Below are 144,179 nucleotides of genomic sequence, written 5' to 3' on the forward strand. Positions count from 1 at the left end.
CTGACTTATCATTTCCCCCCATGCAGAAAAGGCAAGAGGAGGTTTATTGTGCTGCAGCTGAAAGCAAAAGCAGAAAATAGTGCTTCTCAAGGCAGCCAGCAAAAGCCCAGTGCTCTGAGATCTCTGACATCTCCTAGAGCATCACTTCCCAGAAATCCATGCCTTGTCTGATCTTACACTAAGAGCTATTTCTAATACCTGCCCTGTAACAGGGTGATAGGTACACAGATTTAGGGACCTGACTTGTGGCTTTAGGCTGCTGTGTCAGCAAGAGAGGGCAAAGGTAGAAACACAAATGCAGATGCACAAACCTACTGCTCAGAGCAGAATTGGGCAGCAGAGAAGGAAGCTTTGGGGAAGAATTTTAGGGTTTAAAACACCCGACTACTTGAGGGTAAGAGTTAAGGAGAAGTGATTTGCTGACTGGATTACCAAGAGCTGAGCTGACACTTGTAGGGGCAATGTAAGGGCTTTGTTTTCAGAGAGACCTGGGGCCTGAAAGGTCGGCTGACCCACAGCCATTTGCCTTGCAGGGTGGTTAATTCATAAATCCTACTGTCTTGAGGTTTTTAATTCCCAGGGTTAATTCATTTCTGTTCTTAAACAGACAATGACCTGAGACACCAATATGAGTTATTTTAGGGCAGCGAAAAAATATGAGGACATGACAGCTCTTTAATGTAGCATTTGTCATTTTTTTTCACCATGATACTCTCATTATGAAGACTGAAACTGTAGAAGGAGCCTCCTCAGCCCAATAATCACCATGGAATGGCCTGTGGAAGTACATGGTGGGATTGTCCAAAGCTCTTTGCTAGCAGCAACCCAAATGAACCAATGATGCATCATATGATACTTCTTCCCGTGAAATATTCTGTCTCACTGAAACTCAGGTTAATTGTGATTGGTGTCTAATGGAAACGTGGGACAGTCTTAGCAAGCAGCTCTTTTTCTTACACTTCTTCCCTCGTTGTTCAAGATCTACTTAGATTTTGTGACTTAATCTGATTCTCACCATGTACATGTCTGAAGCTTGAGGTGAGGAGTGACTGAAAAATGGAGCTACTTTTCCTGTGGAAGTCATGATGAAACTCATACCATTGGTGTAGTGAACAACAACTGAAAAGGAGTGTAATACTGGTGAAAAATATGGCTTGGCTTCCATGCAAGAATAAGTCATAGACTAGGAATTGGAAAGTCTTGGAAAAAAGACAGAAGAGTAGTATGTTACAGCAATAAAATCACAGTTTGTGTGGAGATTAACTGAGACAGCAAACGAGCATTCCCAGAACGTGAGCAAGGGGCAACCAAGGAAAACAGCAGAAAGCAGATTTAGAAGCTGACAAAAAGAAAACATTTTTTTGTCACAGTCCATAATTAGACTTTGAAAATATTTGCTTTAAAAACAGGAGAGCACCTGCTTCCTTCTCTGTTCCTGGAGACTTCTTACAGCTGGGGTTGGAGAGCAAGGTTGGGATGGTCCTGCAGGAAGCACCACTGCCCTTGCCTGGCTGGGCACCTCGAGGTAGTAGCACCTTGGTCCTTTTAATATGTGTCCTCTTCCCTGTGTCCCACATCCCACTGCAGGCAGAGCAGCTCAGGGATAGAAAACCCACTGTACCCCGTCGAGAAGGAATGGATGGAAACTACTATTTCTGTGAAAGTTTCCCTTCCCTATTTTGGAGGTCACACTGCTTTGCAGTCTTAGCACTTAGTAAATGAAGCTTCAGTGGCATCTACAAGGAAACCAACCATCAAGCTCTGATTTTAAATTCACAGAAGCTTTATTCCTATGGAGAACTTGGATAAATTTGCGATTTAAATGAAAATATGTCTTATTTAACTTTTAGGTCCTTCTGAAACCCACTGAAAGAGCTGAACGTGGCCTTATGTAGGCAGCTGGCATTACATCTGCTCTTCACAGTGCAACAACAGTGACCATTATTTAGATTTAAGGAAACAATATGTTTTAAGTAGCTGTTTGTGAGGTTCTTCCACACCTTTAGACAGTCTCTGTGGATTAACTAAAAGAATTTCTCAGGGTCTCGTTTTGTAATAACAGTGGAAAGGAAACAAAGCAGGTAGATGAGAGGGCTGAACACCCCAGTGACAAGTCAATGGTAGTGCCCTGCTTGCACCATTTAGTTCATTTTTAGGAGGAAAAGTCTTCTCCTTCAAACAAGGAGAGAGAGCTGGACTACAAATGCAGGTTCTATGTACAGGAGAAGAATTCAAGACCTGGACATAAGTAAAGTTGTGAATAGGTTTTTTACTGTCTCTCTGCATGCAGAGAGACATGTTCACCTTTAAGTAATAATTTCTCAGAAAATTTCTTTTGAAACAGCAGAGAGCTCATCTGTTGTAACTTGACACATTTTCCTTGAAGTCAGTGAATTTAACTAGGGGAGAATCTAAATCACAGTAGTTAGCACTGCTTTGATATTCGCAAATTATGCTCTTGAAATGGATATAAAAATCACAGTTATCCCTCATGAGAATAAACAAGGGCTCTCAAAGCTCAGCAGGCATTCTGCAGCATGTGAGAGCATTTCAGCACACTGTGGAACCCAGCAGTGAACTGACTGGGCAGGAGCCCCACAAAAAAATGGCACAGAGGTTCTTCTCAGAGGTAACTGGGCCAGGATGTTTAGCAGGTTGTTTTGCACCAGCGCAGTAAGCTGAGAGTGGAGCTGGCTCCAGAAAGTGGTTGCTGGATGTCGTATATCCTGTTGATTTATTCATCTACAAATTAGACATATTAATGGAAGCTTAAAGATAAGGCTTCCTTAATAATCAACGTGGGAAAGATTTGGCCCTGGGGAGTTGTGTCCTCATAAAGACAATACAGCTGTGTCCTCCACCAGCTGCTGTGTGGGAAACAGCATCTGAGGGGTGGGGAGGTAAAACAAGAACAGAATAACAGGATAACTTGAAACAGCCTTGCAGTGAAAAACAGACACCAGAACCAGGAGCTGGAATTCCGACACTCTTCACTAGTTGTGGAATTAAGCAAGAGATGCTTGTAAATTTTCTCTTTTTAGGGCTAATCGTGTGAGAGAGATCTCAGGCTCTCGGGTGTGCCCTCCTGTCTTTCCTTGGCAATTCACTGACCCAAGTGAAAATGGCCTCATGGGTTGCAGGAACACTAAGGAGAGCCTGGCAGGCACAAAAACCCTCCTAAATTTCTAAATATGAGGAAAACGTGTGTGTAAAACACCTAAATAAAGGTACAGCTATGCCAAAAATATGCATTAAGAGTGTAAGTTTTATATCTGTAGTTATAATGCTGACTGATCATGTGATACTGATAGTAAAATCTTAGATACTAAGCCACTTACTAAATTCCATTTCAAAAGCTAAGAGAATTGTCCTTGAAGAACTTTGTGGATTTATAATTTAACGTAGATACAATGTTCCTAACAGACATGTTTGAGCTGATATTTGGGGTTTTTTTCTATTCTGTACAACATATGAAAATATAAAAAGCGACCCCTTGGTTGTGTGTAAATTGCCCCCACAGTAAATCCCAAATGCAAACACAAGTCCAACCTGATTAAAGCAAGGCAGGTATTAAAATGCTTTTTTCGAGCGAGGTGCTGGTGGATTTGGGAGTCTTGCTTGTGGGTAATGCTAAATGGATTTTAGTCTGCTATGTTTACTGCTTTTTTTTATTTCAATATAGCAACATCTGGTTAAGTCAAGCATGTGTCCCTGCCACATGCCTGCATGATAAATACAGTGTGTTGGGATTTTTTACTGAAATAGTCAGTCCTGGTACCAGCAAATAGCTTAGGGAATGCTAACAGTGTAATGGAAAAATGGGAGGAAGAAGCCTGAACGTACTGCATTCCCAAAAGTGATGTGCTGCATAAAAGACATATCATTTTGATGTATATACAATAGTATTTTAAAGTTTGAAATCTACAGAAACAAAGCCCCAAATATTAGTAGTGATAATGAGAGGTTGTCAGATGATAATACTTTGAAATGCTGTATCTATAAATACTTTGCATTTCCTTTAAAAAGGGGGGGGGGGAGGTATTTAATTATTTTTTTGTATATGTTGCCATTGGCATGTTCCAGAATCACTCAGCAGCTGATGTGTTGGCTATTTACCCATGATTTCCATGAAGCCATTTGGAGCAAAGTGCACATGTCAATATAGATAATTATTGGATTAGCAGAGAGGATAATGGATTTATGCGAAAAGTCACCAGGATTTGTGTTATTTTGATGTGCATCTCAATTGCTCACAGCAAAGGAAAAGGGAATATTAAGTCATGAAACCTCAGGGAGTGCCAAAATCCAAATATGATAACAACATCAGGGCTGCTTTCAGGAGAAACCTGGATGTGATAATAATATCAGGGCTGCTTTCAGGAAAGGGCTCTTTTGCAGCTTCCTGCAGTAATAATAAAGTCTCAAAGCCCCAAGCAATGAGCACCCTGTGAGGGGCTGTAATTGCTGCCTTCTGTGGTCCCTGAGGTTCGTGGATCACTTGAGCAGCCATGTGCACACCCCAGCCTATTGCCAGGGACCCAAAATTACACTGCGGGCTCACAAATGTGCAGTGCTTGGAGTAAATCCACACCCAAACCCCGGAAGACTATTTGAGTGCAAAGGCATTCCAGATGGGAATTTAAATGCTAAATTTCATGTCATGTTATTTAGCAGGTTAGTTTATCCCTCATTTGTTTACCATCTGTCTTTATTTCAGAAAAAATGTGTGTAACTCATCATCCTACGAACCCAGAAAATATTGCTGACTCGAACCAAAGATGATCACTAGAAGGTGCAATTTCAGAATAATGACAAATTATAATGACACAATTAGAGGAAAAATTTGGTTTGCAGTTGTTGTTTTAGTTAGTAAAACCAGGATTAGAACTCCAGCTCTGACTTTTTTGTTATGTTTAGGTTTTTCTCTTTGTTTCTTCACACTCAACTGATTGGATGTCAGAGCATCTGTCTGGTAAATCTGTGATATGAACAGATCATAACCAATAGGCACAAAAATGGACTGAGAAGACAATATATTCACTTTGTTGGCAAAGAGTGTTTTCAACTGCATTTATGGTTTAATTTCTGTCACTGCCAATATGAGAGTGAAATTCTGTACATAAAACTTTAGCATCTAGGGGGAAAGGGCAGCTATTTATCTGCCAACAAATAATGAACTGCTCTTTGCTCACCTGAATTTCATTAGGGAGGGAAAATATGGTGACTTTTCCAAACAGGAAAAGAATGGCAAAAGCCTAAAAAACAATATAAAAGAAATGCAATGAAACATAATTTTGTTTTTAGCTATTCCCCTACTAACAAAAATGAAATATGGCACACTCAAACTCATTACCTATTTTGAAAATTTAGTTAAATAACATAGGTATTTTTTTTATCTCCCTGTTTTCCTATGGAATAGACATAGTATAGTTTTTAAGACATTGAGGTCAGTACATTTTTTTACATCTTTCATTCTACCACTGAAATGTGAGAATCCTGCTGTACTGAATTATGCTCTTGTCACTGGTCAGAAAACTCTATTAAATTCATAGGACCAGAGGGACTATTATGATAACCTCCTAGGGAGTTTTAGATTTCATGAGTTGATTCTTACTGTTTCCTGGTCTGCTAGATTGAAAAAAAAAATACTTTCTTCTCAAATAGCCCATGGTCGAAGTGGCAGCATCACTGTTCAGGTCACAAGGGAACATTTGTGCTTCCTGACACACATGGAAATGTTTGGGGGCTTTGGGGGGTTTTGGGTATTGTGTCTTTGGCAGCATTTTCACAACATTTTCCTGGAGAAACTGGCTGCTCATGGCTTGGATGGGTGTACTGTTCCCTGGGCAAAACACTGGCTGAATGGCCAGGCCCAAGGAGTGCTGGTGAATGGTGCTGGATCCAGCTGGTGGCTGGTTCCCCACGTTCTGGGGCCAGTCCTGTTTAATATCTGTATCAATGACCTGGACAAGGGGACTGAGTGCTCCCTTAGTGAATTTGATCTGCTGGAGGGCAGGAAGGCTCCTCAGAGGGATCTGGAGAGGCTGGATCCATGGGCTGAGGCCAGTTGTATGAAGGTCAACAGGGCCAAGTACCGCGTCCTGCACTTGGGTCCCAACATCCCCCTGCAGCTCCAGGCTGGTGGATGAGCAGCTGGAAAGCTGGGAAAGGACCTGGGGGTGCTGGTTGACAAAGGCTGAACATGAGCCAAGGTGGGCTCCAGGCCAAGGGCACCTGTCTTGGATTAGCAATAATGTGGCCACAGGACCAGGGCAGAGACTGTCCCCCTGTGCTGGGCACTGGTGGGGTCACACCTCAAATCCTGGGGGCAGTTTTGGACCCTTCATGGCAATAAAGACCTTGAGGACCTGGAGCGTGTCCAGAGAAGGGAATGGAGCTGGGGAAGGGTCTGGAGCACAGGTCTGATCAGGAGCAGCTGAGGGAGCTGGGGGGGCTCACCCTGGAGAAAAGGAGGCTCAGGAGGGACCTTCTCACTCTCTGCAACTCCCTGACAGGAGAGGGGAAGCTGGGGGAATTCAGACTCTTCTCCCAGGTAATAAGTGATAGGGTGAGAGGAAATGGCCTCAAGTTGCACTAGGGGAGGTTTAGATTGGATATTAGGGAAAATTTCTAAACTGCAAGGGTTGTCCAGCCCTGGCACGGCTGCCCAGGGCAGTGGTTGAGTCAACACCCCTGGAGGTATGTAAAAGATGTGTAGATGTGGCACTTGGAGACATGGCTTAGTGGGCTTGGCAATGCAGGGTTAGCAGCTGGACTTGATGGTCATAAGTCTTTTCCAACCTAAGTGATTCCATGATTCTAATTGGGAGAACACGGTGCAAGCAACAAAAATGAATTCAGAACTATTCAGAACAAGATGCAGCTGTAGAGAGAAAAAAAAAGGGGGAGAAAAAGGAAGAAAGAGCAACATTTCATCAGTTGTGTTTGGGGGGGCTCATAAGTAGTGGTTTATCCTGTGAAGAGATCTATATCTTCAGTGCTACTAGCTGAACACAGGAGCTTCCTGCTGAGTGAGATTTGCTCTTTGCTCTCATCTGCTCTACCTTACTCTGGCTGACTCTGTCTCCACCTGGAAGAACTATATTGACTAATCTCTGAATTTAGAGGTTAGAATAATTAAAATAGATATCATTTACCTTGGGTTGTAAAGCCTGTGTGTATTCCTCAGTCCCAAAATCAACAGTTCCTGCTGTTGAAATTCAGGGCAGTCAAAATGCTGGATTTATCATTAAAATCTGACTCTAACATAATCTGCAAGTGATGTTGTGCATGAGTCTATGCCAGTGTCAAGGGAAGAGAGACTTATTGCTTTCAGAGGAATTAATAGGTAGAAGTAATTAATTCCCTTCATACTAATGGCCAAAACTTTCTCTGTAATACACCATTTCAACATAATCCCAAGAACCAGAAATTCACATCTTCTCATTTAACAAAGCTGCTTTACTCACTTCCCTTGTCTTTGAATAATCTATTTTAACACCCTATGTAGAATATAGAACACCTCTGTAGAATAATCTATTTGAACAGGGTTCAAAAGGAAAGGAAGGAGGACTTCTGTTTCAAGCATGAAAAGCAGTCTTTCCCTGGAACTTTGGATCTCAAGCTACATGTACATCCAGGGGATCTGGCCTTTCTGGGTAAGGAATTCCCTGGTGTACACACACAGAAATCCCTGCACTGCACTGATAGCCTGGCAGCCCCTGGCTACTGTCATTCCCTTCATGTTTTGGCAGCTGGAGCAGGTTAATGCAGAGCTGACCCTGTACAGAATATGCTGCAGCACGGCCTTATGCTTGGTGACACTTTCTTTTCCTGCCTTGCCAGCTGGGCCCAGAACTTTTCCCCCCATGAAAGCGCTTGAACTTCTACAAGTCCAACTCCTCCTCAGCAAATCTCTTTCCAGGATCCTGCTCTTTAGGCTTGCAGTGTCTTAATTAGTTTAACCTGTGCAAATGCATAGGTTGCTGACTCCTTAAGCCTAATTTTCTGTGCTTAAAAATCCTAAGACATATATCTAAAATGAAGAAGCTATTTTAAAAGAGTAGTAAAGGTTCTTTACGTTTTATAATATTCGAAGATAATGAAAAACTTAAGAAACAGCTGATATTACACTTGCTGTAGAACTCTTTTAAGGAATTTGCTGATTCTGCCATTCCTGTCAAAGTAGAACCCTAATGTGACCTGATGTCCCTAGGAAAGGAGAAATGGCTGCAGGAATGTCAAAAAGAACTAAGAGACAGGGACTCTGGTATAGACTTTGCCTTGCCTGTGCCTCAGTTTCCCAATCTGTGCAACACAGGTTTACAAAATGTAGCTGGGTCAAGCCTAAGGAGTGGGATGCAGTCATATCAAAGGAGGTAAAATAGAAATTGAGGCTTTCTGTCCAGTCATATACATTAAAGTAATTTCTAGGTTCTTGAAAAGTCAGAAACTAGTTGATAACATTAAGGCATTGTCAACCCATTCTGCAAATGGCAGAATAAATGAAAGGATCAGAGAAGCAAGTAGAACATAAAGTGATGTGGCTCCATGAGGCTAAGCTATTGCACAGAGGGATGCAGAACTAGGGTGTTGTATTATTGTGCAAATAAAAAGGCAAAGAGGGGAGTCTAGGTTGTAATGGAAACTGTGCTTCAGGGCCAAGGACTGCTGTGACTCCAGATGTCAGGAGTTTGTTAAACATAACACAAAACAACACAAAATGTAAAAAATGCAACTGGAACAAAAGGTTAGGCTGTCTCTCTCCATGCCTCAGTGAGGAGAATGGGAAGAACAACAAAAACTTGGCAGCTGGGCCTTCTCAATCTTGCTGGCTCTCTGTGAGCTCCCCCATCGCCGAGGCAGTTGTGTCACTACACAAGCAGCACCCTACTATTAAGCAAATAGGGTCTCTCTCATCCCACCACTACATAAACAGTCCCCTACCATGGCAAAAGCATCCTTTCAGTGCTGTGCAGCAGCTCTCCATTTCCAGCACAGCACCCCACTCCTGGGTTACAGCTCCATTACACAACACAGCACACTCTCTCATTAAGTGGAAAGTTTAAGAAAGCATTACAGAACTAAACAAACAGGCCTGATGGCTCTGCTGTTTTTTTCAAAGCTTCTCCAACTTTCTTCCATGTTCCTGTTCTCCATCAATGGGCCAGACTCACTTTTTCTGGGGAACAACGTTGCGGATGAACTTGCATGGCTTTGGACAAAGGTCTGACTTGAAGCCCTGGGAGAAAAACACCCTGCATGGCCCAGCTGCCTGCTCTACTCTCCTAGTGCTCATCTGGGGCTGCTCTGATCCCCCTGAGGAAGAACATTCCTTCCAGAAGAATAGCCTGGACCATTAATGTGGCCCTAATTCCCACTAAAGATACATCAAAGACAGTCTTAGAGAAATCAGGTAATGAGGTAAAAGGGGTAGGATTTACATTCTAGCTCAGAAGGATAATGAGATTTCAAAGCTTCAGCTATGTTTCTAGATGGAAAAAATAAAATCCTCAGGTTTGGAAAATCATATTCTGAATTTGCCTTTTTTTAAAATGCCTGTTCTTTTCTAATTCAACTTAAAGTCAGTAAAAATTCAAAGTAGCCAGTTGCATACCATGAAATAAAAATCAAGGCAGGTAAGAAAGGGGGAAATGGCAACAAATTTTATTATACCAGCTGGTAAATAAGTCAGGTTTTGGGGCATGAGTATTCCTGCTTCAGGTCTGAAACGAAAACAGACCTCTTTCCATCTGACCTAACAAAAGATATTAAGTCTCTCATCCTTGCCTTATTCATATGTTTAGGCCTCTTCTGCTACAATAAATTTTAAGAATAGAATATTTCTGTAAGCAAACGACATTTCAATAGTGTTAGTACTTCTTTCATTTAAAGATACTCCAGAAGAGTGCTGGTTTTGTCAAACTTTTTTGGTAGGCACAGACTTTCAGGTTCTGAATAACAGTTGAATTTAGCAAAAATTACCAGTGTTTGAAAATAATACACAGACATTGGAAAAATGTGCTGATAATTTTCATTTGGGAAAAAAAAAGGCTGCAAAAGGATTAGAAAATAATTTAAAAAAAAAAAAACAACAACAGATACAGCAGAGGCATTGCATAGAGCCCAAGATCCTATGGCAGTCTGACAGAGGACAGGGCTGAGACAAGTGATATTATAAAAGTCATTTTTTGGCAATTTTTGCCAAGAGTAGAACCACCTGTACCTAAATTTGGAGTCACATGACTTTGAGCACAATTGAGCCTCCAGCTGTGATCAGAAAATTTGTGACTAAACAGTAAAAAAACCCCCAAACATAGGCCCTCCCCAGTTTCTGTTGGGGCTCTCCATACTTTAAAAAAAATGCACATTTATTTTTCCTGGGCTTCTACACAGACACAGCAGGGGATCTCTGTCAAGATCTGTTTGTTCTTCCTGACTGTTTTTGCTCATACCCAGACATCAAACCCTTCCACTCTGCTGCTCTCCACCTGTACCAGAGACAAGCCTCTGGGGAACCAGAGGTTTCCTACATGGAAACGTTGCAGGACTGGATGAAAGGTAAGTGTTCTGTTCAATTTTAACACCGCCCATAACCAAATTCCAAGAAGCTGCAGGTAGATGGAACCTGCTCTGAGGGGCAGAGCTGCCCTGAAACAGCCAAAGAGACCCCCAGCTAAGAGCAGATACCTGTTGAACAGAATAAATCATCATATCCTTTCCTATATTATCCTCTTCTCTCCAAACTAAGTGGTCTGGAGGAGCAGGCAGAGCTACAATCAAATGCCTTCTTGTTATTACCTCACTCCACTCCCTGTAAGAACCTGAGGTGGAAGGAGAGCCAGAGGTGATAACAGCCCTGTAACTCACCCAAACAGACAGCCAGAGACTGTGTGAAAATTGTAAATGCAAAGCAGCCTTGACTGCAGAAGGAAGGGACCTCCCAGCCAAGCCTGTGCTCTCACTGAAGCTTTTGGTCAGAAGTTTTGGTCCAGTTCCCTCTATGGACCCAGGTGTTCCAAAGTAGTCATCAGAGACAAAATCAACACATCAGTAACTGTAGTTCTGTCACCTCCTCCTGCTCATTCCATACAGCATCAAATAATTTTAATATTAACCTTAGGTAGGCAGCAAGTTATTCATTATCTGTGAGCACTGACAGTCTAAGGAAATTGAGGATAATTAGGTTTATTCCTATAGTAATATGGATGTACATTTTCCTGAAGAACCACAGGACAATACTGACAGCAAGAGGTTAGATTTGGAAAAGAAAATGAGCTCTGGACTTGTTGGTTTTGTTTCAAAAGCTTTACCAATCTACCACTTAAAAACAGAATTTTCTGTCATAAAAAGGCCAGCAGGAAATTAAGACTACATATTTATCACCTGATAGAAGATATTAAAACCATGTCTATGTTTCAAAACTTTTCATAGTAAAACTGTATTTTCTGTGACTCCTGTAACTGGAGGGTTGGAATGGAAGGATAGAGGCTTTTGAGGAAGGACAGGCAGGGGAGATAAGGAAGGGATGTCACCCCCTAAGTCAGGGACTGGCTGGAGCTCACCTGGGGGTGGTTGAAGAGCCCACCAAGAGTTTATGGGCCAGGATGAAAGGTGATGTCATGGTGGGGGGCTGCTCCAGGCCATTGGAGCAGGAAGACCGAGTGAGTGAGGCTCTCTATAGGAGCAGCCTCACCTTCACAAGCCCTGGTCCTTATGGGAGGCTTCAACCACCCCAGGATCTCATGGAGGGACAGACAGCAGGGTATGAACAATCCAAGGTGTTCCTGGAATGCACTGATGATAACCATCCAAGGGATAGAGGAGCCAACAAGGAGAGGGGCTCTGCTGGACCTTGTTCTCATCAACAAGGAGGGGCTGATGGGGAATGTGCAGCTCAGGGACAGCCCTGGCTGCCATAAAAAGTCATTCCCAAGAATAACATTAAAGTAGCATTCTTTTCCCCCTCTCTGGTGAACATCCATCACCTTGTGTCTGATACTCCACCTGCTTTTCCTTTCAGGGTTAAATTGTTTGAGCTCCACATTTGTTCTTGATTGTTTCAAGCCTGGAGATGGGTCTACCACTGAAGTTTTCGTGGTGACTTTGTATCAGCTGTCTGTTTAACAGCACCAGGGTTCTATTTAATGTTTAACCATAAGATCTCTAATAGGATTTCTAATATCTCATTTCTTAGAGCTTAGAACTGCATTTCCAGTCCCAGTAATGTATAGACAACCAATCCTCTTATCTTAAGTCTTATATTAAAGGACTCCAGACAGTGTTACCTCCAGAACGACACTGAGAGAAATTATTCACTAAACTTTTCTGTATTTTAAATGTCAGAACACCCCATTGGAACCAGTGGGATTTTGACTAGTTCTGTGTTATACCACCTGCAGTTCTTCATTCTCTATCTCACAATTGGCCCAAGTCCAATATAGATTCACCCTCAGAACCCTCAATGCCCATGAGGAGCCCTGAGGCCTTGCTGTATATACAGCATTCCCATTTTGCTCTCATGGATTTCTTGAGACTGCAGAGAGACAAAGTCACTTAGACTGGCAGGTCAAAAGCAGTGTACTTGGGGAATGTGTCCCTTTGAATGGATAACATTCCCAAACTTGCCTCGCTTGAACTAAAGTAGATATTCCCCTTTTACAGTGGGATTCAACTCACATTGTTGAGGAGTAGCTTACTAGTTAGCTTAAAAATTGTATTTTGTAATGAATTTGAAATGACAATTAGACACTTGATTGCACATTCAAAGAGAGGGGTGGAAGCACTGCTAATGTTCATATCTGTGTGATGTCCTCTAGTGAAATCTTCCAAGACAGAAAGCTACATAATCTGCTTTAAGTAATTCCATTAATTTGAATAGTAGATGCCTATCTGGCCTTTTAAGATAGCTTTGAAAAATTCCAATTTTAATTTCAGCACATTGAATTTATTTTAGTATAAAATAATTTCATATATCTCCCCAAACCTAAAAACAAGTCCTGCAAGAAGATACCCTCAAAAATTGCCTGTTTGTGTTATCAAGTTGCACTGCTCTACATTTTCCCAGGAGATGCTAAATGGGGAATGGTCTCTCCAGGGAAGCCACGTGGTGCTGAAGCATCTGAACAAGAAGCATCATTCCAACACTCGGGGTAATCAGGGTCCTCCTGAACAGCTCAGTGCTTGCAGGCTCTTGGGCACCCCTCCTTTGCTTCAGGAATACTATCCAAGTGCCACAGCCAGGACAGCTTCCAAGGCATCTGTGCAGATATGACACACAAAGTACAACAAACACTGACACGACCTTTACTGTTGAGAGATTGAAAATCATGAATTCTGTATTTGGTTTATTGTCATTGTGTGGTTTTGTACATGTTATACCTTTTTCCCTGCGTGATTCTTGTGTTCTGATTGGTTGAATTTTGCTGCAGTATTATGCATATTTATGTTTTTCCCTTATATGGTCACGTATATGGTTATGTTCTGCCCCTATTTCCTAGGATTGGTCATAATTTGGATGCTCCACTTTAACTCCTCCCCTTGTTCTAGCACCTTCCCTGTCTTGAGGATATAAGGCTGGAGCCATTCTGTGTTTGAGGCTTTTCTGTTCTTCCTCCTGACCTGTTCAGTTGTGCCCTGTCTGGGGCAAACCCTACAATAAAATGGCCTTACCAATTCCATCTGAGGAGTTGTGGGAGTGTTCATTCAGGCACACTCACTTTACATTATTAGAACATCTTCTGTTGTAAAGCTTGTGATTGCTATTGTCTCAAATGGCAGTGCCTGGCAGGGCCACATAATTGCTCTTTATTATTGTGTCTTGTGATTTTTTGTCTCCTCCTCCACATGTATTTTCTTAATACAGTGATGATAAGGATTTAAATATTCTTGTGCTTTTGCTTCCAGCCCTCAGATTAGCATTTCTTACTTGTTTTTTTTTTCACTTGCAGTCTGCTGTTTAAGCCATTTATTTGGTTTAAAACATTTCCTACCTTGCCAGCTTATTTATATCATGCCTCCAAGTGCCCAGGGCACCTGGAGAGCAGTTCACAAACTTCTGACATCCAGTAAAAAAAAAAAAAAAAACAACCAAACAACCTTGACAACATTTTTATTTTTGAACTACCACGTTCTCACATTTGTTTTTCCATCACACATGCACGTATGAGTGCATTTGTGTGTGCAGCTGCTGAGGTCAGGAAAAGGGAAACAGAAATATTTTTAACAACCAAATATCTCCAGTTCCACATTCCTTAGCTGAAGACAACCAATCCATGGGTCAGCAACATAAAGGGAGATGAAGCAGAGGATCAACATTACAGCTGCACTGCTTGGTGGTAGTGGAAGCAGCAGGACAATGTCAGTTCACCCACTGGTTTAGTGGGGACCATCCCTGCTTTTCACAGAGCTTTTGGATGAACCCACCCTCAGGACAGTTTTCCCTAAGGAGGGGCATTCAACAGCCTTAACTAAAAGTGGGTGATTTCATTCATCAAATATTTTCCCTAATGAAACTTAGAGTTTCAGTCATCCCAAATGACTCCTTAATCAGGGGTGAACTTGGGATATTTACTACAAAATAATTATACGTGAAAATAAATTAAAGTAGTACTTTCATTCTCCTGTCATGAAAACTATTTAATGCTTGAAATAGTCTAGTACAAAAACAAAAGTCTGAAACACGAGCAGAAACATTAACTGCTTAGCAGGAACTGTTGATATTTGCAAAGGTTTCCAGCCCACCTACATCTCTCCCCTTCCTCACCTTCAGGAGAGCTCACAGTCAGTAAAATAAAACACACTAAGAATTGAAGAGCTGCCTCACTGACACCTCTTACAAATGAGATGAAGACCTGCTACTACATCACTTTAAGAGACTTTCATCACCTATATCTTAACAGACATTTTCCACAGCAAAATGCTGGCAGGTAGGAAAGCGTGCCCTTCCGTACAAAAGCTGGTGTGTCATCCTAAATGACATCTTTGCAAGTCTAAGTCTAGAAGTAAAATTAAGAAAGCTGTTGGCTACCATTCTAAGAAGGGCAAACTTACCCCAGGACTGGGAATTGTGTCTCTGAGCAGAACATTCTTTACCAAGAGTCCCCCAGGACAGGGTTATTGCAGTCACTAATGCTCTAGAATGGCATTCTTTGTCTAATGCTGCCACCTCTGAAGTCAACAGACACTAAAGAGGAGATTTAGTTAGCACTTGTGCTCTGGGAAAAATCCTTTTCCAAAGAAGTACTTCTGTAGTGTCTTTCTGATCCTACTTCCTATGCAAAGTAAAGTTCAGTTCCCAGGTTAGGGAACTCAGGAAAAGGGGAAGCTGGTTAATTTATTTAATTTTAGAGCAGGGTGAATAATATTTGTCATTGTTATCTTGTGGTACAAGACTTCTTGACAGCTGGCATTAGATATCATCCAACAGAAACACACTGAACAGTCATTTTAGAAAGTGGAAATGAACTCCTGCAGACAGTAACCAAGGGGAACAGGTGGTTAGCAATATTTAACCTTGTCAGAAAGCACATGCATTTGCCAAACCATACTTGTATGACTGATGAAGACAGAAACAAGCAGAGGAACGGAGGGAAGTCACCAGAGAATTAAGATACCGTCAAAACAAGAAAGTTTAAAAAGAGCTAAAATTATTCTGAGCTCCAAACATCACGAGCTATCCACTGTCATATAATTTATGTTCACTTTGAATCTTTTCTGTGCTTCCAAATGAAGCAAGAAACAGCTGTGCTGCCTCCATTCCCTTTGCTCCTCCTCCCAAGGAAATTATTGATCTTTTGAAGTTACAGATTTGGGTTTACAAGACTTTTGTGTATTCCTGTCTACTAGTAAGGGTACAAACAATTATAGTACAAGAGATACCCCGTTTTCTATCTGAGGAATAGGATCAATCCCAACTATTTGGCTTTCAAAAGCTGAACTATATTGTTCATTTTTATCTTAGTTATCAGTTTTCAAACAAACTGGTCTCCTGAGAATTTTAAGCCAGTTCCTCAAAACTTGAGAACAGTTTGGAATTTCAAACATATTTTTTCTTCAATTTATGTGTCCTTTTTCTTTACATGAATAGCTAATTAATGGTGTCACCTCAGGTTTCAACTTACCTCTTACCTACAGGACATTTGGTTTAAATATTCTTATCAGAACAAGCCAGAAATAACCTTTACATTGCTTATTTCTTTAGTGTGGTGAAAACATTTCTCTTTTCCTACCATAAATAATTTTGAATAAGGTGTACTCTGACTTCCTTAATAATTCCTAATAACTAGCTTGAATCTGAACTTTTTGGAAGACATCAAACAGAAGTCCTTCTTCAACAAATACATAAATGGATACTCTGCAGCCGTGTGTCACACAGAAAAATTCCTTTTTTTGCTCTTTCTAAAACAACATGGGAAACCTTCAAAGGAACATAGTATTTTGGGTGCTCAATTTGAGAGACTAAATAGGTTTTCAGTGCTCTTCCTTCATCATTTCCTAGAAAGCAATCCTTTTCCCATTTGTTGAGGATAGACACTTGAAATCACAAATCCCTTTTAACAACCTCAGCTCGTTCTCCACCTCACTAATAAAACCAATTTGTACTGCAGCCAGTGCTCCACCACTGCTTCTCTGGCAAGATTTAGAATAAATGCCCATCACTGTTTGAAATTGGTTAGTGGTTTATGAAGAAGAGTAAGTAGAGAGTTTTGAGGGGAAATTACATTTAAGTGCAGTGTAGGCAAGAGGAGAAGCTGCCAAGGAAGATGGAGCAGTCCCAGTGTGTCCCATGGCACAGGGACCTCCAGGGACCAGCAGCAGTGTTGTTGTTGAAGTCAGCTAACGAGGTATTGACTGGATTGCTTGAGGCTCAGTCAGAGTAGCTGAGACTGCTGGAAAGCAATGCCACCCCTCACCTTTAAAAACCTCCTGGAGCCTCTTTCCACGTGGATCTCACGTGTAACCCATGGCTGCTGCCCAGGTATAACCTGTGCTGGATAATCCACAGGGCCAGAGAAGCTGCCCAACGTGCAGCGTGGCCATTAATAAAAGTCCAGGAGTTTTCATTGGTTTTGCAGGAAGGTGGTTGGGTGATTATCAAATGATTGTAAATAACAACAGAGGGAAATGTCACCCAGTGCTGCCTCAGCGAAAAATCACACCAGTGCTACCTGATGTGTGGGTGAAGAGAGAAAGATGAAAAAGATCTGGGAAGAGCTGACTGCTTTTACTTGTTTATGGTGATAGTTCTGTCAGTGTTTCGTGGCTTTTTTCATTCCTTAAGGCAATTGTTTCCCCACACACTCACCTGCTGTGATACCACCCAAAATCTGTAGTATTGGTAGTGTTTGAACTCTAGCACAGATGGCTTGGCTATTGTGGGTGAGGCTGATGTATCTGCACAGTGGGCACATAATGAAGGTCAGAGGACATACTCAGAAAGCTTATCTATGGATGAGTTTAGAAGGATTTTCAGACTGCTTAAACAAGGTGGGGTTTACACCATTATTTCCTCCCAGAAGCCTACTGGATTAAGAGAATGAGGCTTCTCTGTGGCTGCTGAGTGGCACTGGCAAGGGCAGGAAAGCTAAAGACTTGGTATATCCACCTCCCTGGAGGAGGGACTGGGAGAAGCCACTGTCTGGTTGTGAGGCAGCAGGACAGAGGCCCTTCCCCAGATCATGAGGCTGTGCCTCTGCCCTGGGCAGTCTCACAAGAAACACTTGCTGGTGAGCACTGAAGAGACACTTTCCCTCGCTGAAGGAAGGGCAGGAGGAAACACATAAAGCTCTACTGCATCATTTTCCTCCTAGACTGGCAAAGCCTACCCAGTTCAGCAACGAGCACAGGTCCAGAACGGACTGACAAATACTGACAAATCCTGCAGCCCCCGAGTGTGTTTGTTGGTTCTGCACAAACAAGCTGCCCTGGCTGGGATTTGAGAACTCCCCCTTTTTGAACGAGATCTCTGAGTTCTTGGAGAAAGTTGACAGAGCTGCCTTTTCCCCTGAGCTCCTCACACATCTGGAGGGTGCCCAGCAATCCATGAGAGCCCAGCCTGTTTCCTGGCACGAGCTCTGTGTGTCAGGATTGCTGCGTGCCCAGGCAAAACAACCGGGCATTTCCAGAAGCACTGGACAGAATTCTGTGTAAGCCAGTGGTGTAGCTGTCAGACAGACAGACAGTTCATGTGCCACAAAGTCTGCACAGGCCCAGACACACACATTTCTGCCTGCAGATTTAATACAAAAGTACTCTTGCCCTAGAATAAGGTAACAGTGCTACTTTGGACGAACAGCTCACAGATCTTGCTTGCTTGTTCTTTTTGTACCTCTGTCTTTCTGAGTTAGGATGATGGAGTGATGAGATGGCATGGGGAACAGAGACTCCCTTTTCCAAACTGCTGCTGTTGTTTTTCCAGCCTCTGCTACAGGACTGGAGTGTGTGGTGACCAGGAAATTATAGGGTAAGAATTGTAGGGACTTTTTAAAATTGATTTTCTTACCATACTAGAAAAAGAGTGCTGGCTTCCAATGTGTTTTTAACATTAACTCCTGCTGGGATATGTGTGTCTGAGTGTGTGCACATATGATGTGTTTGGGGTTTTTTTTCAACATATAAAACTATTTCTTAATAAATTCATACAGATATTAATAAAATATGAGACTCTGTGCTAACAGAACCATACAATCACCATCATCAGTAGAATCCAAATCAACACAGGAATACTAATACCTGCTAATTTTCCCAATGAAAATCAATTCTCTTTTAGCTACTTAATTGCTTTTCACCTCTCCCTCCTATTCTACCTGCTAAAATCGATTTTAGGGCTGCTTTTGCAAAGGGCCTCCCATTTATCAGGCACCCATGGCCTCCTCAAAAGAACATCAGCAGAATGGTCAGGCTGTTTGTAAAATGCTTTGTTGGTGGGCTACCAATCTCACAGTCAGGGCTAGAGATAGGTCCCAAAATAAACAGAAAATTCATTGTGGAGGCCTTCAATGTCTTTGCAAGGATACAGCTTTGAAAACTTCAGAAGAACACAAGAAATACTGTAGCCCGTTTTTGCAAAATGAAAGTGTCTTACCCTCTCCCCAGGAAATTATTCAGAGTGTAATCAAAATATATTTCCAGCTGCTACTGTTCACTTCCTCCCTTGTAGATTTTTCTCACATAAATGGAGCCTCAAATTTAGTCACATTCGCTGAACAGCCCTTCTCAAAAGCTGCATAAGTGGCAGTATCTGCTCTTGTGCCTGTTGTGCTTCCTGTAGTCCTGCTGGATGGGACTTCCTTGCACAGAGATCACACCCATGGGAGAGGAAAAAAGCCACGACACAAACTTCCCTGTAGCTAATATTTACTACAAATCAAGCAACAGCTTCATAAGTGACAGTGGAATACGTACAGTCCTCCCTCATTTAGAACTCTGGCTTTACTGTGGTATTCCTACCCTGCAAACTGGGATCAATGCAGCCTATCAGTCTGGAGGGAGAAAATTCATGGGTTGACATAAACAGAGTTTCACAGGCAAAGCAACAGCTGCGTGCACAACTAAAGCAAGAGAAGGAATTAATTCCCTGTATCCCATTGGGAGGCAGATGTGCAGCCATCCAGGAAAGCAGGGCTTCATGTTGAGCAGTTGTTACTTGGGAAGACAAATGCCATAATTCTGAATGTCCTCCACCCCATCTCCTCCTTTTCTCCACTTTTTATTCCTGAGCATGGGATCATCTGGAATGGAATATCCCTCTGGTCAGCTGGGCTCAGCTCTCCGGGCTGTGTACACTCCCAATTTATTGTGCACCCTCAGTCTCCTTGCTAGGGGGGTAAGAAAGAGAGAAGGCCTTGGTGTAAGTACTGTTCACCAGGGGCTAAAACATCCTGATGTTCTCAAAACTCTTTTGGTCACAAATCCAAAAGGAAAGAGCACCACACCAGGTACTGTGAAGAAAACTAACTCTATCTCAGCCCAAACCATTCCAGTAGGACACGAGGAACAATCACAGCTGCAAGGAAAATACGGGGCAGGCAGAATGTAGTGAGACACAGCCAGAACACTGGGGCTTAATGTTCTTCCTCTGCTGAGAGGAAGAACAAAAAAATACTTGCTCCAGAACAGCCAGGCTCCAGTTTTGTTTTATCTGAACCTTCCATGGCACTGTTCCCAGCACTGGAGTAGCCACAGGCTGGTATTGCTCCCAGGGAACTGGGCAATGGCTCCCCATTGCCTTCTGATGTTTATTGCCTTGGGTTTGAAGACTGAAGGAAAGAGCCAAATCAATTCAGAGACAATCCCCAAGCCAATTTAAAGAGATAAACTGCAAAGCCACAGCACCACTGAAACAGGGGGCTGATGGGAATCCAGAGTCTTCAGGTGACTTTAAAAGTTATGTGAACAGTCTACTGGAGGAAATAGCATACTAGAGAAAGATTAATAAAAAGAAACATCAAAATATTGAAAATACTGTGCTACTGAGCTAGAACTAATTAATTTGCATAACTATCCCGAACAGACATTGCAAACACACCACTGAATATAGTCACAGTGCCAGAAGAAAATACAATATGCTGGCAGGCTCCTAGAATGTCACTAAATCCATTAAATGACTCTACATACAAAATCAGTGTTAAGATTTTAATATTTGTATTTGTGAACCAATGTCAATGCCTGGCACACGGATGAGAGTATCCCAACTCCAGAAACAGTATGTCCAATTACCAAAAGAAGATGGTAGAACTTCCACTGGGGAAGATTGTGTCCTGATAATTCCAGTGTAAATCCCAAATTAAATCTTTGATCATTTTTAATATCTTTCAAAGTATATCTATTTCTACATTTGTTTTATAACTGTGAACGTTTTTAGCATTCATATGAATGTCTAGTATTGCTTTGAATGTTGCTCAGTTCTTCACCTCAACAGGTTCACACAACACAGCATATGTGGCTCCTGGTGAAAAAGAAATTATCCTGTCACAGATTAGAGGGCTCTCTTTTCGAAGTTCCTTTTACAAGTTTTTTGTATGATTGATTATGTTAAGTTTGTTGCTTGTTAGGAGGTAAGTAAGGGATGATATTACCTCAAAGTAGTCTTTCTTTGTAGAGAAAGATCAAAGTTTTGTTTGGCTGAATAACACAGAATTCAACTGAGACTCCATTTCTTGTTCTGTTTTCAGTCATCTTGCATTTTCTAGGATATCTCCTCTGAGTTGGTAACAGAAATGTTCCTTCTCACTACTCTTATTCCCACAGCTCCACCAAATAGTCCCTTGAATTTAGAGCCTAGAAAATTCCCTTGTCTCAGAAAATCAGGTCCTATGCATAGGTATGTACTTAGGGATACTCTCCTTCTTTTGGCAAACTAGTTTGAAACAGAAATTCTTATATTTAACCTTAAAGTGTGTAAGCTTTTGCATAGCCTCCCTTACTGTAGCTTAAAAAGAACAATAACAAAAAAAGGCTATGCATTTGATGCTTTGAGAGAAGAACTTGGTTTCTCTTTTTTGTAATGGTATCTTCTTGAGGTGTGAAATCTGGAGGCAGGTTTGCCAATCATGCATTGAACAACTATCACCTTCATCTTCAAGGAACACTATAAACTGAGGGCTTTGATATATAGAAGTGTTACAGGGATGAGATTTGCCTCCATCTCATGGGGAAGAGCGTGCTTCTTGAGACAGGAAAGTATAATGTTGCTTTTTGCATCCTTTAAAGTTGTCCAAGAGCATGTGAAGGATGGACCTTTTGCTTATCCAGGGCTTTATTTCCCCTCTGTGTGAGCAAGAAGGCAAACTTCATTCACACCAACCAATATATATGTATATATTTGTATATACACATATATATATTCAAAGCTTATGATTCTGCTCAGCAAACCACACTGCCTCAACACAGCATGATATCAGCTGCACAAACAGGAGAAACATGCTGATGAGACTCAATTAAGTGGTATAAAAGAATTCACTCCATTGACTTAGTGCATTCCTGAGCATATTTCCCACAGACGAGATCCAGGAACGCTCAAGAGGGCAATGATCAGTGACCTGAGTACAAAGGCCTTTGGATTTCTCAAGTTTTCAATATCTGAAAAAGTCAATTTGAAAAGCTTTCAGAAAAAAAATAAAAATAAAAATGGTTTGCTATAGACTAGAAGGGTGTGCACAGGTCCAAATCCTGACACTACTGCCCTGCAGTCAGAAAACTATATTTCAAAAAATGTGTTTTGTGTGGAGAAGAAAGGTCTAAGGTCTCACTGATTCCTTTGTGCTGGTCACCCATAACTTTAGTTTAAAACTAAAAAAAAAAAAAAAAAAAAGAAAAGAAAAAGTATGTGGAACTGCTCTTTTCTTCTTTTCTTCTTGTGATCTAGAGGAGTGAGTTCCCCCCATGCTCCACCCATACAGTCTGGGAAGCAGCTTCTCTCCCCAGGATTTGTGAGGTCCTGTGGCCAGCCATATGATACCTATTTTTGTGTGAGAAGATGCCTTCCTAGGCAGCAAGGTCCTCTTGTTTCCAGAGAGCACCCAACAGACTTCTGGTTGGAAAGAAAAAAAAATCATGGCTTGTCCCGGATTAATTTGGCATGGCTTGCAGTAGGAAAAGGATATTAATTGCATTTTAAAAATAATCTCTTCAGCTAACATCAATAAACTGTAAAATCAGCCTTAATTCTAGGAGCTAGGATCCCTGCTGGTTTGAAGCAGAGTGTGTTGAAGGAGGAAATTTTGAAAACTTTTTTGGATGACAGGAAACATTGGCACTGCCACCACCTTCACAACTATTGTCCCTGATGAAACTGGCTTTTGCTACTTCCTCAGCCATACAGGGCCTCTATAGTCTCTTTTCACCCTTTGTTGAATGCTTTGATGAGAGGTTCAAATCTTTTGTCCCTGCTATACTTAGCATCTCTCCTTGTATGCAATAGTTTTCTTTCCCTTCCAGATGTTATTGAGGCCCAATAACCACTCTTGAGAGCCAAGACAGATGTAAGCTATTTTTTAAAACACAACTCCAGCCAACTTTATTTCTTTGAGATGTAAAAATATAATGAAGTGTTATGAATGCCTTTTAATGCCATAGAAATGCAAAAATAAGTGCTACAATAATCATTAGATTATTTATCTTCATCTTTCAAGGCCAAATCATAGCTCTAATAGCAATCACTGTGGCTGAGCTCCAAGGCAATTATTATCAGGGACCTGCTCCAAAGTCCAAAGTCAACAAGAAACTTTTTCCCCACTGAGTTCAGGGTGCTTTGGATCAGGTTCCAAACTTCCTGAGCTTGCAGAAGCTGCCTTTGGTCCTCCCAAAGCCAACACTCACAACAGAGAGGTTGCTGATGGTGGAGATACTTCAGGAAAGCAACGTCCACAGCACTGCCTGGGGGAGTCTGGGCAACCAGCTCTAAAAACGAGTTCAGTCCTTTCCTTGTTAACTCCTTTTGCTGTACCCCTTCCTGTCACCTGAACAGCTGAGGTGATGCTGATCAGGCTCAGGGTTCTTGTTCATGCCCAAGGATCCTGCAAAAAGACAGTGACTCCTTATTGCCCTGTGCTGACCTGGCGTGTCAGAAGTGCTTCTGCAACTTACTCAAAAATGGCAACAAGACCTTTTCTTTTCCCAGCTTCTCCACTTCATGCTTGAAGATCACGCCTAAGGAGCACAAATTAGGTTGAGATCTGGGGTCTTACAACCAGTAATGACCACGAACCTTGACAGCTTATTAACTATTAGCAGCAAAGGCTAATTGCTACTGCAGGACACGGTGCTTGAATAGGGTGTGTTACTGAGCACATGATTTTTATCTGCTCTGAGTAAATTCCTATCTGATATCCAACCATCAAAAGTGGCAATATTGAAAAATAAGAAGCAAAACCCCAAAACCAACCAACAGTGACCATGGGGACGTGTTTTCCTCTTGGCAGAAAAACCAGCTACCTTTTGGAAATCACAGAATTACAGAATCTCAGAATATGCTGTGTTGGAAGGGACCCAAAAGTATCATCTCTTAGCCCTGCTCAGGACCATCCCCAAGAGGCACACCATGCACCTGAGAGTATAATCCAAACACTCCTTGGACTCTGGGAGGCTTGGTGCCATGACCACGTCCCTGGTGCACTCTGGAATTGTTTAAGCACTTGACAAATAGAATGATCAGAGCAACAGTCTGTTTATCATGTCATCTAGAGCAGCATTACAAATGCAGCACTGTAGCTTGCAAGATTTAGCAGTATTACAACTGGTGCAAACACAGAGACAGCAATAGGTCTTAAACCTGCCAAAGCAAGTGCTGAGTTGCTTTGTACGTATCAGTGCCACTGTCATCTCCCTTCAGGCCTGCAGATAACAGCTTCCAGCTTACACCCACGTTTCAGTTGCCTCAAGTGGGCTATTATGTTTAGGGTTTCAGCCCTCCAACCCCTAATATTGCCCTTAGATTGCCAAGACAAAGCCTCAGTGACGTTTCTTGCCAAGTGTACCCTGTCTTCAGGTAGTCCAGGTTACACTGAATTCCTGCAGCAGACAGTTCAGTCCCATTAGCAACCTTGTGCCACTTGAGATCTTAGGTCTCTTCACAGAACTGACTCGACAGTGGGGTGCTCCAGACTCAGACCCTTCTTACTGGGCACATGCAGCCAAGCCCATGCCCACCTAATAATGTCCTCGAGGGGAGCCAGCACACAGTTACACCCCGGGGAGCCAGGCCTGTGCATCCAGGCACCACACACCCAACAGATTCCCCGAGATATGTGCTTCTGACTCACCAGCTTGCCAACACAGCAGGCAAAGCCTAGCACATTTATAAATAATCTGTGGGAAACTCAGGGGAAACCATAGTTTTCCTCCCCCACAAGAGCTGCTTTTAGCAGGAGCTCCTTTTTCTTAGATGATTTTTGAGTAACTCTGCAGCACAGAAGAGCTGATTACAACTCAGATACTCGAGGTGTTCAGTGGACAGACAGAAGTCTCTACCTGTAGGTACCAAGAGCAGAGTAAGTGTCAAGACCATCACAAGCCTGTGCAGCCTGTGCTGAAATCTATGCTTTAATCTCATGGTTTTTAGTTTAAAGTTAATCTGGACATGTCTCCATGCCTTCTTCTAAGTTGGTATAACTGCTGCACCTCAAAGCTCTGAGCTTTGGTGGAGCAGCAGCAGAACTTTTTCAAGTCAATGAACTGAAGCATGCCATCCAGTTTTGAACAAATCTTTCCACTGGACCATGTCACAGCTCTCCTAGCAGTTAAAGCTTAAATATTTAGAGATTATGACATTGCCTCCAAAACACATAATTCCTTTCTAAACATCCCCTGGCACAACTTGAGGCTGTTTCCTCTTGTTCTATCTCTTGTCACTTGGGAAAAGAGACTCGTACCCACCTCACTACATTTAGTTGTGGAGAGTGAAAGTCTCCTCTGAGCCTCCTTTTCTCCAAGCTAAACAACCCCAGCTCCCTCAGCTGCTTCTCACAGGACTTGTTCTCTAATATCAGAACAGCAGGGTAATTTTAACTTTCCATATCTCTCATGGACCATAATCAGAGCAAACAGAATTCAGGTGATTTTGAAACCTACTGTCTTAATATAGGTGCACTGCTGGAATGCAGATCACACACACTGCTCATGAGCAACAATTTGGGAATAACTGTGCTAGCATTTTACCCTGTCCACCATTGGCTATTTATGTAATTTCCCTTAATTCCCTCACAGAATGTCAACTTATTCTGCAAAATCAGAGCTTTCCAGTATAAAGAAACACATCTAGGCTAAAGTACTGCATCAAAAGTGAGAAGTGGCACAAAATCTTCTCCCTGTGGCTGTCCATGCTCAGTTCATGTAGTGACTTTTCAGGTGGTAGTTTTGACATTTCTGCAGCAAATTATCACTGAGGTAAAAGATATCCAACCCCACTGCATTGTCACCAGTGCTCATGGCAAGCCCAAGCCCACAGAAAGGTGACTCTCCTATTTAACATCCAGCTGCAAGTGAACCAAATAATCAATTAGTGCTACTCTGAGAGCAGGTCTAAACAACTGAATATATCCTATATTTTAAAAATGCCAAGTCAATCGGAACCAATACTTAGCCAAAACACAAGGGCAATAGGATTGTGATGAGTACAAGGGATAACCAAGTGCTAATCAGTAGCAAAATCTGTAACCCTGAAGTAATGATAGAGATGCCAGGGCAGTAGTTATTCATTGCCCATTTATAAATCAGCTAGAATATCGTTACCCATTACCTTTTCAAGCCACATGGCCAAAGAAAATTCCTGATTATTATGGTAGATTACAGGACAATCCAATTATTACTCTCAGCATAAATACTCCTTGTAATTAATGGGCAGCAGTGCTAAACTCTGCTAACATATTTTCTCCGTTAAAATTTAAAATCAAGTCGTGGAAGATTTCGAGCAATCTGGCAACCTCTGCACAATTAGCTGTGCTTCAAAATGGGCTAATGGGTAATTAGCCCATTTTAGATGTGTCCTCTCGATCCGTATGTCCCAGTAATAAATGTAAGTGTTCATGTTTCTTTTGTTGTGTGATTATCAAGTATTAAACATTAGTTCACACATCATCCTTAAATTCACACTGAGCAATGTAGACATAACTAAAATAGACAAATATTTGGCATGGGTTTGTAATCCATTGGTGGAGTAAGTGATAATGAAAAACCTCCTCCAGGAAGGAAAAGAAGGAAGGCAGGTCTTCCTGACTAAACGAGAGGATGAGAGTGCAATGCATGTTGCTGGTTTTGTTACTGATTTGGTGTGTCCTGAGACAAAGATCTTAGTAGAGATTGTGAATGGTTTGAATGCAGTGAGCCATACAGGACAGGACAGGGGGTTGATTGTTGATGCAACTGCATTGATGGTCACTTTATTCCTCCTGCAAAAGAAGTCAGCTCACCCTGAGACTTTCTCTAGAAGGTGTTCTCTGGGTTCAATACTCTGGCCACTGTCACCCACTTCAGGGAGTCACCTGGGAAGTCAAAGGAGCCACAGTTTCTTCTTCCAGCTGTTGACTTTCACTGAGCTGTGGCTGTCCTGGCGAGCAGGGAGTGACACCGGAGAGCACTTGCTCTGCCTCCCCTGGGACATGGCAGTGCTTCTCTGGCACGTCCCACTGCCGTGAACCCACCTGCTCTTGGCCCAGCCTGGAGCAAACTGTCAGGAGAGGGGTGCCCAGGGATGCAGATCTCACACTGAGGGGACACCAAACTGAGCAGGATCCCAGCAACAGGGAGGTTCTGACCACTTCTTTCCCTACACTTCAGGAATTTTGGGGGGAGCTTGGGAACGCTTTGGCACTTTCAAAGCACAGTTCTAAGCACCCCTGTTTGAAACAACTTTCCACTTGGTAATACACATGACCCAGACTCGCTCAGAGGGCTGTCAGGCTCCACTGGCTCACCAGACTTGCTGCTCTCCATTACTTCGTTCAACTTTGGTTCAGTCGGGCTGATGTGGAACCAGCTGAGGGGAACCAACCCCCGGATGGGATCTGCCCGGCACGACCCTCGAGTCTCCGCGGGTGGAAAGGAGTGAATTGGGTCAGGAGGCGTCGTTTCACACTGAGATGAGGGGTCTCAGCCTGCTCCGGCCCCGAGGGGGCTCAGGCGGCCCCCGGGGGCTCAGCCGTGCCCGGGGGGACCCGCGGCTCCCGAGGGCGGCAGGAGGGCGGCAGGGGCGGTGCGGGCCCGGCCCCCCAGCCCGCTCGGGCGCTGCCGTGCGGGGAGGGCGCGGCGGAGCGGCGGGCGCCGAGCTTTAAATGAACATTAATATCGCTCGGGGAGGGCAGCACCGGCGGCTCGGGACGGGCGGCGGCGACAGCGGCACCTCCAGCTCCTCTTCCTTCTCCTTTTCTCCGCCGCGGCGGGCAGGTAGGTTGTGCGCCTTCGAACGCGAACTTCAGCCCTTCCCCGCGGCCCCGAGAGGGGCGGCGGCGCTCCCCTGCCCCGCGGGGGGACATCGCGGTGCCCCGCGCCCTTCCCGCCGGGATGCCGGGATGCTGAGGTGCTGCCGGGATGCTGAGGTGCTGCCGGGATGCTGGTGCTGCCGGGATGCTGGCGGGGGGCCGCAGCCGCCCCGGGCGATGGAGGCTGAGGCGGCATCCTCTCGGAGGGCGGCGGGAGCCCTGCGGGGAGCCGAGCGGGGCGCGGAGGGGCCGGGGCGGCGGGGGTGAATCCCCCGGGAATGGCCCGGGAAGCGGCCGCCTGTTGCCGCCGCGCTGGCGGCGGTGCGGGAAGCGCCGGGGCTGGGCGGTGACACGGCGGCCACGGGCACGGGCAGCTCTGTTTGGGGTCTGCGGAGCCTTCCCCGGTCCCGTGTGCGCCTTCCCACAGCGCTGTCGGTCGGCGGGAGCGGGACCCGGCGGGGGTCGGCGGGGTCTGCGGGCGCTCCCGGGAGCGCGGGGCCCCCGCCCCATTCCAACCTGGAACGGCCTCGCCTTATTAATAAAAGTTATTTCCAGAAGGTGGAGTGTTTTATTTTCTTTCGTTTGATATTAAATGCGTCCCCGCGCTCTCGGTTTGTCCCCAGCAGGGCGCGGATGTGGAAACACGAAGTGTCAGCCCAATGCTCTGTTTCTGGCTTGTTGGGAATGGATTTAAAGGTTTAGTTATAATTTCAGTTCGTCTGCGGGCTGTGCTCGGTTGCTTTAGGACTCGTTTAAACTGTATTTTCAACAGAGACGAGTGAACTTTAAAGAAAATCAGGTCAGGCATAGATTCCGGGCATCAAACCCTTTCAGGTCCCAGAAATAGCCACAGAAGTAGCGTGACCAATTCTTTTTTCATGCACAAAGCTCTTTCTTTTTTGTTTTGGCTGGAATTTCTGACAGATACCGGAGCTCATCAACTGGATATTTCCAGCTTACTTTAATGAAATAAGCATGCTTTCTAAGCTTGCATTTTTATGCCAATTATGTTAGTCTCCCTTGACTATACGAGGTTTGAGTTTCTGATTGAGCTTTTAGTTCTTAAAATAATAAAGTCTGTTTAGCACAAGGTTTTTCTTTATGCATTTTTAGGGCTTAGATCTGTGGGAAAGTGAGAAAGAAGACGACTGTGATGAAATCTACATTAGCTGTTATGAGGTAAAAAAAATGGATATTAATAGAAAAGGTTCAGAGAGGTTTTATTTCTAATATTCTGCTCTTGAAACATAGATGTCCTTAAGTTATTGTATCTCTTATAAAGTCTTGAGCAAGAACTGACAAATATTTATTTTGCAGTAAGTGGGTCAGATGATAACATCTTCCACTGAATCTCTTACTTCTGTATTGGGCAGCTTTGGTTGCTAAGTAGCTATGAATTTCTAATCCCAAAGTCAATGATGTCATAATGACATCATCACATCCTTTCACTTGATTGATTCTCATAAGAGAACAGTAATAAGATTTGATATACATGTCCCATCTCTTTAATATTCTTTCTCTGCTTCAGGGGATTTCCTGACCTGCCTGGCAAATTCCAGTGAATCACACTGAGCTCTAGTAAAAAGACATTCCTTTTGGAGACGAGGTGGAACATTAAAGGGACAGTGGCTGCTCCTGGTCTTTTCAAAACCTGAGGAACTTGGCAGTTTATGTTTTAAATGTGGAGTTCCGGATATGGAGAGCAGTGATTTAAAGCTTGGAGTTATTAAATTCCTGTGCAGGTGCGAAAGGGACTTGAATTTCAAAGACACTTCAACACCGTTGAGAATCAACTCACTTAATGTGTCGTATATCTGCTTCAGGCAGGGCAGGGGGCACAGAGAAAACATAGGCTGTTTCAGTTGCCAAAATAAATTTCGTCTCTAATGGTAAATGGATGAAATCCGTCAGAAATTGCCACGTTGATGCCATGTTAAGAGTGGTATTGAATGGTACTGAAGACAGCTCAGAATTATTTTTCTAATTAGGTAACATAATTTAACAATTGATAAACTTGAAGTATTTTAATAGCAGCACTGCCATCGTAGGGAAGTTCATGTAAGAGAGTTTTAAATATTTAGAGTTTATAGAATTGATGGCTTTGGTTTCTTCTGAGGTTAAAGGTACAAATGTTGTCATTTGATGATGATCAGCATGGACTGCTAGTTTTTACAGTTTACTTTTATTGTGTGTGTCAGTATGAGCATGAGTCTGCTTGAATTCTAGGTTGTTGTTTCCCTGATAAATAGTTTTGCTGTTGGGAATTTCTTCATACCCAATGAGTTTGAAATATTCCAGACAGGGCTGTGTGTATTTTAGGTGTGTAAATCTTGCTGTTCCATATGCCTGTGGAAAAGGGAGAAATGAAGCAATTTTAACATGGGCTTTGTTGAACATGTAGTTTTGTTTGGTAAAGTTAAAAGCTGAGTCTGTCTCACAACATTCAGAGGCTGCATAAACCGATCTCACTCGATTCACGAGTACTGTAGGTTGCTAAAACGTATTTCAAAAGTAAACAATGATTTGTTAGCATGGACGAGTGGTTAATGTGTTTACTGAAGAAACTGATTGCCGAGGTGGTGCTTCTATTATTGCTGAAGCACTGCAGCGTTGATGGCACTATTAAGTATAACACAGTAGTCATTGAACACGAGGAGTGGGAACAAGTAGGGAGGTGGTGGGAGAAGATGTTTTTGTGTATTCGAATCTATTCACCGCTTAAGTGCAAACCAAGCTCCAGCTGCAAAAAGGAAATTTCTAGATAATCCGTAAGAATTCTGCACTCATCGTCCTATATGCAGTGACAAATTTCCACAAGCTTTAGGTTCTTTCTGGGATGACTCAACTACGGAACAAGTGATTTGGAAAAAAAATATTATCTCTGAAGAGAATCCTTGGTGACAATTTCTTTTCAAGTTATCTTAGGATTTTTCTACTTGCCGTGATTTCTTCTAACTCATGATTGCCTTGAACACTGGAGATGAGAAATGAATTTGGACTTGAGGATATATCTGTGCCTTTCCACTGCGTGTTAGATGGTCATCTGTGACATTTGCATGGTTGTGCTCTAAATGCGGTGACACATTTGGTTACATAAAGTGCAGAAAGCAGAGCACCTCAGAGCCTTCCCGAATGCCTGTAGAGGAAGGTTGATGCTGCAGTTCTGACCTTTGAACGGGCGACGACAGCGGAGACGTGGCCAAATAGAGAAAGAAAAGACGGTGAACGTTCCAAGTCGTGACAGAGCTCACTTAACACCCAAGGTCTGTCGTTGCAGAGGCTCAGTAAAACAATGGACGAGGCAAGGACAGCAATAGCAGGTGCAATCGTTAGATTTTTGTTGTCTACCGCAAGACTAAACTGTGCTCAGATCACGGGTGAATTAATCTGGTATCTGGCTTAAATAAACCACAGTCGAAATGCTTCAGAACTTCCAGCAACCGAGACATTTTGTTCCCCTGCTTCCAGAAGCATGTCCTGTGACTGGCAGTGTGAGGACAGCCAGCGTTTCAGCCCCAACTTCTGCTTCTGTCCTAAGCTCTGTGAGAGAATAGAACGAACTACCAAGTGGATTATTGGATTTTTTTTTTTTTTAACGTAGATTTTTAAGGGGAAAATAATACCCATAAAATCTGAAACTTTTGCAGGCCACTTTTGTGAGCCTTTTGTAGGGGCAAGACTGGCAGCTGGATGTTCGAAATGTGCTTTGTTCCGTCAGATTGAAAGGTAGTGTGATAAGTAAATGCATCTACATCTGGATCTTCTTTACTGATGGAAAAAAAACTGAACACAGAACACAGACAGGATTTGTCCCTTATACACTAGGAAGGAAAATAACAAAAGTGTGTTTTTGTATGAATATTCTGCCCTCCTTTCTCTGACGAAGGCACTCGAAGAAGGAAAGTCTCACGGCGTGCTATGAACAACAAAATGTTCCTCTACAAGAAACCCTCCGGGTTTGTTTAATTGTTTGGTTTGGTGGTTTGCTTGTTTGTTTGTTTTTAAATTTTTTGCACAAACGCATTTTAATTGTTCAAGATGTGGCCAACGTGCAGCTCGTGAGCCCAGAAGAAGCTGCCCACGTCCTCAGCAGGGCTGATGTAATCTGCAAAGCCCGGACTAAAGGCTGCCTCAGTCAGCTGGAACAACATCAGCCTGGGAGGTCATGCTTTGGCTTTTCCCCAAGGAAAAGGACCCAAACCGTGTCATTAACATTCCGATAGCTCGGTGTCGCTCCTCTGATGCGCAGGAAAATGCCACTGTTTCAACAGCAGTTCTGCTTTGTTCGGTTAATGACAGCTCTGGTACAAAAGGGCCCTGTGGGTGCAGGGAACCCAGGAGGTGTAACAGGTACAAATCCTCTGCCTTCAGCTGTGATTGATGCAGTGCTTTGAGTAATCGCTTTGGTGCCTCACAAGTCCCGTGCTTGACTTATCTGTAGCAATTCCGATGTACCACTGTTGTCTGCTTAGGGGAAAAACCCAAAACACTAACACAGAAATAAAACAAGCTGCGAAAAAACCCCTCCAAAAACCCAGCAACAAAACCCCTAAAAGGAATAAAGTCAATCCAGATGTGGTAGCTAACATTATCTATTAGATATGATAAGGCTTCTATTTAAACATATTTGCGGTCACAGAGTCACAGAATATATCGATTATTCCAAAATCACAATAATTTCTGAGAGAGTTCATTGTTCAAGAATAGAAGTTATTTTAAAACCATGAATACATTGATTTACTGAGCTGGAAAACTTTGATTTTATTCCAGTTTTGATCTTCATATTTTTAAAAATGTGATATGTTGAGAGCAAACTTAGTGGTGATTTTAGTCTGAAGCTCTGTCTTAGAGTAATCTTTATTGAAAAATTGAATCTTTTCTGTGTAAAATAACAATTATTTTAATGTGTAATGGAAAACATACAGTGAAAAGTCAGTGCTCTTTCTACCAGTTGTAAAATTGTGTAACAAGAGTAAAATCTAATATAGAACAAAGGAAGAAAAAGTCATGTCAGTGGGGAATAAACACATCACAAAATTTTCTTTTGAAAAACAGATGCTTTCAGTTACCAGTCAATGTATTCCTTTCAACACAAACTAGGAATTTGTAAGGAAATTCTCCCAGTCTGATGTTGAACTCCCCTTGTGCAAGGAATTATGATTTCCCACCTCCCCCTCTTTCTGAAGTAAAATAGATTAAACCGAGCTCCAGATGCAAAGTCTCTCCCCGGAGAAGCTTGTTCAGTGTTTTCACCCCTTCACAGGGGTGGGTGTTGGAGGGGAGAAGTTTGCAGAGTTCGTGCAAACAGTTTTCTTCTGGAACGTGACTTATAATTCGCATTTGAAGGTGGAGGGAGCAAACCATCACCAATCCCCTCTGAACCCCGAGATTAGTTCCTTTGGGGGTTCTGTGGCACAGCTCAGGGAATCAGTTTGACTGGGGGTTGCTTTTGTTTGGGATCTTTTTTCCTGGCTGAAATGGGGACTTGGTCTGACAACCCACACAGTGCTCAGAGAGAAAATACTCTCCTCTCTCAAGGTGATGTTGCAATTTAACAACTCCCTTAATTTCAGGCTACAAGTGTTTCCCCACATGACTGTTTTCTCAGAGAAGCCGAGATGAAAGAGGCAGCTGTTTTAAAAACAAGTATCACAGGAATAAAACATGGCCTCCAGTTGTGGCCATAACAAGGGGGGCACTGTTTAGTATTCTTCTCTTCCTCAATTGTTTTTGAAGGCTAATGAAAGCCTAAGGAGACACTCAGACAGTCACACTAGCACAAATCCCTATTATTGCCCTGATTATGAGCCTTGGTGCTGAAATTTTTGCATGCTGCATCTTTGTTGCCTTCTGTAAATGCTACAAATAGCAGGAAGAGATAGATAAAATGACACAGATGCTTTAATTATGATTTGATTACAGAGCAACCAGAGGAGTCTATTCTGAGGAATGTGCAATTAGAGAAAATTCTGAGGACTATCTAACCTTCCGAAATTAAAATTAACTGGGATTATTTGAACAGGGCTTTAACATTTCTGAAAAAAAAAAAAAATAAAATCATTCCTCAAGGATCTTACTGCTCATGTGTGATAGATCCTCTCTAGCTTAGCAGATGGGCTTCAGGGTAACACAATGTCATCTTCCTCAGCTGTGTGTGCTGCTTTGCTTCACCTCACAGTCCCATTTTAGCGTCCCTTGCTGGTCACGTACAGGAGGATGACGCAGAAGCTGCACTTGAGCTGGAAGGAAACAGCCATCCCTGAGTTGAAGCACACGAAAAGGAAGAGCAGTTTAAGCACTCCTGGGTCATCTCTCCATTTCCTCTCTGTGAAAACAGAGTTTTCCCATCTCAACGAGCAGGAAAAGTAGAGTTGTGTGTGGTTGTTGGGCAGGTTCCAAAGGGAAGGCGCAGATGGAAAATTCCATGCCTTTTCCTCTTGCAAACTATTTAATAGCAGGAACCTATATATGATTAAATATGTTAATCTTCTTTGTGGGCTTAAGTGGTACAAATGACTTGAACTTAATTCCATTGATTTCACTGGCTGTCAAACACGAGCAGAATTCAAAATCTGTCCCAGAGCTGAGTAGCAGCCTCCAATGGGAAGACACTGAAATGTTGTGGAAGTTGCATTCTGGGGTAGTAATCGTGGCTTTCTTCCCTGTTTTGGACAGGCAGGATCAGCCTGGTGGGGGTGATGTTGGGCCTGCAGTGGGTAGAGCAGAGGGTCACCTGCTGGGCACAGGAACAGTGGGGTGAGGACACGAGCAGGTCGGGAGGCTCTCAGGTTGGGAACTGCACCACATAGCAGCAGCTGCAAACAAGTCATCTCTCACTTGCTTCTCCTCAATGCTCAACACGTTCCTGTACCAACAGTAGAAGGTTTGGGGTTTTTTAATCCGATTTTCTGCAGAGCCTAATATTAAAATATTTACGCCTTGTGCTTGAAAAATCGTACTTCAAGTGTAATGTCAGCTCTCCAGCCCGAAAGAGCAGGGTCTGCCAGGAGCCCTCCTGGGCTCCAGTTTGGGATGCAGGGCTTGCTTTGGGGCTGGAGTGTGGCAGCAGTGGAAGGGAGAAGGGAGAAGGGAGAAGGGAGAAGGGCTCCTGCTCCAGGGTGCTTTGTGAGACCTGCTATTGCACCGCTCGGGAAACTGGGCTTTGCTGCTGCCTGGCAGCTCTGACCATGGCTGGGGGGTTGTGAGAGGGGCCCAGCTGCTTCCATTCATCTCCCTGGTGGGTCTCTACTAATCACTGACCTTGCTTTTGACCTTGCTTACCTTCAACAGCAAGGAATCCAGCTGACCCGACACTGGATGTGGCCAACACAGCTGGTAGATGGGGTCCAAGACACTTAAAGAATTCCTGTTCTTTCCCAACAGGTGCTGAGCACAATTAAAGAACTGAAACAAAGATCAGCTGGATTCAGCAGCCTCTCAGTCTCCTTTGTCAATTGTAAGGACATTTTCTAGTGCAGTGCCTTCTTTGTTTATTTTAACATTTCTTTTTAAGAGCATTCAAACCCTCCAACTTCAAAGTATTTCTGTTCCTACTGACCCACGTGTATTTCCCAGGGGTAAAACCCCTAACCAGCAACTTAGGGATGATTTGTCAAGGGTCACTTTAATAAATCAGGTTATTTATTTTCTGCCTGAAATTCCCTCGTTGGTGACTGAGAGAAACTTTGTATTAAGCTGTGCAAAGCTTAATGAGGTTGCTATAATGCTTTGATGTGGAAATGCTTAAATGCCAGGAAAAAAAAAAAAAAAAAAAAGAAAAAACGAAAAAGTGGTATTATTGATAGAGACAGCTTGTTTAAGGTATCTAGGGACAATTTATATAAACCAAACATAGATTATACTGTAAAGATTATAGATTTTGATAATAGCCCCTTAAAACTTCAATATCAGACTTCATAAAAGGGTCAAAATGAAATTATTTTCTTGAACTCTGCTGCTGATATTTACAAACTCAGTCCTTTATGAAAACAAAGATCTCTGTGGTATCAATTGTAGAGATATTAATATTACAGTAGATGTATGGTAAGATTTTGTTTCCTCATCCCTATTGCAAAGCTGTTCTTCATCAACAAACTTACTAAGCAGACTGCTAATTTTTCTGGAATTAAGAGACTGGAGAGAATTTGCACTATGTTTGTCTCACTTAATGAAGGTGGTTATATAAGAGTTTCTTCCCCTCAGCTGATTGAATTGTATTTCCCCTGCCACTTCTTGCTTTCCATGTTGCTTATAGATTATCAAAACAGAGTTTGCTGCATTTTCTTCTTTTCTTCTTGTATCTTTTCTCAAGGCTTATTAGCACAAAGTAGCTCTGAGCAATGGCTTGGACACCAGAGATTCTGAAAGCCTCAAACAGCCATAATAATGGAGTTGGATGAAGGATGCTGGTTGCCATGGGAACAGTGCATGTGCCACACAAGATAATGTAACTGCTGTAGTGCAGAGATCTGTGCTGCATATTGATTGCAAGATTGCTTGAATTCCTTGGAAATCCTGTGCTTTGTGCTGTGTGTTCCATCCACCCTAGCAAGTGAGAGGAGGTTATCAGCTGGACCTAATCCAGAGAGATTTTGGCAATTTGAAAAAAGTTGGCCTTTGTGTGTGAGGGGGAGAAGGTTCAGAGCTCCTTGAGAGTATTGTCAGGTTCAGAGCCTTTCCCTGTTGAGCTGACAGTGTCCTTCCTCACTGCTGTGTTAAATCAGAGTTAATGAGGTGTTGGAACCAAGGCACAAGGGGTGCCTGCCCTGAGTTAGAAGTGGCAACAGAAGGCCTTAGGAAGCTGAACTCCCACCTGTATAATGTTTCTTATGGTGGCCTGTAACCTGGACACTTGCACAGTGTCACAGTGCCCCACTGCTCTTTTTGGTGTGCTGCTGGAAAGTTCCTTTTTGTTCCAGCTTGTCAAGGACGGATCTAATTAGTGGCATAGCTGTGCAAAATAAGTGTGTGATTAAGAAATATCACACTCACTGACAGCCAGGAGGATGAGGGCAGTGTTGGCCATTTCACCAAGCTGGAGGAAGGTACAATATGCACTTTTTAATTTGGAGGAATTCTGTGTGAGCACGACCACACTTGCTTCTGTTTGTTGGGGGTTTTTTTTTGCCAGATTGAGATTCTTTCATAAAAATGAATGAAGCAGGATGGTTTTGCTATAATTCTACAGTCTAAGTTTCTGGGTCTTAGAATGACAAAGATACTCTAGTTGTTGCACCTATATCCCAGATCCTCACCAGCATAAACCAGAAAAGCTCCGTGTGGTGGAAGGCAGTTGGGTCCACTGTTGCTCAGGATGATTGTGCAGATGAGGTAATGCAAATTAAAACTGTCCTTGTAATGTTATCCCCCTGGGAAAGGTGATGCCAGAAACTCTCACTTGCTTTCAGCAGGATTTCTGGCAATTGGCCACTTGTTAGAGGATGACTGTGTAATTATTGACCTTACCAGGCTTTTGGAAATTATGTATATTTTTTCACACCTATCTCACACCGTTTGAATCTCTGGCTGTTTTCTGAATCTGCCTTAAAAGCATCGAAACTTTGAGTTAGTCAGGTTTTCTGTGTCAGCTCTCATAAGATCCTTATCTTGAGGGAGAGATTGGTAACTCAAAATGTATCTAAGGTATTATTTGTCAGAAATGTGTCTGAGAGGACATATTTAGAAATGCTGGGCTACTGTGCCCTCTGGGCATTATTCACAGGTTTTTGTGACTTTGTTCATCAGTATGGGTCATCTCAAATATGGTGCTCAGAGAGTCATTGAATTTATTCCTCACTGCTATTTTTGGGTTTAGATCCAACCATGTCCCAGCAGAGTACCTGGTTTTGTTGCCAATTCAAAACACTTGATTGTATAGGATCAGCTTCTCTGGAGTTCTTCTGGGCTTTTTTTTGTATTGAGATATCTTGGTTTATAACCAAGACATCTGCTTTGTAATGTACAGACAGCTACATTTTAGAGCACTTAAAAATAGTAAGGGACTAGTGGCACTGCACTTTGATATGTTTCATTAAAACCATTACTTTTTCATTTTTTTGGTAACACTTTAATGTTTTCTTGGTTTCTGTAACAATTCATGGGTGAAATCCTTACTCTTGGTAGAAACAAAATATATGTTGAATTTAGTGAGTGAACTAATTAGTGAACTTGGACATCAGACGTTGCTTTGGTGTTAGGAAGAGTCCTTCTTCAGTGGAACCTGACTCTATTGATGTCCATCATCCTCCAGTTTGGCCAAGCCTTGTGGCTGCACTGTTTGGAGCAGTGCCTCACATGCCCTGTGGTCCTTTTCTTGTGCCCAGGAAGACCAGGGACTTCTTCCAGGTGTCCAGGGATCAGCCTGTCAGCTTTGCAAGTGCGTGTATGTGCATAAACACACACACACCACACAGGGTATTTGTGTTTGTACACACACAGATACAGACACATACTCTACAGTTCTCATCTTTTCCTACTGTCAGTCATGTTCCTGCTGTCACTTGACAATGTTTAAGATGATTGCTTGGATTAGGAAGTGCTGCAGTTGGGAGAAAAGAGACCAGACTGGAATGGAGTGTCAGCTGTAGCCTTTTTTGTTTGGCCTGTGCTGTGCACCCAGCTGGAAATGGTTTGTCACCTTGACAAGGTGGTAACATCTTTCTGAATGAACATGTAGCGCTGGCACAGTCACAGATTGTCACTTGTTTGTCCTTGGACTATCTGGTGCTGTCCTGGTATATCACCATTTTAAAGAATACTCAGCTTTTAAGTACAGGCACAAATAGAAATGTCTATAACTACACACAGCAGCCCGTGGTGTTTTACGGTGTTGATGTCTGTGAGCAGATTGCATTGCACCAGGGAATTTTCGATATCAAAAAGGTGCTAACTTTGGTAAAGGCAGGGACTCTGTTTATAGTATGATATCTTTTTCTGAAAAAAAGTAAAGTTTGAGGGGCTAGAAAACTAAGACATGTGAAAGACAGGGAATGTGGTGCTGCCATTCTATGGAAAACCATCTCGGTTACCAAACATATCACCTTTCATGTCACCTCTGAGGTGACTTCTCTTGGTTGAACTCCACTGGACCTGAAAACTGCTGCTGATTGCTGAGGTCTAGTGTGCCACATTCTGTAAATCTACCTTGCTCACTGCACTGAAAGCTGTAGGAATGGAGTGATTATAAAGTAACAACTAACACCCTGCAGCTGACCAAATTTTGGGAGTGCAGGGGTGAGAAGAAATGCAGCTGCTGCCCCCTCCCCAAACCCACAAGAACTCTGGCGTATGAGATGGTTGCTGGATTGAATACAATAACGTTCCAATAAGCAGCAGGATAAGAATAAATATTTCTGAAGAAAACAGCAGGAAAGTGAGACAAGTGTGTACCTGGGAAAGGTCAGTGACTTGGACAGATCAGCAGTAGTTTTTCCACGTTGTGAATTTGGCCCTGGCATCTTGGTCCCTCAAGGAGCAGAGGAAGGATTTTGCTGGATTTCAAATACAAGCAAATGGGGGTCTTTGTGGTTTATCATTCAGAACTCCCTTTTCAAGCTGCCTTCAAGAGGAGACAGCTCTGCCTGACAGTGCATGGGGACACACGTGGCAGGAGGTAGAATTTCACCTTCATGGGTGTCTGGAGAAGGAGATTGATGGTTTTGCTTCACAGCAACACTGGGAGGACTGGGAAGATGTTTTCCCACATTGGCATTCAGCCACTCCAAGTGTATCAATCGCCACTGAGCATAAAGGTGATTTTGATTTTACACAACAAGAGTTTCCAAGGAGGGGTTGGATTGACAAAAGCAGTTGCCAAGGGGCTCCAAGGGACTTGACAGGTTTACTGACTGATGATATACTACTGGGATAGTCTCAATGGAAATTGGGCTTGATATCAATAAAGGACAAGGACATTGTTCAAAAGCAATTTAGAGAGGCCATGGAACATTTTGATTTGTCTCAGTGTGATTCCTCCCACAAAAGGGAGTTGAACTGTGACTGGTGGAATTTATTACAGCTTTATACCTTTCTGTATTGAAAATTGAGCTTCAGCATGATATCCTACTGCTGTCTTCATGCAGATTGCTTAAAAATAAATGGGTAGTTTATGAGGGTAGTATCTTGGAGGTGAGGAAGTTTTAAATGAAAATTATCAAAGAATGTCTTTATTGTAAAGGAGTGTGTATATCTTAGCCAAAGTGGTTCACTGATGGACAAATATGCATTTGGGAAATACTTATATGGACCTTTAAATATGTTCACAAATATCCAAGATAATTTTTTTAAAAAAAAAAACCAACAAAAACTATTATTTGCAGATCATGTCTGTGCCAGCACTGACATTATTAGAAAGGCAATCCTATTTAGTTCATGTAAGAACTTGCTGCCTTGTTTTCTGAGTAACACAAAAGCTGTTTTATTTCTGAGGAACACATGCTTTCAGAGTGAACCTTGTAAGAGATTGTTTTTCTTTCATGAGGCCTGTATATTTTCCTTTTGCCACTATTTTTGAAGCTGTAGAAAATCTCAACAGAATTGCATTGCAAGGGCAATGCAATTTACTTCATGTTATTTATTTCCAGTGGTTAAAAAGAGAATTGCTGAGAGGTGCCTCAGGTAGGGCAGGTAAACATGTGAATGTCTCTGTACCTGGTAGTTAAAAGCCATGTGCATTGTGGCTAGGGATGAATTATTTTCATTTACTGGTGTGCTGATGTTAGAGGGGAGATGGAGGGGCAGGGAAATAATCTGCCTTCTTTAAAGGTGACATAGATGTTGCCTTGAAATGCACTGTATTCAGGCTCCCTCCAAAGCTACTGCAGTTCACTTTTGGCCACAAAATATGAGGATTAATGACATTCATGTGTTTACAGTCAAGATTGTCTGCCTGGAGTGCGGAAGCAGCGAATCCAAAAACCACATGAATGACAGATAACACTGATAAACACATAGTAAAGCAAGGAAAATAAAAGTGAGCAGATTTATGGGCATTTTTTTTCTTCCAGGGAGTGATAAAGACGTGCAGATTGAGGTCAACGAAGCTGTTAGCAAATGCTCCTGTTGTAGAAGCACAGAAAGAGGGGAAATAACTGCAACTGCACAAAGATATGTCAGTTGTACTTCCCCTGTGGATAGAAAGAGGTGGAAATAATTAACACTACAAAGGGATGAGCACAATGAAGAGACTCTAGCACCATCCTCTGGTGTCCTCCTTGGAAAGCAGATGGAAACTATCAACTCCACACTCCCTGCCTGCCTTTGCTGCACACAGGAGGCTTTTGGCAACAGTGGCAGCAGCAGTGCTGAAATGGTTGCAGCTTGGTGCTGCAGCAGCAGACCCTACCTGGATCCTTTGGAATTAAAGAATGGCCAAGGAACATATAGGGGTGGGCATTTTTTTTTTGTCCTTCCTGTGCCATTTTATTCCACTTGGTCTACTGCTTTTTGGCTGGGTGGTAACAAGCAGGTCTGCTCTAAGTAATCCAGCTTTCCCCAGGGTTTGGCCCCGGGCCCTTGGAGGAGTTAGGTCAGAGAGAAGAAAGAGTTTGCAGCTAAAGAGCTTTGAACAGCAGCAGGTAACGACCTCAACTTGCAGTACCTCATTCTGGCCGCTGTTGTTTGCTTGCTTCTGGATTAGGGGTATAAGTCAGAAAAAAAACCCCACCAAAAATTCTGCAGAATGCTGCAACCATTAAAAAAACCAACCAAACAAAAAAAACAAAACCCAACCAAAACAAAACAAAAAACCAACCAAACACCAAAAACCAGGCAAACAACAAACCCCCTTAGAATTGTTGCTTAAGAATCAACATGGGGTCACAAGAGATTATTATGCTGAGCATCTGGCATGTGTGCCAGCCTGTCTCGTGTCTGAAAGCAAAATACATGTCTGTTTTCAGATAGTTTTGTTCTCCAGCACTGTATTCATGCACTTCAACAGAGAATGCCTGGTGTAAGAAGATTTCCATGGCTGACATACATTATGCTGTGCTTATATTATCAATGATTATGCTGAGATGGTTTCTGTGTGAAGAACGTTGGGAGCCTGCCTGTAGGTTTGCCACTGTAACTTGTCTTTTCTACTGGGCTGGGCTAGTTAAGATCACACTGCTTTGCTTATTATTTTTTTAAAGGCATTTGCTGTGTTTGTTTATGAAGTAATTGTATAGTTCTGTGTTTGTAACAAGATTTATTCTGTATCCCCCTCTAGACTGTTTGAGGTACAGCAGTTTTTCTCCATGATGTTCCTGCCTTCAGATAGAAGGTTTGCACACAGCCACTAGAAAAGAGTGTTGCTTTTCCAGCAGGAAGCTCTCATGGTGGAAACTGCAGAGCTGGAAGAGAGAGAGATGAGAAAGGGCAGGGATCTTTGCAGAAAACCAGAGCCCCACTGGCCTTAATACAGTTACAGTGGTGGACAATGCAGTTCTGTGCATTTAGAAATGCTTATGGGGAGCATAAAATATTGACTGGGTGACAGCTGGGCTGCTGTGACTTTTTGTGTGGGAGGGTCCTTATTTTCACCAGGAAAGCTGAATGGATTATTGTTCTCTCTGGGATGTGTATCACAAAAGAATGCTACTTCCATTCATTTTTCTTATAATATTAATTCGGTCCCAGCTACTTATTGTCACTGTTGCTTCCACAAAATATTTCCAGTTCTAGAACCAAAATAATCTCCATTCGCTTTAAAGCAAGGCTCTATATTTTGTTTGTGTAATGATGACAGATGCCTTAAAATCAGAGATGAAATTCCATTGCTGGCTAGATGGGCAGAGGACTCTGAAATGCAGAATACACTGAATGAGTTGTGTTTGAGGATGTCCAAACTGTCTTGTAAATAAATGTCTCCAACTTCATGGTTTATTTCTAGGGAGCTCTGCTTAGCAGGAGCAGGAGTTATCTCTGCCACGTAGCAGTCAAGATTCACAGTTTTCCTGTGAGATCTGCTACTACAGGAATAAAGACTTCCTTTGTTTACAGGAGTGGGGGTAAAGCTCCCTTCAGGCTGTTGTTTATAGCTGCTGACATGTGATAGAACACAAACATGCCCTCGCTTGTGGAATCTCAGATTGGCATCTTTACAGGGAGGGGGAATCTTCAGGGGTAGCTCAAAGCTGACACCTTGTCATCTGGCTGTGATAAGCCCTAAAAAAAGAGCTGTTGTGTGCACTGGAGTATGTTGTGCATAATAAAAATCGAATTCTGGAAGAGTTCAAGAGTTAGAAAGAGTAGTTTTTTGTATTCAGTAGTTGAATTATGCAAGGTATGGAGTGCTGTCTTGTGTGGAACAAGGTAATGGGAATTTCTTTGCTAATAAAAGGCTTCAGGATTTGGTCCAATGGATCTTAAAAATGGTAGTGCTATTTGTGGATGTGATTGGCAGATTTAATCCCTTTCCTGCTCCCATCTACATCTTTCCTTTTCTAGTCTGCACCAGCCATTAGACAAAAACATAATTAAATCTAGTATTTCAGAACCAAAGTAGGCATTCATCATTCAGCATATGTTTTTTCTTTTATCTTAGGAGTCTAAGGAAGGCAGACACCTCAATGCCACTGAAAAGCACACATATGTATTTTTGTCTCCTTTGAAAAATTCAGCCATGCTATTTAATATAATCCAGTGGTGATTTTATCAACATTTTCTTAATGAAACGTAAATATTTGACATTCCCACATAGTGTGAATGAATTGGAATTTTAAAAATATAATGCTCCCATAGTTGTTGGGTTTTTTTCTGGCTATTTAATTTCCCACTTGATACCCACAAATGCTTCCACAGCCTCAAAGAAACCAACTTTCCTCAGTTTCATCCTTGTCTTTCATTGAGGTAGATGATAATTTGCTGATAACCATTGCACAAGGTTGTTTGTTTGTTTGTTTGTTTTAATAAACAAACCTGAAAAACACAAAAAAGACTACAAAAATGTCCACTGCAGCATTGGCCTTTCTGAAGGGTGACAAGCAAGTCAAAATTTTGCCTTCTATGACAGTGTACCAGCCTTGCCCTGAGTGTAGTTACCCATAAGGTTTTTGTGAGAGTTTGGTACCTGTGCTGGCGTGTCCCTTTAATACCAAGTAGCCATGGGAAAGGTCTTGGGGCTTGAAGATGGGAATGATGGAAGTCTAAAACTGGGGATAGCTGAATGTAGCCTCTGCTGCTGGGAGGCACTTCTGGGAACATTCACACAAGAAGGAGACAGTATTTGGAAACTATTTAAAAATTTTAAACAAGCACACAGACAAAAACCAGCAACGAAACCAAACAAATAGAAACACACCCAAAAAATTTAGAAAAGGCAGGAGCATTTATTCTACCTTCCCTGATGGAAAGCTTTATCCACAGCTGCTGCCTTAATATGAGCAATTAAGCAAGAAGGGCTGCAGTCCATGGGTCTGACACTTCTTCCCCACCATCTCCAAGCAATGTGCCACCTTCAGGGGTGTGATGGACATCATCCAGATGCAGGGTGCACAATCATGGAATATTTAGATTGGGGAGAAGCTCTGGAGGTCACCAGGCCCACACAGGTGTGAGCTGATTTTTGCTATTTGTCTACATTTTGCTGACTTACAGGAAAACGTTAAGAAATCAGGTTGCTCCCTTTCTCTGCTTCTTCCAAGTTGTTCATTGAATGCAACTTTTTACAGCTACAGGGAGATGAAGATTTCTCTCCTTAGTGCAATAACTTTGTAACATGGTGTGCTGTTTGTTTGTTAAAATTCTCTCCATTTAGCAAAATACCCTTTTCCTTCAAAGTAACATGAGCTCCCAGTGGAAAATGAGGATATTTACTGCTTAGCAGAGCCAAGGCCTCCGTTTGCACAATCCCTGCAGTCTGGCAGTATATTTGGAGTAAGTCCATTATGACTGTTTTAGATTGGCTTAGAGCTACATCACAGGGGAGAACTCTTTGCTCAATCTGTGCTAGGCAGATAAGAACTGATATTTTTCTGTGGAAAAAAATCTGACTTACTTTCCCACTTGTTATTTTATTGTACTCTGAGGGACATAGAATTAACTCTGTTAATTGTTCTTTAAAAGTCCCTATGTCCTGGTTAATCCTTGGAAGATAGGGTTCCAGGGGAGCTGTGTTGCTCATATTCAGTATTGTGCAAACCAGAAAAATTTCTGTTCTTGTGGAGAGCAGATGCAAGGAATTGCTCATTGTCTTATAGGCAGAAACAGATTTTTATTTTTCTTCCTTTAGGAAAATGAATGCATTTTAGAAAGGAGGTGATCACTAAAGAATAAAGAAATGTGTGGTAATACAAAACATGGCTTTGTTATTTCAATCCAGGTTTTGTGCTGTTGAATTCTGGTAAAAATAAAAGAACTTACTGTGTGCCTTGGTATGAACAGGTGCAGCAATTGCTTTTGAAATGAGTCCAAGCAAGTAACATTAAGTCCTCATTTTACACCTCACTGAATGCTGTGCAAAGAGCAGAACTTCCCAGCAGCATAAGCAGATATAATTCCATTGATAGCTTTGGCACTGAGCCTATTCACTTAAATCAGTGAAGTAGTATCTGCTCATGCCTCAGTAAACAAACCCTATTATATTATACAGGTCAGTATTTGTTTTGGGACAGTCTTTTGAATGCTTCCCTTCCAAAGGCTAATTCTGTTTCCCCCCCCCCCCCCAAAAAAAAAAAGAGCTTCTGTTTCTTCAGCCTCCTGTTTCTGAGCCTGGAAGATTTATGGGACTGATACTGCCTTCCTTCAGTTGGGACTTTTGAGGCCTTGTATTATGGGAACAGAATTTTGCTTCCAATCTTTTGGAATTTTACTCAAGCTCTTGGTGTGAGGGGAAGGGCTCACAGGATGGATGGATGGATGGATGAATACACTTGTGGGAGTGAAACTCCTTTAAAAGTACTGCAGCTCCTTGGGACCACAGTGTTCCCATTTTGAAATCTAGAAACAAAAGGCTTAGGAAACCTTCCCAAAGCCAAATGCTGCCGTGGGGAAATGTGGACAGCTTTGTTTCTGCTTCGGGAGGTGAACGAGCCACTGGAAAATGGTCTGGGTAGTTGCCTTTAATTGGCAAATAGAAAAGTAATTTAAAAAAAGCATCAATGCTGAATTCCTGCAGACCCACTGCTCACGAGTGGTGGTTTGGTCAGAAAGTTTTATAACAGCCTCTTGTGAACGAAGAGCTGCCTTGGGATTGGATTCTCTGGGCAGGTAAGGAGATATTCTGCCTGCTCGACTTCTCCCCTCCCTTCTCCTGCCATCCACGTGCCAGGGACAAGAAGGAGGGAGAGGAAGGGATTTTTTTTTTACTGTATTCCCTAGTTCTGTAGCTGTTGTCTGGGAGCTCTGCAGGGAGGGTGTGCTGCTGGGCAGTGGTCTTGCATTAGGCTCAGCATTTTTTCCAGAAATGTTGGTCCCGAATATAATCTCTTGTTTTGTATGACTTTAAAAATCACTGAGGTAAGATCATCTTTTGAATATTTCTGTCAATGTCCTTAGTTACAGGAAACAGAAAAGTTCGGTGCTTGCTTGGGTTCTCTCAATTTCTGTGAAGCCTTGAACAAGTCAGTAATTAATATCTCAGCCTTTTTTTATTTTGTTTTGTTTTTTAATTGTGGTATTTGTAGTGAGGGGAAAAAAAAGGATATTCAGCCCTCCCAAATAAATGGAAGCATTTCCTAACCCTTGCAGGTCTCTCTTGGAACCCTACCTCTTTGCTTTCATGAGTACTTTCCTCCTGCTATTGAGCTTTGTTAAAGCTCCTGGGTGTCACCTTAATTTCAAGCTTGTGTTTAAATCTCACCAGTTTAAAGTCTTATGCATTTTACTGTAGATGGGAAAAAAAGCACAGAGCTACATTCAAAGGGGGAAAATATATAGTTCTCATCAAGTGTTAAGTTCTGAAAAAATAGACTTTGCCTGTGCCATCACTGTTGTCCATAGTTATTAAGAGTAATTCTCAACTATAGAGCTTGAGAATGCAGCAGTTATTTGCTTCCCACTTGGAAGGTGACATTCCCAGCTAGATGGCCTAGAAAATTGTTTTCAAAAAGTAAGAAAAATTAGTTCAGGAGGGCTATTGAGCATCCAGCACTCTCCTCAAGAGATTGCTGAGTACCTGTCAGTCCGTGGCACCGTGACAAGTGTTCAGCCCGGGGGTGGTGACAAGTGATGAGCTGTTCAGAGCACAGAACACCTCTTCCCTTTCACATCCTGGGGGAGCTTGCAGAGCTGGGCTGCAAAATTCACGTGCTTGGGGCTTTTTGATGGGAACTGAGAAGCTGAGCAAGGGTATTCCATTAACATGCAATAAACATGGCACCTCGTGGTAGTGCTGGGTTTGGTTTTTAATGCACTTTTCACAGTGTGTTGAGCTGACTTGCAAATTATTTGAAGTAAATTGACCCTACGGCATAACCAAAGGATAAAAAGATGTTGGTCATTTGTGAGGCTTTCTGTAGCAGTTTTCATGTGTGGGGGGGTTTTTTTTCCTTCCTAGAAGAAGCTGTTTAGCTATTGGATTTTGCAAATCAACTCTTTTTGGTTTTACTTTTGCTCCTAAATATGAAAATGCACTTTATAAAAACAGTGGAAAGGGAAATTAGTCCAAATTCATTATTCCAAATACACAGGACTTTTGCTTTCCTCCCTTTAGATTTGTTTGTCAGAAGCCAGCATTTGGCACTGTTACCCATGTGCCTGTGGGACTCTCTTTTCAGCTAAGGATTGGAAACTTAAATGGGAAGTAACTAAACACTACCAGGTTGCTGCTGTAGGCTGAGGAAAATGAGGTTTAAGTGCCATTTGTATTCTCCCTGGGTTTCTGACCAGCATTTCAAAGAGAAATTCTCCTCAGAGATTTAATCCTGTGGTTTCTATTGAGTCCAACTATTGTGATGGGATTCTGGGAGCTGGGAAAAAGAGCATAAAAATACCTGTAGAGCAGATCCATGAGAAATAAGGCTTATTTGCTCGTTATTAAGTTTGTTCTTTGATTTAACAGCTTCCTGGAATCTGGGATATGCTACTAGTCACATCTGGGCTAGAATTCATCAGCTGTTTGTTAGAAAAAAGGTACTATAGGTAGACTGAATGCAATCACTAAAGCTGAAATTCTGCCAAGACTCTGGATTTACTTTTCAGAAAGTGCCAAGGCATCTTTCACAGTCACAAATCATGACACTTACCTTTTGGATGGGACACAAGGCTGGGCTTATTGTGAAAATAGGGTTGCAGAGATAATTTGCCTGGCGTGTAAATAGTGTCTGCATGTGGTAGTATTCCTCAAGAGAAGAGAGGGAGCCAGTGGAGCTGCCAAGGAGTACAGATAAATTGTATCTGAAAAGGAAAAGTGTTGGTTACAGGAGGGCTTAAGTAATTGGTGCCATATGGTTTTCCAGTCTCCTTTCTTCAACTGAGCAGTCATGTATTACAGTGCAAATAGCTGAAACTGCTGCAGACTCATCTGTAAGTTGTTTTGGATGCTCAGTGATAGCCTTGAGACCTTTGGGACTGTGAAGGCCTTCTTCCCAAAATCGTTTTTGTTTGCTTTCTCACCTGGAACCAGCAGCATTGACTGAGCTGGAGAAATGGCAGCCAAAGATGAGCTTATGTTGAGCATCAGGAAACAAGCAATGCTGTAGATATTGATGTCAGAAGCCTGTGTGATATTTAGTAGGGGATAACTGTAAGAGATGAATGATGAAAAAACCAGTTCCCTTCAGTTCTATAAGAATGGGTGCTGCTCTCTAAAGAAAGGTGTGTGAAATGGGGTTAAGAGGCAGAGACGAGGAATGCTGGAAACAGCACAGGAGTGTGTAGTGCATGTGATGGGCTGCTGAACTGTGCTGCAAAGAACAGATATTTTCCAGAAAGTTTAGTCAAGAATAATGTTCTTTTTCCCAGTAAGCAGGGAATGTTCAAATATGAGGGAGTATTTGGATTTTTATACGTAAATTTGACCTCTGGCTTTCTGAAGGCCAATGGAGCAGGACTTTGCAAACCCCAGAAGGCACATTAGCAGTGAACACTATCCAAATGACATTTCAAGCACTAAATACAGTAACTCCCTCTTCTCTTATATCCCATTTATCATTGTTCTGTCTGTCTAGCTAATTTACTGAGCCTTGTCATAGGACAGATTATTTATCCTCATTTCAGACTTATTTCATTTGTCTAAGATTTCCCATTTGGGTGAGTGAAGGAATATTGCTGGAGTACAATTCTCTACTATCTAAGAGATAAGCTTCCAAAATCTCAGTGTGGGTAGCATCCTGAACTTCACTTACAAATCAGTTCTTGACCCTGTGCCTTCTCATTAGAAGCCAAATATCATCTGTCTTTATTATTTCAAAACTGACAGTCTGTGCTATAGTAGAGGGCCTGTATTTGCTAATTCTGCACCTGTATATCTCTAGTCCTGATAAAATGTCGTCTTTGGATGGTCATTGCACATGAACTTGTAATTTACTTTTGTTCCCTTTCAATAATTCTTTGTTGTTGTTGTTGTCTCATCGGTGCTGCTTGTAGATTTTTCCTGCTTGGTATGGCCTCACAAAACAAGCATGTTCTCAGGCTTCTCAGGGGACTGGCATGATCCTTCCAGCCTGGGAGAGCTTGGCCAGTCTGAGATGTCTGGACAGCAGTAGTTGTTTCTGTTGCATTATTGTAATGGAGAGAGAGATCCAGCTACAACTCCAGCTACGACTGCTGCATTGAAGAAGAGAGACACTGCTGCCCTGAACGTGGGGAGGATCTTTCCTTCTTCCCTTCTGGACTTTTATTGGAGGGAAAAGAGATTTGATCCAATGTAAATATTGCTTTACCATAGGAGAGATAGTTAGGATTATGTATATAATGTAGTATAATATTTATTCGTGTAATAATTGTAATATAATTCCCTTCCCCCCATATTGAGTCTTGTATTGGGTCTGGAAAACCCCTCTCACACTGGGGTGAGTTGTGGGATGGGGGCTTGGACTTGGAAATTGGATTTTTGGGGATCTCAAACCACAACAATTATCTGCTACCACGCTCGGATGCTGCTCCTCTTTGTCTGGAGATCTTCCCAATTCCAGCAAGAAACAGGGACAAGGTGGCACCTTCTGAGCAGAACCAGTAGGTAAATAACCATATGCAGGCATTGGAAATTTGGAAATGAAGGGATTTCCTACAGCACAAAACACAAGCTCTCAGTACAGCATATAGTCACCTCTGGCAGCTCCTGTCCTGTCCAAACACAGAGAGAATGTCTCCATGGATCTGTGCTCTGCCCCTCAGGATTGCTCTTGCTCACTTTTTTCCATCACTTCAGGATGCCCAAACAGCAAGGGGGGGGTGAAGAATTGCAGTCCCAGCTGTCCCAAGAAGGAGTTAATCTTCTCCTGCTGTGGAGTGTTTCAGAAGTGTGAAGTGGAAGCAGGGAAGACTAAGAACTGAGCTGAGCTTCAGAAAGGCTTGTTCTTGGGACTTTTATCAGCAATGTAGGGTTTCTCTGTTGTGAGAAAGCCCCGTGTCTCTCCCCCAGTGCTGCAGGCTGTTGAAATGTGACTGCCTGTGGCAGTCTGTTCATGCTCTGTGTTGGTCTTGCTCTCTCTGAGCTGCTTTATGTTTTTGCCCTTGCCATGATTTCTGCCGAGGTCTGTGATCTCTCAGATGGGTCAAGTTTGCCTAAGAGTGTTCAAAGTGTGTCTGGCAGCAGCCTTTGCATCATAAATAATGAACATTTCCCATGAGAAAGCTTGAAGAAAGTGGGTGGTGGTGAATTTTTTGACTGGGAGAAGGAGGCATATGTGTGTTTTTCCCTTGCTGCTGCTCCAGAGAACTGTGCTCCCTGGCTGGAAAATATAATGGCTGTATGAATTGCTATTTAATCAGGGATGCTAATTAAGTCTTAGCTCTTTAATGCTTTCATGGGAGATCTGTGTATGATTTTCAGTGGCTAGAATTGCAATTGCAGGCAATTAAGCTGTTCTTGTCTTTGTAGGACCCAAAAGTGCAATTTTATGAGAGATATTCAGGAAATGGAGAGATCCTGTCACCTTTAAAATTTTCCTTGATCTGAAGATAGGAGTTGTTTTTAAAAGGAAATATTCTAAAGCAGTGAGGCAATGAAACAATACATTTATTTCAGATTCTAAGTAGCCTTTTTTGTATGTATAATTACAGCAGTACATTCACTTTTATGGCACACTTAATCTAATTGTAGGATAAATATGAAGCCCATTCTGAGCAGAAATTTTACTTGTTTTTTTTTTAGCATTGCCAGTTTAGTTTTATAATGCAATGAGAAAGCAAGGTCTTACCTGGGGCTATCTGCTGTCTTGTCAGGTCACAACAAAGGGTTCCTACTTATGGGTCAGAGCAATATTTTTGGAACAAGGGGGTCCCACCATGATGGTGTTAAATGAGAAATTTAAGAAGTGGGACAAAATGTGTGGAATACTTGTCCAGCTTATGTAGTACAGTCAAAACTAACCCACATTCAACAGAAAGCAGGCAATCTGCTTAGTGATTAAGAATAGGCTGGGATTTTTAGGTTTTGAAGGGTTTAATTGCTCAAATATTATATCATGGTAGTTGCTATCAGTGATACACTGTGGGGGTGGTCACTGTAATCTCTGGTCCTGCAGGAGCTGGTTCAGTAGTCACCCAATAATATGCTGTTTCTACGTGGTGTAAGGGACAGAAAGGAGAAGAAAAATATTCATATATCTTTCTTTATCTGAATACTGCTTGGAAGGGCAGCCTGCTCTCAGGAGAAGAGCACTCAGAGAAATTTCAGATACTTGAAGCAGGAGAAAGCACAAGATGGACTTGAGAGATTTAGATAAAAAACATGGTATATAATCACAGCTTGTGAGACTAGAGGAGTGTTTTACTTTGCCTTTAGCAGAGTCAGTTCTCTTTTCCCCTTTTTCCCTTACTGTCACTTCTCAGTAGGGCAGGCGTGGGGCAAAGTGGAAATGCAAAAGTGAGGTTTTGGACAGTGAGGAAGTTTGTGAATGGGCACAATGATGTCACCACCATCAACCTCAGACCTCCCTGAGCAAGGGTCAGATGGTTGATCTGTGCCTGCTCCAGGAACACAGGTCAGGAAGGTTCCTTTTCCTTCTGCTCACTGCATTAAGGTCATTTTTCAGCTGGGTACCACTCCATTGCATCATTAAAGTGCTGTAAACTGTGGCCCTGTGATGATAAACTGACAAATATTAATTGAGGGCAACAGGAGCCACACACTGTGGTGAGGCAAATGGTGTCGAAATTACCAGTGCAAACACAGCCAAGCAAATCAAACAAGCTCAGCAAATTAGCTTGGGTACTAGAAATGCTACAGTGGGGATGCTGATGAGCTTATTCAAGCGGGCTGTGTGCAGTAGCTGAGCTGGCATTTTCAGAGCCTTCTTAACTGCCTTGGTGCTGGACTGCTTCTCTTGTGTAGAAAAACACTTGCTGTAGCTCGTGCTGATTTCGTGTGTGAGACGTGGAATCTTTACCACCATCACTCTGTGTTTTCTTTGTCTGTGCTTGTGGTTTGAAGTGGGACCATCCTGCCTTCAGTCTACTCTGAAGTAACTTTCAATTAGCTAATAATTAAATAAGTGGTAGAAAAGCAGAAATGATGATTGTAATGGTTAACAATAAATGGAGGGTTTTTCTGCCTTGCATTTGAAACCTCTTCTGGAGCTCAGGTTAGGTGGCTTTGTCCTTCAGGATTCTTCCAGGTTTATCTCTGCAAAGCTTTTACTACACACTGGTTTGATGTTTGGCTTATTACTGTCCTGCCCCTCTTTTGATCAAACTCCACAGGTGAAGAGGGAAGTTGTTTACAGCACAGATGGTCAGACATCAGATGCTGAAAGCTCTCCAAGGATCTGGGTACCCCATTCACTACTAAAGTGTTCACTTCAATATATGAATATCAGTGAGATGAATCTTTTGGATGCTGCAAATTGGAGAGAGGATCTGATTTTGAGAGAGGAAGAGGACAGGCATTATGTAAGCTATTCTTTATCAGTTCATAGTGACCTTTGAAAGCCTGAAGGTGATCCATCCCAGGCTGCCAAGCTGACCTCTGTATGGGAAGAGGCTGCACTTTGACATGTTTACCACCTGCTCCTCTAATTCCAGACAATGGGTGATGTGGAAATCTTTATGCTATAGAGTGAGATATGGCCCTCATGAAGAGGACTAGGCTCCAATTTCAGCTTAATCAGTTCCTCTTAGATGGTTGTGACCATTTTGCCTTTCTGAGTCTCCATTTGTGTTTGCTGTAAAATAGACAAATGGTCCTATATTGATTTTTGACATTTGAAAGCTGCTACGTGTAACATTCTGGCAGGAGGGAGTTGTTGCTGGTGAGAGAACTCGCAGGCATCATGCAAAATCAATACTTCCCTGATTTGTTCCAGTGTGAAAATACATGTTTTTTCTAAGATCTGTTCCATGTATTTACCTAGAAACCTGCTCCTGCTTTGAAGGGTTGTCTGGGCAGTACTGAGATACTAATTGAAGTAAAATGCATTGATCCTGAGGAACCCCTGTGGTAGGATTAAGTGAAACCTTTGAAGGGAAAAGTGTAGAGTAGAACATGTACTGTGGTGGGGCAGCAGAGGAATACATGTTAATCCAGCCTAAGTAACACTGGGAGACTGGAAGCCTGCAGATGAATAACATTCCTCATCTATTATCCACAAGTAGATGAGAAGACACATTTTCATGATTGGTCAAAAAAAAAAAAAGAAAAATCGCTCTAATTTTCAGGCTGTTTTCCCAAATAAATTAAGGAAGAGTATTATTGCATCTGTGATTGCCTGAGGACACATTTCCCAGATCTCCACTTGAGAAGTTCTGGCACCATAATCTAATTTGGAGACATTGAAATTAGGGGTCATTTATAATACTTGGATGCCAGAAATGTGCTCTGAAGTGTGTGCACACCTGGCTTTTTCCAGTGAAGACCCTCTCTGCTGCATGAGGGCAGAGTTTGGTGACAGGCCTATTTTACAGGTGGTTAAGATGATCTGTGTACCTTTGAAAATGGGCAAGCTTAACCTAATCTTCTCCAGGGGAATAAAAAAACATGTATTATATTTTTGCTCAGGTTATTATTCAAAGAAATGGTGTGGAGGGAAGGTAACTCTCTCTTTGCTTCCTTGAGGAAGGTGTTTGCCTTCTAAGACTTGAGCTTGGACTTTATACTGAAAAATATGCCCCTTGAGCTCAAGAAATATTGTCTTATGGTGCTTTAAAGTAAATATTTAAACATTTCCAGATGCGCTTAAGGAAACTGATTTTTTGCTGACATTGGCTTAAATATCAATTATAGATCTGATCCAAAGCAATGTTAAAACAGAGAACTGAGTGCTACAGACTTGCTGTTGTTGAGTCTAATGGGATTTTTTCTTTTATATTTATTTCCCATATGAACATGTCTCATCTGCATATGACCATAAAAGGACTTGTCTGTGTCAGGACTTCAGGGGGCTTGAGTAATTTCAAAGAGAAACACTAAAAAAAAGAGGTTTCTTGGGCAAATGTGGAGTAGACTTCACTGGTGAAAAGCAGAGGGCTTATTACTCTTCCTTTTGTGAGGAGGGGCTTGACTGACTGCTGCCTTAAACCAAAAGTTGGGCTCCAGCTGCAGTTCTTGAAGCAGTCCAGCTTGGGGAAGAGGTTTGAACTGTGTTTTTATTACTGCTAATTTCATTAATAATAGAACTGTTGTCCAGGAAGAGACTTAATTCTTGAACCAGAAATGTGAACAGGCTTTAAATGCCTCAGTTGAAAGGTGCTTTTATTTGCTCTGAGAATGTCTTCGTCAACGTAGCTGGTGTTTCAGATCTTTTAATGCTGGTTTTATACGTACTTGCAGTCATAAGTTTGCAAATGATGATCGAATTAGCAAATTAGATTCCTTCACCCCTGGCAGGTGCCACAAACCTTGCAATTGGAAGGCTGTAAAAGTCTGAGGGGGAGAAAAAACAGTTTCCCAAAAGAAAAAAAAAAAAAGCCATACCAAATTATTTGCTGCATAAATAAGGTTTTATCTGATATAACTAAATAACTGGAGTGGTTTTCATGGGTTTTTGGTTTTTAGTTGTTTTTTTTTTTCTACACAGTCAAATGAGATTAAAGTTGTATCAGTATGAATGTGCAAATCCCCAAGTGTGGATCTGGACCACAGGACCTGATGTGCTGTATCAGGTCAGGCAGATGAAAATAAAGCTGTCCCTCCTTCAGATTGGTGCAGGCTCATCCATTTTGAGAACAAGGCAAGAGATGTGTGCACTCTTACTTAATGCAAAAACCACATTTTTCCTTCTTAAACTTCTTCCTGATGATCTGTGTACCTTTGAAAATGGGCAAGCTTAACCTAATCTTCTCCAGGGGAATAAAAAACATACGTCCCAAGTATTATATTTTTGCTCAGGGGGTTATTATTCAAAGAAATGGTGTGAGGGGAAGGTAACTCTCTCTTTGCCTCCTTGAGGAAGTTGTTTGCCTTCTAAGACTTGAGCTTGGACTTTATACTGAAAAAAATGCCCCTTGAGCTCAAGGAATATTGTCATATGGTGCTTTAAAGTAAATAATTAAATTTCTGCCTTTGAATGAACAGCTGCCTTATTAGAAGGGAAATGGTCAATGGGTTGAAAGTGAAGTTTTACACTTTCTTTTTGACAAGACCTGACATATCACTGGCAAGGTTTCTCAAGCACCTCTGCTATCTCTCGAAACATTTGACTGACCCTTGTCAAGAACTTCCCAAATTATATATTTTATCTCAGACTTGCAGCTTTTCTACTTCTTCTGCTTGTTTGTCTGGTCTATTGATCAGCCTAATTATCCCTGTTAAGTACTGGGCCAGTGTGACATCAGCATCCCTGACAGGTCCTCCAGGACTGTCAAGAACTAGAATTTGAGGGGAAGAATGACAGTGGTTTTCAGGTTGCAGCATTAACCTTTGGTTCCAGATTGTCTCGAGTTCTCCTTTGAAGCCTTGATGTTCACCAGATGGTGTCTTATTTTTCTGTTTGACAAAAGCAGCAGGCTTTGATTCATGACAGAAACCACCATTTGGTGTTATCTGGCTTCATGGCCCTTCCAAACCAGCTTCCAGTTACGAGCAGTGTCACTGTTGGTACATGGATATCTTCTGGTAAATTTGCTGAAAATAAAATAAAAAAAAAACACACAAATCAGCTCCTTCATGAGGCAGCAAATTGTTAGCCTGTGTTTGTCCTGCAGAAAGTAAAGTGGGTGTTTTCTCTTATATTTGAAATTACAGACTTTGTGTGAGAGCTACGATATGGAATGGTCCCAAACAAGGGGAGTTATTAGTGGGTATACAGGGGGTGCCTGAGGAGTTTGTTCAATCTGTTAATTTTGACCAAAGCAGAAAGCTTTGAAGCTTCTGAGTAGGTAGAAAGCTAAGGATGGGCAAAACCAAAATTTTAGAGATTGGTTTACAGTGCATGTCCTTCATACTGGAAATATTTGTATGATACTTCAATATATTAAAAATAAACCAGTGCTGCAAGCTATTTAAAATCATCACTGTAGTCAGAAGGTAAAAGGCACCCAACTACACTTTTAATATTATAAATAAAGTGCCGACCACGCAGATGTGACTTCCCTAGAGCAAGGGATCCCGAGTTCCCTCACCCAGGGCCTGCCACACCAGGCAGATGCACAGGGAATGTGTGTAGGCTGCACCCAGAACCTCGGGTCTGCTACTGTGGCAAGTCCAAATACGAGTAGAAATAGAATACTTGCTACCATGAGTGTATGGAGAACACAAGAGAAGGTTTGCACCTCTCAAAGGCCAATTTGTTGCAGGAAGTTGATCTGAGGTGCTGCTGAGTTGTTAGGGGAACTGGGGCTGGGATCCATGGCTCCAAAATACCCTAAACGCACTTGTGTTCCTTTCAGAGTGATGCCAGTGTTTCAGAACACACTCTGACCCCGCTGCTTGTCTTGAGACAGGCTTTTAATGTAGGCTGGAAATCGTTTGGGACAGGCGTGAAACCTTGCCGTGCCGGTATTGTAATGCAATTGAGCCATCACTTAAAACCGGCAATGACTGGTTTTCCTGCTGTGACCTCTTGCAAAATGCTCAGATTTATCTTGAGCTTTTTTTTTTATTATTTTTGTTACATTTCCTTTTTTTTTTTTTTTTAGCTGAAACGAAAGCAAATTGTTCCATTTATCTCCCACCTTCAGAGCGAGTCCCCTGATTGTTTGTCCTTATCACTCCAAGCCAGAAAGTTTTATAGATTTGCCAGGCACCTTGATATTGCAGCTTCAGATTCATAATTTGGCAGGAGAAGATGGGGGGAGAATTTCTTGTTTCCATTTAAACTGCTTTTAGTTCAGAATGAAATCCCATTTAAACTTGAAGGTTTGGATTGAAGTTTGAGGATCAAAGAAAATAGAACAGATAGAAAAAGTGGCTTTAGCTTGAAGCTATAACTGAAAAGGGTAACCTCAGATTCAGGGCTTTTCTTCTCTCTTCTACATCCCCTCCAAAATGGTTTGATTCTTCCAGTTTCTTCTACCAAGAGTCTTAACTGCATTAACATGTGCATGTGCCTGCAGCCTTTTTTTGTTTGGTTTGCAGTGTATGATAACTGCATGTAGGAATCACAAATGTAAAGTCTTTTCTTATTCAGAAAATAGGGCTTATTTAAAATAAGCCACGAGCTAAAATGTAGAGGCAGCACCAAAATTAGAATCACTTGGAATTAGCAGTGTTGGCAGCTGCTGTTGTCAGCCCAAAGGTTTGTAAACTAGGAAACAGAGCATCTGCCATAGCTGACTGCTCTCCACCAGGCTTGGGGAAGTGCAGGCCTGTGTTGGGCTAAAATTGGATAAGGGCTTTTGTGGGAGCTGTGGGGGGGGAAAATGAATTGCAATAAAGTGATAGGAATTGAAGGAAGCTTGACTTGCATGAAGGTGACATACCCAGCCTTGAAAAAAAGGGGACCGTTTAGCTCTCTGTTTGTCAAAATGTGTTTCTAGCCCTGAATCTGATGCACGGAGCTTTGTGGGTGTCCTGGCTGTTGGGTGGGTCTCTAAGCTTTCCACAGTGTTTTTGTGACTCTGGATGTCATAAAAAGTGACATTCTCTGTGTGCCCAGTCACACAGAGAAAATCTGATCTCAGATATGCCAAGACGTCACCCCGTAAAAAATAACTTGGCCATGGCACTTTATGGGCATAGATTTAAGAGGAACTCAAATACCCTCAAAATCAGAAACACTGGAAATGGCAGGAGGAGTACAGGGAGACATTCAGCTGTATTTTTGGATGGCCCACAAAAATGCTGTATTTTTGTGGCCCAAATACTGTTGTTCTTATTTACGTTTTTTGAAACTTTGTGGGTTTAATTTTTTTTCAGCATCATTTTACAGAAATTGTTTTTCTAGTCCTTTTGGCTTCATAGTGGCACATGAAATTGAAACTTGTGTCATTTTTTTAGGGCTAATAAAAAGAACAGTAAACACTGTTATTTCTCTCTCCAACCCCCGTGTCCCCAATGGTGAAGATGCACTGTTTCAACCAGTGAGAGTTAACAGCAGACTTTTCAGATTAAAGATCAATTTTAAGGCAGTATCTGGTCTAAATTTGGCCTGACTGAGTACTGGGAATTACATGTGACATTACATGTTGAGGAACACTGAGTATCTAGTGAAATTCTGGGTGTTTGATTCAGGTTCTTTGAGTTTTGGCTTTGAAAGCTTGGTGAGGACACACGGATCAAAATGGGTAGTGTTGCCTTGGCTGCTGCTGCCCCTTCAACAGTGGGTTCCATGGAGTGGTGCAAGGTAGGGAGTGATCCAAAGCAGAAATCATTCACAGGTTGGTGATCAGTAGTCAGTGCCTGCTTTAAATATGGGAAGTTCGGACTGGAATGATGGTCTTTCTGATGTATTCTGACACGTGGATCAACATGGTTCTACCTCCTCTCGCCCAAAACAATAATGCTTAAAGAACAAAAAAAATGCCACAGTAACAGATGGGAGATGCTTACAGACCTCAAACAAACCCACAGCCCAGGAGACTCGAGCAGTGTGTGCAGGAGGAAGGCAGAGTGTTTGATATCGTGTTTTCACATCGTGTTTTCACCGAAGGAAATGTTTTACTTCAGGGACATGGCAGCTCCCAATAAATTAGGCAGTGTGCCAGTTTTCATAAGTTTCTAACGCTCCCAGTAACCCTGATGTGCTGACTGCCCAGGCCTGGCTGTGGCTGAGGGGTCTGGCAGGCCAGTTTTGGGTCAGCAGGACCACCTTCTTCCTCCCTTTTCCCTAGTGGAGAGCTGACAGCAGATCTGCCTGCAGCATATCAGGGCATTCCCTTCTTCAGGAAGAGAAATTACATGCAACTTAGCAGATTGGTAAAATTAAGTACCAAACAGTACTTCCAGTTTCTTACACTATTTTTTTTTTTCTTGTGTAGAGAGAGACCGTGATCTTTGCTGGAGCCTTTATGTGCCTTTATTTGCTTCCACAAGGCAAAAAGTCTTTCATGGTTAGTCATTTGTACATGCTGGAAATAAAAAGAGGCATGTACAAAAAGAGAAAAGTGTAGCAATATTATTATTAAAGGTTAGGGGATTGCACTGGCACGCAAAGGAGCTCTGCTCTAAATTCTGTACCAGCCTAGTGCTTGGGCAAATTACTTTGCCTTTCTGAGTACTTGCTGCTCCCTTTTTCTGTCCTGGCTTCCTGCATTGGTGTGTCTCCAAGGACTGGTCTTTGTGCAACTCCCTGAGCCAGCAGAAGCTCAATGCCCTCAAGGCAGGAAGTCAGAACTGCCCAACTCCTGCCTGCAGCAGCTCCTGGGATCTGCTCTGGCCAAGGCCGAAACTATGGGGGCAACTGTTCCACAAATACCAAATAAGGGTTCGAAACGGGGGCCAGCGGGGACAAGTGGAGGGGCAGGCTGTTTGTCACCCTTGTGTCCTCCCAGGCAGAGGGGAGAGGGGAGGATGGCAGAAGGGGTGTGTGAGGGAAGCAAATCACTCGAGTGGCAGCACCTGTAAGTCAGAACTGGGGTTGATTTCTGTGGGTTCAGCACAGGACAGCAAATCCACTGCAAACTTGTATTTGGCTTGTTTCTGTGGCCAAGATGGGCCTGGTGTGGCAGCTGGTATTTCCTGGGCATCTGGAACCCGCTGTAGCATTAACCTGAATGCTGACTGTCAGCAGTCAGGACCTTTTTGTGAGCCTCTCCATGTTCCCTGGCAGTTGCATTTTCTACACTGAAAACCAGTGTGGGCTCTCAGGGAAAGCCTTTGGGTTTGCACAACACAGATGCTTATTAACACCGACTAGGACTAAAGTTTGATAACCAAATAATGCAAAGGAAAATGGGGAAAAAGCATTTTTATACAGCAGTAGTTTATATTATTACCCTGTTCTGTAAAACTTCAGATGGATGGGAGTACAACCAGTAGCCAAGAGCACAGATAAATATGGGAATGCTGTCTTTGCTTCTCCAAAGCACATCTTATTAACTATGAGGAAGCTAGAAGTGAATGTGTCGTTGCAGTAAATAGTAATTATGATGTTTTATTGCAGTTTTCAGTCTAGAAGCTAATAATAGAAATTGGCAGAGAAATACAACAATGGAAACAACAAAGAAAACACCATTCCATAAGGTAGGAATCACCAAAGCAAGTAGGTGCCCAGCACTGTAAGAGCCATTTGGTTCTGTTGTAAATTGCTAGAAATCTGTTCAAAGTTTGGCCCAAAATGTTGTGATGTGTAAATGTAGAGTTGTAGGGGCAGATTGTGCCAATGTGAGCTGAGCAAGAATATACTCAGACAGTGTATGACTACCCACAGCCTTGCTAAAGTTTCTGGGATTGATTGGGAAGTGGTGTTAGTATAAACACCTTGTAACAGACTGGCTGTCACTTACTCAGTCTTGATATAATTCCATGACGAGTGGAAAAAGCATCTCTCTCCTTTTTTCTCTCCTCCATCATCTATTGTCTATTTTGAACAAAGATTTTACAGGGTCCAGATGGGAAAATCATTCCATGCTCATAAGAAAATATTGCAGTGTTTGAAATGGGCTTCAAGAAGACTGCCAAGATTGTCAGGATAATTTCACTTTTGTGGTATAAGTGTGTTTTGCTGTATCCTTACTCTGATGTTAGCAAGAACAAAATTCATTGGCTTTCAAAAATAACCTTGCTATGTGGTCAGCACTTTTTTCATGATTCTGCATCTTGCATTTCTTTTATGTTTCTCTTTTTTTTATTTTTTTTTATTATAAATTTTTCAGAATAAATACAGAATCCCTTATAACTACACAGGTATACATTTGCTAGTAAATTCTTTAAAAAGAAATATGAAAGAGGTTGTTTTTGAGGATTGAGAGACAAATATTTATTTAAGGATCTGACCATAATGCACCCTGATACCAACATTGTATGAGAGACAAGCTCTTTCTGCAGGTTAGACCTTCATATCTCTCATATCAAGAATGAATTTCACACCAGGAGAGCTCTGTGCTCTACAGAAGATGGATGCAAGTCTCATTACTGAACTGAAGATGGACTTGGGGAGTAAATACTTGTGGTTTGGCCTTGAAATTGCACAGGTATCAAATCAGGAATCTCTGTTTGGCACAGAAATAAGAACAGTTCAGGTGATGTTGTGTGGCTTGTGGTTTTCTTCTTTATTTTTGAAGTGATGGATTATTCTTGCACGTGAAGGTGGGAAAACCACAAAGCAGCTGGTTTTCCTTCTTGGTGGTGGTGTGACTGTCTTCAAGCTGTGGCCATCCTAAAAACTTCCTTGGATTCTTGTGACAATTTATGCCTCCCATGAGAGACGGATAAGTGCTATAGAAATGCCGGTACACTTTAAGGAGAGACAAAACAGACTATTTTTAGGGAACTATTTAGTTTCTTTCCTTCACATGCAGACTCTGCTGTGCAGCTAGAGAGAAAATTGGTTTGCTCAAGGGTAGCTAAGAACTGGGAGCAAGCAGATGAGTTTTCATGTCATGTCTTAGAGCCTGAAGGAAAGATGTCTGGCAGGAAAGGACCTGGAGTGCTGGTCAACAGCAGCTGAACTTGAGCCAACTTGTGCCCAGGTGGGCGAAAATGCCAAGAGAACCTGGGTTGGACCAGCATTGATGTGGCCACAGGACCAGGGCAGTCCCCTGTGCTGGCACTGCTGAGGCATCTCCAATCACAGGTTCAGTTTTGGGCCCCTCACGCCAGGGAGGCTCAGGGGGAACCTTCTCACCCTCTACAACTCCCTGACAGGAGGGTGGAGCCAGATGGGGGTCACGTTCTGCCCCCAGGAAACAAGGGACAGGATAAGGGGAGATGGCCTCAGGTTGCACCAGGAGGGGCTTAGATTGGACATCAGGAAAAATTTCTTAACTGAAAGGGTTCTCAAGCACTGGAAGAGGCTGCCCAGGGCAGTGGCTGAGTCACCAGCCCCCGAGGGATTTAAAATACTTGTAGATGTGGCACCTGGGGACATGGGTTAGTGGTGGGCTTGGCAGTGCTGGGTTAATGAGTGAGCATGATGGTCTCAGAGGGCTTTTCCAATGTAAATAATTCTACAATAGTTCTGGCATCTCCCAACACATTTCTGTATTCCTCCCTCCATTGTGCCAAGAACCATGTGGGGAAGGAGAGAGACCTCTCCCAAAACATTGGCCTGTTTTGCTGTTACTTTTCAGGCTTTTGTCTGACACAAAGCTCTGTCTCCCCACTCCAGTGGCTTTCTCCTTGGAAAAGTTGATGCTCAAAACGTGCAACTTTCCCCCTTCCCTACACACCCCCCTCTGGCCTCAGGCTCCCCACCAAGGAAATTGCATTAGGAATTGGCTCCTCAGTGACCTGGCCCTCGGTAGCACCAGCAGCTCAGCAGATGTCTCAGCCCCTGCCACGGCAGAACTGAGGCTCCAGCTGCTGCCAAGGTGCAATTGGATTTGTTTCAGCTCATTTTCTATCGTGACCTTAAAACCGGCCCCTCGCTCCGAGTTCAGGACTCGGTTTGGGTTTGGCAGCTGCCTGGATAAACTGCTTCAGGGAGGGTTTGGAGACCAGGGTAGAGAGGAAGTGCCCCCACAATCCTGGGAAGGATGTGATCTCATGTAATACCTTCTCAATGGGAAAGGTTGGCTACAAAGATCCAAAAAGCTGCAATGTGTGAAATCTGAGCACGGGATCCCCTCTGCCAGGCTTTCATACTGAGCCAGACACTCCCTTTCTGTCCTTCTTATGTTATTCTTTGGATCACTGCTTTACACTGAGGGACTGGACTCAGGTGGGAGTATATTCTCCACATCAATGCAAAATTTGTTTCAAAAAATGTTTACTGGACAGAACTTGGTTCTGCCATCCTGCTTGAACTATGAGCCAGTGTTGAAATTGGTTAAGAGATTTGGCATGTCTAGATGTGCTAAATGAAACAATGAATAAATCTTAAACATAATCATCCAGTAGAACAGGCTATAATTCTTATTGGAATGGCAAAATTTGTCCAACTTGGTCCAATGCTTCCTTGCTGGCTTGTGACACCTACCTCAAATTTGAGCTTTTCCTGTTTTTAGTGTGTCCCGTGTGGGGAAGGGCAAAGATGCCTTGGAACTGTTGCATTTTGGCTAGTAGAGAAATAGTTGATGTGGGCTTTCTCTGCTGCCCAAAGAATGCCTTCTACTGATGAATATTAGCTTGACCACCAATCATCAGCATTTTTGCCTGTAATATTGAACTCTCCTTCAAGCCTACTCCTGACCTGCCCTGTTACATTCCCTTTTGCAGGCTTTGGGGCCAAGGTGTGTCAGGGATCTGTTGTTTAGGTTCTGACACCTTTCCTGTCAGAACAGCTGGATTAAAAAGCTGTGCCAGAAAAGCGTAAGTTTTCCCAGGTTTAATCCTGCAGTTCCCAGCAAAGTATGTGTTGTTCCATAAATCTGTACAGTTAGGAATTTTTTTAGGTGATGTTTTAAAGGTGTCTTTGAAGCAAAAGATCTGGGATTTTCAGAAGTGGGTATCAGGTCCCTGCTCTTCAGAAGTTTTGGGCATCCACAAATTCCGTAACCAAGTGAAGTGTTCTACTTTTCTCAACACTAACTTTTTAATGGATATGTTAAAAATCACTTTCCACATCCTACTTCAGGCACCCCAGTCTGAAGAGTTCAGCTGATGCATTTCCTTCTACTGTCCCAGTTACTGATCTGGTCATGAAAAGAAATGTTTGTAAAGCTGGTAGTGCACAAACAGAGATTTATCTATTACATGCTGCCACAAGCAAGAAAATTTGTGAAAGATGATAGTAATATTGCCGTTCACTTTCATTTCATGCAGCCAGTTCTAAACTCTTCAAATCCACTTTTATGCAGCCCAGGAGAGAGAAAAACGCTTTTCTGAAGTGGCAATCTCTTTGTTCCAGTCTCCCTGGTAGTGCTGATTACCTTGGCTGCTATGTGTGCTTGGCTCTCTCCAGCCATTCTTCTCTTATGTGGTGGTGCTGCGGGACAACCACATGGTATCCAAACCCCTGATTTAGAGGGCTTTCTGCTCTTGGCTGAGCAGCCCTAGTGACTGAAGTCAAGGAAGCTCTATTGTGCATTGAGGAATGTGGTGGGAAACTGCTGTGCCCTTCCTAACACTCTCAGTGCTGGCGTGAAGGAACTGGGGGAGCAAAGACCGACTTATTTAATGGATCTCTCCATCTCCATCCCACAAAGCCAGTGCTGCTCAGCGAGTGTCGTACCTGCTCTGCTGGCTGACAACTGCAATTTGTATTGCATTTTGCCCAGGCTTTGCCCACAGAGCTTACATAAGTGTCTTTCTGTCCCATTCCGTGTCAGAGCAATTTTAAATTTAAATCCCAGTGCTGAGGGATGTTGCCTAATCTGATTAGAGAGCGTGTACCGAGTATCTTCACTGCTGCACTGCCAGTTCTCCTAGATTGTTGTACTAAGTCCTAGTGTTTAAAGTACTCCTGTATATCAAGAGTGTGGATTGGAGGTTAGACTCTACTTCTACTGTTGTAATTTATTATTATTATTTATTAGGCTTGGGGAAAATTATTTTTCATAACGTGGAAAAATGTCTACTTTCAGGCTTAGGGAACTGATGTATTTTTTCATTGTTTCATGCTGTTTTGCTGCATTACCCTATATATGCACAGCCAACCCACACTGATCCCAGTGCCAGTAAAACCTCCAGCGTGGTTTCTGGGTGGAATAATGGCACCAGCAGTGGTAGAGCAGGACAGGTGAAAATTGGTCAGTCCCCACCTCCATCCTCTCAAAAGGAGCCTCTGCTGGGTCTCTGGTCGTGCCACTGCTGATGTTTTGGATACTTGTGGTGTGTGCAACGGGGTGTTTGCCAAAGGCTGTGCTGTGTGACACAGTTAAGCACATCTCCACATATGATTGCCTGAACTACTGCTTTCAATGTCTTTTCATATAAAAAGCCCCAGCTGCCTGCCAGTCTCCCCTCACCCTGGATGCTGATGTGCTGGGGTGTCTTGTGAAGTCTCAGCCTGAAATAGGTCTGGGCTCCTCCCTCCAGCAGGTTCTTTGCTTTATTCACAAAGATTTTCTAGCTAACCCACTTGTTTGTCTTTCTCATGGAGTCTTGCACTGGGCTAAATTACTCACTGCATTCAGCAGAGGCTTTAGAGCACACCCAGAACTCTCCAGAGCCTGAGAGGGCTGGATCAGCAAGGTCAGGCTTGTTTGTAGATATGAGGGGCTGAATCCTTATTATTCAACCCATGTTCCTCTTGGCTTGGTTGTTCAGCTCTCAGATCCAGCACAGATCCTTGCCTGCAGTGCCAGCTGTGAGGATGAATTTCTCCCTCATTATGAGCCAAACAAGAGATATACATATATATATACATATATATATCTCCATGTAGTGTTGGTTTATTTGAGGGGGAATTTATGTCATTTTGGTGGTTTTTTTCAACTCATCCTCAACAGACTCAGCCTCTTGCAGTACTTGGAAGCTCTGATGATGATAAAGCACAGCCCAAATGTAAATTACAATAACAAGTCCAATCTAGTACAGGACTGTTGGTAAAAGTACTGAGACACTCTGACTGTCTTTTGCTTCATGGAGGCTGCGTTGGCTGAAAAGAGCCACTTGAAAGTGGCTCAGTTCTGGATGTTCATCAGTAGATGGTGCTGGCAAACTGCACATCTGTTGGTGCACCCCTGGAGTTGGCTGCTCCAGCCACGATGGCCATGCAGATGGGGAGGTCCAAGTTTCGAGGCACTCTCAATCCACACCTCGAAGAACAGGAGCTGTATTTTGCCCACACAATGATCCTTGTTTCCTCCTGACTTGGGAATTGCACTGCCTGAAGTGCTCAGACTGCTGACCACGGCCAGAAATGGTGGTTATTGGTACACAAATTTGGACAGGCCTGCATCAAAATACAGAAAACTGGTTCCACTGTTTTACGGAGGGGAGCTCCCTGCACACACAAGGACTTGTGAGGATGTGAAAGCAAATACATGGATTTTCCCTGCTTGTGTCCCACCTTGAAGTGGAACAGAGAGGATCCTTGTTCTCTCCTCATCCCAGCAAACCTTCAGCTGATTCTTCTTCAGCTTTCAACCGAAACCTTTTTTTTTAATTGATGGATGTGGCCTTATAACAAGCATTTTAATCATGCAAAGATCTGAAATGAGAAGTTGAAGGAAAGCACAGCCCTTACATGGGTTTTTTTACGTTTTTTTAACATAACTTACTATTAGAAGTGAATGGCTGATAATCCCAATCTTCCTTGGCACAAATCTGTAATTAAAATTACTGTTGATTTTTGCATGACCTCATGACCAACGTTGGCAACATTGCCACAAGCTGCAGCTTCACACTGGCAAGGGTTTCATGTGTGGCATCTCTAGTTTGAGGACTGGACTGGGTTATGGAAAAAGGAGTTATTAAGGGGAACCAGATAGTAAATTGATTGTGGGTGGGCTCACAGTAGACATGTAAAAGCACCATCTCATTGGTTTTTTTCAAGTTGAAGCAGGGCTGCCGAGGTTTGTGGGAACCACACACGCTTCAGAGTTGACTGAAATATCCCAACTCATTTTTCATAATGCATATTTGCTTCCTTGATTTTTCCTTTATTTAGATTTTGAAAATGTACATAGCAGTTACATGGCAGTGTTTTTTGAAAAGCTGCAAGAAGGCAACCCCAGTCAGAAACCAAAACTGGGGAGTGATCACTGCAACCTGTCATCTTGGCTGTAACTTAGGCTAATTATAACCACATGTAAAACTTGACATCATTGCCTGGATTAAGTCCTGTGGCTTGATCTGGTTTATTGTTTAATTCCTTTGGGAGCATTTTAGAGAAAAGTGTTTAGATAAGTGAAGCTTTTAAATTCACTATTAATCCGCCATTAAAGGACGCAACTGCTATTTTTTTCTCTGTAGAATCATAAGAGATCTACAGGGAAAAATGTAATGACTGGGTCATGGAGATTATTTTAGGGGGACTGTGTTGATTCTGCCCTGCATCCTATGGAGACAATAAGAACAAACCCTGCCTAACTCAGTGCTGGCTTGGAAAGATCCACACCCCGCAAATCCCTCGATGTTCAGAAGCTGCTCATCCTGTCTGGAATGCCAGCTGATGCTGAAAAGTTGGGGAAGAAACTCTCTAGACTCGTTTTGAGTACAGAAAGCTAAAAAGAAGACACATTTATTTGAGCGCCGAGCGCATCAGAAAAAATCCCAAAAGATGCACAGGGAATCACACAGGTTTTGTAACTTTACACAACTCTCTAATTACAGATTCAAGGATTAACTCACCTGTTCCAGCCCATTTTCCACCCACTGTAGGCACCTATCAAATTGCTTTCAAGGTCATAAAGTGATCCCTGGTGCCAGGCATGGATGTCTTTCTTGCTCTGTTCTTCTCTTGCCTCCTTGGTTCTGGCGCAGTTTCCTACCTCCTGGAACTGATTCGAGGCCTAAACCCAGTCTCTGTTTTGTCTTCTTCATCACTTTTTATCAATCTCTTCACAGGTGCAAGCAGCCATCTCTGTTATTATCAAAATTCTTGCCTGTAAAGGACCTTCCCAAGAAATGATAAACTATGACCTTTCCCTTGAGAGCTTCCAACCTTACTAAAATGTTCTATGGCCAGTGCTCTCCTTTCAAAACACTTGGTCTAAACCACACAAATTCCGTGGCTGACGATTTCTAACTAAATACTTATATTTGCAGCTCCACAGAGGGCAGAGCCAAGCCCTTCCACGAGACACGGGGGTCGCGAAGCTCTCGGGGGAGCGCGGTGTTGTTCGGCTCCGCGTGTTGGAGTCGCCGAAGCGAAGCTGAGCGCTGTGACCTCGTGTCTTGCAGAGCAGCCCGGACGCCGGTAGAGGACTCTGTGCCGGCTCTCCAGGGGTCGGGGCCGTGGGGGTTTTCCTGCTGACGCCGTCGCTGCCCCGGTGGGTCACCACGAGCCGCAAAGCTGCTGTCCACGTGGACTGGTGCTGAAATCTCCCGCCCGGCCGCCGGCAGAGCCTCGCCCGCCAAGCCCAGAGACATGGCCACCAACGGAACCAAAGTGGCGGACGGACAGATCTCCACGGAAGTCGACGCTTCCATCACCAATGACAAGCCCAAGACCTTGGTAGTAAAAGTGCAGAAGAAGAAGACGGATCTTCCGGACCGAGACACTTGGAAAGGAAAATTTGACTTTCTTATGTCCTGTGTAGGTTACGCCATTGGCTTAGGGAATGTGTGGAGATTTCCATACCTTTGTGGCAAGAACGGTGGAGGTATGTTTGCTTTTTCCTTGTTACAACCTCTGATATATTTCACAGAATCACAGGATCTACTGAGTTGGAAGGAACCCGCAAGGATCACCGAGTCCAACACTTAGCCCTGCACAGGACCCTCCCCAAGAGTTCCACCCTGTGCCCCAGAGGATCAGCCAAACCCTCCTGGAGCTCTGGCAGCCTTGGGGCTGTGCCCACTGCCCTGGGGAGCCTGGGCAGTGCCCAACCAGCCTCTGGGGGAAGAACCTTTTGCTGAGATCCAACCTGAGCCTGCCCTGACACAGCTCCAGCCATTCCCTGGCTGCTGCCCCTGGTCCCCCCAGAGCAGAGCTCAGTCCCTGCCCCTCCTCTGCCCCTGCCCAGGCAGTTGGAACTGCAGTGAGGTCTCCCCTCAGTCTCCTCCAGATATTTCTGCATTAGGACTCACCACAAAATTATCAGCAAACCAGGGCTTGATTTGAATAGCTTTTTCATCTGTACAGGTGGTTTTGATTTGGGATTTGGGGTTTTTGTTTGCTTTACACTTGTCCAAGAGGGCTGGAGCCATTTTGGAGTGTGGTGCTCTGCTTTGAGGTCTGCCCTGAAGTTCTTGCTAACTTCTAGCTGGCAGTTGCACTTAAAAGAGCATAAAGTGTCAGAGCAGAACTAAAGCACATTGCCCTCCAACCAACCCTTCAGATCCCTCTCTTTTGGACCGAGTTTTTGAGAAGATTGAATACAGCTCGTAATAATGGCTCTGAGCTCCCCATAAAAGGTTGACTCCAGCTGGAAAGCAGCCAGTGCTGGTTAAAGGCTTTATGTTATCTGTGATAGATGAAGGCAACAAAGTACACAGCCTTTTGGATTTTAGCTTTTTACTTAAACAGAAAGCATTTAAACGATGAAGAGATATGTTTTTCCCCTTTATTTTTAACTCTTGGAGTACTGGTTTAGAAGTGTACATGTGCTTTCCACTAACTTTTTTGGAAAGCTACACTGAAGTGAAAAAACACTGTGGGTTTCTTTTCATATGTAACAGGGATGGAAACAGTGGAAACTCAGTTGTGTTTTTCCCAACAGTAACAGACTGCTTATTTATTTTCAGGTGCATTCCTGATTCCCTATTTTCTTACTTTAATTTTTGCTGGAGTGCCACTGTTTCTTTTGGAGTGTTCCCTGGGTCAATACACATCTATAGGAGGCCTTGGAGTGTGGAAACTGGCTCCAATGTTCAAAGGTAAAGTATGAATTTGAACTACCTTTCATTTGTTTCCGAGTTGCAGAAGGTGCACAGAGTGACAGAGCAAGGATGTTCCTTGATGCCTCCATATTTTTATTAAACCATAATTTTCCACAGAAAACACTAATTTTCTGAGGTGTGACTGACAATTTTGAAACATGAAACAGGGTGTTATTCATTCCCCATTCGAAATAGCAGGAGTTAGGCATTAGAACCTCAACAAACTTATTTTGGAACTTCAAAAATTTTGGAGATCTTTTTATAGGAACATATAAAGAGTGTTAAAAACAGCGTATTAAATCCATTGTCTGAGTAGATGTGGAACTGTTCCTTTGGTAAACTTTGGTATATTTGTCTGAGGTCGCAGAGCTTTGTATTCCCTGTTGTTTTTTATTGAAATTCAAAAGCCAGGCACTTTAGAGATGGCAATTTCATGCTGAATTTCTTAAGACAAGCTCACTCCATACTTGGACTTTTAGCTGGTTTGAGGTTTGATTGCTAGAACCTCAGGGTTATGATGTAGATTCTACATGGACCTACAAACCTCCCAAACTATGCTTTTCACCCTTCAAATCCCAAATCCTTTGGCCCTTCAGAACTCCTAAGCTGATTTCTGGACCAGCAGAGGAGCCAGTTGCACACTGAGTTATAAATTACTTCACACAGTAGGGCTGACAATTAGCACAGGGTGAGCTGAAAGTTTGTTTAGATTGAATTTTGTTCTGGGAAATTTAGTCTTGGGAAAACCCAGAGATGTTAAATTGTTTCTCACAGAGAAGTGTTTTTGCTTGAGTTCCTGCTGTTGGTGGGGGTTAGTACAGACCTTGCTTTGCATTATGCTGATTACTGGGAGCACTTCCTCCTCCTTGATGTCTGAGGCAACTGTCACCAGCTGGAATATTTTGAAGTCCCCCTGAAGTCTCCATGTGGAGCAGAAAACAAAGCACCCTTCAGTGTGGAACTCTGCCATTTCTTAAATCTGAGATGCCATAACAGCATCAAGTCCTTTGATCCGTGTCCTGGTCTTCTGACCAGGCCAGCTGGTCTTCTGACACATTCTCAATTTGTGTGCATCTCCCACGAGTTTCTGTGGGGCTGATGTTTCAGGGAATGAGATGATTTAGCTCATTTTCCTGGCAGTAAAAATCGCCAGTAAAATCTCAGCAACAGCGGGTGTGTGACTGCACCACCCAGAGACCTGGACACTGGCATGAAATTTATGGGTGACTGAACCATCACCCAAAGAAATGACCTCCTTGGAATGACACTGCTAAAATTTTACCTGGTAAATGGTGTCTGCCCCATACGTTGTATTTGTCCTGAACTGCAGCTCTTCAGTTGATGCTTGTACAGACATTACTGAAGGTTTCTTATTTTCTTTTTCTCTTTGTTTTCTTTACAGGTGTGGGCCTGGCTGCTGCAGTCCTTTCCTTTTGGCTAAATATTTACTACATTGTGATTATTTCATGGGCTCTATACTACCTATATAATTCCTTTACCACTGTAAGTGTGTGTGTCAGAAGGCATTTGGAATTTTTGTTGAATGTAAAGCAAAGTGATATAGACATACCTGAGTAATCTGACTCAATATAAATGTGTGAGGTTAGCACAACATGCACAGAACTCTGTAGGATATGTTATTTCTTACTCTAAGAAAAACTGTTTTAAAAATATCCCTTTTTAAATTTTTTTCCTCCACAAAGAAATTTAGAACAGAAAACTGTGAGGAAAACTTTCTATTTCAAGAATGTCAGCGGAGAAATATTAAAAATAGGTTATTTTGGAGCTCTTTTCTTGCATTTTCTTGACGATTTGTTTAAATTTCCTCATCTTAATCTTCAGAGCCACAGCCTTAATTTTATTTTCACCTGCCTCTGCCATTTAATCACAACATCCCTGCTTGCTCCTCTCCTTCCCTGCCAGGCAGCCTCAAGCCATGCTCAGATTTCAGACTCCTTGCCCTGGCAATGCCACCAAGAGCACCAAGACCCCTTTGTGCCCATAGGCCAGTTATTCCCCCCAGAAAAATTCTAGTGTACAATTAATTTTTTATTTTTCCTTCAGTAGCAGCCACACAAACATTATTTCTTTGGGAAATAGTATCACTGCGATGTGGTTTAATATCAGAGGGGGCTTATTAAAGAAATCCCCATGGAATGGGAGGTCTGTGATTTGATTAGCTCTGAACTCCCATTCACTGTTGTTATTTTCGCTTTGTTTTCTTTCCTGTTTGCTTTATTTTTAGCTGCCTTTTTTTTCCCCCCTTCAAGGGTGATTCATCAGCTGAGTAAGTCTTGTCTGATTTGTGGGGTTTGGCCATCTGAGGAAGTACTCTTATATAAGTCTCAATAATTAATGCATCTTTGTTCAATTGTCTCTGCTATAAATGTTGTTCATGCTTGCTTGTTCTCGGCCTTAAAAAATTATCCCTTGACCAAATTTTGCATTAATTGCTGTCTGGGGGTGACAGCACCATTTCTTCTTTGTTATCAGAATTGTTATTGATGTGAAAGGACAGTCATAGTCTGGAAGTGGTGTTCAGGTCCATGTTAAATGAATATTGACTTCTGATTCCTTTGAAACCTCTTATTCTTGTATATAAAACATGCAATGCCCTGATATAACATTTCTGTAGGAGGATTTTTCAAGAACTGCCATCAGAAGGATATTTAAGTTGTGTGCTAAAGAGGTTCATTCTCGTGGATAAGATGTGGAAAGAGGTTCTGCTCCTCAGAACTTCTGAAAGTTGTAATGGAAACATAGAAAATACATGTAGAAAACAAAGTTTACCTTTTTCTGATTATCCCCTGACCTGAGGGGAAAATAAAAATCTCTGATCGATAACCATCACACCTTTATCTCCTCTTGTGCAACAGGAGGTAACAGACCCTGCAGGAGGTCCTTTATGCTGTTTCAATATGCTCTCGTGCTGAGAGGTTCTCAGACCCCAGAGCATTTGGGCTGATACGTTAAAGAAAGGAAGAAATATTTTCATATTTGATTCACACAACTGATATGAAGTTAAATAACTTTTGTGGCAGGCCCAGTGCCCCAGGGAGCCCAGTGCTCTGCAGAGCTCGAGGTGTCTCAGTTCTCCACTCAGCTGTCATTTCTAGTAAAGAGGGAGACACCTGAGTTAATGCTTTGCTTAAAAAGTGTCTGACTTCAGGTTTTTTCTTTCTCCCTCTTGAACAGACTCTTCCTTGGAAACACTGTGAGAACCCCTGGAACACAGACCACTGCTTCTCCAATTACACCTTAGCCAACACCACCAACATGACAAGTGCCGTGGTGGAATTCTGGGAGTAAGACGGTCATTTTTCTCTGTCTCATTGCTGTGCATGTGCAAGGATCAGCTTGTTATCATCCATGTAATATCTTCTGAACCAGTTGCCAAATAAACCGTTCTCTTGGCTTGTTCCAGACGCAACATGCACCAAATGACTGATGGATTGGAAAAGCCAGGGCAAATCCGATGGCCACTGGCAATTACTCTGGCAATTGCCTGGATTCTGGTGTATTTTTGTATCTGGAAGGGGGTAGGCTGGACTGGAAAGGTAAGATTAAAAAGTACTGTAAACACCTTTCAATTAAAAATGCCCATTTTTAGTCAAATATTCTTAAAATTCCTGAGGTAAGAGGCGCTGGGGAGAGTTTCGCTGGCATATCTCCGTGAAGGATTTAATTTCTATTTTCTTGAACTGATACAGCCCATGCTTTTGAAAGAGCTGGCTCCTCTGCACCTAGGGCTGATCACAGTCAGATGCTCTGCTCACTTACAGACTTCTTGGCTTTGCCAGGTATAAAAACTGGCTGAAAATGTGACTGCTGGTTCCTGGGATGGATATTACAGCTACTTTGTGTGGCAATAGAGTGAGGATTCAATATTTTGGCTTCAGTGAGAAACATGCATTTATTGCACAGCTCCTGCTGGGCTTTGATACACGAGGAAGTGTTGGGAAGAGCTACTCCCTCCTTTCCTGGTACTGAATGAGAGATGTAGGAGGCTGTTGCCTTCATGCTGTGCTTCTGGGGGTCTGGCTGGTTGCTGAGTGCAAAATAGAATTTACTAATGAATTAAAGGAAATCATGTTATTGACAGACCTTTCTCCAGGAATGAAAGGGCAAAATGGCAGGAAGAAATCTCAGGGAAATAAAAAACTGCAGCCATGAGGATTCTAACCCAAGTGAAGTGCTGGGATAGAAGACCTCAGGTCTGGTGCAGAGGACTAGGATTTTATTCACACTGAAAGAATGAGCTGTTGAATTTTGACAAGATGGTTGTAACTGTGACCCACTTCAAGCAGCATTTGAGCATGGCCTAGCTGAGCTCAGACCAAGCCATTTTGTTTCTCCTTTTACAAAGATGAAAAATAAGAAGGCTGTTTTTTGCCTTTGGAGTCTGAATTTGTAGTGTCTTTTTTTGGTTAGGTTTTTGAAAAGGCAAGGGAGTGGGAGGCTGTGTATCATAACATAGATGAGAACAGAGTGGGAAAAATAAGCTGACAGATGTTGTTTTACGAGCAGGGTGCTGGTGCCATGATCTTTGTGCTTTTGGGACTTCCCCTTGTTAAATATAAATACAAAAAAAAAAAAAGTGCGAGCCCCTCATGTGAAAATATCCTAATCTACTATACTCCACCTTCAGAAAAATAGGCAAGAGCCACCTGCCTTTAGACATGGTCTTCAGGGAATTCTAGAGCAGGCACTCCCCTTCCCACATCGAGCTTTTCCACTGATAAATGCTTCAATTTTAAGAGTCAGCCTCAGTTGCTGTTACAGGTTTTCAGGGAGCAGTATGTTCTGAAGTGTTAACAAGCACAGATCATTCTTCCTTCCATACTTACCATGTCTTGTTTCTTCACATCAGGTTGTTTATTTCTCTGCTACTTATCCCTATGTTATGCTGCTTATCTTGTTCTTCCGTGGTGTAACACTGCCTGGAGCAAAGGAAGGCATTTTATTCTATATAACTCCCAACTTCAGTAAACTTTCAGACTCTGAGGTAAATATTCAACCCTCGTGAACAAAAGTTTCACTGCTAACTGTTCCCCTTTCAGACATATGACCTGCTCCTCAAGTGCAGAAACAGATTTTTAAAAAAATTATTTCCTGCAATCAGGTTTGGCTGGATGCTGCCACACAGATTTTCTTCTCCTACGGGTTGGGTCTTGGTTCACTGATTGCCCTTGGAAGTTACAACCCTTTCCACAATAATGTTTACAGGTAAGCAGATGACTGCACATATTGCAGTGGCACTTGCCTGTCTCAGCTGGAGCTGGATTCGGTCTTTCTGTGCACTAGATCATTGAAATAAAGCGTAGTAGTTGAATATTAAATGTCATATCTGACTAGGGATAAGATGTATAACTGCATTTACACTAATGGGAGAGACAGTATGATTTACCCAGCATGAAATGGAAGCCAAACCGTGAAATCCTAAATCACGAAATCTTTTCCCAGGAAGAAGCAAAGACAATTTTCTTTCCCCGCTGTTTAAAGTGCTTTACCTTTATTTCAGGGACTCCATCATTGTGTGCTGCATAAACTCATGCACGAGCATGTTTGCTGGCTTTGTCATCTTCTCCATCGTTGGATTCATGGCAAATGTCACAAAGAGGCCTATTGCAGATGTTGCAGCATCAGGTATCCAATATATTTTTCCCTGAGTGGTGCAGTGGCATCAGTTATTTCTCGTTTGCACGTTGTATCCAAGTTGTAACTGTTCAAAATCCCTCCCTCGAAGTTCCCTGTCCCTTCAGTCTGGCTGCAAAAGGCAGAGCATCGTTCCAAACCTCTCTGGGCAGCACCAGCAAGGTCATTTCATGTCCAGCTGCCTGGTGCTCTCAGGCCCTGGAGTGGAGTGATGAGCCTGGGCTGACACAAGGAATGCTGCTGAGCACTGGGATTACAGGGAATGTGTTTACAGGAGGTGGCAGCACAGTTTGCTGCTTCAGTGCTTGGCTGTGACATCAAATTATGAGCCTCCTGCTACTGGAATTCTTAAAATATAACTCCAGGAGGAATGGTGGTCATTATGGGGTGGTTTTTTTGAGCCAATATTTTCAAATTCAGTTAGGTTTTAAATTCCTTTTCCAAAGGCTGAGAGCCCTTTGAGGCAGATGCAGTTCTCACCTACAGTTCAGACCTGCAGCTTTTTTTCTGGAACCCTTTATTATGAAAGTCATTTTATTTAGGGCAGTGAGATGTCCATGGAAGGATTATGCTATTCTTTGCAGTTTCTTGACTGTCTTCCAGATGAAAAAGCTTAAAGCAGCAGAGCAGATGGTTGCCCTAACCCAGCTGGTGCACCAGATACTCACTTAGCAGTTCTGGCCACAGGGAGGGATCTGATAACTGAAAGCTTGTTTGGAAGTCACTGGTGGACAAAATATGTCTAACTATCCTAGCAAACATTGGTGAAATATTTCCTTAGTTAGGAAAGTAGAGAATTTAAGCCCTAAAAATAGTCTTCAATAAGCTGCACATCCAAAGAAATTAGGTACAAAATGATGATGGCATAAGCTGTTATCAAAAAAATGCTCTGGAAAGTCAGTGGTGTGTGAAATAAGCTTTTTGGATTTATGTATTTGATACAGATATAACTGTAGAAAGGCCACACCTGCAAACAGAACAACATTTTTACATCCTATTAAGCTCCTAAGTGCATTTGAAGGTACTTAAGATAACAGACTTCTGAAAGATGCCCATGACCTCCTAATTGCACTAATTGCAAAGGATATTTGAAAATCTGACTCTTTAATTAAGGCTTATGTTTCTCCTGGCAAACTCAGAAGCTGGTGCTTCATTTTAGCCCCTACAAGATAGGTTGTTTTGCCATCTTTTATACAACTTTTTAAAACAAATGATATTATTAAAAGCTGTGGCTGCGTTTCTGTGGAATGTGTAAGAGAGCAAAATTAACATATTTATTTGAAGTTTATTTTGCTGTTAGCAGTGCCATTTGGAAGGCTTTCCAATCATATCTGCTCTCGCTAGCAAATGATTGCTTCAAACTCCTCATTGCACTGAGTTTGACAATTCTAGTGCTAATGCCAGTCCTTGCTCCAAGCACTTACCACATTCAGACTTTTAGTGAGAACTGAAAAATCAGAGACCCACCTTAGATGAGGCACGTGAACTTTATTTCTGTGATTATTTAGTTTGCTACAGATTTCCCTCTTAACCTGACATCAGCTGTTTTCCAGCTATGCTATGAGAACAAAAAGAGCTCCTTTCTAAATACTAATTTATATCCTCCTTCCAACACTATGCCCCCCTCAGCAGTTAGCAGGAACACCAGTGAAAAAGTTTGCCCATTCACAGCTATATAGCTTATTAAAATGAGTATTTTAAGATAAGTAACGAAATGGAACAGCAGGAAAGTGTCTGAAAAGTGTCTTCATTTCCTGAGATGTCTTTGCTTCTCTTCTGAACTACTTGGTGCAAGGCAGAAGATCACAGCTATCAATAACTGCTTGAGGGGAGAGAGAGCTGGAAGATGTAACCCCAGCCAAGGATAACATTCCCTGCCTTTGCTATACAAAGGTGTCAATCAGGAGCAGCTTCTGAACTGTATCCAGTGTTCTGGTTGGTTGGTTTGGGGGTTTTGGGGGATGTTTTTTTTTCTTGATTGTTTATTTTGGTGGGTTCATTTTAAAAGCAAGGTACAAGCACCACCCTCTCAGTGAAGACTGATGGGCTGAAATCCCTGCTCAGGTGCTGCATCCATGGCTGGACCATTCCAATAAACCTCAAACTTGTCACCCACAGGAGCAGAGAATCCCAGCACCAACCCATCACATTGATGTTTTCTCTCCTGTTTCTCCTCCCAGGCCCTGGACTGGCATTTCTGGCTTATCCAGAAGCAGTGACACAGTTACCAATTTCTCCTTTGTGGGCAATACTGTTCTTCTCCATGTTGCTCATGCTCGGGATTGACAGTCAGGTAAAACTGGTGTGAAAATGAATAAACCAGACACATTTTCTGCAGCTGTGTTGTGCAAGGTTGCCCTGTCCCTGTGTACTCTGCAGAAAGGTTTCTGAAATAATCACACAAAGAAAAAACTGAGGAAAAACCCAAGGTTCCAGCACCCTGGGATAGTAAAAAAATGATGTTAAGACACTTTTTTGTTTTTACAGACTGTCGGAAACATATGTAAAATGGGCAGAAAATTTGTTGTGCAGGCAAAAGGAACTTTTCTTTGAAATATTCACTGTTAAATCACGATATTAAATATACCTTTGCAATGTTCAGCTATGTAGGAGGCACTGGGACATATTTTACAAGATTTAGATGCCACAAATATTGCTGGAAGAACTTACTGGAGCAAAAAGATGCAGCACACATTTTAAGCTTATGAATGTCTGGAGCAAATTCACTGGGCAGTGGGGTTGTTACTGAGGACATTCCATGTCCTGGTGTGTTCTGAATCACTTTCCAATGGTAAGGATTTGTTGGTTCAGGATTTAGCAAGGTTGTACAAGGTATCTGACAGCTGGAAATGTGTGGGAAGGCACAGCCTAGGGGTTTTGCAAATCCAAATAAGATATTCTCCAGAATGTCTGGATTAAACAATTAAATCATTAAGTCATGGAACCATTTAAAATGTTTATTGTGACATGAAAAAAAAAACCACAACCCCACAGCACGAGATAAAACCCTTTAGAAAGGACTAAGCAAGGTTCAACAAAAGCATTTGATAATCAGTACTAATTGTAATGTAGGTAATAACCATCCTGTCAGCACCAAGGAGAGCACCCTGCCTTATTTTGCAAAGCATACTTTGAGGACTTTGGGAAGTGCCTCCTGCCTTCTGAACTGTTTGGTCACCTTTGTGTGACCAACCCTTGCAAATGTTTTAATCTTCTGGCCATCAGCTGCAGTTGGCAAACCAGCACCTCACAGTTCTCAGCACAACCTTCACAGCACATCAAGGAGTATGGGATTTACTGGCTTAACACCCTCACAGTCTTTCAGTAGAGAAAAATCCATCATTTTCTATAAATCCAAGCTGACTTCAGACTGTGAACCAAAACACAAAAAGACCAAGAGGGCATTTTATCCTGGGAGATGAAAGGAAGTTGAACATTTATATTTTCTGTTTCTTTGTCTTTCAGTGAGCTTCAGGCTTGACATTAAAACCTATTGCTCAATCTGGGGGGAAACTGCTGAGAAATTAATTAGGTCAAAAATATTCTTGAAAGAACTTGTCTCTAGGCAACTAAGAGCTGAGAAAGATAGTCTAATATTATTAAAAAGAATATATATCTACAGGCTGTCATACTTTCTGCATTTTCTGTCTGTCAGTGAAACGTTTCATACACTGTAATTTACAGGAGCTGTAACTACTGGTTGAATTCTGATTGCACTGCTGAAAATTAATAAAACTTTACATACACTCTGGTTTTCACAGTTTCAACCATAATGATAAATTTGTCTGAATATATACATATCTGAATATGTACATTTATGCACTTTATTTATCTGAAGTGTGGCCATGCTTTCTGTTTGGAGGGCACACCCTTGGCAAAAATGTTTTCTGGGGATACAAATAACGTTTGATTTATTACATATGAGAATGAATCTCGTGCCTCTAACCTTCACCATGATGCACCAATCTGATTAGACTTTCTGTGTCTGTTGTCTTTCATATATGTGAGTAAATCACATACAGAAGAAGTGATTTTTGTAGGACCAAGGAGTCAAATCCCTCAACTGTAGGTGTATCATCTTGATGAGAAGAAAGAGCACTTTCTGCTCACAGAGCAAATGCCATAGTTCATAGTTTGGAATTCTGAGTGTTTTCCAAGCTGGAAATCTTTTGGCACAGATCTTTTTGGGGAGAAACATGGATTTTCAGGAGCACAGCTTCCACCGAAGCCAAGTGAATTTTCATTTATCGTTGAATGGGTGCAGCCTTAGGCCACTGATGGGTACAATTGAAAACTCCTCCCCTAAATGTAATCCTGCAGTGCATTGCATTGTATTTCTGTCCACCTTCCCCTGCAGTTCTGCACTGTGGAAGGATTCATAACAGCTTTGGTGGATGAATTTCCCAAGTTACTGCGCAACCGGAGGGAAATCTTCATCGCTCTCGTGTGCATTGTTTCCTACCTGATAGGGCTGTCCAATATCACTCAGGTATGTGCTGGGGGGCACTGGGATCCGTGTCTGACATACAGAATCCCTGCACTGAAGTTCAGGGATCCTCCCTCCACACTGTAGACAGATTTCAGGCAGCAGACATGAACTTGTAAGTGTGAAATGCCTGTGGCCTGTGGATGAGGTGTGTGCTGCAGGGTTCAGGTGACAAAAAAATGCACATCTCTGCACCCTTACAGTCCAAAAAGTGGCAGCTGGGGATGTTGACATCGCTCCTAGATTGCAAACTATTTGAGGGGAATGATTGAATTATTAAACAAAAAGTACTGAAGTGAAATTAAACCAGTTAATTAGATTCTGGCAGCAATCTTAATCTTTGACCTCAAGCCTTCTAAAACTTTAACCCTTTCTCTTTAATTAATTTACACTAATATATCCCTAACCTGTTCACCACCATTATTTTGTAGCTTACATTTTAATCTATCTTGAAATTGGAGTCCTTACTATATTTTTAATGCTCCCTTCTTATATTTCAGGGTGGAATCTATGTGTTTAAGCTTTTTGACTACTACTCTGCCAGCGGAATGAGTCTCTTGTTCCTTGTATTCTTTGAGTGCATCTCAATATCCTGGTGCTATGGTAAACAACATGTTTTTATTTTTTCCCTAAGTTTTGCACATCATAAGGATACTTCACCTTCTGATCTGTTGGTTTGTGTGTGCACATGCTGAGGGTGGAACTGAACTTGGCCGTGGTTTCTGTGCGTGTAATTCCACTGGGGACTCAAAGTTGGCTTGTGGGGGGTACTGCTGCCTCTTTAAACACCCCATTTAGAGGCCTGGAAGTCACTGTGTCAGCAATATTAAGCAGCTGACATCTCATCTCTTTTCTCATCCCCCTTTCTTGACTAACCTTGATCTGCAGAGGTGCTTGGTGTTGCTGTTCTCAACATAATGTCTTAGGGCTTTGGAGCTTTGTAATGTTTCCTCTCCAGAAATGGCTCTGTCACACCAGGATCTTGCAGTGAGACTCAGTTAGGGCTTAACTACCCCAAAATATCCAGAATCTGGACTGGCAGGCACTGGCCATACAGATTAATAGATCTGTGTCATATCTTTCCATGTGACCTTAGTTTCTGTGTCAGCTCGTACAAGGAGCTGCTCCAACAATCACCAAGGCACTTCAGTTTGTGTTACACAACTGATTGAAAGCTGGATAACTGGAGTCCTCCTCCTGGATTTTAGTGGGATTGAGAGGATGGAACAGCATTTTATAGGGGAGAGATACTGCTGATGAATCCAGGAAATGCAAATGGAAAAATACACCAGCTCCATAGTGAAGAAATCAAAGTTATAAACACTGTGGTAGGCAGACCTTCAGGAAGCTGATGGACAGCAGCAACAAGAGGGCTCCTCTTTGATTTCATATCCACTTCTGCATGTATGTGGGGTGCACCAGAGTGAAGCTGGTTGGTGCTAGGATGGGTTGGGTTCTTCTCGTAATCTAACTTGTAAGATACATTCTAAATTTCTCATTCTAAGGAGAGTTTAAATTAACCAAGGGTGGGGTTTTTTGGATCTCACCTTCACATGTACAAACTTCCTTGGTCTTTGCATGGGAATGAGTTTGCAGGCCTCTATTTAATTAATGGGGATATGAAGGAATGAGATCAGGTGATTTTTGGTGCTTCTGAGTTTGCATACTTTTTCCCATTCAGATAGGTGAAAAGTTAGGTTGGGATCTGTGTAGAGCTTCCAAATATATCTCATCTTTATGACAGTGTCTTAGAACCACTGAGCTTTTAGTTGACTCAGTCACCTGATACATTTCTATACTGTTTCTTATTTCTATATTTAGGTGTTAATAGATTTTATGACAACATCCAAGAGATGGTGGGATACAGACCCTGCATCTGGTGGAAACTCTGCTGGTCCTTTTTCACTCCTATCATTGTGGCAGTAAGAAACAAACTTTTATTTGTTAAATGTTAAATGAGGTGGCCCGTGTGCTACAGAATTCTCATTTCCACCCCCACAGGTTCATATTAACTCTGACCTCATTCCTTTTTTAAGGATTTCAGCAATTCCACTGAAGGCAATTAGCAAAAAAAACCCAGAGTCATTAGAGGAAGTTTGTGCCCTAAAAAAAGAAGCCAATATTTTCTTGTATTAGACCTCTGGAAATGGCAGCTAGTCAAGAGTTTCATTGGCAGAGATAGAAAACTGTAAAAAGCAAACTTTGACCATTTCTTGTATTCTTAAAATTTTACAATATCTCTAAAGTCTTAATTTTCCATACACACAGAGATACCCATCTTGTGTAAACTGAATTCCTTCACAGGCACTTATTCTGGTGACAGAGAAGGGTTATAAACTGAAAATCTTCTCTCATGGGATTCTGTGGCTTATATTAACCACTTTTACACCCCTGGCAAACTTTGCAAGGAATTTGTGTATTGGAAACCAGAGGATATTCTTTTCCTGATTCCATCCCATACAGTATATCGTGAAGTAATAGGCAAAGAAATGTAAGTTTACTGCACATAATATAGTTAACCCAAATGCAATATAAAAAACTAATCAAGCAGCCACTAGTACACATGACACAATACTTGCCACTCACTGACATTTCTCTGATAGTCCCATGCAGGTAACCATGGAAAAGCAAATGAGGAGCACTGAAGGAGACACAGGAATGTGTTTATGTTGAGGGTTCCTTGAGTCATCCCTACCCACACGAAGGCAGCTTTCATCTTGCTAAAAACAAGCGTTCAGGAAGGCATAAGAAATGCATTTTTTTGTTTATTTTAGTGGTACAGTAGGAAGGTGACCAACACTGTACGTAAACCTGAGCAGATTTCTCCTGTCCTGTAAAGTCCTCGGCAGAATTTGCTGCCAGTCAAGTTCAGGAGTGATGGTATGGTGATAAAATCTGCCCCTCTGCATTCTCCTCTGGGAATACCTTCTGCACAAAGGATCAGCCTGGGATGAGAACGAGCTCCCTTCTCTCCTGGGTCGCTCTAGCAAGGTTTCCCTGATGCAGGTTGATTTAGACACTTGGAACAGGCCAGGATAGGAGTCTTCCCTGGGAATACCATGTTTGCCAGCCACCGTTTGGAAACAACACAAAAGCAACCCACGGATGCTGCTGCTCAATGGCACAGTGCTCAGGTGTGTGGGTATTCCCAGGAGCCCACTTTCCCCACACCCCCATCCCTCTGGCTCTGTGCAGGCTATCAGAGGAATTTACTAGCACCAGTGGATGCCCCCAGCAGGATACCTGGATAATCTTAGATGCAGGTTATGTGTATGAAAACAATGTTAACGCGAAACATTCATTTTGGTGAGAAGTTGCTTGGGAAACTCCAGAAAAAAACTCTTGAAGCCAGAACACTCTGGGAATATCATTCAAGTCTTCCTTTCCACTGTGTTTTGCAGGGAGTGTTTATCTTCAGTGCTGTCCAAATGACTCCCCTCACGATGGGAAGTTATGTTTTCCCAAAGTGGGGCCAAGGAGTTGGCTGGTTCATGGCTTTGTCTTCTATGGTGCTGATACCAGGCTACATGGCATATATGTTTCTAACCCTGAAAGGCTCCTTAAAACAGGTAAGTCTCTTTTTCCTGACCATCTTCAGACCTGTGCACACTGATCAAAGCTTGCTGGGCAGTTATTTTCTGTCACATGTTTCTCCCTTGCTTAGCCCAGTTATTTTGCATCAAGATGAAAAACATAAAAGGAAGTACCAACCAGAAAAAAAGACAAGAGAGTGTCTTTGCCATCTGTTGTTAAACATAATTGCCCATGTTATGTGTGGTCTTTATCTCTGGTTTGACAGTTGCAGACACTTTGCATTCCAGCTCCTTACACCTAGAAAACAAAGTAGCAGTTTATGAAATATGTAAATGTGTCCTAATTAATGCAAGGCATACTGTCATGAATCAGGGCAGGGGATGCTCTGGGGAACTGGAATCAAACTCTTAGGACTAATCCACGTAACTCTTGTTTTGACTGTCTGCTCAGTGACCCTGTTTGGCATCTCCCTGTAATGTGATCAAAGACTTGAGCTCCTGCTCTGCACTGCACCTGTCCTGAGTTACACCTTGCTCTGCTGCAGCAGGCAGGAGGGACACGAAAAATCTTGGGAGCACTTCCCTTTAGTCTTCATGTAAGGGATTTCTGTGAATGATTACTTCATGAAGAACACTAGAAGCCCTTTTCTCGTTGAACTGTGCTCTCAGCCTCTCCCTGACTCCTTATTCCAATTTTTGCAAGGAGATGACACTTCTCATGTAAGAGAGGCTTAAGTCAGTTTTAAGGTCCTCAGAGGTGTGCTGCTAAAGGACTGGGAACTGTTGATAAGGTTACTGACCCACACACTGTTCAGTAACCACCTACAATCACCATATCTAATTTTTTCTAATCTGGGTGCACCCTCATTTTTCCCTCTCGAGCTCGTGCTGTGCCTAACAGCCCCTTCTTCAACCCAACTGCTGAAGCTTCCATCTCTGCCTCTGTGCTTGTGGGAGCCAAACAGTGTCACAATGAGTTTGTCAGTGTCTCTGGAAAATTCTGGAGTCAGCTGACAGAGCCATCTTTGCAAAGGGCCAGATGATCTTTAGCAGAATTGACGTGTAATGCCTCATGAAATCCTCAGACCTTCATCCAAATATTTGTCTTCAGCAAATTTTAAAAGACTCAGGCTTCAAAGAGGTCTACAAAAAATTTCTAGGTTCTTAACTCCTACGTTTTGAATATCTCTCCTTACGTCTTACAAAAACATTTATGTGCAAAGGGAGAATTGTTGCTCTAAAATACAGCTGCTGTTTGGGCAGAACTGTGTAAGAATTTGGTAAAAGTTCCTCATCTCAGTATTGCTGTGGATTAAGGTCTTGTTTTTGAAAGCACTGACAACCAACCAGGTTGCAGGTAATGGGAGGGACCTGCACCAGTGACAGGCTCTGAGGATCTAAACTGGTCCCCCTGCAGTCTCTCCTCATTTCTTTTCCCTAGGAAAGCCCCCTTGTTAATGCCTGCTGGCACCCAACATTTTGCACGGGGTCTTTCAGCTCCTGCTGTCACACTGAGAACAGAGCTAAGCCTCTGTCCAGTAGGTGTGGCTTGGTGCTATGGCTTAGACAGGCAGTTGCAATTCTAGTTCTAATGCCTCAGAGAAAGTGTTTAGGATTGTCTTTAAAAATAATTAAAAAAAAAAAAGCAAACTCAGAAACAGTTTTTTGGCTGCCTCACATTTATTGTTGTCCTTTAAACAGCGTATCCAAGTGATGATTCAGCCAAGTGAAGACATCACTCACCCTGAAAATGGGCCAGACCAGGCACAACAGAGCAACTCTGCTAACAAAGAAGCCTACATCTAAACTTCTATATTGTAAAAGTACCACTCCTACTCCAGAAAAACAAAAAAATATGGTTGAATATGACCACAAAATTATGTCTGAGAATATAATTACCTACCTCTAGTGGCAAAAAAAAAAAATATATATAAAAAAATTAAAAAAAAAAAGAGAAAAAAAAGCAACAAGGTCATCTCCACTCTAAGGGAATCACCAAGGGTATGATCCAGCCATCATGCGAGCTCAGATGTTGACAGTGTTTTTGTGTTCTCCGGCAATCCACAGACTGTTAATGTTTTTATCCGTTCACAATAATAGTTGCATACCTTGGAATTTGTAAATTGATGTGCCAAGACCTTTTTAATCTACCTTTTAGCACGACTATTTGAAGTTTTGTGCTGCTGATTTTTAGTAGTTTATCACTGTTTCTTACCGCTGAATCCCAAGACTGTTATTTCCGACTTTGCAGGAGTAAAATTAAGTTTGGGTTGTTTTGTACAAAAAAGAATGAAGTATTTTGTAAACAAGTGATTTCCAGTGAAAAAATCTGCCCTTAAAATTTGTTCCAGCTGAGGCCATTTGGGGGGGAAGAGACTTCCTTCAATGAACAGCAGCCACAGCCTTTATAAACATTCCTAGTGTAAATTGAGCTGTCTGTGGCAGTACAGCCCAGGCTGCTCACTGGCTGTACTCTGCCTTTCAGGTGACTTTCAGATAAGGTCATAAACTTCTTTAAAAATACACATACTGTTTCTTATAAAAAGAAGGTATCTTTGTGAATAAACACGTGAATCGCAGATGTTAGAGGCATAAATATGAATTTTAACTTTTTTAGCAAAGTAATATCCAAGAGCTCTTAGAGATTCCCAGGAGTAAAATGCAAAGGATTTGCAACAGAAGCTCAGAGTGCTTGAGCTATTATTATGATGTTATTATTATCCTACTATTATTGCATTGTCACCAAAAAGAAACCAAAACAATGGCTTAAAGATCGAAGTAAGTTCTAATTTAGGATTCCAGTCTCAGATGTTCTTTTTTTAAGGACTTTTAACAGTTCCTAATGAGCAAAACACAGAATCTGGATGGGTTAGCACTTTGGGAGCAGCTCCATTTTGATTTCCACGTGACTTGGTGGTGGGGAAGGCACAAGGCACAGCTATTTCCATGCGATGCAATCCCGCTCTGGGCTCCCTCTGCATTTGCCACACAGCCAGGAAAGCCCGGCCAGCCCCTGGAATTTTTCCCTGTGTGGGGAATGCAGCGTTGGCCCCGTATGGCATCTCTCATTTGGCAGCTATATGACAGGCACGGAGGATTATGGAGAGTGCAGTAGCTGATGTTTGATTGTAAATGACTGTGACAGAACTGTGCAATGAAACATGCTTTTCAGCAACTTTTTGTGCACCGTACAATGTTAGATAGCACAATTTATGTAGAACTACTACGTGAAAAAAAAAAACATGTTACCTGTGAATGTTGGGTTTTTTTGTTGTTTTCGTCTGAAGGTGACAAACATGTTCTTGCAATAAGGTATTATTCTCAGAATGTCAAGCACATTATGTAGAAATAATATATATATATAATACACATGTATTTCAAACTACATCATAAAATTTCTGAGTATGTTCAGTAGATTCTAAACTGTTTCATAGATCAACTGTAAAATACTACGAGATCTAAGCTACATCCTAAAAGGCCATAGCTGAGATGCAAACATCCTGTAAGTCTTCGGGGTTTGTGTACATTCTACACAAACATTACACATGATACATGCACATCATAATTGTGAATTTCATTAGACTAAGGATAAAAATTCAAACTTTCTCTTTATTGTTTAATGTAATCAAGTCCCATGTTGTTCTAAGAAAAATGCAGTATTTAATGTTTGATTGTAAACAATTATGACAGATGTTTGACAGACCTGCTCTTTAGCAAAAAGCTGTACAAACGTATCACATAGCACAAACTAGTGTTGTAGAACTACTGTGTGTAAACTGTGAATAGCTGTATCTTTTTTGTAGTACTTGCCCTGAAAAAGAAAGATTATTGTATGATCATATATGCTTTTTGCAATAAGGAAATATCCAACACCAGGCAAATCTATCTCTATATAAAAATATATATGTAATATATACATATTCAAAAATATATACAGAGCCTGTTTAAAAGAGTACAGTATTATTTAGTAAATTGCAACCTGTTCTATGGACCAAATGTAAAATATTTATAAATTAAGATGCATTTTAAATGTCTATAAACGGTGTCATAATTAAAGCACGATTGTTATGTAAGTTTCCAAGAGTTTAGAGGAAAAAGAATAAAGGTTATATTATACATTAAACTCAGAATTTTGCAGTCTTTCATTACACAAACCCAAAGTATGTTAATTTTCTGCGAAGCAAGTTCCAAATGTGTCATATATATATATATATAAATATCCTTTAAATATCAAAATGCTGTATCCCACTTGTAATGCATATAATTAATCCATGCTATTTCTATGCTGTAATTAGTATGTGCATACATTATGCAGGGAGCTTAAAAGGTGACAGTTAATAGCCCTTCCTGGCATCCTGCTGCTTTAATTCTCCCGCGGGAAGATGGCAGACCAGGGATAAAAAACCTGGATTTTGAAATGACCATTCCTCAAGTGCACTTGTGCGGATGCTTTGGGGTGTGAGCTGCAGCACCTGATGTCCCTGACCTCGGAGCCATCCCAGGCTGATGAAGCAGCACCTGGATACTCCACAGACAGATGATCCACTGCTACAAAAAAAATCCCCCAGAAACCTGGCTCCCTGTCCTGGCAGGGTGAGAAGATGCAGAGCTGCGCCCGTGTGATGCTGTGGAGGGATTGGCTGCTCCTGGGCTCGGAATTTAATTATCTCACTGCAGAATTGGAGCAGGACTGCATGCTGGGGAAGAGCCTGAGCAATTTAGAGAACTTGATTAGAATTGAGAACACTCCCGATAGAGGCGTCTGAAATCATACATAGGCTTCAGTTCCAAACTGCTGACCTTAGAAAGGAGCACTTTGGTGCTGGAGCACACGGCGAGGGCAGAGCTCCAAAGCAGGCTGGGGAGGAAGGGCAGCAGCAGGGAGGGGAGGCCAGACGTTGTTCTGGAAATGGGGGATGGAGCAGCTTCCATGCTTTTGAAGTGCAGGGGGAAATGTGAGCTGTGTTTCATGTTTAACCCCCGGGCACTGGGTCCTGTGGCCGTGCCCTGCCGCAAGGGAAAAGCCGAGGGCTGCAGCCGAGAGCAGGGGGCCGTGCTTAGTGATGGGTGGGCAGGGGGCAACGGGGGGCTGAGGAGCAGGAAGGATGTTGTGTTAGTGCCGTGATATTTCCGTGTTCTCCTGGAGGAATTTTCTCTTGCCACGTTGCAGAAATCCCAACAGCAACTCAACAAGAAAAATGCAAATAAGGTCACTTCTCCCCTACAGGACTGCAGGATGCCCTGAGAGAAATCTATGTCCTTGCTCGTCAGGAGTATTAGTTCAGCTACATGTGCTTTTATTCTAAAATAACATTGTGTTGCTTTGGGGTTTTTTTGTTTGTTTGTTTTAAGCCTGATTATTTCTGTTTTGTTCTGCTCAGGCCACAATGGCATTACAATTAACTATTACAATTGCTCAGTTCCCACTACTGGCTGGTTCTTGGGGGATGCCACCCAAAGGCAGGGCTGTGCAGGCGAGCTCCCGGCCTGGCAGTGAGCACAGGGCAGCAGCTCCTGCCTGCCAACATCCCTCCATGGGCATAACCTCGCCTGGCAGCTCCGCTGAGCCCAGCAGGGAGCAGCAAAAAGGGGCTGCGCTAAAGAATTTGGACATTCCCGTCTCGGTCCCTTCCCCCTGGGGATGAATTCACTTCGTTCCAATGAAGAGGAGTCCGTGAGCCAGTGCACAGCTACATAGGAGCACCTACACCAGGCATGGTGAGGGAGCAGCAACGCAAAATCCTCCTTTCCCAGGAACCTGAAAGGATCAACTCAAAGCCGAGTGTGAGCTGCAGCAGCTGCGAGCCGGGGTTTGTGACTCTGCCAAAGCACCACAATTACCCAGTTTCACTCCTGCTCGTCAGAGCAGGAAGGAAGGCACCAGGCTTTAGATTCCAAAGGGACTTCTTACTCCCCCCCTCGCTCTTCTTTCTCAGCTTCTCACACTGCTCAGGATGTTTAAAATAAAACTGAGAAGAAAGAGTGGGAGGGAGGGTTTTAACCCACATACAATTTTTCCTGGTTTTTTCTCGGTCTAAATCTGCCTTCTCTCTTTTTCCTGTGAGATTCAATCAATCAATCAGAGAAAAAAGGTAATTAAAGGGGATAAAAAACCCGATTATATTAGCCCCTCTACAGAGCTCGGTCTTCTTAAGAAGCTGATGTAAGTATTGCCACTTCTCATTCCTGCCTCTGCATATTGAGACCAGTCAATAACTCCACCACTCTTTCCTGCTGAAAATTTATGGACAATGGGCAATTTTCCTCTGCTGTCCCAGAAATCCAATTAATTTTTAGAGCTGTGTTGCTGTGATTTATTCTATCCTTCTGACCACACTACACCAGTGCATTCATTCAGGATTTGCCCCTGTTTTAAATAAGTATGTATTGGTGGGAGAAAACTTAAAATGTTTACAAGAGCCTGGAGTGACAGGACACAGGGATTGGCTTTTCACTGGCAGGGTGCAGGTCTAGATCAGATGTTAGGAAGAAATCCTTCCCTGTGAGGGTGGGGAGGCCCTGGCACAGGTTGCCCAGAGAAGCTGTGGCTGCCCCATCCCTGGGAATGTCCAAGGCCAGGTTGGACAGGGCTTGGAGCAACCTGGGCTAGTGGAAGGTGTCCCTGCCCATGGCACAGGATTGGAATGGAATGGGCTTTAATGTCCCTTCCAACCCAAACCAGCCTGTGAATCTGTGACTCAAAGACTTTGCAACATAATAGCTGATCATTTTTTCTGCAAGTCTGTAAATGTTCTCATGTTAAACTCAGTGGTAAAGTTATTATTTTTGAATATCAAACAGGCTGAAGTAATTCTGTGAGTTATTTGTGAGTCATAAGTACATGCTGGTGCTAAATGTGTCCAACAGTGCCTAAGAGAAGGACAGGATGGAGCAGGCACTGTCACAGGGACAAAAACTAATGTGTTTTGCTAGCAATGGTGCTTTAGTCAGATTGGAATAGCTGCCTGACGTGCCTTTTGGCTATAAGTAGCTGAGAGGTGATTACAAACAAAGTAACAGTGGGTAGAAAATAGAACGAAATGTCCACATTAAATGGAGTCTGGAGTTTCCTCTACACTTCACCAAACTGGTGCTAGAAAAGAAATAAAACTGAATGGAACAAGTCGCTGCCTTATTCCCTTACATCATACAATTGCTGTTCATTTTAATTATTCCAAAGCAACCTGGGAATGTCTAAAAATATTTAACATGGAAAAAAAAGAAAAAAGCCTAAGAGGCTAGTTTTAGTCCTAGAAAAAGGTTTTCCAGACCCCTCTGGCACTGTCATTTACTGGCCACAGCACATGCAAACACACAGCTGTCTTTGCATCCCAGTGCTCCCTGTGGATGAAAAGCCATCCCCACACACAGTAATTACCTACAGCCAGGCCCTCTGCCCCTGCTCAGGGCATCAGCACACTGCAGCAGAGCCTGGCTGTGCCTCAGGATCCCGTGTGCCAGGGCTGATTCCTGAAAAACAGCTGTAGTCCCCGCTGCCAGGGCTGCACCTCTGGGCAGCGTCCCACAGACAGAATTTCTGTCCCAACGTACTCAAGTTCTGAAGCAGGAAGCCACTAAATATTGTCTTGTGGATATAAAGCTGTCTGGTATTGCAGGAATGGAACCAGCTATGCTGGAATGACTGAGGGGCGTTTTGAGGGAGATATCCTATGAGTAAAAGAACACATCTCTCCCTGAATATAAACCAGAACGTCAGGTTGTGTTAGGGAATTATTTCTAGGTCATTTCAGTTCACTGCACTGCATTACAAATACTTCACTGAATGAATGACCAAAATAATTTATCAAAACTATGGAGAGAAACACCAACTCACACTGTAGGCAACTAATTTTGCCTAAAAGTGACAGAGTTGGGTGATTTTTAACCTGCTCTTTACCAGCTGTCACACAGCAGCAGCACACGACCTTTACTGCTGCTCTTTCCCCAGACCCAGCCTCAGACTGGGGGGATGAGGGTGACCTTTCCCAGCCTGATTCCTCCTGCTGTATCGTGACAGAGCCTGCCTGTCAGGATCTGCTTCAAAACTACAAAGTTAGACTTGGATTTTGGGTTAAAAACCGCTCTGCCTCAATCCAAGCACGCTACTTAGAGGAGATAAGTCCCTCATTCCAGCCCACTTGCCACTGAAGACACTGAGCTTCCAGCAGCTGCCCCCAGGGATCCATCAGGTCCAACAGCCCATCTGAAATAAGGAAGTGCAAGCTGGGAACAAGGCGGAGAAGGAGGATCTGTTCTTGCACGACTCAGTTGTCACCATTATAACTTCCTTGTGGGTGAGGTCTGCAGGGGGATAACTGAGGGGCCAGCAGTAGGCACAGAGAAACAGCTGGACTCTGATTGTGCTCATCAGGGAATTATTGTGTTATTTGTGTTGTTTCACTTCTGCTATTAATGTACAGAATAACCACCTGGGGTATGGCCTCAGCAGCAAACATTCATGGCATAATGGCTTGTGCTTGTGTTGTCTTGTCCTGTCACTTGTTCCTTGAGAGCAGATCCTGACACCTCCCCCAGCTCCACCCTTCAGTCAGGGTGATGCAGAGAGTGAGAAGGTCCCCTCTGAGCCTCCTTTTCTCCAGACTAAACATCCCCAGCTCCCTCATCTGCTCCTCACAAGACTTACCATCATTACTTACTCTCTTTATTACCCTAAAGCACTATTTTGTGGGACCACTGTTTGAGGTTTCGAGGTGAAAAAAGACATAGACTTGTAATGTCTGGAATTAAATAATAAAATGCAAGCTTAGAAGAAAATGGTATAATAAAACAAGTTTAGAGAACATCAAGGGACCAGTGTCCTGAGCTCTGCTCTGGAAGAAGGGGAATTGTGCTCAGTTTCACCAGTCAAAGTTCTAAAATTGTCAACATGAAACACTATGCACGTGTTGCATTTAAGATTCTCATTTTCACAAAAAGCTTACCTCCATACATGCTCAGAAAAGTTTTTTTCTTCCTTCTTTACATACTCTATTACTTAACATTCAATATTTTATCATATGTTGTGTTCTCGACTCATTCTTCTCCTTTTCTAATCACAGGCTTGCCCAGGGGTTTCTGGCATGTTTATTTTGTATTTCAGTGTTCTGGTTTGAATTTCTTTGCCTTATGAAAATCAGCTCCTCAAAGATTATGAAACTGGGACTAGTAGATGGGTTTATTTTTATTTGTTGCTGGCTTTTCAAGAAACAACTGCAAATTTTCCGAGATAATTTATTGCTATAGGAGTAGCCTCATTAGCAGCTTATATTATATAAAGATGCATATGAGAGAATGCTATGGCACCACTCTGCTCTCAAAGCACTGTCCCTTTGGAACAAGCTCTGCACCAGGAGCTCACCATCGTGTGCCCTGGCCCAGCCACCTTTTCATTGTCTCTTTTTCAGCACCACCACTTCTGCAAAGGCCACTTTTCCCTCTCTGACCCTGTGTTCTGCCATAATCAGAATTCCTCTGGCGAAGTGGAGTCAAAAATAACCTGAGCCCTTTCCTGTGCTGGGTGCTCCCAGCTGCAGGGAGCGGTCCCAGGGCACGTGTGCCAGCAGCCAGCAGCTCCAGGGACCCTGCAGTCAGCACAGGGAGTGAGAGGAGGAGGCAGAAGGCCACACAGCCCACGGTACATTAACCAGGAAAGTTTGGAAATGTAAAACTCAATGGGCTGTCAGAACAATGTTCCTCTGAAACTCTGCACAGACCAGCATTTTGTCAATGCAAGTACAAATGACAAAACTGGCTAAGTCTTCAAACGAGCCAGGGATATTTTTTTAGGGGCTGATGTATGCAAAGGGAGACAAAAGAGGAGAATAATTCATTTTCCTTAAAATCCCTAACAAGTGCATGTGCTGGAGAGCCGGGTGGCAGCCTGTCCAAGCAGGGCAGAAGCTTGTCCCTTTGATGCAGTGAGATGAGCAGTCTCAGCTCAGACCAAGTGGACAACCTTCCCCCTTTAAACTGACCTCGTTCAGACCTTGTTCAGACCTCTGTGCTGCCTTCACTGGCCCTGGCAACATCCTCATGGATTTTAAAGAGAAACAAACTGCGAGTTGTATGACTGCATTAGAGCTCAATTAGTCTTACATATCTTAACTCTACAACCACTTTTAGTTCCTACAGGGTCTGTATCTGCTCAGTGCAGCTTATCCTTATTTCCCTCCATCAGTGGAGAAGCCTGAGGATCTTGGCTAGGCCAAGACTCCATTCCTTTGAACACTGCAAGAACACAAAGCCACGAGCAGCAGTTTGTGTTTTACCTTGGTTTTCAAGGCAGGGCAAAAGATTCATTGACCAATCTCTATGTATCCATTTGTTTCTGCTATGAATAACAGGTCCAAATCCACAATATGGCAGTGACCTGTCCATTCCCATGGCACGGTGACATCCCTGGCTGTGTGAGGACTTGTATAGGTGATGTTTTAACTGCATGAGCCTGTGCTGCAAGTTGTTCCTCACAAGCTCCCAGTAATTCCTCACATGTTTCTGTGAGGTGTGCTAACCTGAAGGCTCAGAGCTGGATGACCTCCCTGTTATGCTGGTTAACTCCCAGCCCAAATCTACAATCTCAAACCAAATTACAATCCACCTCTTCATCTACAGCTCCTTTATAGCACTCTGGAGAATTCAGCATCTTCTCACAAGAGCCAGGACAACCAGTTCTGACTGGGTGCAGTGGTGCTTTTCTAGTCTGAGATGTGCTGCTGGGCTGCCCAAGCAGTGTCCTCTGAGGAAACCTTTCCAAAGCTTTATGTCCTTTGTTGATTTGAGGCATGTCATGGAGCATTCAGATGAGCAGCTCAGCAGGACTGAAAAGCTCCAGTTGTGCAACACACAGCTGCAGACAACATCCTGGGCAACAGCTCTTCCTCCAGCTCAGTTATTTGCTGAATGCTCCTCTGTTGCAAATTAATTTCCATTCCAGTCCCATCAGCCAGGTACTGAGCAGGAGGGAAGCACCAAATTCCACATGAAAACTCACCTTAAAAACACACCCTCACTTAAAATTAACATTCACTGTGGGCCAGGAATTAAACCCACTATCTGTTTTTAGATTTGACTCCAGGAAAATATTCCCTGAACTGCAGATACAGTAAGGAAAAGCAGAGGTGGGAATCATGCAGAGAGTGCACCTCCTGGAAGGCTGCATCCTAATGGGAAAGGAAAAGAACAGCCTTAACTTGCAAGGTGCTCAGCATCTATTTAAATGGGCCCCACCAGGTCCAGCTTCCAGTTCTGTTCTGGATAGGGATCTTTCCCAGAATTTGGAATCTTGCATTTCACAGGCATGCCATCATCTTCACACACCACTCCCTGATAAATCTTGTAAAATCCATAGAATTTATGCCACCTGGACGTGGTAAATATTCATTATTACTGCACACTTCCCACATTCAAGGTAACATGCCTTTTCTAGAGACATTGCTGATGGCTGTGATGACTCAAATAGAATGAGCTCCTTTTTCCTACCATCTTTCTGAAAGGAATTTCTGCAAAAGCAGCTATTTACCCACTAAAGCTGTCTAGTAGACTTCATCAAAAAGGCACCAACACCTGGCCCCTAAATTCAGATAAATTCAGCAATTAATACTGATGCTAAAATCTGATTATTTTACACACAACATGCGACATAAAATGGCTTTAGAGACTGCAATAGGCATTCTCCTAAAAGAAATATCAGAGCAGCATGTCTTTTTGAATAATGTCAGCCTCTTCCAGCATAGATGGAGATTATAAGTGGCTTAATGATCAGACAACAGCTAAAATAACTCTCTCGAAACCAAAGCCTGGTGTTATCACTCAATTCATTTCTTCTCTGAAAAATACATCAGGAAGAGATTTGGTAGCACGTGAACATGTCTTAATTTTTAAGACAGATAAGGTTTTGCTTATGGGAAGCTGAGAAACAGAGGCAAAGGATCCATACCAGAAATTGTCGACCAAGCTATGATAAACAAATTAGGAGTGTGCTGTCCTCCCAGCAAACAAGCAACTAAACATCACTGAGTAATAACACATGGTAAAAACATTACTGTGACATGTAGTGCGTTTCCAGCTCTCTCCCATCTGTCCCACACCAGATACATGTGATTTTAACATGTTCAATCTGCTCTGCTGCAGAACATTGAGCCCAATTGCCTTGGGACACGTGAGAGATGATGTTCAGAGAAACATTAGGTGGTCATTAGAGTAACTTAGCAGCTAAAGAAAGCTTGTCTAGCACTGAAAGACATCAAGTTAGGCTCCCCTTTTAGGGATGATTTGGGTTTGGAGCAGAGCTCTGCTTAATAGAAAGAGCACATTAAAAATAACTTAGATTTGTTTCAGAGGCAAAGTTGCTAAGAAACATTATATGTAAAGAAAGGAAAATAACACATCTTCCCTGGAGAGATGATCTTCTCTGTTTCTGCAGCACAATATGTAGTTTTGGAATTAAAGCTCCACCATTGCTTTGTTTAGTCTGTCAGCACCAGATTTTCTTGGCCTTGCTTTTTATAGAGAACAAAATTCAGCTGGCGTAAATTTCCACACAAAACTAACAGTAACATGAAACCTGGGACTTCATGTTTATTTGCTATTAGCTAAAACACACATGTACAACAAATTCTTGACAGAACTGGCAGTGAAGAAAGGCAGACATCACATATCCCCAAACATCAGTTACATTTCCTAACATTTGGGAAACTCTCAAGAGCTATAAGGTTTAAATGCAAAATGCCTACATGAAAAGGAAATGGCTCAAAGCAGAGAAGTTATTAAGTCACCATAAAATACATATTTTTCATTTTCACTTCTGCCTCTCACAATTTCTACGTCAGTAGCTCCCTGTATCACCACAACTGGTCATAACTTGATGGACAATTTCCAGAGGGGACAGAACCCTTGCAAACACTGAAGCAAAGTACTCAAAAGCATTTTAACAGAACATGGTGCTGAAAAAAATGACATAATTTTTAAAGAGCAGATACTTGCAGATAAAATTTGGAGCAGATATGGAAGGGAGGTTGTTATGGACATAGTCTTTGTCCACGTCAGAATCTGAAGAGGTTAAAATTTCTGAGGTAAATATTTCTCATTTTTCTGCCACTTAGAGGCAAAAGCTCACTTCAGCTAAATAATTTGGTCATGAAAATAGTAAAGCTGGAAAACATGAAACATCTCACAGGGGCTAATTCATCCTCCAAAGCAGCATCTCTGATACTTCCCATGTGCAGAACTTACTTCTCACAGAATGTCAACACCATGTTAAAAGGTTGAAGGGATTGTTCAGCCTGGAGAAGAGAAGGCTCCAGGGAAACCTCAGAGCCCTTTCCAGAGCCTAAAGGGGCTCTGAGAGAGCTGGAGAGGGACCTGGGACATGGGCCTGGAGGGACAGGACACAGGGAATGGCTTCCCACTGCCAGAGGGCAGGGTTAGATGGGAGATTGGGAAGGAATCCTTCCCTGGGAGGGTGGGGAGGCCCTGGTACAAGTTGCCCAGAGAAACTGTGGCTGCTCCATCCCTGGAAGTGTCCAAGGCCAGGTTGGACAGGGCTTGGAGCAACCTGGGCTGGTGGAAGATGTCCCTGCCCATGGCAGGGGGTGGAATGAGATGGACTTTAATGTCCCTTCCAACCCAAACCATTCTGTGATAAAAGTCAAACTGAGAAAAAACTGTAGTAAAAGCCCAGCTGCCCTTTCCAGAAAAAGTGCCTTCAACCCTAACATGCTGGCTTTCATTTGGAGCTAAAAATAATTAGGCTAAACATCAAATCCTTGTTTCCTTCACAGCTTCCTTTTTCCCCAGTGCCTTCAGTGCTTACAAACAAACCAGTGTGGAATGTCTTTGGGTGTCAGGGGTGAGAAATTCAGCTACCAAGCATCACAAGGAGACAAGCTCATTCTGCTGGATGAGGACAGGTCTGTGGAGCAGCTGTGCTGATTTTTAATCAACTGTGCTGCTTTCTAACATTTTGGCACCTGCTGACCTTAAGGGAATGTAATGACATCACATGCATTTAAGAGTAATAAGCATTTACTACTTGTGTAGCTAATGATACAGATCATTAAGATCCTATTTCCTAAGGCTGTCAAGAGCCACATACAGCAGAGAATGATGCAAAGGATAAATGCCAGGGAGAACATAGGAAGAAGTGGGGCTGCATTTATTTGATGAGCTTCTCATCACCTTTCCTGTGATGGGTACAAAACTTTGGGTCTATTTTGAAAAGAGAAGAAAGAAGTGACCCATTTTCTTTCTCCCAAGGCTGAGTACACCCCCTAGGCAGCCTGATGCAAATTGTAATTATTCAAGAACTAAGAATGGCAGCATTTATGATTAAAAATGAAAGACAGTTTTATGCAGAAAAAATGGGTATTAGATGACATTGTGCTTCTTGTTAATTATTACATTGTGAAGGGGTGATTTTATTTTTAAAGAAGTTAAAACTAAAGAGATTTTATTATGCAAATATTTCCTAACACTTTAGAAATAATTCAGAACAAAAATATTTTGAGTAAGTTATTGCAGATGACATACTTTTATTAAGATGTACTCGAGGTTAAAAAACTTACCTTTTCTCTTTCAGAACCACAGGAGAACACGCTCCTGACACACATGAGCTCTTTGCAAAGACAGAAATTACTTCAGGTACAAAGGAATCCTGTGATTTCTAAATTCACTAATGTGAAATGGCCTGTCACAAAGCTCTGCTATCTGCTGCCCTTTTTAAGAGATGTGTGTGGGGAGAAAAGGTACTGAGGTTAAGTGACCTTTCCTTCAATAAAATCAATCTGTTAAAGTACTGATTAGAATAAGGAGCCCTCATTGCTGAAAATTGTCCAAAAAACAACTATTGGCACTTTGTAATAACGTTTAGTTGAAAAGGTGGTGTTGGGTTGAATGTTGTAAATTATGACCTTGGAGGTCTTTTCCAACCTTAATGATTCTATGATTTCCCTCTCCACTTGGAAACAAGGAGTATTATGAAATTGTTAATTAAAAGGTATATTCTTAATTCCAAGCTCTATCCTGATGTACTTCTGAGGGACAAACAACTTTGTGGTGTTCAATGAAAGAGGCCAAAGCAAAAAAATGCAGATACAGAGTGGAGAGAAGGAGGCAGGGTTGGGGTTAAAGCCTTCAGCAACATTTTTCTTGGCAAAAAGCTGAAACCTGAAGATTTGCACCTTCCAAGAGGGCAAAGCAGAGAGAAGCAATTCTAACGGGCCTTCATCCAAAAACTACCCCATTCAAGGTAGGACTCTTTTTCCTGCCAAATTAAGGTCCATTTTGTGGGCAGGTGACGAGAGTTCAATACAAACATAGGGGAGAGTCATCCCTTAAAAAAACACTTGAAAAAAAAAAAAAGAAAGCAGTAGAGTAGGAGGAAAATCTGCTCAAGGATTCTCCTGTCTGGCAACAGCACTGAGGAAATGTTAGTCATCCATCCAACTTGTTCCCAGAGACCACATGCAAGTGATACTCTGTTAAGGGTTTATTTAGGCCTTGATTTTTTTTTTTCTGTCTTCACTCTAAATTTGAAAGAACAAGTTTCATTGTCCTTTCATCTCAGTTCACACTGTCTTTATAGTTGTAAATGTTCATTTATTTCAACAATATTTCCCTATGTTTGGAAAATATCAATTCAATACTTTCAGGACATAAGAATAAGATCACAATAATTACCCACGGTGCTGTCCCACACAGAAATTCCTCAGTGCACCAGTACAGGACTAAAGGGAATGGACACATAATTCAGAGTACAGGAGATCTCTGTCCTTTCCCAGATCCATTGTGGCACAACACTGGACATTCAGAAATCTCTCATGGCATCACAGGAAAAAACAGGCTGGACAGGACCTCTGAGGGACAGTTTGTCCAAGTTTCTGGAGGCAGGCCTGACTGTGAGGTTAGGTCGTTGCCTGGGGTCATACCCAGTTTGGAAATCCTCCAAGGATGGAAGCACTGGATGAGCAGGTGCCCCAGTGTTACCCACTCTCACTCTGGTGATGAGTTCTCAGGTGTTTACCAGGACAGGTTTTACTTTAAATTATCAGTCTCTTTAAAATTTCAGGCTTCAGACTGGCGTTCCTTATCACACAATCCTCAGGGAAGCTACTTTGGAGCAAGTGGGAAGTTCTAACTACCCAGGCTGAGGCACCATCCCACCAGAACACAACCCATTTATATGATATATTTAAAACCAAAGCTAGGTTTTCACATCACAGATTTTGTCTCGGGATGGTGAAAGGAAAGTATTTTGGTTCTTTAGTAGAAGCTCAGCAAAACTGACACCACGGAGACAACCATTAATGAGCACACCCTTCATCTAAATCAAAATGAAATTTCCTGAACTGCTCCTAGAAATCTTAGGGAGAAGATGGATGCTGCCCATACAACTGATCTCTGAGGGATAGGATGGGATTGCAGGGATCCCATCGTAGGGATCGTAGACCACAGGTAGTTTTCATAAAAGCTACTGATTTATGGCTTATGTTCCCATCTTTGATTTTAAACCAAATTATTCTATTTTTCCCGACAAGCCTTTTGTTTTAGGTAGACAACTTAATATGCCAATATGACGTGTAATTCAATAAATGAGAGATTTAATTAATCCAAGATTGGTTTATAAACACAGCAGATCCCATCACACTTTTTAGCTCTCCTTATTCAGTCTACTTAATCTCCAATAACAACACTAACAGTTTCCTACTGAATGTTTTCATCTTTTTTTTTGATTTTTAATCACAAGTATTTTGTGTTTTATAACCTCTTCTGCTAAGAAAATCATAAACACATTCGAGAGTTATTTCAAATCCTTCCTTACAGTCTTTCTTCTCACTGTTCCCATTTCGCCAATGATTTCTTTCTTTGTCCTAAAACAAGGTTCCAGCCCCATCAAAACCAGAAATTTTTTGTTATCACAAGTGACCATTTTTTAGAAAGTCTTTCACAGAAAAATATAGTGAGTGTTCTTCACCTTACAAGCCTTCTGGCATGGAGCTGACATCATACATACATGTGGTTCTTTGCTGAGACGAGCCTCCAAGCAATTCAACAACGTTGCCAGCAAAGATTAAGGACATACCAAGGTCAAGAGAAAGTAAAAAAAACCCCAAAAATAATAATTGAAAAAAACTAGTGAGACTTGCTCTGTTAAAATATTTTAGTGCAGACAAACAATCCTAAAACCCAGAAAAAATAAAACATATCTGGATATTATCAGAGGCAGCGTGCCCTCTGAGAAAAATTTTCAATGTTTAATTATTTAAAATTAAAAAGGCAGCTGAGATAAAGCAGCATATGACACCACTCAGATAAACCTTTTAATAACATCAACATCAACTTTAATAAAAACTATATTTTTAAGCAGAGCGTAATGGGGATTAAGCTGATTTACTGAAATTGTGTCTGAGAATACACTGGTTGAATTTAAATCTAAGTTGTTTATATGCAAATCTGGAAAAAAAAACCCGTAAGGACCAAGATTTACAAGATCTGATGCTAATGAAACCAGATATCATGTCACAGAGTTTAGATGGCCCAGAGTTAATGGCTCTGTGACACTATGAACGTGCTGCTTCTTGGGTTTATGTTGGGATAACAAGATTGAAATGGAAATCTCTCAAAAGAAAAGCAAAGTATTCAGGTAAAGCACTCTAGAAATGGCAGTTTTCCGAAGCTCAGAACTCCAGGGCAGAGAGTGAATCTGATGTGGATTCCCAAGGTCCAGGCAGTGCCTTATCCCCCTCCCACACCTCTGTATTCCCCTCTGACACATACAATATGTGGTTTCTTTTTAAGTCCTTAAATTTTACCAAAATGCCACAAAAGAACCAAATCCAATTGTATTCTCCCTTTGGCAATTCCCCAGTCAAATGGTTCCCACTAGTTGGAATTCCCTGCTGCCAGTTGGGTTTAAAAATCAGTCTGCAGGGAAAAGCTGTGTGTGAGAGAGAGTGGAAAACGTCCTGGTGTTGGCAGCTGGCTGAGATGCTGCTCTGGTCCTCTGCCACAGCTCTCCCAGGCTTCAAAGTGGAAGGAGTTTATTTTCTCCCACCATTCCCCTGTCCAGCCTTCCAGCACCAAAGCAGAGCTCAGACCACCTCAGTAAAACCTAAATTTAGAGTTTAGCAGAACATCATCCTAGTCTCCCACTCCCTACAGTTATTAGAAACTATCTACTCTGTCAGAATTCCACTTCCCTCCCTCCCCTACCAAAAAAAGCACAATGTAAGCAGCTCCAGCAAGTTGTCTTCCCAGGAGACTGGGAGCTTTGTAAAATTTGTATCCTTTGAAATATCTTGGTGTGGATTTTGCCTCATTTTTATGTCATCCACCAAAACACAGGCTCTAGTCTGTCTGTGGAGAAGCATTCCAAGCTTCTCAGGAAACATATCAAGGAGCTTTCCACACAAGAAGACAACTTCCATCTCTGGGGTCTTCAGCATGGGATGGACATCGACCTGTTGGATATCCCTCTCCAGAGGAGAGAAACAAAATTATTGGAGGGTTTGAGCACCTCTCCCTAAGAGGAAAGGCTGAGACAGTTAGGATTGTTCAGCCTGGAGAAGAGAATGCTTCCAGGGGACCTAATTCCGGCCTTCCAGGGCCTGAAGGGAGCTAAAAAAAACACAGAGAGAGACCATTTAACAGGGGTTGGAGTGACCAGAAAAGGGGGAATGATTTCAAACTGACAGAGAGTAAGGTTAAATTGAATATTAGGAAGAAATTCTTCCCTGTGAGGGTGGTGAGGCCCTGGCACAGGTTGCCCAGAGAAGCTGTGGCTGCCCCATCCCTGGAAGTGTCCAAGGCCAGATTAGGAGGGGCTTGGAGCAACCTGGTCCACTGGAAGGTGTCCATGCCCATGGTAGGGGTGGAATGAGACTGTCCATTCCAACCCAAACCTGCCAGCAAAAGGTTGTTTGGTTCAGATCACGAAAATTACATATATGCCCAATCTCTACTGGAATCAAGGAGAATTTTTGTGGATTTAAATCTAAATCCAGTGGGAGAAAAAGCTCACCTGGCTTCTTGCCTGGCAGTGATCCCTGTATAAAATACCTGAAACTAGCAAGTTCCAAATTTACTCTGTAACTGATGTAAGGATTTGGTGTCAGTACACTTCAGATTTGATTTACAAAGCCCCTGTGAGAATCTGCTTTAAGGGACCATCCCCTCCTCAGTTCCCACCTGAACACTGGAGTTCAGCAAGGATTTTTTGGGATAAAGGCTGGAGTACCCCTGCTCAGGAGCACCCCTGACACCTCTTATTGCTCAAAACTGTTACATTTCCCAAACTCACTAGAAAAAGACAAGTATTTATTCTGTCATTTTCTAGGAGGCAAAGAAGAAATGGGGTTGAAATGGGGCTGGTGAGGTGTTTTGATCATCATGTTGCTTTATGGCCACTACATCCAGAGCCAGAGCTAATTGTTAATCTGCTCAATGCTCCCTCACAAGCTCTGTCAACACCGAGTGTTCTGCATACAAATATTCTGCACAGCCTCCTCTTCCACCTACAATTCCTGTTATTGCAGGACAACACCTGTATTTCAGCACATGCATTTAAAAAGGACATGAAATTCAAACAGCACTGTGGGCACTGCCCTTCATAGATTGCACTGCCCAGGGAGCCCATGGGTAAGAATCCATTTTATGGCTATTTCCTCAGAGGTTTTCGTGCAGCCAATTCTGTGAAATAAGAGGCCAATTTAAATCTGCTGTTTCTGCTTACACCTGTAGAAAAAAATTGTGGGTTGGTGCCATTTTTTGCTTCGAGTCTGGTTTGGATGGTTTCGGATGTGATTCCACAGTTAAGCTTGTCTGATAACAAAAAGCCTGGAACAGATCCTTTCACTGGCTTTTCTCCTAAAATTCCTAAGGTGTGAACTAAATCTTTTGCTCTGCCCACAGAATCTGGCAGGATGGCACACCATCCCTCTCCTTGGTTCCTAACACAAACCAGAATAGGTTGATGGAGATAATTTCATGAAATCCAGATCCTGAGACCCGACTCTTAATACAGGACTCGGTTAAAATTATCCATCTCCTCTAATACCTGGAGCCATAAGAAGGACATACACCATCCCACTTCTTGATGGGAGGGATCTCCTTCCCTCATTATCCCAATTCATTCCAGACTTCAGAGGGTTCAACCCAAGCAACTTAAACCTTTTCATTCCAGCAACCAGAATTTCCTCCAGTGCATTTTTGCATTCTACTCACTCTAGGGATCCTAGATTTTTTTTGATTTCCAGATGACCAACCTCCTTTACACAATAACACATCTGCTGGCTGAATCCTGTTTGGTGAGAAAGGCAAGACAAGGCACCTCTTTGGTGAAAGAAATGCACGAGAGAAGAGTTTCAGCAAAAGATTTTCTGTCTCGGTGCCAAAATGAGCAATGCAATAAGGGCCATATCTGTTCATGCTCCCACCTCTTCCCCTACTGCTGTTTCCCTGCACAGGTTACTCACCTCCAGTTGCCAAGCAACATGCCTGTCTCACATGCTCTGCAACCCAGTGTGGGAGAAAAAAAAAGGGAAGAAAATATATCCTGCAGGGGCAAAATTATGCTGACAAGTCGGGAGCGTAAACTTTTTCCTCTCCTCCCTTCCCCTTCTCCCATGCTCAGTGTCTTTCACACTACATTAAACCTCATCCCACTGCTTTCCAGTGCAACAGCACCACAGTCCTTGTTTAACCAGAGCACACTCCCAGGAGGACTTGCTCACAAAAACCAGAAGAAAGGGGGTCAGCTCACAAACATTATTCCTTTCTGCTGAAAGTATTGAAATTCCCTCTGAACAAACAGCAAGGCTCCCAAAGGATGTTGCTCTCACAAATGTTTAAATCCTGCACGTGCCACAGTAATTTAGGACAAGTTAGAGACACAGAGCATTGTGTATTCTGTAGCAATGTAAAACCCATTTTCTTTACTTTTCTTATTATCAAAGGCTTTAAAATTTGACCATAAAGCATAACTCCTCCAGGCTGCAATTTATTTCTGATGCGAGGTCGCAGCACTGCCTGAACTCTCTTTTTCTTCTGTTATCCACACACACTAAGAACATCTTAAATAAATAAATAATAAAAATAAAATTCACTTAAGCTATTCAGCAAATTTGAAGTTAATCTTTTTATGTGCCACTCTATTCCTGTGCAATCCAATTACTTGAGAGGAATATCACCAGACTACCAGTGTAGTAGAGACATATTTGTTTAGAAAGTAGACCACCCCCAGTAAAACAACTGCAATGTTCTGCTTTCCTTTATCAGTACTAATTCCCCCCCCTTTTTTTGTCCACAGAACACTCCCCACCCTCAATATTTCCCAGGAATTCCCATAGTGTAAAGCTTTCATTAAGTGTACCATAAAATGAAATATAATTCTGTGCTTATGTTCATACCTTGGTTTACAGCACTGATTCATTCAGCAGGACATTTTTCCTTGCCTTATATACCCCGTAGATCCCTCCTTTACCTCTTGAAATAATGAGTGTTCAGCACAGAGAAATGACTTTTGCTGCTACAACAGTTACATTTCCAACAGGTAACACATATTTGCAACCTAAAACTACCCATAAACAGTCAAACCTGGTAACACATTTCTGCCCCATCAAAAAAAAATTCAAAACACCCCAAAATTTCATTTTAGAATGAAGCCAACTGAACATACTCCTGAAACAAGGCCTCAAATACAAATTTATCTGATTCAAACTGCAATTTTCTAATTAAACTGAAAGATTTTCAGATCTTCTGAAAATTCAAGGCTGAGGCAATCACAGTTAAATGAATTTATGGGGTTTTTTGCTCTGAATTTTCTGAGAAAGAGCAGGAGAAGGTAGAGTGCAACAGGGTAGTGGTTTCACAACCTGGGTGTCTGTAACACTAAAATGGTTAGAGACAATTATTAATGTGGATTTCAAAACAAAAGACACATCCCACCCTTTCCTATGGACTACCATGACCGTGGTACACATTTTATCACCCACTCTCTTCACACACGATTTGTGTAATCCTGAATAAGACCCTCAAAAAATCATGAAGGGATAGAATATGTCTCCAGTGGTCATCAGTGCATCCTTCTCTTCTACAAAATGCAAAACATCAGCAGGGACCTGTGAGTCTCTGTAGCTGAGCAAGGATCCTGCATCCCTTGTGGGCTGACGATGTAAGGAGGTCACCTCTCCCAACTTCCCTTTGCTTCATAGCCTTTTCCAGTCTGAAATTCCTCAAAAACAAGCTCCCAGGTCCAGGTATCTTATCCCACTATGTTCATGGATGATGTGCCACACAAACCCTCCAAGGATTTACTGACCACAAGACTTTTAGCAACCACTGTGCTCCAGGAGACTTCAGCTGGTCCATTCATTATTGTTCCTTTGAGATGTGACAGGTTTATATCTTGCCAGCACGGTGGCATCATCACATCCAGCCAGACTAAATATAACCTTTTATTGGCCCACAACTTTGAAAACGTAAATCTCTGTAAGAGGAAAGAGTGCTGTGCAGAAAACACACAACAACTGTGCCTGCATCATAGCAGACACTTGATTTTCTGTTCAACAAGAAGAGTGAGGGGAAACAAATGGAAAAAGATTTACAGTGTTTTGCCCACAGTTGTGAGCAAAGTGATATATTTTGTTTTGGGTTGTAGATAGTAGTCTCAGCCTGCAAGCCCAGGGAAACATTTAGCTGTGTAGTACTCCTTCTTCAATAAAACACTATTCTGTTTCACCTCCTCAGTCACTGAGAGAGTAACATAAATCTCACAAAAAAGAACAGGAATAGGCATTCGGTTTTAGGAGCCTAGTGGTTAAAATTGATATTTACAGGGAAAATGTGTTTTCACAGGCAGTCTCTCAAAATAGGAATGCACTCCACTGTGCAACCTTGTTTAGAATGATTTTTAGAAGAATCAAAAGAGCTTGATGAAGAAACAAGACTTCCAGAGCTAATTTAAGGAGATAGATGATTAGTGGCTTTAGGTTGAGAGAATGGTGAAATATAAAAAAGCAGATTTTGGGGGGGTGAAACCGTAATTTAAAACTATTGCCCGCACCAGGACAGAGAAATACTAATATCTATCTGAACTATTCTGTACATTCCTCAAAGATCTGTTCCTCACACAGACCTCTTACCAGTGACGAAAATAAATTAGAAGGCAAACCAACTGCTCTCAGCTATATTCAATTTTTATGGTATCTGACCTCTGTAAGGGAGACTTTTCTATAAGGGAACATCTTCTGCAAGAACCATCTCAGAAATAAGCTATCCAAAAGGAAAGAAGCATGTCTGCTGACATCATCTACACCACAACTCTGACATTTTACATGGGGAAGAAGTTAAACCAGAAAGTGCCTTCTGTCTTTTATTCCATACCAAAAAAATTGGAGGAAGCCACCTAGACTTATATATGAAATTACCTTCCCTACTCAATTCTATGTCACAGACCATTTTAACTATAACATGCTTAACAAAGCATCTGTTGTGTCCAAAATCTGCAATATTTGATTGAGAGCAGGGATCAATCTATGGTCAATAGACAATCTAAAGTCAATCAAAATCTATAGCTGTTGGCCACAAGCCACTAAATCAAAGTGAAACAGAAGGAAACTCCTACCAACCAAGCCTTCTAAACCCCATATCTGCATTTTCACTTGTGCAAACAGCAGCAGAATATCTCCAGGGGGGCAGCAGGACCCTCCCCAAATGCAGGGATTCAAGGGAATTTTTAATCTCAAACAATGCAGTAGGCATATATCTGAATTCTCTTTATGCCACTGAGGAACTGGAGGCTATCTCCCTCTAAATACATATCTATGACCTTAATTACTTCATGGAATCAAGAACATCATGTACCAGTGTCTGCAATCTGTACTCTCATGCAATTATTGCATTTACTTTACTAAACCATGTTGATATTACATTACATTTAGGGAGGGCTTTCCTTATGTTTCTTCAAGCCTTTTATCCTTTTCTTATTCTATGATACTGCAGTGTTATTTAATGGGTTTAATGCATTACACATGGACAGAGAGAAAGTGAGAAAGAGTGTGTGTTTATGTATTTCCCATAAAAAACGTATTTATCATCTACAGACTGTCAATTAATGAATTTAGACAAAGAGAAAAATCTCATAACAAAAGATGACTGCAAGTGAATAGCCAGAAATAACATGGAAAGTGAAAATGCTCTAAAAATAATTAAGGCTTGGAAAGTTGGCCAAGACATTTAGCAGCCAAAACACCCACTGGCATCTGACATATTGGCCTGTGGTCTCTAAGACATTCTTTTAGTTCTCACTTTGTCTCTTACCTTCCCTGTGATCACACTGCCAGTATAAGGGCAATTAAAATACATGGGAGGCTGCTAAGCAGCTCTTCAGCACATGCTGAGTCCCTTGGCCAGGCGGTACCAAGCGAAGGAAATGAAGAAAACACCTTGAAAAAAAAATCTGGTAAAAATCAAGGCAAACTCTGAGCATTTTCTCCTCTCAGGAGAGTATTTTAAATGAGAGCTTTCATTGTCCCAGGGAGAGATGTGGCAGCCCAGAGGAGGCTGGGTGATGGAGCTGTGTTAACTAACTGGGGGCGGTCCTTTTATTCACTGATGACATTTTGTGCAACACCAGCTGTTGTAGACGATGGCCTTTTCTATCACAGGTGGCATAAAAAGGCCAGATTCCATTCCTGCACCTTACATGAGGGCAGGTTCAAACCTTAAGGAGCACTAATATCCTACTACTTGCAGCCAGCTTATTCCAAGCACAGCTTCATCCTGCTGAGCCCTGGATATGGGCAGAGTGATCCTCCCACCTCAGAGCTGTGAAACCACAGCTTGGAGGCACCAGGAGCACCCAGCCCCCACTAATCAGGCCCAGAGATTACCCAAACAGTATTTCCAACCATCTTTAATTGCTTTTTCTGTAAACAGACATTTGCAGCTACAGTACATCTCCTGTTCCCAGAGTAGGTCCAGCTGCTCTGTGTTTCCAGGTGAGGCAAATTGTGCCCTAGGAATGCTAATAAAAAAAGTCTCTTCTTATGTGAAGTATTGTTGTATGGCTTCTGATTTTGTTTGGGATTGATCTGAAAAATGTCTCCAAGCCTAAATGTGAGGTACTTTTTGTTGTTTTTTGTCTTGTTTAGTGTGAGTTGTTCATCTGGTCAACTAAAACCCCACTGCACTGGCCTTGTTCTCCGGGTGGGATGTTGCTTTTCAAACAGCAACTTGAAGTACTCAAAAATGGCTAAAATCTATAAGTTTTTAGCCCCATTATTCATATTGGATTTAACAAAACACAACTGGTAATGAGCAGCAATTATGTCTTAATACACAAATCAAGGAATTGTAAAAGGAAAAATCAACCCTTTCATGCACATAAATATCCACAATTTTTTTTTATTTTTAATTATTTCATTTGTCAATAAATACCATTCATTCCTCTTTTGACACTTTCTATGTTCTTCTTTGACCTCCACAGTGTTTTTTCTCAGCTCATCCCCAGTCATTGATTAACTATTTTCAGATTTTCGTCTGATTCTCTTTGATGAGGATTTTGTACACACAGTGGATTAACAAATAAAGCCAAGAAGTTGGAGGGGACAGGGCCTTGGGGGCAGGGATTGTACTATTTAGACAGCAACTGGAAAACCAAGAACTTGCTAAAGCAAAATAAAAGACTCAAATGTTGATATGCACTAATTGCAGATTAAATGCTAGACTTCTGTTGCTGACTGTACACCATCCATTGCCAAGTTCAAATAGCTAATGTATTTAGAGTGGAAAAAGCAATGCTCTGTAAAGGATTGTTTCTAATGCCACAGCATTAGAAACTTTGGAACAGCATTAGCACTGTGGAAGTGAAGCAGAGTGCTGAGAGCAGGCATTCTCTTGGAAGTTAAAATTCATAGGCAGGTACATTTTTGGGTCTGAAAACGCCCTGGTTTGAACCCTCCAAGGCTGCAACTGAAAGGCTCTGCAGCTTCACACCAGGTCAACTGGACACAAAGAAAATGGCATGTGGCACTTTTGAAGGGAGACTTTGGGAGAAGGGCTGGGAATTCAGCAAAAGGTAAGAAGCAAAGTGGCAGCTCCAGGAAAGGGAGACTTGGTGACACTTCATTCCTTCTGACCTGTTTGTCCTGCCCTCCTCTGTCAGTGACACTTACCCAGGCACTGGAAGGTAAAAACCACAAGCAAACTGCCTCTGGTGGTCTAAAAAGCCACTGGTTGGTGAGATGGCAGCTGCATAACAGGTGAAAATGGGCTCTATCTGCTACATTAAAGCTCTAATTTAATTTGGCATAAAATCACTTGCAAATCAAGCAGATGTGACACAACCACTCTCCCTTGTGTTTGGCCACGTCTGGGAACTACAGCCACAGCTGTTTTGTCTTCCATGCACTGCTTTAATGAACCATCAGTAAAAATAAAACACATACTCCACCCCTTTAAGACTTATTTGAATTTTTCTTCTATTCAGGCTCTGTCTACCTTGATAATAACAATAATCTTTACCAGTGTCTTCACTACAAAAATGTGGAATTTCTGCATGACCTGCCTGCACACCTCAAAACACTGTGTTTTATTTTAAACAGTGCACATTTGCAGACTCCAATTGGCATGACTCATGGATACAGTCCATTGTGAAAGGCTGCTGCACCACTGTCCTCAGCTCTGATTTTTGTAGTGAAGGCTCAAAAAGGATTCTTGAAGCTTTTCAAAAGGTTTCAGTAAAACCTTTTACTCCTGATAAAGTCTGATGCTGATACTTACACATGACTTTCAAAGGAACTGATATCCCCAAAATGACATGCCACGTGCAAGGTTTCCTCTGATGATCTGAAAAGCTAAACAGATTTACTCCTAGGTATTGGTTTTGTATTGTTTTATATTTATGTTTAAAATAAACATATTCTAATTATCAACTCTTCTCTGCCTTCTTCTGGTTTCTGTGTTACCTCGTGTTTGAACTCCCTTCTGTACTGTTCTTGCTTAGCTCAGTGCTGAGAGTTGACCTTTTATTGCAATGAGAAACAAGGCCTTGGGCAAGGCAAGTACAAAATAAATGGACCAAAGTAAAATCTGACGGATTGCTAGTGTTTTAACATCAAACTGCTAATGCAAACGTTATTCCTCATAAATCACTTCACCTTCTGAAATTTCCTCCACCTTAAATTAGCCTTTATATTGCACTCACTGAGGATTCACACACCCTAAAATGTAATTCCAACCCGTGCCTTCCGAGGGGTGGTTTAATTCTTCCAGAGGAGCTGTGAAACTGTTAAATTCTTTTCTTCAGATAGATGCTGTGTCCTTCTTCTCTGACCCCAGAAAACAACCTGGAGCTAAATGTCAGTGTTCTGCGTGCCCGTGGCTGAGCCACAGAGTTTCTCAGCGGGTGCTGTTGGGTGCTGCTAACTGGGGGCTTCTTCCACACACCCTCCCACCAAAAAAACCATTCCAAAAGAAAAAGACATTTTACCAGTGGATTTCTTTCTGAGCTATCCTGGTCATGAATTTCTATCAAATCAGAGCAGTGCTGTGCCAGATTCTTCATTCTTTTTGAGGAATTCCACAAAGCTGGTGGGGCAGGCCCAGGCTGTAAGAAAGGACTGCATGGGCAGCACACAAAGAGCACACCCAATTCCATCCTAATGCTCTGGGGAGCAGGGGCAAGTCCTGCTGATGCATCAGCAAGCCCACAAGTACCACTGAAGAAGCAGCAACACAGGACAAACTAACGATTTGGAAGTAATAAATTGGGCGTCATCTTTTATACCTCACCTAATTGAGGGAGGGAGGACACCACATATGTCACTGTTATGCTTAGTAACTCCCTGCAGACAACTCAGCAAGCTTTAAGAAGGTTTCTACAGGAGCATCCTCCAGGTCAGATCCTGAAAAACCAATTTTAATGATGTTAAAAAAAGAGCATCAAAGGAGTTGTATAAACAGGAATCTCCGGAAAATTTATTTCTCCGGGGCACACTCCAGTCAATTCCCTTTGTAGGACTTAACAGAAATGAATTTTGAGTCTCCCTACAGCATCACAACTGCTCCCAGTTTTACCTGGAAACCTCTGAGTTCAAGAAGCAGCTCTGTATTATATCCAGCAATGTAGGACAGGATGTCTTTGATCTCAAAAGAGATGCTTTAATGATTACATCCATTGTGTGTGTGTAAAACAATTTAGTCACTTGTACCACTGATTCCTCAGTGCTATGCACACATTGATCAGGATCCTGCCTCAGAACAGCAGTTTTCTTCTAATGCCTCACAGACTTTTGCTCTGACAGTCCAGCCTGTTGCTCTGAACAACTTTGGTTAATTTGCCTTGCTTCCATGGTATAAAAACAATGCCAACCCACCACAATGCCAAACTTATGGAGGGGTCATTTCAGCCAGACATTCACTCAGTGACATCTATTTCTGCAGCTTTCTGAGCTTTCTCAGCCTTTTTACACAACAGGCTCCTTCATCCCATAGCCACAATAGTCCTCATTTACACTGAAGAGCAGTGGAATGATTTACAAAGTGTGGAAGGTGATTGCAGCACCATAATTGTTCTTCCTCTAAATTTACTCTCAACAATGAAGACAGCAATGGTCTCATTAACCTTATCTTGCCTTAATGCCTATATTATATTTTTGGCAGACCATGTTTAATTCAGTTACCCAACTGACCTTTCTTTCCACTGCACAGACATCTCCTTGTCAGCAGGTTATCACCTCTTGGTGTGAACACAGAAGAGAAGAAGGACTGTTTAACTGCTGAACCAGAAAGAGAAGAATTTCTAACGAATTGGTCAAAAATCCTAGTAAATTGGAATCAGAGTAAGACAAAAATTTGATCCATTTATTTCTGGGTTAATGGTCAAAGTTCCCTAATTATATTTGAGTTAGTGTGTCCTTCTTTTTCTCTCTGCATACAACACAGCACGTGCATAAAACTAAAGTATGCTCACAGGCAGGTGTAGATCCATTCCTTCCAAAGTTTTAAGGGATTGAACTGACAACAAAAGAGCAAAAAACATAAAATGTCCTGGAAAACAGCTTTGGGAAATAAGTTGAGTAACCAACTTGTTTCTTACAGGTACAAATAAGTGACATCTAAAATAAGTGATTTACAGAAGCCCTGATTTATTAGCTGATGTCAGAGTTGGCAGTTCAGTTAAAAAACTTCAGAAACACAAATTTGTTCTCAGATGATATTCGGCCACTAAGTTTACCTTGATGCTGGAAAATCAAAGTGAAAAGCTCTCCAGTAGTTAGACAGATAATGATTTGGTTTGTTTTAAACACTGCAACTACTCAAAATCAGACTGCTGACATCTGATAAGCATCCTTTAGTAGAAAGCTCATAATGCTGACATGAAAAAGCTGCTTAATCGATTAAGGATTTAAGGAAAGCAAGGATTGTAGGGAGATTTATTATATATACATATTTTTGTTTATTTTTAGCCTAATAGAATAAAGGTTTGGATAAAGAAACTTGCTCATTTTGTACATGTAAAGCCTTCTTTAAGGCTGGAATAGAAGAAGTGTTTAACATTAAATGCAAAATGAGAATCTTTGCTGAACTTTATAAGAGCCAAAACAGTTAAGTCCCTTCTTATAAACCAAATCCCTAAAAGGCAGAAGGCAAAGTGCTTATGATGAAGACTCTAAATGAGGGTTGGGGTTATTATTTTGTCTCTGTTAGGTCTTCAAACAGAAGCTAAATCTCAGGTGGTCCCCTAGGAACTACCAAAGATATTTTCTCCTCTGCGATGTTTATAAGGAAAAAAAAACAGGAAAAAAAAATCTCATTTATGTTAATTCCTTTGGGATTCCTACAGGAAGCCTCAAAGGCTGAAGGCTCTGCAGTGTGTCACTGTCTGTTCATGCTACCCATGCTCTACGAATCCAATGAGTTTTCCTTCTATCAGTGTTATTTAGTGGATGGATTCTTTCCATCAGCTGCTTTCACATGCTCTTCCACATCATGCTCTTCCGTCTTCCACATCATTCAAAACACGTCTCAGACTATTGCCATCTCTTTTTTCTGGATAGCTTTGGACTCTGTCAAGTCCTGGTATATATAACACATTTATTTCCTTTAATATTGGAATTTTTCCTGAAGCAATTCCTTTCAAATGCCTTCAGATATCTGCCTTTATCTTGGGTGAATTCTTGCCTTATTAAGGTAGAAATACATGTGAGCTCCTGTCAGGGAACAGCAAAGTGGAACTTGCCCTTACATTGCAGATTTTCAATGACCAGAGCCATAGTTAGCTGCTGAAATGTTATGCAAATTCCATACGTTATTCCTGAGTTTGTGCTTCTGCCAAGCAGAATTCTGTTAATTATTTTTCCTCCCGTGTTGCTTGATTTTGTAAAGTACTGCTACCGGTGAGTTTTAGAGCTCTGCATAGATTTCTTTTTCCCCCACAGCAGTATTTCTTTTTCCCCCACAACAGTAATAATTTTTCAATTGCTAATGACAGTGCTGCTCCCAGTGTATTATTTTAGCTGTGGCACTGACATCCTGTCCCAAAAACCTGTGTACTGGCTGCCCTCAGCTGAGCCAGGACTCAGCCGAGCCGAGTGTGGACTTGGCATCCCCGCACCTCTCAGGGTCAGTGCCGAAAGGGGAGAGGTGAGGCACTGCACCTGGAGTTTGATGCCATGTCTGTGGTCACATAAACACAGGCTGGATGTCTGCACCACATGTGGAAGCTGCTTTTTTGTCGTTCTGATGTTTATCAAAATGCCCCAGAATCACTGGCGGAAGACGTTGTCAAAACTTCTCAGCGTCTGGGAAGTTCCCGGCAAGGCTCTTTTTGCCCCACGAAAAGGTTTTGAATGTGCTTTTGAAAGGGGAAAAAATTGCTCCAAAACCCTTCTGGACCTACCCCCGGGTTGTTTGGTCCCTTGGCTTCACCTCACTGACTCTTTTCTCCCCCTTTCCCCTTCTCCCCCAAGCAAAGGCTTCCATGCCACGTGAGCAGCTGCCAAATCTTTGCCATTTTTCATGGCGCAGAAAATCCCTGGGTTTTGACAAATGAAAATGGCAACAGGCTGCAAAACATCACCCAGTCATAACTATCCAATAAACACAAAAACAGTGGATTTTCTTTATATTACCTTCAATCACCCCAAGAATTAAACAACACTTACTGATTTGAGAGACCAAGTGATTACCATGCAAAGAATATTTTACACTATATATTTCTCTGCATTAAATTCTCCCTCCCCAAATCACATTAATTTATTATTTGTCTTTGCCCAGAAATGAATCACCTTACGTTCTTACATGGATACTTTTTCCACAATTACACTTGCTTCAAATCCATTTCATATCTGCTGTTTTCAAATTAGCATAAACTTAAATCAGGAATAACAAATAAACTAAAATTTTCCCTATGGATATCATACAGGTGTTTGATGGCCGTGATCTCTGAAAAACGATTTCTTGAAAGAAGAAGTAGGTAGGATATGTCATTTCTTGATAAAGCTAGAAAAGCAGAGTGCAGGAAAACTGTTGGAATAGATCCTACTCCTGTCACAGACTTCCTCCTCTGTATCTCCATCTAAAAGCTCCCTGCTCCATCATTGCTGTCTGCACAGTCATGCAAAGAGTAAAACACTTAGCTGGAGAAGGCAGATGAATTTGGTCAGTGATGGCTTCACACTGGTCCTGGGGTATTGTGGAGGCACAACAACCAGCCTGGCTCACGTCTGGTAAGGTGGTGTATGTAGTCACAGTGCACCCTGCAGAGCTGATGGCACACTCCTGCTTTGGGATGGATATCTGTGGAGAAGAAATTTTTTCTTGTCATGTCTGCCAGTCATAGACAACCACGACTCTCTGTGTTTGAAATTAGCATGTCAGTGCAGGGCAGATTAATCCATATTTTGGGAATTCAGTTGGAGGTTGACCCTATTGGGGTCAGTTGGAGTTGGCTGCTCTGCAGAGGTGAACCTCAGAAACCATGGGAAGCAGATCCCTGACATGCTCCTGGACTTGCCAGTGGTAATTCAAAAAAAAAAACCACAGAAAAACAAAAAAGTCAGGACAATTTTGTTTATTGCTCTCCCACCTACAGAGGTTATACTGATCCATTTCCACTCTGAGCTCCCTCTCTATCAGAGAAGAATAATTCCCTACTGGTGAATAGTAAAGTTTAATTAACATTTATGAACTGCTGTCTAATATTCATGTGGAATTAAACAGAGAAAGAACTAACAACAAAGAGAATATACAATTCAAAACAAAGCTGGATGTAAATGTAGGGTGTACAGTCATGAATCTCATTTTCCACTCCTGCGTGGAGCGATTTAAAGCACATTTTTAACCTGCCATTTGTGCAGAGGAGAACAAATACTACACAGTATTTTCAAACAAATAGGTGTGTTTGAGACCAGATGACACATTATGCAAGAGAGAATACAAGTGGAGTTCCCCTTTGCTTTGCACCATTTTATTTCTCCATTTCTGTTTCCACATCCCATTATTTTCTCTTTCTTTTCTTCACAGTCTCTGCTGGTGTCTCTGCTTGCCCAGGCCTGAACGCTTTGCCCCGTGTTCTGGAAGTCTCAAAGACTTTTGAGATGTAAAATCCAAACTAAGTTTCTTAATAAGTTGAGATTTTTGCTTCCTCTGCTCATGAAATGAGAGGAAAACCTTCATCCTTCTCTCCAGGGTGAACCCTGCCAAAAGAAACTGGGGGAAACATTAATTTCTTGAATCCTAAATGCTATCCAGTTAAAGGCTTGATGCACCAAAAATGATGAGACTCACTGGTTTTATAAGAAAGGCATTTAATTTGTAACAAAAAAAATTTTATAAAAGCCATGTCCCTATAAAATAATGGAAGAAATAATAAAAACACAAACAAAGCATAATGGAATCATGAGCAAGACACACAATACATGACTTGGAAAAAAACAACCAACCAAAAAAACTAACAACAAAGCAAACTGAAGAAAACCTGTTGATGAACAGGACAATTATTACAGTCCAGTTTGTTTTCATGTATGCAGAGCAAAATTTAATAATGAATTTTAAATTTTTAATTGAAAAACTACTTAACATTGACTTGAAAAAAATGAGTTCTGGGGACTGATTCTCCACGAAGAGGAACCACCATTCACATCACCCTGACCTTGGAGGGATCAAACAGGAACCCAAAGCTCGCTGTAGCTTGCTTCTCATCTCTTCTTTAAAATTAAGTTTCTTAGATCAAAATCAGACCCCAAAACTCTGTCATTTGCAACAGTATTTTAGAATATTATACTGCATGAAATAAGAAACACAGATCCTGTGAAAAAGAGACCTAGTAATTCTGAACAGAGCCCTTAGGATATCTCCAGGAAGAATTAGGAGGTTCATGCAAATTCCAATCAACTTCCCCTCAGTTAAAGGGTACTTCTTCCATCTTTTGTCTTCACATCTGAAAAATATACTTCACAATTGCTGTGTTTCCTGTCAGATGTGACTGAATGTAATTCCTGAGTGATGTTATCTAAGTACAATGCATTAGCTTCATTTGTCTAAGCGACACTTCATTCAGGTTTCTTATGCCACCTTAAGCCATCAGGATAATTTATTATCATCTTAACCATGTGACCATAGAAGCACTTTTAGTGTGAAAAGTGCCACACAAACAGAAGGCATTTAACCATCATAATATGTCTCTAATTTGCACATCTCCCTTGGACCTATTCTAAACTACGTGTTGAATAATTTATTCTGAAACCTTCAGAAAAAAAGTCTGATGTAATACCGAGAAACTGAGGCATGTTTTTGGATGAAACAGCCTGTATTCATCCTGTTCACAAAGCGGGGGCAAAAAGAATATTGCCAATACCAACAGTTCTACAGGGGCTAACAGAGTATCTGGTGGTTTTCAGAAAGTTCAGGCTTCAAAAGCTGGGATTCTAATAAAAACCCTTTAATTTGGGACAGGGTTTATCTCCAAGCCAGCAATGAGGAGAGAGCTTGAAAATTTAATCCAAGCATACATTTATGGCTTAAACCCCAGAATAAGTAAAATTATATCATAATTTTAAGAATAATCTAAGGGTTGATTCTCAAGTCGTGTTATTAACACTTACAGTTGGAAACTGCTCGGGTTTTTTATACACTATTCATCTCAGTATAAAGATTTATATATCACTGCTCCCTTCCTCAAAACATTACAGGGAGGAAAACTGAGTGTGCCCTGAAAAGCACCTGTCAAGACCCTAATACTTTTATGGTTAACTAATACACCTTCAGGCAATTGGCTCGTACTGACATTTCTGGCTCTTCATAAATCTCAGGAAAATTAAGTCTGCTGACAGCACAGTCCTTGGGCCTACTGATATCTCCTCTCTTCTGACTCCACTGCCTGTCCCAGCTGCCTGCTTAATTGCTGATTTACTGCGCTGTATTTGCAGTTCTGTCACATTTATTCATTTCTTTTAACTTCCCTGTCACCCTGCACTCATTGTCATGGAGGCCTGATATTTCCAGGAAGGTCTGGCACACCTTCTTATGAGTTCTTGTCAGTTCTCTCAAGCTCTGACTGATTTTCCTTCCCTGCCTTTTCCTATTCTTCCTGCAAGCCTTAGATTCTGCATGTAGTCAGAGCAGCCATCCAGCTTTGACTGTCACATCACTGGGAGGCTTTCTGTTTTCTCACTGCACACTGGAACAGGTAGAAGTGAGGAATCAGTGAGGAATTTATCCCAAATTACTATTGGCATTACACACAGTGCTGCTGCAAGGCTGAAACATGGGCAGCCTCTTAATAAATTCCTAAATAACTGAAGAACAACATCGGGAGGACTGTACAGTCTCTGATCAAATTTAAAATAGATTGCTGGAATAAATACTGGAGGCAGTGATGGAGCTTTAAATCATCAAAACCATCAAAGCAATCCAAAAATAACCAACTGCAGCTCGCAGCCATTTGATTTCAATTTAGAGTATAAATAATTGGGGGTTCTAGTTATTTCCGGGTTTCATGTCTGATTTTCTGCTTTTTAGACTGTTGTAGCCCTTGTGATATTTTATGATATGAGAAAGCCCATCTCTCCTTTATCTAAAGGACTCATAAAAGCAGTGCTTCGTGTGTATAAAACTACAAAACCTGTGGCTTGTCCTGTTGTAGCATTTGGAGATTTTGGGAAAGGGGGCAGGGAAGAGGGATTTTTACATTCTCTGCTAAATCCTTTTTTTTTTTCCTGCAATGGTGCAGCAGTTCAGATTTGCTGTAGGAAGTGCTGGGCTTTGAATATACCTTACAGGGCTTCGAGTTCTGCTTAAAGAGCACTTTAAAGGGGACATGATCAGTGGCCAAAATACTTGGCTAGGGCTCAGAACACAGAAGCTGCTGTCTCTTGTGGCTGTCCTAAGTCCTAAGACACAGCTGCATTACCAAAACCTAGAAGAAACTTCCTTGCAATGAATAAAACATAAGCATGCACACAAATAAAACTGATAGCAGCTCATAGCCCGTGTCCCTCAGACACTAAACTAACTGTCCACTTATCCTGTTGGAAAAGAATCTTATCTCCTATGCAGAAGGTCCAAAATTTGTAAAAAAATTTGTCCTCTAATTGCTTTTTAGGAGAGAAGGAAAATCTTAAACCAGCCCCTGCCTGCAGGTCCAGCAAGGTGCTCTTTTCATTTCCCCCAGAACCACAGAAATACCACACAGAAATTTTTGAATGCCAGCAAAGTATTTGGATGCAAGACGTGGAATCTGATGCATTGCAAAGACTTTGGAGGTTCTATATTGCAGATAAAGTACCCTGTAGGTAATGCTTTTTATTCTTTTTAGTAAGAGGGTCTTGTTTTCTGCCTCACTTTGCTGACTCCTGACAGTGATATTTTTCCATGCTGGAATGTCTGTTGTGTGTTACAGAGAGCAGAACTTGCTCACCCCTGTTGCCTGCCCTTGAAGATGAAGAGCAGCCAGAGCCTCATCAGGAATTCAGCTTGAAGAAATGAGCATCTCTTATCACTGCTCTCAACAGCTACAGATAAGCCTCCTCCTTCCCTTTGTTGTCCACAGCACAGCTCTTAATTTTGGATCATTTCCCACTGTATTGTCAAGTACAAAAAGGAACTTTCTGAGCTTTCATTTGTGCCTCTTGCCATTGTGTTGGCACACTTGCATTTTATTAGGTGACCACAAGAGAAATTAGTGTTGAAACTTCATACAAAGGAAAACACCTTCCTCCTTCCTTGCAACTGAGTTCTTCTGCTGATATTTAGATCCTTAGGGAGCTCCTCCTGTCCTATTCAGGAGCCAGAAGGTAATTAAATCATGCCTTTTCTCACAAAAAAGGAATTATATGCAGTGGAATGCATAGGTTGGCCAAAAAAAATCCCTGAGCTGGCCTCTTTCCCACAAAGGAAACTGGTTTGAGAACACAGCACTGCTTCAAATGGTTCATATGGAGCTGGGAAATGTTGTCCCAGTTTTCAAGAAGGGTAGGAAGGAAAACCCTGATAAATACCTGTCTGCCAGTCTCATTTCAGGCCTGGTAAAATTATGGAGAAGTTTATTCTGGAAGTTATTGAAAAGCTCTTAAGCAACAATTGGTCAAAGCCAGCATGGGTTCATGAGGGGAAAGTCCTGCTTAGCCAGCTTAACCTCTTTTCATGACAACATTCCCCCTGCAGCTGACCAAGAGAAGACAGTGGATGTGGTTTTTTCCAGATTTTACCAAAGCTGTCAATACTTTCTCTCGCAGTTTCCTTCTGGACAGACTGTCCAGCACACCAATAGGAAGGTGAATAAAATGCTGGGTGAGGAATTGGTTAGCAGGTCAGCCTCAAGGGGTTGTAGCAAAAGAGGTGACATCAGGCTGGAGGCCAGTCACCAGTGGGATTCCACAGGGCTCAGTGTTAGGGCTGTTCTCCTTAATGTTGTTATAAGTTATCTGAAAGCAGGAATTGAATGTACACTGAGTAAGTTTGCCAATATCAAAGTTAAGAGGATCTATGGATTCCCTCGAGGGCAGAGAGGCCTTACAGAGAGTTCTGGATAGACAAGAGAACTGGGCAGTCACCCACCATGAGAGGTTTAAAAAAGCAAGTGATGGATTCTCTACCTGGGGTTTGGGAAAACCTGGTTCAAACAAACTGGGGGATAAGAATCTGGAGAGCAGCCCCTCAGAAGGAGGTGTGGGGGTTTGGTTTGATGGCAAGTTTAATATGTGCCAACGCTGTGCCCTGGCAGCCAAATGGCCAGTTGTGCCCTGGGGTACATCAGTCTGCTGAGGGAGGTGATTGTCTCACACTGTGCTGGTTTGGCCTTTCCTTGCGTGCACTGTCTGCAGTTTTGGGCACCTCAATTTGAGGACATCAAATTGTGAGAAGCTTGTCCAGAGTGACTAAGGGGCAAAAGGCATCAAGGGCAAGACTTATGAAAGGCAGCTGAGATAATTTGCTTTGCTCCACTTGGAGGCTGAGGGGTGACATCATTTCCATCTGCACCTTCCTCCAAAGGGGCAGGGGAGAGGGAGGTGCTGGGTCCCTTTTTCTGGTGACCAGCAACAGGACAAGACAAAATGGACTGCAGCTGCATCATGGAAACATTCAGTTTGGACACTGAGACTGAGAATGTAGTTGGTCACTGAAATACACTTCCTAGGGAAGTGGTCACAACACCAAGTCTGACAGAAATCATGGAGTGACTGGACAGTGCCCTTAGTTACATGTTTTAGTTTTAGGTAGTCCTGTGAGGACCAGAGAGTTGGATCCAATGATCCTTGTGGTTTCCCCCCAGCATAAGATATTCTGTGATTCCTTCCATGCAGAGGGCAAACACTTGGGTAGGTCACTGTTTACTGTGATTCTGCTGTGCTCAGATTCAGGTAGCTGTCCAGCAGAGACCTTGGCTTTGTTTCAAGGGGTTTCTGAATTTGCCATTTAAGACAGATTATCCTATTCAATGATTCTTTCTGGGAAACAGAGAATTCCTGTCACTCTAGGATTTTCACAGTCAGAAAGAGCAAGCAAGTGATTTCGGGGTTTACTTTGTCTTAAGAGCTTTGGACTGACCACTGTTGTGCTGGTGATTCGCCTCCTTGCTCCTGCAGGTTTTCAAAGCATCTAGGTTGAGAGACCTACTTATTCTATATTCAAGAAAGAAGCTGATTTGTCACAGTTAAAACGCTGCAACACCCTTGTACAGACCTTTAAATCAACCCTTTATTACAGATGCTTTTCCAGACCTCAACAATTCTGCAACAACTTCTACTTCTTCTAATTAAGGCAGCACCAAAGCCATCAGTCCTCTTTTTTTTTTTTTTTTTTCCTGAAACACAGCACAGCATATCTGTTGCAACATTCAGGTCAGAACATTTCCCTGGAGTGGTATAGCCATCATTGTCCTGTACCTTCCCAATTTATTACCATCACCCCACGAGCCCTGCTCTCCCCTTTGCGTGCAGAGCTCAGGCTAATGTGACATGTCAGACTGCACAGCCACGGCTCCGCACGCCGAGGAGCTGCACAAATAAGAAATGTACCAAAAAGGCACTGAGTCAGGACACTGCTCCAGGGCCAACCTGGATGTGTTTCAAACCCCCCGTTCTGTCAGAGGCTGAAGGAACACGAAGGAAATGTCTCACAATAACAGCAGTGGACAAAACCTTTTCTAGCGGCTCCTTAAGCCATCCACCACTGGGCTGCTGTGTCATAACTGAATCAAAACTGATCCTATCAAGACTTTGAGCCATCTGAATTAATATAATCTCTGACACGTGCAAATCACACACAGGACAGCAAGTGCTGGGGCTGGGATTTTTCTTTTTTAAAGGCGAGGGTGAATGAACAAAACCCCAGCGTGTATTTGGAGCAGGAGACCTCTAAATACACGCAAATGTGACTTTGCCTTCAGCTGCACCTGCCTTTATGTGTTCCAAAAATACCTTGATTTGATGAATCCCTCCCAAAAGCTTTGCCCTGAGAAAAAAAACAATCTTCCAAGAACTTCAAATTCTGACATGAACCCCTAGAAATTACATCTTCAGAAACTCTCCTTCTGGGAGGGCTGGTGAGGGGATGGAATTTGCGTGAGCTCTGGCCCAAAAGCAAAAGCAAGGTAGGAATAATGAGGAATTTATTTCTCCAGACCAGCGAAAAGACTGAAATATTTGTCATTTTCTCCTTGGTTTTCTCCCTTACTTCACTTTCAAGTCTTCAAAAATTCCAGTCATCATTTATGCAATGCTTACATCTGTGTAAACATCTTAGCTAATTACTCAAGTTACTGGTGTCTAAACAGAGCCTCTACAAGAGCCTGACAGTGCTGTGTCAGACACTGAGATAACACACTGCAGGAGGGGCTGACTAACACAGGAGATATATTTGGGGTTTGAGGCTGGTAAATCAGACAGTTTTGGTTCATTCGAGGTACCAAAAGATATTCAGACAATTTGAACAAATATCATAAATGTGCTGAATCTCTACTTGTGTAGTGTCTGATAACTGCAATACCTGAACAAAAATGCAGCAGTGAGTTCTGGATGATATCACGGGCCCAGTGAAGAGTCTGATGGAGCAGATTCACTGCAGAGTCAAATGCTCACTGTCCAAATGGATTCAAGCAGGTGTGTGATGATCCAGGGAAATTTCAGACTCTGAAGAGGAAAAACCTTAAATGAACCTATACAGTATAGAAAGATTCTTGCAAGCAACAGAAGCATGAATCAGAAAAAAAAGAAAAAACAGCAAGCCAAAAATGTACTATGCAAATGATGGTTTAATATGGTATGCAAGGAGAAAAACTCTTTATTCATAACTATGAATTGGCAATGAAAGTGCGTGAAGGACAAAATTAGTTGTGAGATTACTGCTCCTTAAAAGTATATTTCCTGGTCATTTTCTGGCTCATATTTTGCTTTCCTCTACTGTAACTCTTCCCCAAAAGCATCATTTTTGGGGAGGATATGAGATTTCAAAGAGCTATATTTGACTTACAGAAGATCAAGCGTAGTTCTGCATCCTTGATAGTGTGGCACTCATTTGGATACAGGGGGTTTGTTTTGAGGTTCACAACAGCAGCATAAGTGCCCTGTGACCAACAGCAGTTTCTGTCACCCTGAGGGGTTCAGATGCTTACCTAGAAAAAGGACAAGCAGTGATTTTTTTGGAAAAATAAATTGTGTTTTCAATCCATTTAAAAGGTGCCCTGTTAAAAGGAGTCTCCAGGAAAAATTTGTACAGCTGTACCCAGTGAAAAGCTCAGATTTCCTGGAGAAAATTACTCTGGGGAGAAACAATTTCCCACTCAGGGAAGCCACACTAACAGGGAAGGACTTGGCCAAACTGGCACAGCTGCTCAATACTATTTGTGCCTTTGACCTGCCAGGAGTGACGTCAAACCCACCGTGTGAAGCTGGAGAAATGAATGGGTAGAGAAAACATTACACTTGGAAAAAAAGCCCAGGTTCTGTGGATGGAAGCTGTGCAGGGATTTACCACCAAGTCTTCACAAATGAAAAGAGGAAGGTGAAAGCCACGGCAGAGATCCCCCAGGACCTTGTTCAGGGCAAACTGTCAGGTGTTGATTTTTGAAGGTGTTTGCCTGGTTTTCAGGGGGCTTTTTGAGCAAGGAGTCAGTCACCTCAGCAAGGGCAGTGAAGGAAACTGTAGGTGGATTGAGGAAGCTGCTCAAGCCCAGAGGATGATGCTGTCACTTATAAGAGGGCATTTTGGGACTGCAGCTGGAAGCAGCAGTGAATGATAACAGAGGTGACAACGGTGGAGACTGTTTTGGTGCACCCGCTGCTCTGACCTCTCCAAACTGGCAAGGCACTGGTACCAACCACCTCAGAAATCTATCCCTGCTCCTTCAGCACGTGTGGGAGCTGAGGTCTCTGGAAAATCAGGCCCTTTTGAAGTTGGGGTCAAGCAGGGGCTTCTCCTCCTGCTGTTGTACACCAGCTACTTCAGACCCATGAATTTCAGGTACTTCAAACAAGGCAGTTCCTTACACATTGTTCTACAGGGACTTGGAACACACTTCAGAATTGTTATGGAACTAACACTCACCCTTTTCCCTCCTTTTATATTTGCATGTCCCAGTTTTATTTATATCAGCAGTCCACGAAGGATGGTACAGCACACAGTGAATACACCTACGGGAAAGAGGTTTTTCTGGAAGCAAGCCAGGAAAATATCATCCTAAAAGGTGATGTTTCATAATTATTATTTAATTGCTACTTTTAGTTCTAGTCCCCTCTAGACTGTAAAAGCAATGTTTATCTAACCAGGCAGTAGGTAATTTCTCCAGCCAATTACTGCTCACCAATGGAGCTGATTATCAAGCAGAGAATATCTGATGCTCTTTGTGAGGCATTCATCCCCACAGAAAGAGAGCAAGGCCATCAGAGAGGCACAATTCAATCAAATTAATTGCTGCTGATGGGTTCTACAACAACCTGCTCAAATCCACTACCCACCTTTGCCTTTGAGGTGAGGACTCCAGTAACCCTTCACTGACACAGACTCATGAAGGCAAGTATGAAGAAGGAAGAGGAAAATGAAAGGTCAGTACCTTCCCCCCACACCACCCCTGCAAAGGAACTTTCAACACTAAGATGATCAAAATCAAATCCCTAATGAAGCCAGAATCTGCAAAAAGAGTACCCTGTCCCTAAGGCTCTGTGACTAATAGCCTTGCAGTTTATACAGAGAGGAATAGTGTTAAAAAGAGAAAACGGTCTGTCAGCTAAGGCACTTCTTTGGAAGGTTAAGAGATGTTGGTTGACATGCCCTCAGACACAAGCAAGAGCTGAATCCAGGTCTCCCACTTTGTGGATCAGCCAAGAGTCCAAAATAAATAGTCCAAAAATAAAATTAAAAAAAAAATGTAGAGATAGAGAACTAGTACTCAGTTTTGTAAATTAGACTGAAACCTTCTTTGATAATTTCCTTCTATGTTCCTGCTCATATTTAAATGGAAATATTCATTTCAGTATTTCATTTGAGGGGGATCAAAAAAATAGATACTGAGCCCCCTTGGTAGCAGAGGGGAGCAGTGGAGATGTGCTTGGGGTCCAGGTCTGTCCCTACCTGCTTGCTTCAAAGCAAGCTGGGAAAAACAAGGTCTCCCCCATGTTTTTTCAATAACATAATTAATAAGTGGGAATTCAGTGCTTTTTTAGAACACCAGAGAGGTTTTGCTGCAAGGCTGAGTAGCAGTTTTATTAACCCTAAGGCTAACACTCCTCTGCTGCTGGGGGTGTGGGGAGGGGAAAGGCACTAAAAGGTTGAGGACAAAAATGCCCTTCACCCTCACATTGATTGAGGCACATCAGACAGCAGCAAAGTGGCAGGTCTTCAAAGGCACTCATTAATTTTGAAGGAAAATAAATTTATTGGAACATATTAAGTTCTGGTATATTTATATATGAATGAAGCAAGTTAACATTCACTCTGCTGGCATTGTGTTGTCAGTCAGACCTCACATACACACGGTGTAAGGAGCAATGATCCTGTTGAGAATGCATTTAACTAAAATATCAGAATTTATATCACTATTGGCACACAGGTTCATATGAGACAGCACAGTCAGACCATCAGGACCACCTTCATGTGGTAAGGTCATACTGCCACATTACTATTATTGCTGTCCAACAAATATAGAGTCTCCAAATTAGGCCTTATTTTCCAACCATTGACTTTCTTAAAACTATTGGGAAATGCTTCTTATTTTCCAGTAAGAATATTTTTCTTCAAAATTAAGCACTTCCTTTTTTCTGAGACATCACTATCATTCCCTGGCAACATCACACAATGTCACCCTCCAGACAAGCACTGCATCAACATGAAGTCTTTTTATCCGAGTATATGAAATAAACCCAGTAATTTCAAAGATGTGTTTCCTGTCTTCTTCATGTGTGTTTCTAATTTCTAGAGGCAATTCTGCACCTGCTAAAAGGTATCTCTGAGTTTGACTACCAAGGGGTAATTTTGTGAATAAACTGGTGAAAAAATCCGAAAACATCTCAAATGACCCAATCACAGCCAAATTTAACTGCTGACAATTTCCATTATAACATTCTGTCAGTTCTTGGATACAGGAGGTCACATTTTATCCTCAATCACCAGTATTTACTTGCAGAAGAGGCATCTGAGGTAACACAACTCAAGATCACATCATTTGTAACAATGATGTATGTGCAAGAAATTCCTGTTTCTTCCTGCTTTTCATACCTTCCCCTCACACACTCTGAAGCCAAACAAAATTTCAGGAATCTGGAAGGAATGATAACAGACTTGCTTCTCCAGACTGAGAACCCAGGTATGTTTCAACTGGAGTCCAAATTTACATTTCCCTGGGGAAATGATCAGCCAGGTGAGTTACCTGATCTTTAAAAACAAACCTAACAAAAAAACAACACCAACACTGCAAAAAAAAAAGGGAAAAAAAAAAAGCCCCAGCCAGATAACTCAGTAATTTGTTTTGTAATGGCAATCAGTGTTTATCTTGTTCAGATAAACACTGAAAGTATTCGGGGAAGGTATTTTGGATAAAACAACATAACTTCATGGACTTATTGGAGTTTTGATAGAACACAACACCTGACAATCTGTACCTTTATATTTAAATACCATGCTGATGTCTCAAAGACAAATGCCTCCTAAAAGGATCAGGAGGAGGCAGGAATGGCTGATGGAATCCAGTTTCAATTCAACATTATTTTAATCTAAAGCAAAATGGAGCATGGTCAGGCAGAGGACCAGATCATTAAGCTTTAATGCATAACTGTTGAAGGCCAATTATTAGAAAATAAACTCACACTGCTTTATTCATCCAGTAAAGTTCAATAATTAGAAATGTTAAAAATCTAATATTTCTTAATAATACTATTGTGATATTGGCATAAATGACTCTTTTTGAAGAAAGCTACCAGCCAAGTGAATTTAAAAACCTTTCCCTAAGCAGGAAGACACACCAGATATTTGAACATATTGGTTTACAACACAGTATGATTGCCAAGAGAAACCTTCCCAAATATCTCCTGGTAAATATACATAATTTATTCATTTATTCTATGAAAGACACGCTGTTTAGAACCTGCCTGACCTCCAGTGTAGCAGAGACTTTACACACCAACCAGTTAAATCCCAATAAATTGCATAACTGATATCTACTTTATGCTCATCTGGACTCAGTTTCTATATATTTACTTACACATTTCTTCAGTAAAGAGTCTTAATATTGTCTCCTTGACACCATTGTAAATAAATTCCCTGCTGAACCTCATTTTATATGACAGCAAATCGTGGGATTAGCACCGAAATGCAGAGGCTTTGGGTTTGTTATTCCACACGTGTCCCTCAAGTGGATGCACTCCAGGTGATCCTGTCTGCTTCCACAGGCAAAGCTGAGTTTGTAAAATAAGGTCCCTGGATTCTGGCAGGGTCAGAGCCACACAATTCTTTAGTCATGGAAGGAGAATGCACGTTTTCCATGACCTTGCAGAAAACGCAAATATTTCTATTTTGTGCACCTTGATGAATAGTATCTCTGATTTTTAATTATTTTTTTTCAATTGAGCAAGACTGCATGTGCATGAGGAGGGATGTGAGCTTTTGGATATTCTAATCAAGTTACCACGGGCTGGGGGTGGGGGGGAAATACAAATCTGAAGGAACAGATCTCCTCCAGGCAATTCTGCAAGTTGGAAAAACTCATTGTGATGTCAGTTCTGGAACAGTCAGAGCCTTTCAGTTCAACACTAATCAGGATATATTTTAAGCAAGAAGAAATAAGTGACCAAGGAATAAATCTGAAAATTAAGCAATAGCAGTGGATTTAGAAGTAAAATTATTTTGTGAAATGAGATTAATTTTTATTGGGTGTTCTTTCAGCATAAACTTATGGAGGTTTTTTAGGCTTTATTCTAGGTAAAGCTGCTTGGTACATATACACTGTATATTTTTATGATTCCACTTATGATCACTTAACTAATTAAAGTAATACACAGTACTTTTTAATGTGTATCATCAATGTGTATAATATTTATTATTCTCAAGACGCAGGTGAAATTAAACTGAAAGGCAGATGACAGAATCAACTGGACTACACACCAGGTACAAAAATTACCTCATTTCAGGGTCAGGGCTCCAGTGGGTGTTTGAAACATGAAAAGGTTATTGTTCAGACATTCTGGTCAATACACACACCTGCTATAGGGAGGGCCTCCAAGTTCATGCATCCATTTAGGTGCCCCTCAAAATGCTCATTTTTAAAATACCAAATGTGAAGGAAAACAGTTAAAAAAAATCACAGTGGAACAGGCAAAAAGAGCACACTATATGCTCTTGTACACTGCAGAACGTATGGAATCCTTTCCACACATTCCATTGTAAGAAAACAAGAGAAGAAAAAAGAAAGAATGCAAGGTTTTAGTGGTGAGGAAGAAGGAAGTAGCAGGAAAAAAAACCCATATATGACATATATATGAGAGGGAAGGAATTATCTTCTCTATTATATTCTTCAGGTGTCGTGTTCAAGCAGCCCACAAGTCACCCAAATATCCTTTCTTTTGTATATAAACGGGAAAACTGAGACAAGCATTCCAGCAGAGATGAAAATAGAAACCAGCTCTCCTACAGCCAGGCCATTTAAAATATAAAACTCATTAAGGCAGACATCACAGACATACCTTCATCAGCAGAACTGTTCACCCAGTGTGTGCATATGTACATCCTTATATATTCCATCCCTTTCACAGGTGTTTTACAAGTAACATTTACAGCTCCCTGTTACTTAAGCCTTGATATGTCCAAACATAAAAAACATACATTTTTGTTAAAATTAGCTCCTCTTTATGTGTTTGTGATTTCCTCCCAGAAGCTGGAGATTTGCTGGGACTCACAGATGGCTCTTCCAGGCCTGAAACAACATTATAGCCTTTTATGTATTGCCTCATGAATTCTCTTCCCACAAGTTATTATGAGCATGATAGATGGAAGTACCTTACACAATATTAGTCGTTATTCTACTACTTTCCTCTATTGGATATAAATGTGTGTTTATTCTCAGGTGTAATTAGAGCATCACTGGAGTTAATTGGTTGCTGTCACGTGAAGTTCAACATCTTGGTTTTGAAAGCTTAAATTTATCTGCTGAAAATTATTAAAGACTAAATTTGGAAGATTAGGTACTGATCCGTAATGCTGAATCCTCTGTAATTATTTCACAGAGTAGAGTCAATGCAGAAGACCAGAAATATAAATCCATAACATCAGTGGACACAAAACAATTGTTGTTTTGGTATATGTGTAAAATACCAACACACATCATGCAACAGAACTGATGATGTTGGTGGGAGATGTGAAATCTTATAAATAGGAGTGAGTTTACCTCAATATGACTGGGTTTCTAGTGTCTTTCAGCAGCTAAAAGTACTAAGGAACTGTAATTATCTCACTTTAATTTGATGATATATGTCAGTCAGATTCCATTCATGTCTGCCCACTTTTCAGAGAGATTCTTTCAAGGAAATGGTGGTGCAGGAGATATGAACAACTAATGACAGGAAATCCCAAGGCATCCCTAATTTCTTTTTCTTTACCTCAGTTCCAAATACCTCATTTTTGAACTTCTTTAATGTTTATAATATTAGCAGAGTTTTGCTCTCAGCCCAGACTGTACATTACTGTGTAACAGAGCATTTGGGTTCCACAGAGAATAGTGGGGTGGAAGAGACAAACATAAAATGAGCTGCATGCTAGAAAAGAGCCTTTAATATTCAGTATGTTCTCAAATATCTTTTGAGCCAGAAATGCTTAAAAAAAAAAAAGGAAAGAAAACAAATTTACTGTAAATAAATAAAAAGCAGTTCTCCACCAATGTTCTCCACACTGAACAATTATCTGAAGCAAATAATAAATTGCTTGAAGTAAAAGAGTGAAAGTTGAATGCAATTGCAATATGGGATGTGAGAGTTGGAGCAACCTTTGATCAGAACAGGTAACACATATATTTATATATAGTTTAAATTTATATATATAGTTTAAATATAATTCTCCTCCACTACTGAGGCTCAGCTGCATGTAAGAAACCAGTTAGAGGACTCCCTCCAATTGCCCAGTAGAAACAGAAGCTGTGTTAGATTTTATTTTTTTATTTTTTTTTTTAAACATCACTACAAGTCTTGAGCTTGTCTCAGCTTTCAGCAGGGCTCCATATGGCTCCTACAACTGCCAAGCAAAGTACAGTCATCAAACCCACAAGAAATTTTCAGCCAAAATACTGCCTTAAATTGACTAGAACTTTGGAAAATGAACAGTGGCTCCAAAGTTGTGTTTGATGTGCAGGGCAAAAAGAAACCTACAGAAAGTTTAGCAGAAGAAAGAAATGTTAAAATATATTAAATGTCTTAAATTCACTGAATCAAGAGCAAGGAGGCAAACTAGGGTTAAGGCTCCTGAGACTGTGAAGCTTATATTGGAGTAATTAGTAAGCCAGGAGCTGAAATCCATTCTTTCTTCCCCTCCAAAAATTCTTCATTTTCAAAAGTCTCCAATATCTTTTTCTTTCCTTTTTAATTAAGCAAAAATCCCACATGGAACATAGCCACTAGCCTAGTTTCCTTGGAGAAATCCAATCCTTTTTCTGAAGACTTCAAAATCCACAAGATTACAATTTAGAAATTAAGAAACTTCAGGTGGAAGCACGGAAAAGGAAGAAGACAGCTTTTTATTAACAAAATCTGAATAAACAACAAATGATGCAATCAAAAACTTTCAGAAGAAACCAAACAATACCTCGCTCTGAGATGAGCTGGTCTCTCTCAGTTGTTTTCCACGAGGTGTTCCATGGGGAAAAAAACTTCCTCCATCCTGGAAGAAACAGATGGGGTGCAGGGAGGGGGAACTGGACACTGGGGAAAAAAAAATCCCAACATCTCTTTTCAAACCAGTGACAACAAGGTAAAAAAACCTGTTAAGAAATTAGTAAACAGAAAAACTCAGCCAGGAAGAAGGTGGAGCCCAAATCCAGGAATTCCAGAAGAGCAAGATAACATAAAAAAGGGATCTCATTAATCATATAGTCCTCATTAATCATATAGTCCTCATTAATCATGTAGTCCTCTTACTGGAATGGGGTAAGGAGACAAAATCCTTCTCTTTCCTTCTCTTCCTATGGAATATATTGGTCCATTTGGACTCAGGTCGTGTGGACAAACTGAATTGTTTCTGGATTACAACCTTTGGTATGTACAGGGCTTGGGGCAGGGGCAGGCATGCCAGGACTTTTCCATCCTGTTTATAGCTGGGATTAGGGGTCAGGGATACACAGAGAGGTGTTTTTCATCAAACAGGAGGGCAAGCAGTCCTTCATTACAGTTACAACGGTTGATGGGGCAAAGCCAGTCCATAAAGAGATTTATCACAGGGTTCCCAAGTCTGCCTGCTCATCACAGACAATGCAAGAGTTTCAGGGAGCGAGTGCAAACAGTAAGAAGCCTTGGGATTGAAACAAAAGCAAGGAAGAACTAAGATGTCTTCTTATCTCTGCAGTGTCATGAAGAATTTGCATTCCCACATCTGCCCCTTTTTTGTTTTCTAGCTGCAAAATCGAGGCTTGCACAAAACTACATGTTGTACACAAGGTAATAAACAGGGAATACAAAGCATAACACAAAGGAATAAAAACAGGCCCATAAATATTACTATAAAGGCTTTCTTTAACCAGGGTCCTGTACTAAACATATCAAGCCAGCCAAACAAGCTGAATAAGCCTTGCTCATTGTCTTCTTTGAGTTGAGCTTTAAGTTTCTTCAGCTTATCAATGCTTTGATGTGTCGATTCAGAATGACCACTGAGATTCATACAACAAATTCCTTCAAATTCTTTTCACCCACTGAAATTTTAAAAAAACAGAGTTTTCTTAGAGTAACAAGATTTGGTGATTCACCTGGAATCTTGTCTGGATCCTCACATGGATCGTCAAGGAATCCTTTCACTTGCTGAAGCAATCAGAAAACAAAGACAAACATTACTTTAACAACAAAATTTGCATTCCCACAGGATCCCAATATTCTATTTGCCTTACCCTCACATGAAGGTTAAGTCTTCCCTCAGGAATTTGGAAGAAATAAAGCACATGGGGTAGAAGGAGCAATTAGATACATCTGTTGAGTGTTTTCCTCCCTCTTTGTGCTTGATGGGAAAACGCTGCCTGCATTTGTAAAGCTCTAACACTTGTACCATTTCAAATGTCTTTTCTTTTGCCAAGTGAACTCTCAAAAATTAGATATTATTGTAGAAAGCACTGCCTAATGAGCCAGTGTCATTTAGAATATTCAGATCTATATTGCTACCATCCAGTTTTCAAGCCCTAAAAATGCCATTAATAGGCTTCAGAAATACATGGGATGGTCACAAGGACAATAGACCTGGGTTACAGCTGTTCCTGCAGCTGCCATAAGCTTCACACGCTCCAGAGATGACAGTGATTGATAGTCAAATTACATTGCCAGTTTTTTTCTGTGTCAGGCTCATTATTAGACACAATGCCTTGGTTGCTCTTGGGAATTTGCTTCATTTAGCTGTTCCCAAGATGAATTCTCCCATCTCCACAGAATAAGTTCACCTAGTAGAATAAGTTCACAAATATATATATATATATATATATATATATATATCAGAAATAAACAGCTGATGCGATATGAACAATGCAACCAATAATATTTCATAATGAACAAACGAAATAGGATGAGTTGCAACCACTTTTAAAGTCAAAGAATCTATTTCTAGGGTGGCAAAACTTTCCATGAGACAGCTTTTTGCATTGCTATGGTTTCACTTTTTAAAGCACACTATTATTATGTTCATAGTGCACTTAACAGAGAGCTTTTTGCAATACATTCCTACATTCACACCAGTATTTGGTATTTACAGATCACTAGTTTCAGATTATTTTTAACATTAGCAAATCCTGACTCGTGGAGCTGTGAGGTAAACACCGTGGGAATGGCAAGTAACAACACCTACAGTGACTTCCTAGTTAAATATTGACATTCTAAACATTCAGTTGGCTGTTTGGGGATTTTTCATTCTACTTTTCTTAACTGAAATTAAGCAAATTTAGCCTTTCCTTAGGAAGGCATTTTTGCAAGTGTTTCAGGTTTTTTTTCTTTTTGGGAACAGAGTTCAGAATAAGTAAATCCTCTCCCTTAAAGAAAAAAAAAAAGAAAAGAAAGAAAGAAATCAGCAATTTGCCTCTAAATCACAACTACACAAAGGTAGGAAGTGGATATTTAACAGAACCCATGGCAGACTTGCATGTTTTTAGTGGCTTGAAAGATAAATGGCCTTAAAAAGTTTCTCACTTTTGGTGAAGTGACCTAGGACTGTTATATTGCTCTAGAAAACCAGCACTGCTGGACAGGCACAAATAGAAACAGGTTAGAACAAATCCAAAGGAATAACATCTCTCTTATCTCCATATAATTAGAACTGCAGAAGGATCTTCTGTTCCTTGCTCCATAATTACAGTAATCTTTGCACATCCTATTGAAACATCTTCACAAGTTTCTCTTTGCTGTGTGAATCCAAGCAAACTTTATAGGGAAATACAAAGGGACCTGATTTCCCACAAAGTAAACAAAAAAAACCCAACCCTGTAGACTGATAATGGTTTACAAAGTACATTTGAGCTGCAAAAGATACAGGTGGAGATGTGTGTGGATTAATATGAGAAGGTTTCCAAGCATGGCATCTGTCAATCACTTAAAACACTTCTTAAATAAAAGGCAAAACACAAATTCAGTGTAATTAGCCTTCATGCTATACCTTTTCTTTTTCTGTCCTTTTGGTGTTCCAAATACCTCTGATTTCAAACACAAACGTTTCTATAGTATTATAGCAGAGAGTAAATGAAAACTGTAGCACTGTGACATACCTACAGTGGATCATGTTCAGCCCAGGTGGATTTAAAAGATAATTTAAGTGCCAAAATCTCCCTGGATCTCACATTGAGCCATTTTTGAGCAGATTATTGCAAGGGGGGGGAAAGGCCCTGGCATTGAGGCAGCGTTCTAAAGGAACCACAGGTTCACTAAACATTAAGGTGCAGTAACCTCTCTGTGAGAACATTGCACAATCACTGTTTGTAGACAACTCCCTCAGTGGAAGTCAGACTTGTCCATGGGTTGATTACCCTCTTTTACCTGAATCCATATTTGAACAGGAAATTGCAACCTCAAAAGTTTTTCCCCACCAAATTCCAGGCAAACACCTTGCACAGAAAACATTGAACTATCTAAAGAGTGCAGAGCATTTCCTACAGTGCCTTGCTTTCAGCAGCCAGGTAACATCTTGATCTGCTTTATTTAGCACTTTGTTCCAATCCTCTGTATTTCCACCACCAATTTGAGCCAATTTGCTGTGGCACTGCCCCCACAGCTGTTTCTGTGCTTGTGCTGTCACTTCTCTGGAGGTTCACTGCTGGCTCAGGGATCACAGCCACTCTTGGCAGCTTGCTTTCCTTCATCTTCAGGTTTAATGACAAAAAACTTCTTTTCTCTATTAAAGCAGTCTTCAACACTCTACTGTGCTCAGGGCTGGGGTGGATCTGCTCTTTCTTTGGATGAAAGAGCCCGTTTTAGAGGGAGAAAAAATGTCTAAATCTGAAGCAAACACTCCACTGGATGTCTCCACCAGATTCCATCAGGTTGTGTGTTACTAAATATCTATATTCCTATCAGGACTGAGGAAAACAGGATATCAGAAAAACAATTTGCAGAAAGAAAGGACTATAGCTCCAGTGCCATATACATCAATCCTTGCTCTGAGTCAGTAAATGTAATGTTCTGGGTTCTACTGCCCTGAAAAGAGCACTCGAGTGAGAATTTATTCAACTAAAGATACTTTTAAGTCCCAAAAACATTAGACAAGTGTTTGGATGTTGCCACAGAGTGAGCTTGACCACCAAGAAACAGGACAGGAAGCAGAGGGTTGCCAAATATCAAGTCTGCCCTGCACAATCAAGTACTGGGTAGGGGATGTGGGCTCTGTCAGCTCTCCAGACCTGAAAACCTTCAGAGATAAACATATGTGAAAATTAACATTAAATTTACAGTAAAAGTCAGGAATAAAATGCCATAAGATTCAAAGCATGAAGTAAAGAAAGAGCCCAGTGCTCATTTCCAAATTGTGTTTTGGCCTCCAGGAGAGATACACTGGATTTTTAATTTTAATTTTTTTTTATTTTTTTTTTAATGTCTGTAACTGGTTATTTTGCACATCCAGAGTCATTCCAGACAGTTTTGGAAAAAAACCTCTCAAGTTTTGCTGTCTGGACACCTTTGAAAAAACAATGGCTGCAGAATGATTTTCATAGATATTTTGCATCTCTTTTTCTCTATGGCAATCAAGTATATTATACTTTAAAATCCATAAAGTGTATGAATCACGTACTTATTACTGCCTAAATTCCAGTTTGTAATCTCTATGGCTTCTTTCTTCTTTTTAATTATCCCTATTCTCACAGAGATAATTTCAATTCTTTAGTGACTACAGTCAGAATCTGAAGTGATCTGTTATATGACAGCAGGGAAAAAAGGAGATGGGGAAAAGGCACATCTTTCTCCCTATTCCATTCTAGATTATTTGACAGAAGTAAATATATCTGATTACCAGGTCTAATTAGTAGGTGTTTACTTAGAGCATTGGTAAAAAAGAAATGCTTTCATCAGAAAATTGGCCTGGTGAAGTAACTATGAATTAACCTCTAAATCTGGTCACCAAGGTTGTTAAATGCTCTCTTCACTCCTTCCTCTTCCTTCATGACCAGTGTCCTCAAGTTTACCATGCACTAGTCCAGACAAAATAACAAATTGCTTCATTGTGTCTCCACTTCTAACTCACTTTTTCTGTCCTCACTGACCATTTTCAAATAAATCAAACAAAATGATTTCCCAAGAAACTACTGAGTTGGCACAAAGCCCAATAAAAATGCGTATAAATCTGGGCTGCTGGCAGAGCAGGACTACAAAGAACGAGGTTTTTCTGAGGTTCTGACATGCTTTTTATACAGAACAGTAAGTCCAAAACCTAAAAACATCTAAAAGAAATTAGATGTTTACACAAAATGTAATAGAGCCATTGAACTCCTCTCTAGAGGTTCAATTTAAAAAGCAAACAAAACCAACAAAAACCAAAAAAACCCCAACAAATTTATGGAAGACATCTTTCAAAAGAGAAGACATCTGTATCTTGTTTACCTAACTCTTACATTCTTCCCTTGTCATCTGTCACTGGTCTCTGTTGAAGTTATAGTATTGTTTTATATATTTAAGTCTTAAGTTATATATATTGATATATATATATTAAGTTATATATAAATTATATATAAAGTTATATGAAATTATATATAAAGGGACTATTAAAGAGTCCCTTTAACTCAACCAATTAAATATTTTCTAAGTGCCAGTCATAAATTATACATTCAAAATATAAGCAGGAATAGTTCTATTAACATATGTTTGTTTCACTCAAATTAATCTTGTCTGACAAAAAATACTGGTAACCTTCCATGACATAAGAGAGTGTTTTAGGATTTAGTGCACCTGTAGGATTTCAAGTATACATATTCACTGTAGAAAAATTCATATACACTAATTATTGAATTGCTTTTTATTGCCTGAGTCAAGTGCAGCAAAGGGGGCACTGAGATTTGTGCTTTTCATGTTGCTGAGCTCACAGAGAACTGTCTGCAACCAACACCTACGTAAAGTGTAAGTTTTCTACAACATCTAACACTGAAATTCAAAGCCCAGGAGGTTTCTAAGCACTGCTGGAATAATAATAACAAACAGAGCAAAGAAATTTAGTTGCAGTAATGAAATTTAATATTTTCCTCCTCTTCAGACTTCAGAAAGCCACATTCCCAAAGGAAGTTGTGTGGCTCCTCTGCCAAAAAAGAGGGGATTAGTTTTATTTCCTCATACATAGTTAGGGGCGGTTTTTTAATCAAACATTGCCATCCAGTGGCAGGAAGAACAGTGGTGTCATTGCCAACTAACATGTTATTTTTCCAGTACCATCTGGCCTCGGAATGACATAGGCAAATTAAGTACTTAATTTTGTTTCCTGCTACCACGTGCACTTCTAATTTTACACGAGACAGCAGAAAGATTATGCAGGTATGAAAGCTCCTGGCTGAAAGCTCCTGGCTAAAAACTCATCAGAGCAAATGTCGAGAGTTGAAAAGCATTTTTTAAATTTTCCTTGGCATTTAAGCTCAGCTGGTACTTTTCTGGTACTAGCCTGACACTTAAGGTAGCTTAGAGTCTGTCCCAGTTTACACTCCAGGCTGGAATTATGAAATGAACCCTTGACCATGTAAAGCAGACTGAGAAATCCTCCTCAGGTATCCACAGCTCTCCCCAGAACAGATCAGCCTCAACCTGAAGGCTTGGAAAGCACAAGCCCTGAAATTTCAGCTGCTCTGAAACATTTACAATTATATCCCAATTCTGAACCCTCTGCCAAGCACATTAACCCTCTCCTTGCCTCTGGGACTGGCCTTTTCCTACTATTCAAGGCCTGAGAAAACCAGGGACTACAGGACACAGCTCGTTCAGCCCTTGATAATGAGCCATGATCAGGTCTGGTCACACAACCCTCGTGGGATGGGTTTTTAGCACCACATTCCCCACCCTGTAACCTGTAGATTTATTTCTTCTGGATCAGGTTCTAGAGTTCAGCTACTTCTCAGCCTACCTTGTGGTCATAATAACAACTCTATTTCAGCTTTTTCCCTAGAGGAAGTCTTCCCTTGGAACGTTTCACCAGGCACTAATTGAAGGGATTCAAAACAGCTCCTTTTAAAAAAAAAATAGGGGGAAAAAAGCTAAGCCAGAATATAAATTCTCCTCAGTATACAGTCATGTTTGTTGGTACATTTTCCAGAAAATATTCAGGAGATAAGACTTTTAAAGCTTATGGATTTTTTTTCTCCCAGTTTCTAATCAGAATTCCCAGAGGTTCTGCAAGAGTTGTTGACCTTTTATCAGAGTCCTCTAATTATGCTCATTATCATTGTTAAGAAAAGATCACAGGGACAGAATTTGCATCTAATCTCTCACAACAGGGCTCCTAATCCCAGCACCACAATCAGAAACAGTCTCAGACATGTTTTTACTTCCCAGCTTGGCAAGAAAGACATCAAGCCTCTCACCCTGGTTTATTTTTTTTACAGAGCATCGTCAGGATTAGCAAGATCCACTGTTTCAGTCCCATAATTTAAGTTTCAAAACTCCCTCATTTTCCTAGCTTACACCTTGTTTAAAAACTTGAATGCAGTTTAGAATTCTTAAAATTATTCATTACATTGTCATTAAAGTTATTCATTAATTCCATGTAATGAAAGAAGTGCTGAGCTGCTACAGATGTAGGGCATATTTTTTTAAGTAGGATAAGATTAGATTCCTTCCATAACACAGTAAATTTACTGGGGCATTTTACTGCTAATATAGGTATTGGTTGCTATTCCTTAGAAGGAAACTTTTAGGAACAGCCAACAGAAGTAAATAGTTCAGTTTAAGCAGTAAGTTTTTTGGCTGATCATTTTCATTATTCATGAAATCTCTATACACATTGTATATCCTAGCACAGTGTGATTTTTGCCTTGTTATTATTTTAGTTCACAAGCAAACAAAAAAAAAGAAGCTGTTATGAATCAGAATTCCACCTGTAACACTTATTCTCCTGTATTATTACTCTTCAGCCACAGCGTGGAATCTTTGCTTGACAGCAATTTATCAAAATATATGAAGATGACCTCCAAATAACAAGACTAATAACTGCCAGCTGAGGCTACTATTTCCCTTCTGTTCACAAAACACAGGCAACAGTTGTATAAACACCAAAATGCAGGGAATCCAGACTTGTGGAAATGGCATGTTCTAATGAAATCAGTAACACTTGGAAGTTAAACAGAAATGGTAAACATTTTCTCAAAAGCCTCTGACAAAGAATGAGGAGTGTGGGATTTAGAGTAAACTACTTGTTTGTTTGCTTATTTCAAAGAAAAAGAATTTGAAAATCGCAGTAAGCATATAGCTGAACCTCATTCAACAAATGTATCAATTTCTGCAATATTTATAGGCTTTTCTATAATATTTATTGCTGAGATATTTATGCACCTCAGGAGGAAGAGATTTCTTTTCTCAGCTCCACAGCATGGCAAGAATGCTTTATGCATCTTTGCAGATGGGGAAGCTCTAAAAAACCACTTTGGCTGGGAAAGATGTCCAGCTCTGCAGAGCCTCCCTAACAACAAGGTTAATTCTTATCCCCCATTTTAGGTTTAAGGATCTAAATTATTTCTCAGTGATGTTTAAGGGATAGGTGTATCACTTCCTATTGCAGCAGCTTTCAATCTTTTAAAAGAAGCTCTAAGTCACTGAACAGTCTGACAGACTACACCGAAAAAAGTATTGCAAAAACATGAGCATTACCCAGGAAAACCATCATCTTGGAATATGACAAGATGAGTAATAAATACAACAAAGACAAGGCATAGAAAGGAAATGAACAAATAAAGACTGTTTTATACTATGATTATACTTTTTGCAATAGCCAACTACACTTGATAGTCATATTTATACAGCTTACTATTGCAGGATGCCCTCCTGCAGTTTAATACTCCAGCTTGCAGGATTCTTAAGGCCCAATGGCCATAAGATGCCAAAGTCCACCAAGGCCAAAAAGAACTCCTTCCCTTCATTTTTTTATCAGGGCCGAGATCTGGCACCCACATGATCGTCTCTAGTTCAAATTTCAAAAAATCCAGCCTGTACTCAGACACAGGAAAACACAGAACTATAACATTTCCATTTAAACAGCAGCTAGTCAGTCTAACACCAGGAACCACTCTGGTCTTGGGTGGGGATTTATTAGGACATAAAAGGGAAGGAGAACAGAGATGACTGACTCGGATACAACTACTCTGGATACTCCACAAGGAGAACAGTCCTTCACTTCCTCTGGGAATCCCTCAGAGCAGCTGACACTGGTGGCTTGAATAGTATTTATGAGAATGTTTCAGCCTGTGAGTAATCCCTTATCCTGTAACTCCCATGGACTGAAATATTGACAATCCAAGCTCAGTATTTGAACTGAACTGACCAGTTCCTTGGTCTTCCTGTGGTTGTGTTCATATTGTTCCTACCTGGACATTTTGAACACTGACCAGCTCCTGCCTAAATAACAAAACAGATCATTTTCAGTCACATCCTATTTATCCCCCTTTCCTGCTGTTACTTCTGTGATGTTCATCGCTCTTGCAGTGAGAGAAATAAACAGGAGGGGAAATTTGAGAAATAAAGGATAAAAACTGGCTTTTGTGGCACATTTTTGAGGGGAACTCAATTTGATTTTTGAGGGGATATAAAGTCACCTAACAGGACTGGAATTTCAATGGGAGCAGGAGATAAAACACCTGGAGAGTCCACTGGATCTGGCAGAGCTGGGCAGGTACAGAGAGCGACCTTGGGAGCTCCTGGAATTCAGACTTCAAAGGGGACAGAATGTGATAGTGCACAGAGCTGAGAAGCAAAGAGCATGGCACTGGGTGTGTTCCGACAGCTTGCTGGGCTGTTTCTGTCCTGACACATTTTTGGGGGAGAGAAATAGGTGGAAATTTTGGACTGTGAGACTGAAAACTACCTGATACTACACACAGCAGAGAGTGAAGGCACAGTGCTCCTTTGGCTGCGTGTGCAGTTTTCAGACTGCAAGGAAGAGGAGCCACCACACGATTGCAGCGCGAATACAATTTTGCAAATAGAAGAGAAGGTCAGTGAAATCCTTTTGTGGTGACACATTTTCTTTGAGGGCCGTGGAGGACGTTCTCAACTTCGGCTCCTCACGTCTGGTGGTTTGGAGAGAGCGATGTATTCACGTCTTTTCCGAGTGTCCGGCGCCATCGCGTGGTCCTTCCCCACCATCGCCGCTCCAACCAGCCCAAAAACCTGCAGAGGGTGGAGCAGAGGGGACACACCACGGCCAGGCTCTGTGGAAACCCTGGCAGGGAGGGGAATTCGGTGGTACTTGGCAGGTGCTGTGTGGTTTTATCAGCTGCAAACCAAGGAGGAGATGTCCTGCTGCTGAGCCAGCAGTGGTGGCAAAATTGGGCAAAATCGTTGTCCTCAAATGAACTTGATTCATTAAAGCCTAACTGTAATATTAACACACCTCCATCCTAAAGTTACTCACCTCCAAGGTACAACCACCCCCCCACTGGGCATGCACTCTATATTTTTTGACCAATTTTACAGCAACGAGCAACAAAGGTATTTATTACTCAAGTCGCTCAAGTTCCACCTAAACATAAAGAAATAGTATAAAAGTAAGTTGAGAATGGAGGAAAGTTAGGGAAGACTACATCAGCACTGCTGGGATCAGCTGATGGGCTAAACCTGTCTTACCTGTCTTCTCTCCCATAGGGATGTCTATTAGGTAAGAACTATTAAAGGGGATAAAACTTGTCTGTGTATTGCTTTAAATATGTTTTGCAGCCAGACACTGTCACTGGCAACCTTCAAACTTCGACCTGTCACAATTTTACATTAATAAGGACTGTCATTCCCTAAACTACTGATGGTGGTTGCAGGTAACACACTTGAATGAAGTGGGAAGACCTGCTGAGGGGTCTCCCTTCTGCTGTTGGCTCAGCCCCCTGAAAAGGGCACACCTGAAGGCTTCACTCCCAGCCTCATCCCACTGCATATTGAAGGCACAAATAATAACCCAAGTTGTAGTGTTGGGTAATTGAATCCGAAATATTTTCCAGAAATTTGACCTTTTTAATGCTGTGAAGCATAGCACTGGAGTCCATCTAATACTAGAAACCTTTGCTGCTTCTTGCAGGGAGAAAGTGTCCTGCCTAGGTAAGACTGATTAAAATAACACACAGTTCCAAGATGATGCTTGCTTTATTAGAATCTCACAAAAATGTTAAATTCACAAGTTATGACGCTTAAGGATCAAAACCTCAAAGGTTTTTTACTACTTTATTTCCAAAAGCTCTAAGTTGTGAAGAAAAAGACATTCTAACCCAGCATCTTCTGAATGTTACTACGAAAATGGAAACGAAGTAGAATTTAATTTAAAGATTTTAACAGCTGAGACAAGCAATGTGAAAAACTGAATTACAGAAGAAACAACACAACCCAACAATCATGCTACAAATTTACCTTTCCACAACAATCAGTACTACCAGGTCAGTTCTTTCCACCAAAAAGGTGCTGTAGTGGCGAAAAGATGATGCTGGGGAAACAAAAACAACAACAAAAAGAGCACATTAGACTTAAAATACTTCTCTGAGAACTGGGAAGAAGGCAATTTCTGTCCAACAGAAAGACACAATGACAGCACAAAACAACACAGAAGGAAACTGGAAAAATAGAGGAAACAAAGAATAATTTGTGCCCTGATGGTCTGGTCTCAGTCATTAAAGGGATGGCAAACACCACAATTAACAAGAAGTTTTATTCCTTACACAAAGTGGCTGTTCTTGGCTGGGGAGTGCATGGCAGCAGTTGGACACTGGTTGGGTTTTAGTGAGTTAATTTTGTAAGGGCTGTTACAGAGATCCAGTGACCCTCTCATGTGTTCTTTCCCAAAGACAGTTCAGAAGAGGAAAATTTTTGGGGAATGCTGCACCTTACCACGAGATAAAAGGATACTCCTGAATGTTTCTTTGCCCTGGGAGACCTTGGTTTAACCACAGAAAAGAGGTCTCCGTCCTCCAGAACCGTGCAGAATCCCCTGAACTGCCAGAATCAGCCTTGGCACAGGCTTAGACAGAGCCAGGAGTGCATTTGCTCACTGCTGCACGATTAGTACCTTCTCCAGAACGTTGAGAGACTCCTTCCTTCCGACTTCACATTTCCTTTCTTTCCTGTTTGGTCCATTTGCTGCAGCAGCTGCACTGCACCCTCAGCCTGACTGGCTGCTGCTCCTTGTTCAAGGGCAGATTCCACACATTTCCCTGTAGGAAACAGCAGCAAGAGCAAAACCACAACCTCACTCACTCCACACTCCCTGTGTACCCACTGGAATGGAATGATCCAGGAATTCCTTACTCACAGTCTTTAGTAAGGGATGCTGGGCTAAACTTGCACTCATTTGCTTTGGAAGAGTTCTGAAAGGAAAAGGAACCCAAGAACTGTTACACAATGCAAAATTCTACTGTACAGAAATTTTAGTTTACTTGCTTGTTAAGCAAGCACTAAAAGTACCAAAAAGGCAAGGTCTGTTTTCTTATTGTTTTTTGGGGCTTTTTTTCTGCTACTGTTAGGACTTTCTTCATCAAGATATTTTTACACCTCCCTCCTCAGGACATTCACAGGCCTAACATAAAGCTGCAATTAATTCAGAAGAATTTAACGTATCAGATAGTGAAATAACAGGAGCTATGGCATGAGTAGAGATTTCAAAAAACATGAACAGAGGAGCTGTGGGAAACAACAGCCCCTGGAGATATTAGCACTGCTAAGACACAGTGCTGGTACACAGATTAACTGAGAAAGGACAGAAATGAAAACTGCCAGAAGCAAGAGGTGGGCCAGGAATACCTG

The 144,179-nt window shown here is 41.8% G+C and overlaps 2 protein-coding genes across 4 annotated transcripts in view; one reads left to right on the top strand and one right to left on the bottom strand.

Annotated features, from left to right (window-relative positions):
- Window positions 1–29,534: 29,534 nt before the first annotated feature.
- Window positions 29,535–87,700, top strand: SLC6A1 (solute carrier family 6 member 1). 3 transcript variants are annotated; one of them, XM_018084872.2, is made up of 15 exons: window positions 29,535–29,656; window positions 68,263–68,684; window positions 69,769–69,900; window positions 71,306–71,406; window positions 73,099–73,208; window positions 73,328–73,460; window positions 74,774–74,908; window positions 75,026–75,129; window positions 75,425–75,549; window positions 77,739–77,851; window positions 79,916–80,047; window positions 80,545–80,647; window positions 81,866–81,966; window positions 83,446–83,613; window positions 85,279–87,700. In XM_018084872.2, exons 2-15 carry the CDS (start codon window positions 68,450–68,452, stop codon window positions 85,381–85,383), a joined length of 1,797 nt encoding a protein of 598 aa, XP_017940361.1. In that variant the 5' UTR covers window positions 29,535–29,656; window positions 68,263–68,449; the 3' UTR covers window positions 85,384–87,700. The 3 variants fall into 3 exon arrangements, with proteins under 3 accessions (XP_017940361.1, XP_029820520.1, XP_017940360.1); XM_029964660.1 differs by lacking the exon at window positions 29,535–29,656 and adding an exon at window positions 35,318–35,370; XM_018084871.2 differs by lacking the exon at window positions 29,535–29,656 and adding an exon at window positions 45,905–46,103.
- A 55,636-nt stretch (window positions 87,701–143,336) lies between these two features.
- The window catches only part of MAJIN (membrane anchored junction protein), a 10,584-nt gene continuing 9,741 nt past the window's right edge, over window positions 143,337–144,179 (bottom strand). Inside the window, exons 8-9 of the mRNA XM_018084854.2 lie at window positions 143,689–143,743; window positions 143,337–143,590 (exon numbers count right to left, since the gene is read on the bottom strand). Coding sequence (XP_017940343.2) covers window positions 143,439–143,590; window positions 143,689–143,743 — 207 coding nt within the window. The 3' untranslated portion in view covers window positions 143,337–143,438. The remainder of the gene's footprint in view (window positions 143,591–143,688; window positions 143,744–144,179) is intronic.

This window comes from Manacus vitellinus, unplaced genomic scaffold (genome assembly GCF_001715985.3).
Source record: "Manacus vitellinus isolate BGI_N305 unplaced genomic scaffold, ASM171598v3 scaffold_77_pilon, whole genome shotgun sequence".
Lineage (NCBI taxonomy): Eukaryota > Metazoa > Chordata > Aves > Passeriformes > Pipridae > Manacus > Manacus vitellinus.

Excerpts from the sequence above, each read along its gene's own strand:
- SLC6A1 (XM_018084872.2), top strand. The coding sequence starts at position 68,450 with ATGGCCACCAACGGAACCAAAGTGGCGGACGGACAGATCTCCACGGAA. Across the intron at positions 75,130-75,424 it reads TTCCACAATAATGTTTACAG|GGACTCCATCATTGTGTGCT; the intron begins GTAAGCAGATGA and ends CCTTTATTTCAG. Across the intron at positions 80,648-81,865 it reads CTCAATATCCTGGTGCTATG|GTGTTAATAGATTTTATGAC; the intron begins GTAAACAACATG and ends TTCTATATTTAG.